The sequence below is a fragment of the Chrysemys picta genome, chromosome 4, assembly GCF_011386835.1.
Source record: "Chrysemys picta bellii isolate R12L10 chromosome 4, ASM1138683v2, whole genome shotgun sequence".
NCBI classification, from domain to species: Eukaryota; Metazoa; Chordata; order Testudines; family Emydidae; genus Chrysemys; species Chrysemys picta.
Genome location: NC_088794.1, coordinates 153,526,522 through 153,670,700, shown reverse-complemented (window position 1 = coordinate 153,670,700; position 144,179 = coordinate 153,526,522). Strand labels below are relative to the sequence as shown.

The 144,179-nt window shown below is 46.1% G+C and overlaps 1 protein-coding gene and 1 long non-coding RNA gene across 4 annotated transcripts; both read right to left on the bottom strand.

Moving 5' to 3' along the window:
- Window positions 1-18,983: 18,983 nt before the first annotated feature.
- On the bottom strand, window positions 18,984-45,826 carry LOC135983244 (uncharacterized). 2 transcript variants are annotated; one of them, XR_010600846.1, is made up of 3 exons: window positions 45,629-45,826; window positions 36,284-36,378; window positions 18,984-25,760 (listed from the first exon to the last, which is right to left on the bottom strand). It is a non-coding gene; the product is annotated as an uncharacterized LOC135983244 (long non-coding RNA). The 2 variants fall into 2 exon arrangements; XR_010600847.1 differs by having other exon boundaries at window positions 36,284-36,375.
- A 3,199-nt stretch (window positions 45,827-49,025) lies between these two features.
- On the bottom strand, window positions 49,026-131,342 carry LOC135983243 (myb/SANT-like DNA-binding domain-containing protein 1). 2 transcript variants are annotated; one of them, XM_065594043.1, is made up of 5 exons: window positions 130,820-131,342; window positions 112,283-112,424; window positions 52,156-52,258; window positions 50,576-51,207; window positions 49,026-49,585 (listed from the first exon to the last, which is right to left on the bottom strand). In XM_065594043.1, the coding sequence occupies exons 3-5, from the start codon at window positions 52,206-52,208 to the stop codon at window positions 49,116-49,118; spliced, it is 1,155 nt and encodes a 384-aa protein (XP_065450115.1). In that variant the 5' UTR covers window positions 52,209-52,258; window positions 112,283-112,424; window positions 130,820-131,342; the 3' UTR covers window positions 49,026-49,115. The 2 variants fall into 2 exon arrangements, with proteins under 2 accessions (XP_065450115.1, XP_065450116.1); XM_065594044.1 differs by lacking the exons at window positions 112,283-112,424; window positions 130,820-131,342 and having other exon boundaries at window positions 52,156-54,685.
- Between the last annotated feature and the right edge of the window lie 12,837 nt (window positions 131,343-144,179).

The window sequence follows — 144,179 nt, the reverse complement described above, 5'->3', positions numbered from 1 at the left end:
TTTCCAGTACATTGACTAACCCTTTGTTCTCATGTTATACAAGAGGCTACACAGGAGTGTGGTGGTACAAAAGTAATGAAATATGTAGAGAATGTATCCTGTACCATGCCTCTATGGCTGCATCTTCACTGGGAAGGACTGAGCTTGGTAGCTGCAGCAGATGTCACCGGCATAGATAAACTTGCACGAGAGTGTAGCTGGCCGGTCATTGATATACACACTGAACGAACTTGAGGAAGGCCATGATCTGACATAAGAGTACAGCGGTTGCTCATATGTACATTAAACTGCCTGTTTTGGAGAAAGAGCTCTGCTACTTTGACCATCCAATACAGGGCAACTTGAGAGAGTTTAAACAAAAGATCTGCGTGCCAAACCAGCTCATAAGCAGTGGTCAAATCCAGGAAGATGGCTCCCACCTTTAGATTTTGTTGAAAACGGTTTTCGATAAAGGGGTCAAAGCCAGGACTTTATCACAGGTGCTGCATCCTTTCCTGACCCCTGTCTGCTCAACCTGCAAGACATTGAGGGCAAAGGATCAGTGTTCGTGTCATGCTTCCAGTCAGTACCTGGTCGGGCCGGGGAAGCTAGTGATCCAACCAGTGGATGAAATTCGGCAACCAATCTCGGTCACGTGCCATCTGACTCGACCCCAACGTATCACCAGCTTTTGACTTTCAAGCCATTGGACCAGCACTTCGAATTCTTCAGATTAATGTTGAGGGCCTGTTAGCAACCAAACGCAGCATCATTAGTGCCTTAGCCACATATCGCTGTATCAATGTCGTCTGTTTGCAAGGAATTCCTTGTCCCGCAATACTACTCAGGGCAGAGAGGTAAAGTCGTGCTCCATTGGAAATTATACAGGAGAAGTTCTCAGAGGCAGAATAGTCTGAGAGCATAACCTGGAATTTGGCAGCCCCTTTGTTATTTTAATAGGTGATGCTGAGAAAGTGCTTTGAAAACTGCAAAACTGAAGAGGGCTGAAGAGATGGGACCATTTGGCATGGCCTATGCAAGCCTCCCTTACCCAGCAGTGCTATCATACTTCAGTTCTCCAGTATTAGCTTACAACAACCCAACTGCTGTTGTAGTTCTGGGTCTGGTCCACTGGTAAGAAGCTACAGTTCCACTTGCCTAAATATGCATCTTTTTCAAAAAAATTGAGGAAGTGCATGGAGGATTGTCCATCATGTACTAGTAGCATCTGGATATGAGTCTTGTTACCTGAACCAATACAAATCCAGTGATGATTGGAATGGTATTCATTGCACAGCCAAGCATATTCCACCTAAAGTGTTTCAATATAAACCACAGCAACACAGCAACTGAATCTGTAAGAGGGTGACTGAATCCCAACAGACAGTAGATGTACCTCTAGCAGATGGTTTCTTTTAAAACTCATAATCAGGATTTACATATAAAAGCAAGCGTGACTTATCCTGAGCTGAGGACCATAATCGAAAGCTGTCTACCTGCCTGGCAGGGAATGCCTTATTTGCATGACTTCCTTTACGCTGGCAAAATTTAAAGTTCCAGAATTACAATCAATCATCCAGAAAAAGAATTTCAAGTAGAGGACAGTCTGAATTTCAGTCTAAAGCTTGGCTTGCTCTTCAAATTTGCTTTTGCTAATGGTAGTTAAATGAAGTTTTCAGGCAATTTAAATGCTCTCACATATCCACGTTAGCTGACGTTACTGAGGTACTGCACAGTATGTAGACATCAGCAAACTCCGAAAACAGGCTTTACATCTTAAAGTAGCACTAGATGATCCATGCAGCCAGAATGGTAAGTCATTTTGCCCTAGGATTGTTGCTGCTTTTGCACGATTATGCCTCCTTGTGTCCTCACATTTCACATTACTAGCAATTTCGACACAACTGTTCACACAAAGCACACGAAAACTTTCACACCGTTGGTGAGACTCAACACAAACAGGGAGCCATTGTCAAAACCATTACAAAGGATTAAAAACCCATCAACTTATAGATGTACAGCTCAGAGGTGGAAGGAAAGCCAGCCGGTCATTCTCCTCCTAGACAGAGAGGCAGAGTGGTCAGGACACATGCAATGACTAGGTCATGTGTGATACAGAACCCATGTATTCAATGTGTTAAAAGAGCGCCAGTTTGTTTAATGACATTTATTCTACCAGTGAACCTTACAGGTACCTTTACATTGACAGCTACTCATGGATCCAGTCATTGTAGGGCCATAAGGGACCATACTGATGATCAAACAGGCCATGGGCCCAGTGATTTCTGTACCAAGTCTAATAACTTATGGTTAACCAGTGCATCTCTTTGAAAATCTCAGCCTAAATCAAGATTGGGTGTCTTTCTAAAAGAGGCTAGGGGAGTTTGGTACCTGACTCATTCAGCTCTGATAGGAATTGAGTCCCTAACTCCCTTCATCTCCTTTGAAAGATCCAGACTTGAAGGAATGGAGACTCCACCACATCTGTTGGGTTAGCTAGTCCAATGCCTCATCACCAATACTGTAAAGATGTGCCCTGTCTTGCCACTCTCAATTTGTCTAGTTTCAACTTCCAGGCGTTGGCATTGTTGGGCCTTTGCCTGCTGGCTTAAAGAGCCCTCTGCGATCAGAGGTTTCCTGCTCATCAGAAAGCTTCTCTCCCAGTAAATAAGGGTTTATCTTTCAGTCTTAAGTGTTTCTTTAACTAGACACACATACAAAAACCAAGATTAAAAGTACCAGTAACATATAAAGGATTCTGCTCCCAGTGATACCTGTGTAAACCATGAGTTGAGTGGAGATGCTCCATAGTATTACACCAGTGTCAAACCAGATCAGATTCAGACCCAGGATGTTTGACATTGACTAATAAAGTTGAAAGGCACATACAGAATACAGAATCCAAGGGAAAAGTAAATGCTAATCCCAAATAAGAGCATTATTAGCAACAAAAGATTTATTTTTCCATGCATTAAAATGAAGTAGCTCAAATATAGGCTTCCCAGAAACATGGGAATGATAAGTAAAATCATAATGCAAGTGAGACTTTGATTCTGCAATCTGTAGCATACAGCATGACTTAGTAAATGCAGTTCACAGCTGCTTTTGTGAGTATGCCTTCTACCTGTAGGATAAGAAAGAAAGTGAGGATACTTACTTCACTTAGAGAGCAAAAGGATCAAAATGGATTAAGAAGTGGGAAAGATAGATAAGGACCTGGTTGGAAAAGATGTTTTTTATTATTCCCTTCAGATAACAGAATTGTGTGTTCTGAAAAAAAATCAAAGGCATGCTGCTGTTATATTCTGGGAGTACTTAGGTGTCTTGGATAATGCAATTCAGACATTACCATGTGAGTAAGCCCACCACAACTCACATTATCTTCTTCCCCCCTCCCCTCCACACACACACACACAAACAAAATTGGCCACTACTGATAGATCAATGCATTGAGTTTCAGTTCACTTCCCACAGCACTGAGCTGGGACATCAGGCTACTTTGCTGGTCAACAGGACACTTCACCAGTTCAGTAACAATGCAGCCCCCCTCGCTCCCTTGCACAGGGAAACCCATGGGGAAGATGGCTCCCAGGGTTCCCCCCAAGCCTCCCCTGGGCTTGCTCCATCCTACCGCATGGAACGAATGGCTCAGAGACCTCCCTCGGCAGCAGCTCAGCCCCTCCTCTGCACAAGAGGGAGCAGTCGCTGCCTGGCACATCGCCAACATGCAGATCTAGAGGGTAACCTCAGGCCTCAAGTATTGTGTTAGCTAGCAACAGGAGGGGATCGTAAGGATGGGCTATTGCTGTTGAAAGCTCCGTGAATGTTCCATTCCCATCTGTACTGGGATACCACGCTGCTGGGCGACACCTGAACACCAAGGGCCTCCCTTGCGAGTGGGCCCAGTGAAGTTACCCAAGTATCAGTAGACCAAGGCCCTGAGCCAGCAAGCGACTTAAGTACATGCCTAACTTTAAGCACATACTCAGTCCTATTGACTTCACCAGGAATATACTCGCATGCTTAAAGTTGGACCGTATTGCTGGATTGCATCCAAAAGCCTCGTTTTAGCTCATTAGTGACCATGACTAGGGCCTAAAAAGTTACTGGTCACTACAGCATTTATCAGTTAAAATTAATTCTACTTCTTGTCTCCAAATGAAAATGCCTCTTCCTTCCAGTTACCAGTTGCTATGGGGGGCAGAGACAAAAGGAAATTGCTCATGTTAATTAATCCCTTTGCGGTGCTTTCTGCAAACTCAGCTCTCTTCACAAGTTGTCTGCTGCTTCCTCAGAGCCGATGCTGTGGGTGGAGTTCTTCAGGAAAACCTTTCAGTTCCTCCCTTGAAGGCAATATCCCTGGCAGATGCTGCCCAGAGATTCTCCCCTGCCAGACACAGTCCAGAGATTCTTCTTAATGACTGCTGACATTTCCTGGGAGAACTTGATGCATACAATGAGTCTACTGCCTTCTTCAGAGAGAATCAATCAACGATCACTTCCTTTCGTCAATACAATCAACATTATTCAATATCCACAATCAAAGCAGGCAAAAAAAAAAAAAAAAGAAAAAGAAAAATGATGCAGGGAAAATATTTCAGTATAAAATATCACTCTTGTAATGATCTTCCTGTAAAACCTCTGAAATATTTCAGTGAATGATTTTGTTTTTAAAGAAATCAGTTTAGAAGGATTCTTATTCCCTCATTTAGTAACATCTTTTTAAAAACCTTATAAATGTTGAATCACGCAGGCTTTCCAAGTGCTAACACTTCACATGGACTAAAAGCAAAAAAAGGTGAAGTCTATTATTTAGTGTCATCTTTAAGGCCCCAATTCAGCAAAGCACGTTCTTAACACTAGGCACCTACTTTAGTCCGTTCCCATTCAGCGAAGGTGCACGCTCTACTTTAAGCTGTGCTTAAGTTCCATTAACTTCCTGGGACTTAACTATTTATTAAGGACTGTTGTGAACACAGATGGGCATAACCAGGGTTTAGAAGCATTTGCTTAACTACTTTTCTGAATCAGGGCCTGAAATCCTTTAAAAAAAAAAAACGTAAGGAGAGGGAAAACTTCTTGTAGCTCATTAAAAATGCAAGTGCAATACTCTGTCCATCAGTTCTCAAGAAACCAACTCATACCAATTACAGTTATCTTTTACTCATTAAAAAGAAAGCAAGTTATTGTTATCTTGCCGCACAAATGGTTTCAATTTTTTCCACAGGGAAAGAATCATTTAAACTATCCTTAAACCTTCTACTCAGAAGACTACCATTTAATTCCATCATCAAATATGCACCGACTTCATTAAAGTATATGTACTGTACAGATCAACCTATTAATCTCTACAAGTGCATATAAATAGCCTGGAAATGGTAGAATCAATAGTAATGCAGAGAAGGCTGAAGTGTTCAATAAATATTTCTGCTTTGTAATTGGGAAAGAGCCAGACGATGCAGTCGTATCACATGACAACACTCTGTCAATTCCTGGAGCATCTCAGGAGGATGTTAACGAGCAGCTACTAAAGGTGGATAGTTTAGAATCATAGAATCATAGAATATCAGAGTTGGAAGGGACCTCAAGAGGTCATCTAGTCCAACCCCCTGCTCAAAGCAGGACCAATTCCCAGCTAAATCATCCCAGCCAGGGCTTTGTCAAGCCGGGCCTTAAAAACCTCCAAGGAAGGAGACTCCACCACCTCCCTAGGTAACGCATTCCAGTGTTTCACCACCCTCCTAGTGAAATAGTTTTTCCTGATATCCAACCTGGACCTCCCCCACTGCAACTTGAGACCATTGCTCCTTGTTCTGTCATCTGCCACCACTGAGAACAGCTGAACCCCCATTCAGGTAGTTGAAGGCTGCTATCAAATCCCCCCTCATTCTTCTCTTCTGGAGACTAAACAATCCCAGTTCCCTCAGCCTCTCCTCATAAGTCATGTGCTCCAGACCCCTAATCATTTTTGTTGCCCTCCGCTGGACTCTTTCCAATTTTTCCACATCCTTCTTGTAGTGTGGGGCCCAAAACTGGACACAGTATTCCAGATGAGGCCTCACCAATATCGAATAAAGGGGAACGATCACATTCCTCGATCTGCTGGCAATGCCCCTACTTATACAGCCCAAAATGCCGTTAGCCTTCTTGGCAACAAGAGCACACTGTTGACTCATATCCAGCTTCTCGTCCACTGTGACCCCTAGGTCCTTTTCTGCAGAACTGCTACCTAGCCATTCGGTCCCTAGTCTGTAGCAGTGCATGGGATTCTTCCGTCCTAAGTGCAGGACTCTGCACTTATCCTTGTTGAACCTCATCAGGTTTTTTTCGGCCCAATCCTCTAATTTGTCTAGGTCCCTCTGTATCCGATCCCTACCCTCTAGTGTATCTACCACGCCTCCTAGTTTAGTGTCATCTGCAAACTTGCTGAGAGTGCAGTCCACACCATCCTCCAGATCATTAATAAAGATATTAAACAAAACTGGCCCCAGGACCGACCCTTGGGGCACTCCGCTTGAAACCGGCTGCTAACTAGACATGGAGCCATTGATCACTACCCGTTGAGCCCGACGATCTAGCCAGCTTTCTATCCACCTTACAGTCCATTCGTCCAGCCTATACTTCTTTAACTTGGTGGCAAGAATACTGTGGGAGACCGTATCAAAAGCCTTGCTAAAGTCAAGGAATAACACATCCACTGCTTTCCCCTCATCCACAGAGCCAGTTATCTCATCATAGAAGGCAATTAGGTTAGTCAGGCACGACTTCCCCTTCGTGAATCCATGCTGACTGTTCCTGATCACTTTCCTCTCCTCTAAATGTTTCATAATTGATTCCTTGAGGACCTGCTCCATGATTTTTCCAGGGACTGAGGTGAGGCTGACTGGCCTGTAGTTCCCCGGATCCTCCTTCTTCCCTTTTTTAAAGATGGGCACTACATTAGCCTTTTTCCAGTCATCTGGGACCTCCCCCGATCGCCATGAATTTTCAAAAATAATGGCTAATGGCTCTGCAATCTCACCCGCCAACTGCTTTAGCACCCTCGGATGCAGCGCATCCGGCCCCATGGACTTGTGCACATCCAGTTTTTCTAAATAGTCCCGAACCACTTCTTTCTCCACAGAGGGTTGGTCACCTTCTCCCCATGCTGTACTGCCCAGTGCAGCAGTCTGGGAGCTGACCCTGTGCGTGAAGACAGAGGCAAAAAAAGCATTGAGTACATTAGCTTTTTCCACATCCTTGGTCACTAGATTGCCTCCCTCATTCAGTAAGGGGCCCACACTTTCCTTGATTTTCTTCTTCTTGCTAACATACCTGTAGAAACCCTTCTTGTTACTCTTAACATCTCTTGCTAACTGCAACTCCAAGTGTGATTTGGCCTTCCTGATTTCACTCCCGCACGCCTGAGCAATATTTTTATACTCCTCCCTGGTCATTTGTCCAATCTTCCATTTCTTGTAAGCTTCTTTTTTGCGTTTAAGATCAGCAAGGATTCCACTGTTTAGCCAAGCTGGTCGCCTGCCAAATTTACTCTTCTTTCTACACATCGGGATGGTTTGTTCCTGCAACCGCAATAAGGATTCTTTAAAATACAGTCAGCTCTCCTGGACCCCTTTGCCCTTCATGTTATTCTTCCAGGGGATCCTGCCCATCTGTTCCCTGAGGGAGTCAAAGTCTGCTTTTCTGAAGTCCAGGGTCCGTATTCTGCTGCTCTCCTTTCTTCCTTGTGTCAGGATCCTGAACTCGACCATCTCATGGTCACTGCCTCCCAGGTTCCCATCCACTTTTGCTTCCCCTACTAGTTCTTCCCTGTTTGTGAGCAGCAGGTCAAGAAAAGCTCTGCCCCCAGTTGGTTCCTCCAGCACTTGCACCAGGAAATTGTCCCCTACACTTTCCAAAAATTTCCTGGATTGTCTGTGCACCGCTGTATTGCTCTCCCAGCAGATATCAGGGTGATTAAAGTCTCCCATGAGAACCAGGGCCTGCGATCTAGCAACTTCTGCTAGTTGCCAGAAGAAAGCCTCGTCCACCTCATCCTGAAAAATCAGCAGTTTAAAATCAGCAGGCCCAGATAATTTGCATTCAAGTTTTCAAAGAGCTGGATAAGGAGCTTGCTGAAGCCTCAGTGTTGATTTTTCAATCAGGCTTGGAGCACTGGGGAAGTTGCAGAGGACTGGAAGGAAGCTAACATTGTGCCAATGTTGAAGACGGGTAAATGGGATGACCTGGGTAATTATAGGCCTGTCAGTCTGATGTTCATCCCAGACAAGATAACGGAACAGCTAATATGGGACTCAATTAAAAATTAAAGGAGGATAACAATTAATACCAATCAACTGGGCCGTGGGCAGTCAGGCCTAGTGATTGAAGAGAGAGTTCGGCCTATCCATTGGAGCTGGGTCCAGGGTGGGCAGAATCAGAATTAGAAGGAACCACAAGGGTCATCTAGTCTAACCCCTGCCAAGATGCAGGATTTATTGTGTCTAAACCATCCCAGACAGGTGTCTCCAAAGACAGGTGAACGTAAAAGGATAAATGGACACAAATCAGATATTAGGAACGGCAATATACAAAAACCTGTAGGAGAACACTTCAACCTCCCTGGACACACAATAGCAGATTTAAAAGTAGCCATCCTGCAGCAAAAAAACTTCAGGACCAGACTTCAAAGAGAAACCTCTGAGCTTCAGTTCATCTGCAAATTTGACACCATCAGCTCAGGATTAAACAAAGTCTGTGAATGGCTAGCCAACTACAAAAGAAGTTTCTCCTCCCTTGGTGTTCACACCTCAACTGCTAGAAGAGGGCCTCATCCTCCCTGATTAAACTAACCTCGTTATCTCTAGCCTGACTCACTCTTGCTTGCATATTTATACCTGCCTCTGGAAATTTCCACTACATGCATCCGACGAAGTGGGTATTCACCCATGAAAGCTCATGCTCCAAAACGTCTGTTAGTCTATAAGGTGCCACAAGACTCTTTGCTGCTTTTAAAGCTAACAATGCTGATGTAATATACTTAGATTTCTGTAAGTCATTTGATTTGGTACCATACGAAATTTTGATTAAAACCTGGAATATAAAGTTAACATGGCACACAAATTGACCACACTGGTTGATAGGTCTCAAAATGTAGTTGTAAATGGAGAATCATCACTGATTTGAGTGTGTTTCTAACTGGGTCCTTGTGATGGGGTGTCTGCCCTACACTGGCAGAACAGGGGTTAAAAGCAGCCCTAGGGAAGCTGCACAGGAGGCAGCCAATCACAGAAGGGCTTATAGGGGCAGCCAATCAGGGCCAGGCTGGCCCATATAAGAAGGGCTGCAGAACAGAGCAGTGGGAGTCACTCCCTGGAGCTTGAGAAGGGAGGGAGAACTGGCTGCCTTGCAGGCAAAGGGCAGCACGCACCCTGGACAGAGCAGTGCTTCAGGCAGAGACCCAAGGAGCTAAAGGCAGCTCCTAGCAGGCTGCACGGATCTGCAGACTGAGGCCCTGACACAAGAGCAAAGGCTGCTGGAGCCACTGAAGGGAGTGGATAGACCGTGGACTGCAGTTTGCCACTGAAGGGAGTGGCCGGACAGCAGACTGCAGGTCCCCCGGAAGGGGAGGAAACAGAGTGTGGCACAGCCGGAGGGCAGTGTCACTGACAAGGACGCCGTGGTCCTGGGAGTGATGTGGGTCCAGGAACAGAGGTGACAGCAGGCAAGGGTACGTCTTCACTACCCGCCGTATCGGCGGGTAGCAATCGATTTATCCAGGATCGATATATCGCATCTCATTAAGACGCGATATCGATCCCCGAATGTGCTCACCGTCGACTCCGGAACTCCACCAGAGCGAGCAGTGGTAGCGCAGTCGACGGGGGAGCCGCAGCCGTCAATCCCGCGCCGTGTGGACCCCAGGTAATTCGATCTTAGATACTTCGACTTCAGCTACACTATTCACGTAGCTGAAGTAGTGTATCTTAGATCGATTTCCCCCCCCCCAGTGTAGACCAGCCCCAAGACACCATCAGAAGAGGGCACAGTGCTAATTCCCTGTACAGCTAGCAGGAGGTGCTGCAGTGGTGAGATGCACCCCGTCACAGACCCGTAGGGATTGGTTCTTGGCCCTACACTATTTAACATTGTTGTCAATGAGCTGGAAGAAGAAAAAGTCATTGTGGATAAAGTTTGCTGATGACAATTGTGGGTGGTAAACAATGACGAGAACAGGTCACTGCTACAGAGCAATCTGGATTGCACAGTAAACTGAATGCAAGCAAACATTTCATGTGGTTAAATGTACATATCTAGGTACAAAGAATGTGAGCCATACTTTCAGGATTGGGGACTCTATCCTGAGGAGCAGTGATTCCCAGAAAGATTTGGGGGTCATGGTGGATACCCCGCTGAATAGGAACACCCAGTGCAACGCTGTGGCCAAAGAGTTAATTCAATCCTTGAATGCATAAACCGGGGACTCTCAAGTAGGAGTCTATTTGGCACTGGTGCAGCTGCTGCTGGAACAATGTTCTGGGGTTGAAAAGGGATGTTGATAAACTGAAGAAGGCTCAGAAGAAGAGCCAGGGGAACAATGACAGGATTAGAAAACCTTCCTTTAAGTCTCTCACTATAAGAGCTCAATATACTAGCTGAACAAAGAGGAGGTTAAGGGGTAACCCTGGTCTGATGGTGGAGCCCAGCTAGGAGAGAACAGGCAGGGCTGGGATAAAGCCAGGAGGTCGGCAGCAGAAAGGGGCTGCAGTGAGGGAGCCTGCAGCCATTCTCTGGGCATTGGAGAGGGAAAGAAGAGTGGAAACCCCAGGATACAGGCCCTAGAGGAAGGGTTTACCCAGAAGGATGGCAGAGCAGAAGCCTCAGAGGTGGAGAAGGAAAAGGCTCGGGGAAACAAGAGCAGGATTTCAGATATTGCAGATCTTGGCAGCTGATTCCAGGGTCCCTGACCTAGGACCCGGAGTGGAGGGTGAGCTCGGGTTCCCCTACCAGCCACTGGGCAAGTGGCACTGTCTGGGCAGAGAAGGGGAAGGCTGCTTGAGACAGTTTGTATGGAGAGACTCTGACACACCCCCAGAAGGGGAAAACACTACATGTATGTTGACACTGGAATTAAAAACCCCGGGCCACCCCAGGCCAGCTGTCTCAGGCTCGTTGGGCTCAGGCTAAGGGCTGTTTCATTGCTGTGTTGACATTCAGGCTTGGGCTAGAGCCCAGGCCCTAAGACCCTGCCAGGTCCCACAGCTTGGACTGCAGTCCAGACCTGAACATCTACACCTCAACTAAACAGCCCCTTAGCCCGAGCCCAGCGAGCCTGAATCCGCTGCCACAGGGTCGAACTGCAGTGTAGACATACCCATGGTGAACTGGCTGGAGGGCCAAGCCACGAAGAGAGAGCGCCCCGAGTCTGAGCATGGCAGGCACTGCGGGACATGTGAACGAGTGATGGAAGGGGGTGTCAGACCTGGGAGGATCTAATTCTCAGAGCAGCCAGGAGGTGGTGTCCCAATGGTCAGTGACCTCCTCCCCCTCCCTCCCCCCCAACAAGCCTTCATTGTCTAGAATCAACCTTCAGCTTTGTTAGTGACATATGGGATCCTCATTCAGGGCTCAGATGATTGAATGAGACTCCTGGATCTCTCTTGTGAACAGAAGGGGCAGTAAACTGGGTTTGTCCAAGGTGCACAAGCTTTTCAAACTTAAGCGAAACAGCTGCAGCAGAGATTTTCATGAACTCAAATTGCTGTGATCCCCTCTCTTTAAGTACCCATTTACTGGAGAAGTGATGAAAAGGTGTATTTTTATTTGGCATTTATGGGGATTTTAAAAGTGGGGCAATAGCTATGTAGCTACTAGACATTACAAATATGCAGTGGATGCATTTGAAAAGTTCAGTCTAATTTTTAACTATTCCAGCAATTTTCTCTGCCCTTAAAATGAGGAATACAGCTGGAACCAGAAATGCCCCTGAAGCTGGAATGACTGTTTTAAGTACTCCTACTGTAACTGCCATGTCATCAGCAAGTGACAATCAGAAAGCTAGTTACATCTGTAGATCTCAAGTCACCCACATAGAAAATCAATCATCTCATTCCCCCACCCCACCAAATGGGGTAAATTAATGAGGCTGTAATTTCACTGTTGAATTTTGATACCATTTTAAATTACGAGAACAAAGGAATGGCAGACTTGTTCCTTCAAAAGTCACCCTCCTAGCTTAGCTCTGACCCCTCTCCAATTAACTCCAGACATTGTGGTAAAACAAGACTTGCTTTATAGGTTTGTGCTGTGATCTGGGAGGTCTCCCTCCATATGCATTCCTCAAGGGAACTCCTGCATTATTCACTGCTGCTGCCTCCACTTCTGAACTGAACTGCCAATCTATTTCAGCTCCAGCCTGGGGCGACTCACCCTCTGAGCCCCCCTTGGGAATCGGATACTAAGGCTCACGGAGACACTATGGTAAGTTGGCCTAAATAGTACACCTAGCACTTGTAACGACCCAAGCTGGGGCGAGCAGCCTCCTGGCTGCTCAGACAGGGCGGCCGGTTCACAGAATGTGGGTTTCCTGTTTGAGGCACCATCCTTCTCAGGCGCCCCCCATTGGTAGGTGTGTCCCATCCATTGCGGCAGAGAGCCAGTGCTCACAGAAATCCTGCCCCATGTGCAGTTCCCAGGTACAGCACCCATTGCTGTAAAACACTCCCTCCCTCCCTCAGGAAGCCCTCAAGCCAGCGGGTGCCAGGCAATTGCTGATGCACCCTGCGGCCCTTGGAAATGACGCAGTGACTGCTACGCTCAGTGCTATGGTGTTGTGACACACGGGGAGAGGATCTAGCTCGGCCTGTTAGTAAACAGTAATACTTTTAGTTCTCTCTTTCTCGATCATGGATTCATTTACATATTAACTATCCCTTAGAATTCAGATGCATTCTTTGTCGACGATAAAGATTCCAAGGTGCAGAACACTGGTCCTTGATCAATAAGTAACCCTAGTCAGGAATTTATTCCTTATGCTGTATTTAATAACTCTGGGGAACCTTCATGTCTATAAAACTCCAGATATTCTTGGAAACCATCTCCTTAACATACATACATATATACAGTGTGTGTGTGTGTGTGTGTGTGTGTATATACACACACACACACACACACTGCTTGCATAAGCATATATAGACTTGGGAAATTAATAGGAGACCATTGTTATAGCAGATGTTTTCTGCTGGGGAACCATCCCCCAAGGTCCCTGCCAATCTGTCCCAGTGGGAAAATTCTTTTCCCAGCCCAAGTCTGGGGATCAGTTTGACTCTGGGTATGTGAACTAGATGCATGAGGCAGACATCTACCATGTGCCACCTGAGAGCACTGTTCAGCCTCCTCCTGTGGCTTTCCCCCTTCCCCTCATGTACCTCATGGCATTTGTGTACTCTGACTCAATGATGATTTAGTTGGGAATTGCTTTGAGCAGGGGGTGGGACTAGATGACCTCCTGAGGTCCCTTCCAACCCTCGTATTCTATGACTGCATTTGAAAACCCCACCCGAGTAGCCTGAACCACACCCCAGACCTGCCTTTTCAGAGCACTCCGTGTCCTCTCTTAGTTGCACCCAAATACCCTTTCTTCTCAGGTGGCTGCAGCCACCTTTCAAAGTGCCCAGCTCGCTGTGGGCACCCATGCACGTTTATGACAACTCCAGCATCTTTTCCTAATTTGCACTGGCTGAAAATTTAAACAGAAAACAAACAAACAACTTTTCCATTGGGAAAAAATGAAGTTTTGTCAATACAGAAATTGTCCACAGGAAAATAAAGTGGGTTGAGAACATTTTGGGTCAACATTAACGTCTCTGCACAAAACAACTCAATACCCACCCTCGCGGATGCTGGGGCAGGGCATCAGCAGTGACAACTCACTAACATTGATGCAACTTCCCGAAGCTACAATCTGACTAGACAAAACAGAGCATGTGAGTAAGGAGGGAGGATTCTAATTCATGGGAAACTGAGGCATAGATGTTGTATAAGTTTGGGCAAGTCACACAGGGGTTCTGTGGAATAGCTAGTAATAGAACCCTTTAGGCCAAGCCAATGCCTTAACTACAAGGCCATCTTCTCTGTTAGAAGATTAAAATTAGGATTTGACAATTCTGTATTTTCAAAGTGAAGAATTCAGAGAGCAGAATGGCAGAGTACTGACGTGAACACTGTACACTAGGGAATCATACAGAGTCTGGAGATGTACCAATTTTCATATGAAAATAAACAAACCCCTAGTGAGCCACATGCCAAACCAAGTCCATTTCCATACGTGTGGTGCCACTCCAAAATACTTAGCCATTTTGTGGCCACAAGATAACAATTCATTTAATTCTTTGCCAAACTTCTGGATTTTCTTAATGTGGAACATTTGTATTCCTGCTTAGCTGTTATTGTCTGGCCTTCCTTGGGTTCCTTTCATGTCAACAGCGAAGTTGGCATGAGTAATAACATGGATGAATTTATCCTTTAGTTCTAATGCATATGCCGTGTCCAGCTGACGTTCCGAGATACCTCTCTGAAGCTATACCGCAAGCGTGCTCAACTAAGATAAAAATAAATTAATTGTTTGCTTTTTTAAATAGAAAATTGCTCACATGCTGTAGGCACACTTTCCAAATAGCAAAAATCAAGCCATTTCTAGGACTATGTTTGTACAATCAGGCCAGTGCACTCCCAGAAAATTCTAGCACAAAAAAGTCTTGGGGAAGTTTTTACTGCCCCTCTCCCTGTTTTCTTTTAGGTCAATGTCGTGACCATGAAAAAGTAACAAATGAACAGCCCTGGAGAATCAACCACCACCAGTGCTAATACTTTGCATTCACATGGCTCCTTTTGCGCTCTACCCGGGTAGGACCGAGAGGACTCCCTTTTCACTGACGGGAGGTGGGCAGATAGGGCCAGAACTCCCCTGGGGGACAAAGGGAGCAAGGCGGGAAAGGTGTTTCCCCAAAGGCACATTGCAAAGCAAGAGCCCGATCCTGCATATGGACACCCCCCCCGAGGGAACGAAGATGTTTTGTGCAGAGACGTTAATGTTGACCCAAAATATTCTTGACCCAGTTTATTTTCCTGTGGACAATTTCTGTGTTGACAAAACTTCATTTTTTCCCCCATGGAAAAGTTATTTGTTTGTTTTCTGTTGAAAATTTTCAGCCAGTGCAGGTGCAGAAGCATTTGCAGAGTGAGGCTCGGACACATTGCTGAGTCCTGAGCAGAACTTCCTTTCTGTGGGGCCCTGCACTCCCTCTTCCACCCTGCTCTTCACTTCCCTATAGAATTCGCCCACTCTGCTGCCTGCCCCTCGCTTACATTGCCCACACTGTCCCCTCCGTCCCTCCAGCCAAATGCACCTCTTCTTAGAGTCTGGCATGGGGAACATAGAGCAGGACAGCAGGATGGTGGAGGAACCGCAGGGGAATTCTTGCTGCCGATCTGAAGCCCAGCTAGATTGCTGCTAGGAAATGGGAAGACAGAGCTAAAAATCCAGAGAGATCTTGATCAATTGGAGAACTGAGCTATAGCCAACAAAATGAAATTCAACAAAGACAAATGTGAGGTGCTACACTTAGGGAAGAAAAACCAAATGCACAAATACAGGATGGGGGATAACTGGCTTGGCAGCAGCACTGTTGAGGAGGATCTGGGAGTGGTGGTGGATCACAACCGCAACCAGAGTCAGCAATGCGATGCTGTTGCAAAATAAGCAAATGCAATGTTAGGTTGCATTAACAGAGGCACAGCATGGAAGTCACAGGAGGGGATGGTAGCGCTCTACTCCGCGCTGGTTCGGCCTCAGCTGGAGAGCTGTGTTCAGTTTTGGTCACCACTGTATAGAATGGATGTAGGGAAACTGGAAAGGATCCGGAGGCGAGTGACAACGATGATGAAAAGGATGAAATGCAGCCATGTGAACAAAGTTTAAAGGAACTATGTTTAGTTTGGAAAAGAGGAGATTGCGAGGCCTTCAGATACTTGCAAAGCTGCCATCAAAACGATGGAGAAAAGTTGTTCTCTTGCCACAGCAGGCAGGACAAGAGGCAATGGGTTCAAACTACAGCATAGCAGATTTTGATTAAATCTCAGGAAAAACTTAACTGTAGGAACAGTAGGATGATGGAACAGACACCCAGGGAGCTTGTAAAAGCTTCTTCACTGAAGGTTTCCCAAAGGAGGCTGGAGAGTGATCTGTTGTGGATTGTTTAGATAACAAATCCTGCATCTTGGCAGAGGTTAGATTATATGATCCTTGCAGTCCCTTCTAATCCTATGGTTCTAGGCAGAATTTTCCCTTGTTCAAGAGCTCGGAGCATTTTTAAAGAAAGGACACATTTGTAAATAAATTTCTCTCATTCTAGATAGCCTATTATCTGTTTTGTTGTTACACACACACACACACACCGCACAAAATCTTCCCTGAAAATAGAAACCACGCAGAACTATGGCATCGTATTTCAGTTTGAGCAACCTGCTGGTATTAGCTAACCAGATGCAGGCTTTATTCATTACAATATCTTCAATCTGACATATAATCTTTTTAAAATCCTGAGGGAGTCCCGTTTTAATTTTACAGTAATTTAATGACAATATTACATTCAAAATGAGAGTTCTTTCTAATGGCATGCATTCCTTCCTCTGACTAGCAGAAAGTGAACCTGAAATAATAATCCTTTTAATAGAGCTGTCTGTGTAAATATTAAAGTATTCATAACAGTTTATTGGCATTACAGTTGCAAATTTATTCAGCAGTACGGTTTGTCACCAATCTGACTAAGCAGTATTTTTTATCCACCCAATACTAACATTGTAAAAAAAAATCCATTTATAATCCCACCATTAAACTAAAACCATGATTTCTCCTGTATTTTTAATGGGACAGGAAGTGCTTAAGTACTGCTGCCAATACATATGAAACTATAATGCTCCTAGAACAAGAAGGGGGTAGGAGTTCGGTAGGAAGTTATCTAGATTAGCCATCGATCGATTTGGCAAGACCTAACCCCTGCTCCCCCAATCCTGCAAGCAGATATAGGATGCTCTGGGGGGTTTCCACAGGCATAGAGGTGTGCACAGCCATTGGATCGTGTTCTGCCTTTTTCTTCGAGATTAAAGCTCTCTCCTGCCAGAAACCTCTTCTCCATGTAGATATTTGTTGACTGATCAAGTCACCTCTTAATCTTCTTGGATTGACTAAATAAGGTAGGTTTTGCAGATTTCAGATAATTCCTGTTATAGTGTGGACATCAGATCTGGACACAGTACCCCGTAATGGTCTCGCTAAAGCCATAGAGAGGCAATACCACCTCTAACTCCTACTCGATAGTCCCCTGCTTATACTTCTAAAGTTCATCACCATCCCTCTTAGCTACAGCATCACCCTGGGTCCTGGGAGCTGATGTTCAGTTAGCTATCTACCATAGCCTCTAAATCCTTGTCAGTGTGCCTGTGTTCCAGAACAGTCGCCTCTCTGATATCTGTAGCCTACAGCCTTTGTTCCTTGATGTGCAGCCTTGCATTTGGCTGAATTCAAACACACGTTGTCCAAACAAGCCCAGGCCAAAAGGGACCGTTGTGATCATCTAGTCTCACAGACCCGAGAACTCCAAGATAAAAATCCCACCACCAGCCAATCAAAAGTGATCCACATTGATCTGTGCAAGTCTCCATCACTATTTACCACTCCACCTGTTTTTAATGCCACCTGCAAATTTTACCATTCATTATTTCTTCCAGAGCAGGGAGTGCGTACCTCTTGCTATCCTTTCAGATAACATCATTGTGGACCATGCTAGCCATTCCCAATATATTGTTAGATGTGACCTTTTAAAATTGTAGATTTCTGTATGTTCTGAACTCTGAGCTTATGCTCTAATAAATCTGTTAGTCTCTAAGGTGCCACAAGTACTCCTGTTCTTCTTTTTGCGGATACAGACTAACACGGCTGCTACTCTGAAACCTGAACTCTGAGTGTGGAGGAGAAATGGCTGTGTTGTTGCAGCACATTCAGAGGAGTTAACACTTCGATTGAGGATCTGTAGACAATACTTAACTCTTCTTTGAAGGGGGCTCCATCTTATGGGCAGGTAACAAGAAGTGCTTGCTGCCCACCAAACCAGACACCACTTTGTGCTGCTCTTGAATAGAGCACCAAGATTATATCCTGATCTCCAGGACAGAAGTACAGGATATGACGGGTTGGATCACAGAAACCTCCTGGGAGCTGCCAACTGATGTGCCAAGACTACTTCTATCCCTGTTTTCCCTGCCAGCTCAGGACTCCAGCACCCTGTCTTGCTGAGCCAGACACTCCCGTCTGCTCCAACAAAGACCCAGGGTCTGAATTACTTGCCCCAAAGCTGCAGGTTTACCTGAAAACAGCTCACAGAAGTGTGCTTGTCTTTAAGGGCTTGTCTATACTTACCGCGCTGGTTCGGCGGCAGGCAATCGAACTTCTGGGTTCGATTTATCGCGTCTAGTCTGGACGGATAAATCGAACTCAGAAGTGCTCCCCGTCGACTCCGGTAATCCTGCTCGCCGCGAGGAGTACGCGGAGTCGACGGGGGAGCCTGCCTGCCGGGTCTGGACGGCGGTAAGTTCGAACTAAGGTACGTCGACTTCAGCTACGTTATTCACGTAGCTGAAGTTGCGTACCTTAGTTCGATTTGGGGGTTTAGTGTAGACCAAGCCTAACACTCAGATGCCCAACTCCCAATGGGGTCTAAACCCAAATAAATCTGTTTCACCCTGTATAAAGCTTATGCAGGGTAAACTCATAAATTGTTCGCCCTCTATAACACTGATAGAGAGATATGCACAGTTGTTTGCTCCCCCAAGTATTAATACATACTCTGAGTTAATTACTAAGTAAAAGTAATTTTATTAAATACAGACAGTAGGATTTAAGCACTTCCAAGTAGTAACAGACAAAACAAAGTAAGTCACCAAACAAAATAAAATAAAATGTGCCCATCTATGTCTAATCAATCTGAATACTGATAAGATCCTCACCATTTCCAGAATGCTCCCTTTTACAGACTGATCTCCTTTTAGCCTGGGTCCGGCAATCACTCACCCCCTTGCACACTGTCCTTTGTTCCAGTTTCCTTCAAGTATCCTGGGGGGTGGAGAGGCTCCTTCTTTAGCCAGCTGAAGACCAAAATGGAAGGGTCTCCCATGGGTTTAAATGGACTCTCTTGTGGGTGGACCCTCCTCCCTCCTATACAAAGTCCAGCTCCAAGACAGAGTTCTGGAGTCACCTGGGCAAGTCACATGTCCCTGCATGACTTTCAGTCTTTACAAGCAGAAGCCATTGTCCACATAGTATCTTGTATGTCTCCAGGAAGACTTCTTATGTGGATTGGAGCATTCCAAGATGCATTGTTCCCCTAGTGTTTCCTGATCAGGTACTTAACCTGGCGAATTCCTTCCTAAAGAAGCTGACCAAATGCCTCACAAAGCTTACTTAAAAATCAAGCCAGCATACAGCCCATATTCTTAACCTCAAGTACAAAATGATATGTGTACAAATAGGCTGAATAGATATAGTAGACCATAACCTTTACAGAGATATGTTACATGGCACAGGCAGCACAGAACATATGTCATATTCCCATAAAGCCTTATGGGAGGTACTGTCACACAGGTACTCCCTCCAAAGATGGCTGTCTGGTTAATCTCTGTGCACGTGTACCAGGCCTGAATTTCAGGAGGCTGCAAGGAAGCGGTGTCCAAAGTATCAAATCAACAATGAATCTGCAAGTCAACCTGACCTGCACTGTTAGTATTTCCAAGCTACTCTGTTTTCCTAACAACATTTTCAGAGTCAAATTCTGCCCTCACATAATGGGGACAGATAAGGTAAATACCAATTTTTGGTGTATGGATGAGATCATCCAGCACTAGATTAGTTGCCACTTTAAAAAAAATGAATGTTTTTAAAGGGCTCTAAACCCTCCTGCTTCAGGGAATGATCCAGCTGCTGACTACTAGGGGTCAGGAGGAAACTTCCCTAGGGGGCAGGCTACCCCACAAGTGCCCATTGCAGGTGTTCTTCCTCTGACTGCTTTCAATGACCGGACAAGATGAACCACTGCTCTGATGCAATATGGCAGCTCCTACGTAATGTGACTTCACTGTAGAATAATGGTCCATCTGATTATCACAGGGTTTGCCTGATTCTGGTTATCGGACAGTGAGCTTTTTATTGTATGGTATTTCACTAGTGCCATCCAGTCACCGTTCTTACTGCACAAGTCTCTCCTGACTGTGGGCCAACAATACTATTCGTTGACTAAATATTCAGTGAAGGGATAAGAAAAAATGTACAACCCACTCCAAATCCAGGGGTCTTCGGTTTACACCAGGACTAGACATTTTTGAGATTGAATTGGCTGTGCAAAGATGCCTTAGTATAAATGACAGTCAGGCTCTAGCGGAGATCCTACTTCCACTGAAGCCAACATTAAAACTCGGGTTGACATCACAGGAAAAGACCAAGGATTCATTAAATGCTTGTGGACAGAGCTGTTATTCAGCAAAGCATTCGTATTTTCCAGCACTCAACTGTGAGTCATAATCAACCGATTCAGAACATAATGGCTACAAGAAAGTTAGCGACTTTAGCAGGCAACATGCACATCGTGTTACCACAAAGGACCAGGTTCCGTGAACAATGACTGCGTGTGGCACTGGAAGGCCGGACTCAGTAGGACAACTAGCATGCTAAATGTCAAGCACGTACAAGAGCCTTGGCAGGATCAGGGGCTAAGATCTTAAGTGAGATGTGAGAGGTTTGCATAGACTTGCTGGCTCTCTGCACTGGGATGAGTTCCCACAGGCGAGTTCTTGTCAGCAGTTCACGGGACATCTGTGTCCATTGCAATGGTTTCATTCCAAGAATACTTCCCACCCTGTGGTCATATTTGTTACATATTTACTGGCAACTAGTGATGCTCTGTACGCTGCCTGAGTATTTTGAAGAGCTAATTTCTTCGTGGGCAAGACACTGTCAACACTACTGGATAAACAGGGAGCTCAGGGCTTCCCCCTCCCCTCACAAGAAAAAACACAGATGAAGGGGATAGGAAAGTGACAGAACACAACAGGCGTCTTGAGTTTTTGCTTTTATCCTTGCTTACAGAGGCAGCCAAACAACTTAAAAGTGCTAAAGTGTTCAATAAATATTTAATTACCCCAACAGAGAGCTATAACAAACATATGCAAATTCATGGGGATGTCCTTCACCTCTTCCAGATGGCGTCAGGTTCACACTGTGGAAGAGACAGCCAAGCCCACATGAGTATTTGGAGGAAAACAAACTTTAACCAAATCCTTCCCTCCTGTGCAACTTCTCTGCCTAGAGCAAGATTGCTCAGGTGTGAGCGACGGGAGAGTGAGACTATGAGCTTTTGGCTCATTGTGGGCTGCTTAATTCTGGCTAAGATGCTGAATGTCAAATACTAAACCAGCTACAGGAATGTTGCCAAATTCCTTCTAAGTGTTACAAGCTTCTGCATTCTGCACTCCATCATCTGAAGAGCAGGTCTATCTTGTTTCCTAACTCTTTATCTAGAGGCTTAACAAATGCCTAGTAGGTTAAACTTCCCATGCCATACTAGAGCACAGTATATATCAACTAGCACAGCACTTGAAAAGTGGCTCTGGTTTCTACATATTGAATGAGAAAGGGTAGAATCACGAAAACCTCCTGTACTGTCTTGCCAGCTCACAATAGTTGATATTTTACATAAGCTTCAGTTCCTATGGACAAATTATAACGTGATAATCTCAGCTTTCATTAAAAAAGGTCTAAATTTCTAGCGACTGGTTCATGTCAGAATTTCCCATGAAATGGAAACTTCAGAAAACATTAATTCCCAATCAAAACAATTTCAAGTTTCCTATGAATTAAAAATTCTAATAAGTTTCAATATAGAATCAAAATGTTTGTTTAAGATATTGTCACAATGTTTCAGCTCATTGTTTTTTACTTGTATAATACATTATATACACAAATGTAAATTTCTACAATTGATATTTTAATAGAACTTTACTACTAAAGTCAAAACAAAAAATGTTTCTAGACATATTTAACTTTCTTTTCAATGGGAAAAAGTCTAGACCCAATCCCACAAAGTTTTAATTTTGACAAAATTACATTTGGACAGAAAATTGTCAGCAATAGTTTTTGGCTGGCTTTAGTTTCTAAGTCCCCTTGGCTCCAGAGAGGAAAAAAGTGAATGTGGCTGAAGCGAACACAAAGACTCAAAGGGGGGGGGGGGGGAAACCTTGTTTTTTTTAATTTAAATATCTCCTGATCTTGGGGGCCCATCCCATGATTTTGGAACATTGGGGTAGTACTATCATATATCTGCCCTTCTCCTACATCTCTGTGAGGGACTGGGAATGGAACAGGGAGGAAAGAATTAATTATATGGTCATCTAAGCCTACCACCAATGCCCATCATCTTAAGAGAAATGAGGCTCCAGATCACTAGGATTTATATCACAGTAGCAGTAAGAGGGTGCAGCAGAGAGAGGCCCCCACGTCAGGCAAGGCATTGTAGAAACACAGTAAGAAAGTGTAAATACCCATGTAACGGTTTATGAAAGGTAGGGTGATCTATAACTGGGACTTTTGTGTCAGCGACACAGTCCTTGCCCTGGAGACCTGACAACATAAGGTGGTGGAAGAGAAACCACCCACCCCCCTTCTGGCAAACAGGGAAGTGAGGTGCACAGTCAGTGAAGTGACTTGCCAAAGCTGGGAATTGAACTCAGATCCCGTCCCTCAGTCCAGTACCGGAGCCACAAGCCCATTTTTGATCTCACATTGGAGTGGAATGGATAGCACTGCCATTTCTCCCCATCCCCTGAAGCTGCTTTGGTACGATCTGTGACCCAGAGAGCACCCCAGTGGCAGATGGCACACTGTCATGGGTTTACCAACAGTGGCATGTATTGTATCATTGGAAAACTAACAACTCACTGTTCAGACTACTCCTGAGTGATGTCTGTCAACCCACAAAAGAACTTGATCAGTGGGTAGGAAATGTGAATGAAAGGTGTTTAAACCAGGCGTGTCAGGGGGAGTGAACGAACAGGGTTTCTCGAAAGGAAAGAGGCCAACACCTCAAACTAGGTATAGCCCAAGTCAATGAGCTATTCATTGTACTGTAGGTTGCAAGGAGAAATCATTGGCATTGTAGCAACACAAGCAGCACAGAAGAGCCCGGAGTCTATGCGAGACAGCATGGTGTCCACGCCCAGCAGGGCATGGGAATGTGTTATGTGTTTGTAGCAGATTGCAGACTCACCAGCACAGCACCTCCTGCTGGTCATCGGGGAATTAGCTCTTTTCCAGCCTCGGAGCACCCTCTGCTGGCTGCTGTCTCACCTGCCTCAGGCCCCAGTGCCCTTTAGTTCAGGGTGCTGCCCCAAAGCACTGCCCCCACGCTCTGGGTCTCCCCTTCCACAGGAACCCCCAACCCTCTAGCCCCACCTTGCCTCAGTGGCTACTGCCAGTCATCATCTAGCCCCCGCTCACTGGGGCAGACTGCAGTCTAATGGCCACTCATTATTGGCAAGGGGGTAGGACATGTTGCCTTTGCCTAGCCCCAGGCTGCCCCAGTACCTTCTTTAGGCCTTGCACAAGGCCTGCAGCCTGGGGGTTTACCAGGCTGGAACTCCCCAGCTCCCTTTACCCTTCCCTAGCACTGCTCCACTTCAGGTACCCTGTATTCCCAGGGAGCCGGGCCCTTCTCACTCCAGGGCTACAGTGAAACTCCTCTGGCTCCTGGCCCTCCAACCCCCTTATCAGGGCCAGCTGGGCCCTGATTGAACTGGCCACACCTGTGGTGAGCTACTCCCTCAGCTGCTCTCACTGCTTTTATCCCAGCCCCAGCCCTCTCCAGCAGAACAGGGGTTAAAAGCAGCCTTGGAGTGGGGCAGTTGCCCCACTATGTGTTCAGGAGAATACATTTCAAGGAATCACTGGACCATAAAGAGGAGGAGCAAACCCTTCAGTTATCCTTCACCCAGAGAGACAAAGGAATTGAACACTTGGAGTTTTGTGAAGGGCTCTGGCAAGCTATGCTGGCAAAGAGACTTGGGGAGAAACACTTCTGCGCAGGAGAGATTTAAATCAGGTTTTAGTGCATTTTTTACTTTGGTTTGCCTGTAACCCCCTCTCTTTATGATTGGTATCACAAACCTCTGACTTTGTTCAGGAAGCTTGTTTTACTCTTCATAGAAACCAACACAACATTGTGATTGAAATTAGTGTTTGGCAAAGCCCGGCTCAGTTCAAGAGTTGCAGGCTATTTTCTCCTATAAAGGGGCAACAAACAGCTCTGCATTCCTGGGGAGGGCTGGACTCTGCAGGGAAACCGTTTTGGGAAAAATCAGGACTGGGAGGGAGTTGGGGTCACTCTGCAAACAGTAATTGGGAGTCGGAGGCAGGGTGAGACCTGCATGCTTGTCGGCTGGCTGGGGTGAACTGCTGCAGGGTGTGGAGGAGGGTGTCAGTGACACCATGGGAGATGCTTGTATGCCTGGGTTTACTTGGCATGGAACAGGGCAGACAGCACAAAGGAGCTTCCAGTAGGGGTCACAGTTTACACGCTAAGGATGTCTATATTCTAAGCTAGGGCGTCAAGTATCAAAGGGGTAGCCGTGTTAGTCTGGATCTGTAAAAGCAGCGACGAGTCCTGTGGCACCTTATAGACTAACAGACGTATTGGAGCAGGAGCTTTCGTGGGTGAATACCCACTTCGTCAGACGCAAGTAGTGGAAATCAAGCTAAACTAGGATGTGAGTCTTGGCTCACATATACATACTCACACTACCTCTCATCTGAAGAGAATAGGTTTAAAGCCCCTTTGTGCACAGGAAATGTGCGAGTAGGTGGGTGGGGACACATTCACTCCCTTGTGTTCTAAAGGGCGGCACCTATCCTTTCAAAGGAAGTAATTCTGCTTGCAGCTACAGCCCCATTTGTGCATGCAATTACCCAGTTTTGGAGCTCTGATCAGTGCCTTGCTGACGGTCACGAGACTCTAGCCAAGCTGTCTGAAGTGGTTAATCACTCCCTGGTGGTGAGGGGCGGAGCTGATCTGAGCTAAGCAGGGAGACTTGGTATAAAAAGTCATTTCCTAGGCAAACTCAAGCGCAGCAAATAGGGGAGTTTTGAAGGGCGCATGAGAGGTTTCCCTTCCAGGTGCAGTGTTACGTGTGACATCAGGCTGGCCTGTAATGGAACTGCAGTGGTGATCTGCAGTGGACGTGCTGTGTTCTCTTCCTGCCTGAAGAGAGAAGGGACTCCCGGTGCATGAAGTTCCAATTGGTGGTTGTGCTGGTGGAGAAGATTGTTGGATTGCAGTGGCACTTAAAGATGCTACTGAGAATCAGAGAAGCTGAGGAGCTCCTAGACTGCCAGATCAGAAAACATTCAGAAGAGAATGGAGCTGGTCACCAAGGAATTGGAGAGAAAGGGAGTCAGGAGGAGGCCTGGTGGTTCATAACCACCATAGGTAGGAAGTCACAGAAGCCTTCTATGCAGCTGGAGACAGATGAGAATGGTCAGCCTCTGGCCATCAGAGAGAAGAGGATCAGGTGGAATTCCACACAGCCAGAAGTTACAAAAATCAATACTGGGTCCTCAACCTGGTGGAAGATACCTCTCTGGAGTCAGCAGGACCAAGGGAATGGAGAGATGTATGGTACACACATGGATGGCAACTTAGCCCAACCTGTGAGGGGGAAAAAAAACAAAATATCAAGGTAGCCCACAAAAGTTCTCCAGCCATCCAAAAAAGACAGACAATCCTTGTTGGAGATGCAATTTTTGCGGAACATTGGTCCACCTTCTGTGGGGAAAGGGAGGTTGTAGATTTTGGATAGCCTCCACCTCAGGAGAAGGGGGACCAATCTCCTAAGGGACAGGCTGGCTAGAGTAGCAAGGAAGGAATTAAACTAGTAACCAAAGGGGAGGGTAAACAAAGGGCAGATATGAGCACAAAAATTGAGATGTTGAAAACAAAATTAATCAAGGAGCAAAAAGATATGAAGAAAAATTCTTGACTGGCCTGTAAACCAATGCTAGGAGCCTGGGTAACAAACAAGAGGAATTGGAATTGATCATTTATAAACAAATTCAATCGAGTTGGTATTACTGAAACCTGCCGGGATGATTCGCACAAGTGGAATGTTAAAAAACCAATGGACATCACCTATGTAGGAAGGATCAAGGGGGCAAACAGGGTGGGGAAGGGGCACTTTATGTCCAAAATGGCATTTCCTGTTTCTGAATCACTGATAACCTGGAAGAAAATGATCCTGAAGCCTTACAGATCAATGTCCTAACAGATAAAGCACTAGGTGGTGGTTGCTACAGAGCACCAGATCACGCCGAGGAATAGGATGTCTGACTCCTTGCAAACCTATCTATAATGTGCAAGGGAAAAACCTGCATGATCAGGTGGATTTCAATTTGAGACACATGCTAAAGGTCTCATGCTATCAGTACTAAAGCATCTTTGGGATTTCTAAACATAATGACAATTTCCTAACTCAGAGTGTTGCAGCCAACACTGGGGAATTCTATATTCGACCTGGCCTTAAGATGAAGGGAAACTGATCAAAGAACTTAAAAAAATAATGGTAGCTTAGGTACAAGTGATCACACTTATAATGTGCAAGGCAAGGAAAGTCCAGACCAGTAAAATATATACACACATGGTGCTTTGATAAGGCCAGCTTCATAAAGCTGAAAACAATTATAAGCCAAATCAGGAAGAATTTAATCAGAAAAATGTGAATGATATTTGGGAATCATTTCACACCTTACTAAAAAGCCACAAATTGAAGGAAGGATTTTTAACCAGCACAACTGTCTATTTGGTTAAAAAGACAAGCGAAGGCAGCTGTACATTTTATATATCACACACGCATAAGAAAGGGGAAGCTGATCGTAATAAATATAAATGGGAGTTAGGAATTGTAGAAAAATGATAAGGGAAACCAAGGGACACAAGGAAAACTACGTCCAGCAGAGTGAAGGACAACAACAACGAGATTTATTTAAGCTATACAAGAAACTAAAAAGATATTGACAATGGTATTGGCTTATTATTTGGTGTAAATAGAATTACCAAAAATAATGCAGAAAAGGCAGAAGTGTTCACTGAGTGTTTCTGTTCTGTGTTTGGGAGAACATAAGAACGGCCAGACTGGCTCAGACAAAAGGTCCATCTAGTCCAGTATCCTGTCTTCCGAGAGTAGCCAATCCCATGGGGTCCGATGCGGGCTAGCATTTCAGGGTACGCTGCCACTACTGAGGCTGGTGAATTGGCCAGAGCAGTTAGGGCTCTGTAATTTACAGTGAGGTGCCAGGTGCCGTTTGGCTTTTTTACTGGCCACACAGCAGCATTACAAGGGGATGCAACTGCTTTAATTAGTCCCCTTTGTTTCAATTCCCCAAGAGTTGCCCCCACCTCTGCCAATGCCTCCCGAGGAATAGGATATTGTTTTTGTGGGGGAGGGTCCCTGCCCTCTAGCAGTACCTCCATGCTGCCCCTACCACAATCCAGGTTATCCATAGCCCACTCAGGGATGTGTTTTCACCCTGCCGGAAGTGGTGGGAGCGCATGTGCTGCTTTAATGGTCATAGAGGCTATCCCCATAGGCATGGTATAGCCCTGACCGTCCTGCGTTTGCCCCAGTAAACACAGCCAATTGGCTAAGTTCAGTACAAGTCCCAGCTTGTGTAAATCTCCTGCCCCCAACAGATTAAGCATATTATTACAAGCCCACATAATCTTCCCAGATTTTTTTGATCTGTCTCCGCCTCAGGGTTAACTGCGTCTCCCCTCCCGTTGCCCCTACAATTGTCACAGTTTCTTTTGCGGGCCTTCCATGCCCCCATGTGGTTAAACTGATGGCTGCTCCAGTGTCTATCAAAAAATCCCTTATGGGACTCCCTTCGATCGCCCCCTGGAGCGTGGGGCGACCAGATGCATCCCGTTCTAAACTGAGAACATGGACAGGATGCCTCCCATGGCACCCCTAAGTCACAGCACCCACCTCTGTCCCGCGCACTGGTTCACAGGGGGAGCGGGGGGCCTGGCACTGAACACATTCCTGTCTCCAAGCAAAATTGTGTGTCTGGCATTTCAGGCAGTTCCAGTCCCCTGGCCTCCAGGGCCACGTTCCCCCTGTTCTGGTAAGACCCTGGGTAGTCAGTTTAGCCTGCAGTCTCTGGATCTGTTGCTCTATAGCTGCCCGCTTGTCCCTGACTGCCCCCCCCCCCCCCCCAAAGCCATGACCTCGCCCTCTACCTCCTCCCCTCCGGGCTGACCCACCCCTTTTCACCTTGTACTGATTCCCTGCAGTAATAACATGGACCGGCTCTTCCCCCTGATGCATCTGCCTCCACACATCTGCCTGTTCCAGAAACTGGGGTAGCTGATTGGGAGCAAGTTCAGGGAGCTGCAACCTTAAATGCCCCACAAACTGAGGATCGCTCAGCTCCAACCATTTCTCCAGCAATTCCACACCCCTACCCTGCTCCACACCCCCACCAGGTCCTGATGCCCCTGTCTGGGGTATCACCCATGGACCGTCCAGGGGGTCCACCCAGCACCGTGCCCATGCCTGTATGCGATTAAGTGCATCCCGCCCTGCTTCCCCAGGGATTCGCTTCATCTTATTCATCCCCGCAGTACGAGAGTACACCCCAAACAACTGGTTTGCCATCTGTCCAGGGATTAGAAATGGGTGGGCCAATCCTGCCACATTGATTCCTAAGGTGCCCCGTCCCAAAAGACTACGCCATATGATTACCTGGTCCTTACGAGTTAGACCCTCCATCTTCCCACCCACCTTCACTAGCCACAGCACAAACTGATCCCAATCCTCCTGGGGTACCTTTCCCAAACGGCCCAGTACTGCCTCCCGGTCCTTCAGGGACAAGGGGCGGATTTCTGCCTTTCTACTACTTGTGGGGCATGATCCCCCCACCCTGCAACTGGGGCCACTATTCCTGCCTCCTGTAGTTTCCTCCGGGTAGCCTCTCTTGCAGGGGCTGTAACTGTGGATTGCCGGCTTACAACGTCCACTGGCAGTGGGGGGGTACAGTGTTTTTTTAGGATAGGGTGGTGGAGGTGTCGTCTTTTTAGCTTCATTAGTGGGGCAGATGGTTTGGGGTCCCCAACTTACTTCCTGTTTGCCCCTAATTTATATAGTAATATTTTTAGCTATACCTTAACCAATCATTTTACTAAAATTTACCTAACCAATCCTAACATATTGTAACAGAATTAGCTAACCAATTCTATTCCACTACCTTAATTAGTTTACACCCAGCAAAATGAATTATACAGCAAACAAAAACAATTACAAAACCAGACAAAAACCATGCAAATAAACATACAAAACAATACAAAAGTAAGAATTTTACAACTACATCTATATAGACATAAGGGTTTTCCAGCTGTGTCTATTGATAAGTGAGTTCTTACCAGACAGAAAACTATCAACCTAAGTTTTCTTTTACATCTTCTAGGCTCTTCCCTTTCTCTGGAGGTAATAAAAATATCAGAACAGCATTGTATTCCTAACAGCCCAATAGCACCTTATTTCCATGTGACTACTTGGGAATGTGAAAATGTGACTGTACATTTTCCAGTTTATGGCTGCCTCTGCTGCTTAGCCTACGAACCAGGCCTCAAACTGTTACAGTAAGAGAAGGCTCTTAGAATTAAAATTACTTTTTGTATGTGTTTCTTTTATATTTCTATAACTAGCTAAGTAATAAAAATACACCTACATTCTTAAAGTATAGGCCTTTACAGACAGGCCTAAATATCTATATCCTAACACCCATGTGCCCCAGAGGGAATGAACAGAACAGGGAATCATCAAGCAATCCATCCCCTGTCACCCATTCCCAGCTTCTGGCAAACAGAGGCTACGGCCACCATCCCTGCCTATCCTGGCTAATAGTCATTGATGATACAGTCTCATCATATGGTGATAACACTCTTTCCATTCCACTAATGTCAGCATAAAATGTTAAACAGAAGCAACTAAACTCAGACATTTTTCAAATCAGCAGGTCTAGATAGCCTGCATCCAAGAGTTTTAAAAGAGCTGGCCGAGAAGCTTGCTGAATCACAGTGGTCCCTTCTATCCTTGGAGTCTTTGAATCTGCATATATAGTTCAGATAATGACAAGCCCAGTCCTTATTTGAACACTTACCACACTCTGCTGCAGACATAGTTGAAGGCATTGCAGATTACTATCCTGTTACTTTGGTGTCTGGACCATTACTAGAGAATCCTGCAGAAACACAGTGTGCATCTGTATCAAGCCTAAGTCTCCATAGCCCTTCTTTCAAAATTTACATACACCAGCCCCATGTCCCTACTGAAAAGCCTTTCTTGGTATTGTTTTAAAATAAAGGTTTGGGCCTCCTACAGAGAGGAAGAGGCTGCTGATTTATGATTGTGTATTCCTTCTGCAGTTCTTCTTCCTTCTGCAGTTTGTTACCCAGGGTTTTCAGAACCCAAAGCCTTGGTAACTTAACGGTTTTTCTCCAGGCAGTGTCAGGAATAAACTACTGGGGGCACAGCTCAGCCATCTGATATATAATGGATACAAACAAGAGTGCGCGCGCACACACACACACACATGCTGTCGCCATAGCTTTACAGCATTTCAAGACATTTATATTGACCTAAAGTTAAGACGTAGTTACAAGGGATCAGTGGCCAGGTTTCAGGGGGCCCTGCCTTCCGTCTAGCTGATGGGGACTTTAGCTGTCAGATCTTTGCCCAAAGAAAGCTTCCTCAGACTGCTCCAAAGCAAATTCTTTTGCCTAACGTTTTATAGCTAACGTCAAACAAAGCACATGACCTATAGTGACTCCGAGTGGGTCACCGTAGGAACCCCAATGGGTCACCAATTCCCTATTTTCAGGGAATCTATTCATTATCTCAGAGTAAAATATTTCGTGTCATAACAAGAAAGCGTACATGGTAATGGTGTCAGAGGCACTGCAGATCAAGGCTGGCCATCCCAACAGCCCTTCTATTCTCACAATACATTCGCTTCTTATCCCATCCTCCCATTCTGATAGCAAAGCTGCAAACATGCCGCTGGGCAGTCTTACCTCCCAGGGCCTAAGATTTTCCTAGCTATGTGATGTTTGGGTTTCAGCTGGCAGTGGACGAACGTACAAAATTGCTGACTGCAGTGCTGTCAGATTCTGGGGTAACAGTTTATCTGCGGGTTTAGGCATCAGATATAGTTTTATAATACGTTCCTAAACCACTTGCTTACTCTTTTGCTGCTGCGCTTTCCTATTCACTAGGAGCTAGCTGCAGCGCTAACACACTCCTTGCCAGCCTACACACAACTCTGGCCAACAATCCAGTATTGGCTCCTCCAGAGCCGGGCGAATCAGGCTAACAGCGAATCGCAACCCTGAAATCTAACGTACTGAATAACCTCAGCCCGGCCTCAGGCCAAAGAAAATCCAGCCTACCTAAAAATCACAGAGACGCACTCGGAGCTGCTGAGATGTGAGCTAATGCAGCCAGTAGGATCACGGAGGCAGGGTTGCCTTTCGCACTGAATCCTGATGGTGAGGGACTGTATGTATAGTGGAAATAAAGGAGAGAGGACAAACAAAGCTGGTTGTATTAGCGGTGACACTACATGGAGAAAAAGGGGGGAGGCTGGTACACTGAGGATAACATTTTGAAGAGTGCCTATGCGCCTAACTCTTCATTGACATACAACAGGGTTTAGGTGCTTATGAAAATATTGTCTTAGAGCCAAATTCTGCCCCCCTCTCCACTAGAAGCGGTACCCCATTCCCACAGCATAACAAGGTGCAGCTCGTAATGGAGCAGTTGGGTCATGTGAGATGTTAGAGAGTCTGTCACAGCTGCCAGTTAGGGAACAAATCCAGTGCAGAGAAGCTTCTCTATTCGGGGCAGCACTTAACTACATGCTGTCCTGGCTCAGGACTTGCTTTAGCTCACGTTTTAGAGACTTGTGCTGTCAGAGAAAGGGTTCCTGGGCTCAATCCCTACTGGACAGTCATCCCACAGTCGTGGGAAATGAGACATTAGGTCCCAAAGCTACAAGGACCAAATTCTACCCTGATGTGCAACCCCACTGAATTCCAATATGGGTCTATTCCAGACAGAAGCAGCAAGTGAGACCCAGTCAGTCTGGAATTTCCAGCAGTTTTATTCTTTGTCTAGGTTCTGATTTCTAAGCATATTTTAGAAAATGGTCCCAAAAGGGGCCAAGGTGATAGCCATTCAGATGATAGCTCTGATCATCCATGTGAGAGAGCACAGGTGATAACATCTCCACGTGGTTCTCCACACTACCCCACAAAAGCACCTCCTGCCACACTTCTGGGTTAGAGCACAATTCAGTCACCCTGGCCTGTCAGAGAATTCTGCTTAGCTCCAATTGTGATGGCGGTTTTCATGGTGCAGGCCTGGCACAACAGAAAACTGCTCTAGTGGCATGGATGGAGGATCTTCTGTCAATGGATAGAGGACAGACAGACATTTTTATCATCTTAGACCTCTCTGCAGCATCTGACGCTGCTGACCATGAGATACTGCTGTCTCGTCTGAGAGGTGGCAGGGGCCAGGGTTATGTGCTAAAATGGTTGGAGTCCTTCCTGGAGGGATGCACCTAAATGAAACTCCACCTCCACCACTAGATCCCTCACTTGCTGAGTTCCACAAGGAGCAATTCTCTCGCCTGTCCTGGTCAGGAGGCCTGGACTCAAGTGCCAGTAATACGCAGACAACTACCAATCCTTCACCATGCGATCTCACCACCACCACCAAGATGGCCTAGTGTTTGGTGGAGATTAGCTCATGGGATGAACAGCTAGCTGAAGCTAACCCCAATACGGAGGTAGTACTTTGGGCAAAGGACAGTGTTTTGAATAGTTTGCAACCATGGTGCAGTCCCCTTTGGTTGAAGGAACACACCCAGAATTGGTCAAAACAGTCCACAGTCTAGGACTACTATTGGATTTCTCACCAATTCTGAGTTCTCATGTAGAAAGCAATATTGATAGACACTGCTATCATCTCCTTCCCATCCTGGTGGATGAAGACCTTGCCTCAGTAACATGCGACTTCATTACTTCCTGCCAGGACCACAGCAATGCAGTATACCTGGGCCGGAAACAGCTTTGGGAAACTCCAACTAGCACAGACCATTGCAGTGCGTCTCCTCAGCCACACAAGGTACCTCAAACACATCAGACCTGTCCTCCATACTGGCTTCCCACAGAATTTTGGATCAAGTAGAGTAGAGAGGTCATGACGTGAAGGCCACCACTAACAGTTCACAAGCTATAAAAGGATATATTTGTAAAAGAGCAAACATGCAGAGAGAAAAGGAGAGCGGAATGAGCTATTAGACTAGATTTGTTAAAGCTAATTTGTTTTCATTTTCAGTGCAAGAGATGAGGAGGAAGAGAGAAGAGACGAGACACGTACGCGCCATCCCCTCCTGCGGGAGTGTAATCAATGATTGAAGGCTTAAGGCAGGTGTGTACTGCAGTGACGGGTTGTGACTGCAGTTCCCGCTGACATACAAGTTGTCTGCGATCACACCAGGAACCCTGGGTACTCGCTCAGGCAGCTAGCCTGCACTGAAGCCCATGCTGCTTTCGCTTCATGTCTACCAGTACCAAAGCTAGCTTGGGTGGATGTGTAGCATACCAGGGTACAATCCAGACTAATGACCCCTGCCCTGCAACGTTAGGTGGCTTGTGATGCCTTGCTGAAGTAGCTCCTACCTGGGCAGCGCACAGTCAGCCTTCTAGCGTGCAGACAAGAGAGAGAGTGAGAGTAAGTAAGTAACTGCTGCCTGCCAGCCACACTCAGGTTACGCACTAGCTGTAACCAGCCTAGATTATATTGCAGGGTGACCCCAGCACACCCCCAGGAATGGCCATCCAGTACTGCCAGCCCTCTCCTGGACAATTATTTCTTTAATAGAAAGAATATGCACATAACTTGCCACCCCAAATGGAGTTTCCCCAGACAATACAATGTAAGCACACTAGATTAAACAATAAAAACAATCTACAAAGAGATTTTAAGTGAGTACAAGTAATGGAGAATAAAAGTCAGAAATGGCTACAAGAAAAAAGTTAAGGCTACTGGTGTCTAACTTCTTAAACTATGTTAAATGCAAAGCAAAGGTCTCTCACCCCATGCTTTCAGCAGCGTTCCTGACCAAACGTCTTAGGTCAGGACCCCTCCCTCAGTCCAATGGCGGATTCCTTTGTCCTTCAGTTCCAATGAATCAGGGGACAGCAAGAGGCCTTTTGGGGTATGTCTGTCCCTCCTTTTTATAGTTTCAGTCCCTCTCCTGAAACACATTTCCAGCTGGGTACCAGGAGACAAGAAGTGTATGTGGAAGAATGTTCCCTGCTGCTTTTTCCTCACCGGTTGGAGCTTCCTTGGTTTCCCTTCCTGCTTGATCACTCTGTTTACTGCTTCAATGCAAATTAAGCAGAGCACACACCCTTTTGTTTCAGGCAGACCTGTTTGCCAATCTAGGGTTACCATACGTCCGGATTTTCCCAGACATGTCCGGCTTTTGGGGGCTCAAATCCCCGTCCGGGGGGAAATCCCCAAAAGCCGGGCATGTCCGGGAAAATCGGGAGGTCAGCCGGGCCGGGGGGGAGCCGGGTCAGCCGGGCCCGCGGGGAGCCGGGCCGGCGGGGAGCCGGGTCAGCCGGGCCCGCGGGGAGCCGGGTCAGCCGGGCCCGCGGGGACCCCGGCCGGCGGGGAGCCGGGTCAGCCGGGCCGGCGGGGAGCCGGGTCAGCCGGGCCCGCAGGGACCCCGGCCGGCGGGGAGCCGGGTCATCCGGGCCCACGGGGAGCCGGGTCAGCCGGGCCCGCGGGGAGCCGGGCCCGCGGGGAGCCCGGCCGGCGGGGAGCCGGGTCAGCCGGGCCCGCGGGGAGCCCGGTCAGCCGGGCCGGCGGGGAGCCGGGTCAGCTGGGCCGGCGGGGAGCCGGGTCAGCCGGGCCGGCAGGGACCCCGGCCGGCGGGGAGCCGGGTCAGCCGGGCCGGCGGGGACCCCGGCCGGCGGGGAGCCGGGTCAGCCGGGCCGGCGGGGAGCCGGGCCCGCGGGGAGCCGGTCAGCCGGGCCCGCGGGGAGCCGGGCCCGCGGGGAGCCGGTCAGCCGGGCCCGCGGGGAGCCGGGCCCGCGGGGAGCCGGTCAGCCGGGCCCGCGGGGAGCCGGGCCCGCGGGGAGCCGGGGAGCCGGGCCCGCGGGGAGCCGGTCAGCCGGGCCCGCGGGGAGCCGGTCAGCCGGGGGGTGCGCCGGGCTCCGGGGGCCGGCAGTGCTGGGCGGGCCGGGGGTGGTCGGCCGGGGCCGGCACCCCAGGGCCCGAGCTGACCCAGGCTGGAAACGCCGGGGGGCCAGCCTGGGCCGGGCCGCGCCTCCTCCCCCCACACCCCCCTTACCTGCTTCAGGCTTCCCGCGAATCAAATATTTGCGGGAAGCAGGGGAGGGGGCGGAGACTTTGGGGAGGGGGCAGGGTTGGGCGGGGCTGGGGGCGGGGCCAGGGGCCATGGAGTGTCCTCCATTTGGAGGCACAAAATATGGTAACCCTAGCCAATCTCAGTAAGGAATGTGTGTTAACACCAAGCAAGGGACTCATAACTTCACAGACATGTTGCTACAAATTCGATCTGGACAGTTCTAACCAGCAAATTAGCAGTTTTCAAATGATAGCTTGCAAGGCCTATGTTGTAAAAAGATTTCTACAATAGTGTGCAGGGTGTGAATGCAGGGGTACATTATGTCACAGTATGTCTGTGCAAGTGGGAATCACACCCTATGTTTGTATAGACACCCCTCCTATTCTGAATTGTGAGTACTTCCACATGAACGGGGACAATTGCAGTTCTATTTCCAAGCCACATACTTACTCCCCTTGTCCAGAAAGGACAGCTCCAAAAATAGCAACTGTTATTGCTAATCCTGTGATATTGCTTCTTGAGGGTTAAGTAACCCTCTTCATTAGCATAAATCAGAGTCAGTCACTTGAGTGGGCTTCACATCAGGCCCTAAGTCAATGAGGAAAAAAAAGCCTACCACTCTTAGTTCACTTCATTATCTTGCCCAGCATCAACATCAGACTGACAGGCCCATAATTACCCAAGTCATCCCATTTACTCTTCTTAAATATTGGCACAACATTAACTTACTTCCAGTCGTCTGGAACTTCCCCCGTGCTTCCAGACTGATTGAGGGTCCAGCAATGCTCTTCACCCAGCTGTTGGATACAAGTTATCCGGACCTGCTGATTTAAAAATGTCCAACTTTAGTAGCTGCTGTTTAACATCCTCCTGAGACACTATTGGAATAGAATAAGTGTTGTTCTCATCATCCTCATTGCGTGATAGGACAATTTCTATTCAGTTTCTTACACCATGTCCGTCACTGTGGTATCTGGCCCTAAACCTCTGTACATCCGTCCTTGGTTTGTAAATAAGGGAGTGGTTTTATTCCCTTCTCCCTGCCTCCTTGGTTATTTACATTTTAAGCTGTTTGGTTACAGTCTCTCTTACCTAGCGCAGAGGGGCCCTGATCTCAGTCGGGAACTCAAGGTGCTACAGTCAGAAATCATATGAATTTGGGGCTGACCTCTTCCATACAGCAAGAGGGCCTGACATTTTAGTGGACCCAGGCTCCAGTTAGTCTGAATCCAGTTCCATCTGCTTTTAAAATGTAGTGCTGTGTTTTGTGCTATTTACCTAGATTGGTTTAGTACTAAAGCGACTTTGCTGTTGGCGGATATAGTATGCAATGCAGCTCTCTTTACATGAAAGAGGCCTTTACGGCCTACAGGAGAATGCAGGTGGAAAGACAGTGTCCCCCACTCTGTCCTTCTCCTCCCAGCCCTCCTCCAGGTAGAATTTCAATGACTTTTCAACAGCCACTTGCTTTACAGGCCGATGACTTCAGTGATTCCCGAATACCGGCCTGGGCACCCTCCCTCCTACAGAGGCTCAGTGCTATATTCCCGCTGCCTTCTCATGACTGGATGGCAATTAGTCCTATAACGTCCTTGTGATCTAGTTTAAAGGCAGGGTGGCAATTGGCTTCCCAAGCAGCAGCATGGATTCCCTCCCCATCTCGGGATCGAGAGTGTTCAATCAGAGGGAAAATGTGATCAGGAGTTTACAAAGTACCTTGATTTGACTATTCCTCCTCTATGCATCCATTACCTGGGATGTGGCAAACATGCTCCTGCATTTCACAGCCACCATGGCATTTCACACCTGTTATGGCCCACAGGAATAATCCATTAAACTGACATTGTTGGACTGAAGTGGCTTCTCCTGTGTGTACTGAAAGATTTTACCTCCTAGATACGACAGGTAGCAAGCCAGCAGTCATTTCTGTTTGGCTTGTAGGAGACTCCATTAATGTGCCTAACCTGGGTGGGAGCACATCTTGCCAGCACCAGTGCTAATCAGAGTCTGTCAAACGACGCATTTATACCCTGAAACAAATACAGACTCTCACATGGAGCAAGTGCCTCAGTAATGCTGAGGCCATGTAAACCAGGGGCATTCAAACGGAACAGGAGTGCGCTGTCCCACACACTCAGCGCCTGCTGGGATCCTGCACAATCATTAACACGTGCTGTGATAGCACCCAGAGGCCCCCGCAGAAGTCAGGGCCCCGTCGTGCCAGGTGCTGCACAGACCCGGACAAAGTCACTCACCCCCAAGACAGGCACTATAAACAGACCAGGCAGAGAAACAAAGTGCTATTAACCCCATTTCACGGAAGGGGAACTAAGGGGCTTCCGCATTAAATGCCTTACCAAAGGTCACACAGAGAGTCTGTGGCAGAGCAATACATAGGTCCCTGGAGTCCTAGTCCAGTGCCTTAAGAGAGTCTGTGGCAGAGCAATACATAGGTCCCTGGAGTCCTAGTCCAGTGCCTTACCTGCCACACCATCCTTCTTCTAAATGACTTGAAAGAGATACAGGATGGCTACTGAGCACAGGGAAAAAAAGTGGGGAGGCACCATTGATCTCATTTCCAGGGCGGTACCTGCCGAGCTTCCTAAGCGAGCTTACGGAGTAAGTTTTTGCCTTGTCTACATGGGGGAGAAGCCCACTTTAGCCGGTGTGCACTAGCTACTCCCCATTAGCGCCCTGCGTGGACAATCCTAGCAAACTACAAGTGCCTTTGTGAATACTAGCCTGGGACATTAAACCACCTGCGGGTCTTCTCCCTGTGCAGCAGGAGCGCCCACCTGGGATGGGACTGTGGTCACTAAGGGGCTATACTGAGAATGCTCAGTCAGGGCAAACTACACGGAATAGGGCAGATGATCCCCAGAACCGGTGGTTTATTCTAGAATTAGATTTCACCACGCCAGTAACCAAACAGCTTCTGTAATGCCTCACTGGTGACCAAGAAGACAAACATGTTCCCTTCAAGCAATCCAGCCTTTGGCTGCCACCCAGATAGCCAAGTCTCATACACTGAGGGTTACTAAAAACCTTATTCATCATATATAAGGTTCTACCAATCGTAAGAGATCGGACACATTTCTCGCCAGGTCAATGAATAGTTCAGATCTCACCCAAATTCACGCTTACAGCCAATCCTTATTAACTAAGTCTAGGATTTATTAATAAAAAAAAAGAAAAAGTTGCTATGGTTAGAGATCATTATACATACAGATATGAATACAATTCTTAAGTCAGTTTCATGGCTGCAGATTTGTAAAAATCCTTCTGGAATCAATTTAAAAGGATATAGTCCAATAGGCAGCCCAAGTGTAGAGTTTGTTCCAATTCTAACATGAAAATTGCAGGGTTAATCCAGAGTAGATTTGGAGACCTCGGTTTTGTGGGCTTAGACTACCCCTGTCAAAGTTTAAGCAGATCGGAGATAGCAAGGATCAGGCCCGAAACTTCCTTTATAGCTTGCAGCCAGTCACCGTCCCAGCAGGCCTTCCTTGGATGAAGAATAGGGAATGTACATTGTTGCTTTGAAGCTAATCTGTTTCCTAGGCATACATTGGTAGCTAGTCGCATTCATTAGCATAAGGCAACTAACCATTCCAACAGGTCACAGGTAGTTTTACTATGTGGAGTTACAATTTCAAAGAGAAATGAAGACATTAGATGGGACTTGTGGTGTAATACATTATGATATCCCCTTTTTGGTCTCTGAATCGAATACAGTAATGAAACAGACAGGAACAGAAGTTTAGCGTTTACAGGAGGATTAGATCACATTGTTAAACTTCTAACACAATAGCGGTAAACACAGACAAATACACTTAGTATCTCTTCTTGACTCTAACAATACAAGTCTATATGTCAAGGATTCTAGTACTCAACGTGGCTTTGATAGCTATCTACGAGGAACGGCCCTGTTTACCATTTGAATACTCTAATAGGTAGGGTGACCAGATGTCCCGATTTTATAGGGACAGTCCCGATTTTTGGGTCTTTTTCTTATATAGGCTCTTATTACCCCCCACCCTCCGTCCCGATTTTTCACATTTGCTGTCTGGTCACCCTACTAATAGGTCCTGAGGGTTGCTGTCAGGTCAGCCAGTCTGCAGGTTGCTTCACCCCCTGTAATGCTGAGCCAGCAAGGGTTAATACGGAGTAGCTAGGGGGCTTCCACTTCACTCCCTAGCAGCTAGCTTACTGCCCCCTAACGTCTCTGTTTAGACAAGCCCTTGGACTCATGCGATAAAGGCTGCGGCCACAGAAGAGGAGCAGTCACTGAAAGTACTTTGCTGTAGACAAAGAACCGTTTTCTGGCCATTTTCACGACGCCCATCAAGATGCAGTCAGACCAAGGGCTAGTCCAAGCTATTAGAATGAATTTGATGGTTATGGGCACCAGCTACCAAGTCACTAACGCAGGTCTAACCGCGCTATAAAGGAGAGGTCATAGTGACGGAGAATACCTCCACTAAGGCCCACGTCAGACCACAGAGCAAAGTCAGGCTGAGCACAGTCTTTGTGATAGTAAAAATAGTAATATTAATATTATACAGCCCTTAACGAACCAGGCAAGATTTCGATTAGCTTCCAAAATACCTTCCCTTCTCCCTGTCAGGTTGTCTCAGAGCCACCCTTCTAACACCTGGACCCACCCTACTTCTACCAGTACACAGACATGGTGCACACTACTGGAAAATCCAGAGCTAAGGACCATCAATGACGGTGGTCATTAAACTGTGGGGCACAGGGAGGAACATCCAGGGGGGCACAGCAGGGCTCAGGCCTGCCCCAACAGGGGACATGGAGGGAGGGCCACCCAGTCCCGCTTTGTCCCCAGCTCCAGCCTGGCCCCAGACACGAACACATTCCCATTACAGGTAAGAGGGAGCATGAGTGGAAAAGTTCGGGCACCACTAGTCTAGGAGATTCTGCTCCCGGCAACTTGGGGCTCACAGGGTGTGAGTGAAATAGCCACGCACTGCAACAGGAAGATCTGTCTTAAGTATCAGAGTTACAAATAAAACTCACAATGCAGCAGGCAAAAAAAACAGTACTGATAAATATATGCAGGCAGAAAGAGTCTCTTCAGCCTAAAATGTTCACCACAGTTGACAGGCAATGCAGATATTCTAGCCTCTGATGTAGCTCGTGGTATTGATTATGATAAAATCTGAAATGCTCGATAATGTCTAGAATGTGTCTCAGCAACTTTAGCAACCAAACAAAGCAACTTTTGGCTTTAACTATTGGGTTTATGGGTCAGCTACTAAAGTCTGATGGAACATATGCATCTTAACAGGTCTCATGCTATGGCTATATTTTATAATCAGTCTACCCTGCTTGTAACACCCCCATCATGCACAACACAGATTTGAGTAATGCACATTACACATGTTTTAATCAATCTAGGAAGAGGGAGACATGATAGTCGCAGTTGTCAAAAGAGGTGAGTGATTTTTTGTGCCCAAGTGAGATCACTTAAGAGGAATCTGATTTTCAGAGTGTGTTGAGCAGCATTCAGGTCCCTTTTAAGGTGTCAAGCTGGGCACCCAAAAACACACTGGTCACTTTTGGAAAATTGAGAGACTTGCCTAGTAAGTTATTAAAACAAGCACAGGATGAGGAGTCTACAACACTTTTCCAGACAAGGAGAGCCACCCTCAGGCTCCCAACAAGGGAACTGGCAGAAACAGGTAGCAAACTCTTTATCTCTTCCCTTGCTTTGGGCAGGCGGGCAGAGAATGCCGATTTTTACTGGTGGCTAGACTGACTGATTCATGATCACCAACCCAGGCCAGGTCGGTGTCACTGAGGCAGAGTTCTGCTGAATGTGTCAATACGAGCCTCACCTTATTTTGCTAATTGCTGATTTTGTTACAATATCTTTTGCTCACCCTCTGTAGAATCCTCATCTGTCTGGATTTGTTTTCCATATCACAAGTTTATCTCCTCTTGAATTTTTCTCCAGAATTTGCTTTAATTACATTTCCTGCGGATTTCTAATCTTAACATTTCCCTTATGATGTTTTTCATCCTTGAGACATCAAACATGAACAACCCTTCATTGTTTCTTCTAAAGCAAGTCAAATTAAATCCAGGGAACATTGATTTCAGATGTGTCCCCATTTTTGTTTTAAAGCTTCTGTTAAAAGCCCAAGGTAGTACCTTGCAGAAGATATATTCTCATAGGATTGTTTGGTTGTGCCTATATTTCAACAAAGTAACGCTGTATCTATTCAATCTCATTCCTCTTTAAAAGTGTTTCTGACGGGTTGTAATATTAAATTTTTCAATAGATTCTGACCTAAATAAATCTGTGAAAGCTGCATGGATCTCTCGTGACTGCAGCTCTCTTCCTGAGAAATAAAAGGACTCTCCTCTCATTGCAATGGCAAATCAGACTAAAGTGACTCATGTTTAAAGTTCACAGGCAGTGACACATACACAACAAGTCACTGAATTCTATCTTAGGACATTTTTCTAAACTATGATCCCCTGAATAACCTCTGCTCTATTGACCAGTCCGTTTCAAAATGGCTTCCAAAACATTGGTCTTAAAAACATATCTACTGGTAAAGCATTACAGGGCAGAGTCCTCCACCTTCACCCTGCATAGTACCTGACTGAGTAATTCTACTGAATTGCATTTTAAATCTAGTATCAGAGGGGTAGCCGTGTTAGTCTGAATCTGTAAAAAGCACAGGACCCTCTGTTGCATTTTAAATCTACGTTCCCTGGATTTAACGGCTCTTCCTTTGGGAGAAGAAAAAAGACAAGAGATGACGAGTGCTGCTGCTAGGGGCAATCACACGCTAAGGTGCTCCAGTCACAAGGAGGTACCAGAAGCATTGCAGAAACTGGTTTCTGGCCCCATTTTAATCTCCCATGCAGTTTGGGAAGGAAGGGATCAGCGTTTACTCCCCTCGTGATTCTTTCCAACCTTGTAGCAATCATGGATATTGGTTTTCACACAACCCAATACCTGCAGGTTCTAGACTCCTTAACTCACTTTAAACAGTCCACAAAGGGCAAACCAGGGCGATGAACAATCCCCCCTCCCAGGCCATCACAGACAGGAGACAGGCCCACAGGAAAGCAAATACAAAGGGGCTTGGCTCTTCCCTTGTGGGCTGCTACCTATAGATCCCAGCACACACTCCCTCCCGCCCAAGATCCTACCTTCTGCTTAGCTTCCCCCTCCCAGCCTCAAGTCTGTGAGCCATGATCAGAGCACGGGCTTGAGGAGGGGATGCCAAGAGGGACATGAGGCGTGGCCTTAGTCAGCAGGTGTGAGCATGCTGCCTCTACAGCACTCGGCAACTGCAGGGCAAGCCAAGGTCAGATTGCCAGAATCCGACAGCAGCGCCTTGCAGCCGGCAGAGAAGCACGTGGAAGTGACTTTCCAGGCAGAGGGGTTCTCATTTAGTGCTAGCGAGGGGGCCTGTGACTGAGCCAGTGGTACTCCGGAGGGGTTAGCTGACTTACCAGGGAGGCTGGAACTGAAAGCAAGAGAAGAGAAGTAAGAGCATTGATTTGAAGTGACTAGTACTGAACCAAGAGCCAAACCCCGCTCACATTACTCATGTGAGGAATCGGATTGGCTTCCCCACTACAGCTTAACTGAGCGAGGGGAGTAGGATTTGGGTCCGACTGTGTAACTCTTGGTGGTTTCATTAATTGAGTATCATTTCACAGTGCTTTTCGTGAGGACTTTCATAAAAGGTTCCCCCAGGTAATTTTAAAATCTGTCTCATAATTAGTGTTTAGTTGTAAACTTGAAATAAAAGTGGCTTTTTTGTCTGCCAACACTGGTTTTCAGCTCAGCAGCTAAGAAACAGCTCATGTGTGTTAACGCAGCAGGTCTAGTGTCAGTTATAATAACTTATGGAAATCCTGTCATCAACTCCTTTTGTGAAAGTGAATTTAATTTATTACTAATCCAATATTCACACCACTTCCCTCCCCCCCCATGCTCAGAGCTACATTTGTACCAGCTTCCGACAAGGGCAGCCTTCCTCTTAAGGCTGAGGATTATACCTAGATTACCATTAACTCTGAGATGCAAAGTTATTCCTTTTTTCATTAACTGTGGCCAATACTTTAAACACAAGAACCAGGAACAGATAGAGAAGTGTTCTCTTCAAACCAAGGATGACTGGATGAAAAATGACCCAACCATTTTTAATTCTTAGCCTCTCCCACCGCCTCACCCCAGTATATGAAACCTTTTTAATTATACCAATGGCTCGAAGCCAAGAAGGAAGACACATGATCATTTCCAGTATGCGATCACTTATTAGAAGAAAGCTGCTTAAAATAGTACTCCCAAAGCAAAGGATCGATAACTCCTAGGGGAGAATTTGATACATTTCACCTGATGAGTAAACTCTCTTCTAAAAAGCGAACTGAACTGGGCTCACCAAATTCACACATGCTTAAAGGGAGCTTAACATATGCCTGATCTGGCTTTGAGGCAGGAGTGCAGGAAAAGAAAATGCATATTTTAAAATAAATATTTAAACAAAATATTGAGCTCTCTTTTTCCCTTTTGCAGGGGCAGAATCCAACCTCACTCACTCCATTTCTAACCCTGATTACAATCCTTCCCAGATTCAATAAAGCTACCCTAAAGCCATGAAATAGGGCTTCCTCTGTCCTTTGGCGTTCCGGGTCGCGCTGCTTGCACTCTGATTTCTACCGACTGCTTCAGAGGAGAAGTGGGGGGCTGGAGCAGAGTGCTCAGGGTCAGCAGTAGCGGTCTCTCTGCTGGATGTAAATTTACAAGGTGAGCAGCAGGGAGTTTACAAGTCAAAGTGCTTCAGTTGGAAGCGACTTGTTTGCTAGAGTTCACAATTCTCCCAAATAGCTGCTGCAGCTCTAATGAAAGCATGTGGAGTCTACTAAGTCTTAATAAAAATAGACTGAGTTGCTAGGTCTTTATGAACAGGCAAGAGGGTCAATTTAGTGCCCTGGAGGAGTGAAATCTACTCATCACCTACCCTGGGAAGGAAAATAAATGGGAAACGGCACAAAAACCTATCACCAAACTATTCATGTTCCCCAGTGCCTTTGAGTAAATAGAAATATGAATAATTGTTACAGCACAGTACTGTTTATCTCATTCATAGTCTCATACTCCGACTTCAGAAAGCCCTAATAGTTCCAAACCCTTCCAGCAGTAATGGGATTGCCTGCCTTTCCCCTTTTCCCCAGAAAATATCATATTGCCTCTATATAAATCCATGGTACACCCACATCTTGAATACTGCGGCCAGACGTGGTCACCCCATTTCAAAAAAGATATATTGGAATTGGAAAAGGTTCAGAAAAGGGCAACAAAAATTATTAGGGGTATGGAACAGCTTCCATATGAGGAGAGATTAGTAAGACTGGGACTTTTCAGCTTGGAAAAGAGATGACAAAGGGGGATATGATTGAGGTCTATAAAATCATGACTTGTGTGGAGAAAGTAAATAAGGAAGTGTTATTTACTCCTTCGCATAACACTAGCACTAGGGGTCACCAAATGAAATTAATAAGCAGCAGGTTTAAAACAAACAAAATGAAGTATTTTTTCCACACAACATACAGTCAACCTGTTGAAATCCTTGCCAGAGGATGTTGTGAAGGCCAAGACCATAACAGGGTTCAAAAAAGAACTAAAGTTCACAGAGGATAGGTCCATCAATGGCTATTAGCCAAGATGGGCAGGGATGGTGGCCCTAGCCTCTATTTGCCAGAAGCTAGGAGTGGGCAACAGGGGATGGATTATTTGATGATTAGCTGTTCTGTTCCTTCCGTCTGGGGCACCTGGCATTGGCCACTGTCAGAAGACAGGATACTGGGCTAGATGGACCTTTGGTCTGATCCAGTATGGCCGTTCTTAGGTTCACTCTGGATAAATTGGTACATGAGTGATTGGCCCTATCACAGGGCAGGGCTTCTCCACAACTTCCAAGCATATGCTGCCACATCTAGCCTCCTTTCAGGTTTATTGTGCAAACATAAGCCAAAAAAAAAAAAAAAGAGAGAGAGAGAGAAAGAAACAGTCCTTTAACTTACCCTGTGTCCTGTGGTTTCATGGCCACCTCTACCAGGAGTCTCTGAGGAGCCTACTTCTGGCAGCCTCCCCAGCCCAACCAGCTCTGTTCCCTTTCTGAGGCTGCAGTTTCAGGTCAAGCCTTTTAAGCACCTATCCCTTTGCCACAGGGCCCCCAGCCCAGGACTGAGCCCTCTCCCCAGGAACAGCCTGCCCCAGTTACTCCTCCTCTTCCTACCCTCCCACAGGTCTGGAGAGCCCCAGGTGTAGCCAGGCCTCTGTTAATTAGCTCAGTTGGCCCCACCTGCTCTGACACCGGGGAGCTAGGCCTGGTCTGCTTACAGGTGACAGGCCTTGATTCCTCTTTAGAGCTCACTGCTCTGAATGGGACTTACACATGTGCTAGGGTGCTTGGCTAAATCAGGGCCTTGGTGTTTCTAATAGGACAGGTCTGCTCCTGCTCCCATCAAAGCCAGCAGCAAAAACTCTCACCTGGAGGATGTTTCCTTCTATGGGCAGCTATCTCCAGGCACTTTGGGAGCTGCTAAAGCCCACCAGGTCAGCCCTTGCCTAGGCCAGAGCACAGTGCAGATCCCTCCTCCCAACACCCGATGACCCTTACATGTTGGTAGGGGGGCAAAAGGGATGAAATGATATTGTGTTCAATGATCACACAATGGGAAACTATCACAGCACACCACACGGCCTTAACCCTGGCATTTCCAGGTTAAGCCACGCAATCTTAACATTCTCCGAAAACAAGGGATCTTTTTAAAATGAAATGTGCTGGGTTTTTAAAAAAGACCAAAGGAAGGCTCACCACCACCTGAAAGCCCCGAACCATGCAAGGTGGGAATGGGACAAAGCAAAGGTCCCTGCAGAACCCTGTCTTGTTGAGCAGGGTTTTAAACTTGAATTTAAAAACATTTTGCCCCATGCATATAAAGTCAACGACGCTGTGGAACTTTTGGCATGCCAGCTGGATAAAGGCGCACACGGAACGCACATTTCAGAAGATCACAGTAGCCCTTCTTTCCCAGAAGCTCTGCCTGTGAAGGTAGAGAGACAGCCTCATCCTCCTTCATTTACAGCTGGGGGAAACTCAGGGTATGTCTACACTATGAGAGTAGTTCGATTGTACTTAAATCGATATTACAAAGTCAAACGTGTGTATCCACACTAAGGAGAGTAATTCGACTTTGTGAGTCCACACTAACGGGGCAAGCGTCGACATTGGAAGCGGTGCACTGTGTCCCCGCAGTCCCCACTGCCCACTGGAATTCTGGGTCGAGCCCCCAATGCCTGCTGGAGAAAAAAATGTGTTGAGGGTGGTTTGGGGTAACTGTCGTCATCCAACCGTCACTCCCACCCTCCCTCCCTGAAAGTGCCGGCGGGCAATCAGTTCGCGCACTTTTCTGGTGAGTGACAGTGCGGACGCCACAGCACTGCGAGCATGGAGCCCACTGCGACCATCGCTGCAGTTATGGCCGATGTCAATACCTCGCACCTTATCATCCACCTTTTCCAGAGGCAGATGCTGAGAAATCGGGCGAGGAGGCTACGGCAGCGCGGTGAGGACATGAAGTCTGAGAGTGGCACAGACCTCTCACAAAGCATGGGACCCCGTGCCGTGAACATCATGTTGGCAATGGGTCATGTTGATGCTGTGGAACAGCGATTCTGGGCCCAGGAAACAAGCACGGACTGGTGGGACCGCATAGTGCTGCAGGTCTGGGATGAATCACAGTGGCTGCGAAACTTTCATATGCGGAAGGGAACTTTCCTGAACTTTGTGAGTTGCTGTCCCCTGCCCTGAAGCGCAAGGACACCCGGATGCGAGCAGCCCTGACTGTCCAGAAGCGAGTGGCCATAGCCCTCTGGAAGCTTGCAACGCCAGACAGCTACCGGTCAGTGGCGAATCACTTTGGCGTCGGCAAATCTACCGTGGGGGTTGCTGTGATGCAAGTAGCCAACGCAATCGTTAAGCTACTGCTGTCAAAGGTAGTGACCCTTGGAAACGTCCAGGTCATCATAGATGGCTTCGCTGCGATGGGATTCCCAAACTGCGGTGGGGCTATAGATGGAACTCACATTCCTATCCTGGGACCGGGCCACCAGGCCAGCCAGTACATAAACTGAAAGGGCTACTTTTCAATGGTGCTGCAAGCACTGGTGGACCATAGGGGACGTTTTACCAACATCTACGTCGGATGGCCGGGCAAGGTTCATGACGCTCGTGTTTTCAGGAACTCTGGTCTGTTTAGACAGCTACAGGAAGGTATTTACTTCCCAGACCAGAAAATAACTCTTTGGGATGTGGAGATGCCTATAGCGATCCTCGGGGACCCAGCCTACCCGCTAATGCCCTGGCTTGTGAAGCCCTATACAGGCGCCCTGGACACTGAAAAAGAACTCTTCAACTACCATCTGAGCAAGTGCAAAAGGGTGGTGGAGTGTGCTTTTGGACGTCTCAAGGGGAGATGGAGAAGCTTACTGACTCGCTCTGATCTCAGCGAAACCAATATCCCCATTGTTATTGCAGCTTGCTGTGTGCTCCACAATCTCTGAGAGAGCAAGGGGGAGACCTTTATGGCGGGGTGGGAGGTTGAGGCGAATAGCCTGGCTGCTGATTACGCCCAGCCAGACAGCCGGGCGATTAGAAGAGCCCAGCGGGATGCGCTGTGCATCCGGGAGGCTCTGAAAGCTAGGTTCCTCAGTGAGCAGGGTAACCTGTGACTATTAAGTTTGTTTAAAGAGAAGCTGAACCTGCCTCCGTTTCTTTACCCACTTACTGTTGACTATCCTCTCCAGCTACATACCCCGTTCACCCCGTCCCCCCCTTCCAACACACGTTTAAAAATAAAATAAATGGAACTTTGTTAATGAACACCGTTTTCTTTATTACGGATTTCATGGTAAAGTGTTGAAACTGGGATGCAGACTGTGGAGGGGAGCGGGCGTAGTGATGGAAAGGACGCTTCTAAACTCGAGGAATGACAGGCTCCTGCTCCTAGAGAGGTCCACAGTGGTGGACTGGTTGTTTCAACGGAGCCTGCCACCCCTCCTTTTCGGGACTCTGTGTGTGGGGGCTATGTGACTGTGTGGCGGGGGAGGACGGTTACAGATCCCCTGCTGCATGGCTCTGTGATCCAGGATAAGGACCGCAGCATAAGATCTCTATCCGCCCTCCCCCGCCACAAAGTCACATGCCCCCCCCCTCCCCACACACACACACAGAGAACATGAAAACCACCTCCCAGACTGACCAGGGTGCCTAGTGACTGCAATGTGTGTGTGACCTTCTGCTGAACCTGCCCCCGTGTCTGTACCCTGGTAAAGGTGACTGTCCTCTCCAATTATCAACCCCCTTTTCCACCTTCAAACACACTCTTCCCTAAAAGAACATGACGGAAACAGTAATTAACAGAAACGTATCTTTTATTAGCAACTACACAGTTAGGGGATGAAACTGGGACGGGGGCTTGGGTGAGGCGGGAAGGGAAGGACTTATCAAATTTTTGGGAATGAGATCCTTCTGGTACTTGAGCAGTCTGCAGGGGTGGAGTGACAGTTTTCACGGCCCCTGCCGCCCCTCCTTCTTGGGACTTTGGGTGAGGGGGGTATGGGAGTTTGTGGCGGGGGAGGGCGGTTAGAGATAGACTGCAGCGGGGCTCTGTCCTCCTGCCTCCGGTCCTGCAGAACATCCACAAGGCGCCGGAGCGTGTCCGTTTGCTCCCTCATTAGTCCAAGCAGCGTTTGAGTCGCCTGCTGGTCTTCCTGCCACCACCTCTCCTCCTGTTCGCTGTGTGCTCGCTGGTATTGCGACATGTTCTCCCTCCACTGGGTCTGCTGGGCCGCATCGGCTCGGGAGCAGCCCATAAGTTCTGAGAACATGTCATCCCGTGTCCTTTTCTTTCTCCGCCTAATCTGCGCCAGCCTCTGCAAGGGGGATGCCAGGGTAGGTCGGGAGACAGTCGCAGCTGTGGGATGGGAAAAAGGGAGAGAATTCCTCACAAAGATAATTTTTTGTGAACAATGAACATAGTCTTTCTCTGTGAACAAGACCATGCAGAGCACCTATCACATGCGCACTCAGGACAAGGTCGAATTTTCGGCCTTCGCATTCAGTGCCTGGGGTCTTGCAGTGGAGGTCAGACAAGCGGGGCAGGACAGCGGAATTCGGGTAGAAGGCTGACATGGTAAGCCGTAGACTTTTGGCTGCTTAAAACTTAAATTATAGCAGTGCCCTCCTTTCACGTTCAAAGCAGTGCTCCTATCATTGGCCAGTTCCTGCTGCCGGCAATCTGGCGAGCATGAACTCTGCCCCGTCCCACCCCCTCGCGGCTGTCCCCGGGAAAGATCCCTGTATGCTGCCCCTCTCCCGCCTCCAGCACGTGGCGGTAAACCGCCGGTGACAGTTCTGTAAAGGAACAGGCAAGCAGTCCCAATAGTAACATTCCCCTAATTCTAAGCAGGTCACCATGAGTGACATCACTCTGCTGAGAATTTCTGAGACCGAGAAAGAGCACATGCTGCGTGAAAGCCAGCAAAAACCAGGGCCGTATGCCGCCATGCTCTGCAAGGCAATGATCCCAGAGTACTTGATGATTGCCTGGCGAGGAAAAGTTTCCTACCATGGAGGACACAATAAGGCCGCTCTCCCCAGGAACCTCATGCAAAGGCTTTCCAATTACCTCCAGGAGAGCTTCGTGGAGATGTCCCATGAGGATTTCAGCTCTATCCCCGGACATATAGACCTTCTTTTCCAGTAGCTGCACTGGCAAGGACTAAAAAGTAGAGCGCCTAGGGCAAACTAATCATGATAAACCGGACATTGTTAAATTCTTTTGCAGTAGTTGCACTGCCAAGGACTAAAATGTTAAGCGCCTAGGGCAAACAAATCATGAAAAACCCATTCTTAATATTCCTGTTCTGTTCAAAATAAATGTTTACATGTTTAAAACACTTACCGACGGATCCTTCCCCTGATTCAGGGTCTGGGTTAACGCCTGGGGACGGTTGGTAGGGGATCTCTGTGAGGGTGATGAAGAGATCCTGGCTGTCGGGGAAATCAGCGTTGTAAGTGCTGTCGACTGCCTCGTCCTCCTCCTCACCTTCCTCATCTTCCCCATCTGCTAACATCTCCGAGGAAGCGGCCGTCGACAATATCCTATCCTCAGAGTCCACTGTCAGTGGTGGAGTAGTGGTGGCAGCCGCACCTAGGATGGAATGCAGTGCCTCGTAGAAATGGCATGTCTGGGGCTGGGATCCGGAGTGTCCGTTTGACTCTTTGGTTTTCTGGTACGCTTGTCTCAGCTCCTTGATTTTCACGCAGCACTGCTTTGCATCCCGGCTGTATCCTCTCTCTGTCATGGCTTTTGAGATCTTCTCGTAGATCTTTGCATTCCGTCTTTTTGATCGCAGCTCCAAAAGCACGGACTCATCGCCCCACACAGCGATCAGATCCAAGACTTCCCGATCAGTCCATGCTGGGGCCCTCTTTCTATTCTGAGATTGCATGGTCACCTCTGCTGGAGAGCTCTGCATCGTTGCCAGTGCTGTTGAGCTCGCCACGATGTCCAAACAGGAAATGAGATTCAAACTGCCCAGACAGGAAAAGGAATTCAAATTTTTCCGGGGCTTTTCCTGTGTGGCTGGTCAGAGCATCCGAGCTCGGACTGCTGTCCAGAGCGTCAACAGAGTGGTGCACTGTGGGCTAGCTCCCGGAGCTATTAGCGTCAATTTCCATCCACACCTACCCTAATTTGACATGGCCATGTTGAATTTAGCGCTAGTCCCCTCGTTGGGGAGGAGTACAGAAATCGAATTTAAGAGACCTCTATGTCGAACTAAATAGCTTCGTTGTGTGGACGGGTGCAGGGTTAATTCGATTTAACGCTGCTAAATTTGACATAACCTCCTAGTGTAGACCAGGCCTCAGGCTTCGAAAGCTGCAGATAGTCAATTTCACAGCTGGGATTAAAACTCAGGATTCCCTAATTATTAATCCCACACTTAAATTAAGGGATGAGACCCTGGAGGTTAGTCCACCTCTTCTCCTTGGAGGTGTAGATGGGAGAATATACATAACTTGCTTATAGGTTGTGGGGTCCTGGGCAGAAAATTATGCATCTATTTGGGCCACTTGCAAGTTCACTGTACTTACATCCAAACTGAACCCAGGCACACAGAGCATTTAGAAGGTGTGGGGGGCATATTCAGAGGGTGAATTTTACACCCTCTATCAATCAAGCTTGCCTGTTAACAGTCACTTTTTCCCTCTGATACTGAGACTGATAATTGAATTTGCACCTCAGTGTATAATTATCAATCTTGTGCTTGATGACATTAAAGAAAGAAATAATTATTTTGCTATTTGAAATTCATATTTAATAAGATGATGCTGAGCAGTGACAGTCTGGCCCTAATTAATTACTTTCCAGGCTCAGAGTACTAAAATTGGTTGGGTATCTTTCCCCCAGGGGTTGCATTTGCACAAAGCTGGGAAAGAGGGAATTAGAGACTTTAATCAAAATCAAAAGACTGGTACCTTGTGATGTGACTGGGATACTGTGTTGGTGAAGATGAATGACTCCAAGTCATGAAGATCTGCAGTTGTGTGGCCAGAGAACATGTTTATATTCCTGTAACAGCTGCGCAAAGATAAGGAAATTACAAACACATTAAAGCGACAACAGTTTGATAGTCAAGGTTGCACAAGAGTTTCATGCCAAAACCCTATTTTTGGCCTTTGGTAACTCTGTGGAACTTTATCTTTTAAGTTGATGTTTTGTATATTCCTGATCCGCCCAAATCCACAGCCCGCTGTGAGAGGCTAAAAAAGTAAAACTCATCCCATTTGCAATAAAGTTGTTAGTAAATGAATCAAACTCCCCATGACTCTTTGTGTATAAAACCCCATGATCCTTTGTGCATGAACCAAAGTGTTTTGTGTCTGTTATTCTCGTATTTATGTCTATGATTCTAGAAACACTGTACCTTGGTTAAATGTAGTGTGTAAACAAATGGTGGAATGTCTGTAATATTATAATCATGATCCTGTTGATTCATGAAGTATGTGTCCAGATGTCCAGGAAGGGACTACTTGTGATTGATGAGATATACTTGTTACTGCAAATGTCATAACCGATGAGATAATGACCCACTGAGAGAGATTTTTAGATTAACGGGAATTACTCATTGCTGCCCGTGTTTTCTATAGTAAGGACTTGGTTATAGATATTTTTTAGGTAATTGATTAGTATGCTGAGATAACATAAAAAGACAGATATCATTAGGTTATTAATTAGCTAAGCTAAGATACTTTTAAAGGAATGTTATGGGAAAGGAAATTCCTTTGTCGAAATTCCTCTCCCACCTGAGAAGCCATTTTACCTCAGTGGTAGCAGGCAGCCACTCCACGCCAGCAGGCCCAGGGAGGTCACCATTGACAGCCATCCAACTGAGACAGAGCAGAAGGACCCCTTAAGATGGTTCAGGGGAATTTTAAGAAAGCCTCTGTATGTTTAAAGCTTCCTTTATGTACCATCCAGGAGTGTATGGGTTTCACTTGTAAATAAAGCTGGATGCCTGTGGTCTGAGTAAGATCTTCCCCTACCCATCTAATAACCGCTGGAGCAGTGCTTACTGGATGTTTAGCTTTACGTATTTAGTATTGAATGTTTAATTGCTATATTGTTATAAGGTATAGAGTATTAAGTAATTATTATATTGTTATATGCTGTAGAGTTAGTTGACATTGTTATTATAGTGTTGCATCTTTATTTGCTGCGCCGTTTCATTTCTTTATACCATAATCCTCATCTATCTCTATTTTTTTTACTGTACCCACTCATTTCGAAATAAATATTATTTTTGTTGTCGAAGATTTACAGCTTACCTGTCTATTCTTGAGGAGGGCTGTATCTGTGTACTTTCAAGGGAAAGCTAGCTAGCTGCGGCTTCTCCTGGCAATTGCTTTAGGGCGAGCCACAACCTTAGTTACCAGTTTAAATAGTTGTAGAGGGTTATTGAACCAAATCTTCTGGTAACAGGGTAAGCTTGCTGCTGCTTCCCTTGGCATGGCACAGTTCTACACTGCCCATTGATCTTATGATCAGGGTCGTGAAGGACCAATCAACCCCTCACTGAGGCCTGAATAACTGCATGGCTCCAACCGGTGACAACTGAAAATCGGCCTGGAAATAGACTCCCCTGACAACTCACCTGCTGGTGTGAATGGGTGTAGCCTGCACAGAGGGTGATGGGGCGGCAGTCATTTACTGCAGCACTGAATTGGGCCCGTGACTACAATCTAAATACCAACGCTAGCATGAAAGAATGGGCAAATTATCAGGCAAGGGAAAAGGGTTCATGATCCAGTCATAAAAGTGAATTGATGCCTTGACTGAAGCCAGGAGTTGAATGCTGGGTAGGAATGGGGTTCTGATTGCAGTCTCGTGCACAACATGATAACAGTGTATTCCAAGGATGAGTATTTACTCTAACACCTTTTCTAGTCCAGGACCTCTTAATGTAGCAGTAGCAGCTGTAAACAGTGTAACATCCATCAATTTAGTCTTGGTGCCTGAGACTTGATCCTGTGTCACTGAAGTCAAAAGGCGGGCAAAATGGAGGGGCTTTAAAGCAAACCCAGTTCTGAGTTACAGCAATTTGCTGGGAAGGAAATTTTACTGCAGAAATTCTGTGGAGAAAAAAAAAACCCAAACAACTAAATGAACCATTTTGCCCATCCCTGCAGCAATTACTGGGGTTATAGACCATTGGAGCAAGTTCCCAAAGGGGTCTGTTAAATTCTCCATCACTTAAAGCCTTTAAATCTACAGTAGATATCTCTATAGAGATGGTCTAACCTAGCCACAAGCCATCAGGCTCAATGATGTTTTCTGGCCTGAGTTGCACAGTAGGTCAGACTGGATGATCAGAGTGGTCCCATCTGGCCTCACATTCAATCTATGAGTGTAAACCTCCTCTAGGGGACGACTACTATCTGACCATTGTGTTCCTTGCCTTGCCGGTGCTCCCTGTCCTTTGACTTTGGCTTTTTCTCTTCAGAAATCTCAGGGTATTTCTAAACAGCAGTTAAACACCCACGGCTGGCCTGGGTCAGCAGACTGGCCTGGGTCAGCAGGGCTGCAGGGCTGTACCATTGCTGTACCATTGCTGTGTGGATGCTGCCCGTGAGGGGGGAGGGTCCCAGAGCCCAGGCTCCAGCCCAAGCCTGAATGTCTACACAGCAAGTGTTAGCCCCGCAGCCTAAGCCCAAGTCATCTGACCTGGGCCGCCACGGCCAACCTGTGGGTCTTTTATTCCAGTGCAGCCGAACACTCACTCACACCCAGGGGAAGAATCACTTATGCTCAATACGTCTATGCTGATTAATTCTGTCTTACATAGCAAAAAGCTTTGGGGAGGATTCTCAGAGCAGAAGGCCAAGTGCAATAGGACATTATGAATATTTAGTTGAATGTGAAGATAGTGTTGGTTAGGCATGCACAGATATCAAAAACCTGGGAGAAAATTGAGGGTTTGTATTTATTTATTTAGTAAACAACTGTTCCATATTATTGATACCTTTGCAGGCATCTTCGCTGTTTATAATAGATGTAGATTTAAAATTAGAACAGCTCTGTGTGATCAGGATTAGGAAAACTGATGTTGTTCTTGCAATCCGTGTTTCCTTCTAGAATTCTAACATTTGTTTTACTGTATTATGTTGAAAACCTGACCCTGATTTTGATAACGTTCCATGCAATAACAACGGTCTTGGATGGTTTAGACACAACAAATTCTGCATCATGGCAGGGGGTTAGAGTAGATGACCCTTGTGGTCCCTCCTAACCCTATGGATCAATGAGTCTCTCTGGCCCCACCCAGTTCAATTTTCAGTTAAATCTGTGCAAAGCCTTCAATTGAGGGCTCTGGCATGGGATTTTGAAAAGCATGCAGGGGAGGTGTCAGTCCAGGTCCCACCGAAAACTGTTGGGGTTTGTGCTCCTAATTCATCCTGACACTTTGGAAAATCCCACTGGTAGGGATCACTCAGGGCAAAATTTCCCAAAGAGCCTCAGTGACTTGGAAGTCTAACGCCCAGCTTTCTAAAGGGATTTAGGCATTGCTGCGCTCAACATTGCAACCACAAACTCATTTAGAACCCTAGCCTCATGTTCAAAAGGCACTTGAGTCTAACATACATCATCTGTTGATGGGATTTTGGCTTCAAAGTGCCTAAATCCCTTTTGAAAAAAGAACGTAGGCTCCTCAGTCAGTTAGCAGGTGCAACGCTGAGCATAGCACTGCCTAAATCCCTTAGAAAGCTGGATCTAAGACCTCTTTTCAGAGTGATTTAGTCACATAGGAGCGCAAGTCTCATTGAAAGTCAATAGTTGGCAAATATTGACTTTAACAGCTTCTACTATAGGACAGGTTGAGAAACAGAGGATAAGGAATAAAAAATAGATTAAAGCATTCTTGCTAACATAGCTAAAATAAATTGCAAACAAAATGTTTCCACATCTAGTTACAAATCACTGGAGGAATGAGTTTCATAGATCACTGTGGGAGAGTAGGGCTGGGGAACTGTCTAGCTACATCTGCTCATGCTAATGCTACTGATGCCTTCAAAGTTTTTGTCTTCTGTTTGTATGCAAGCCAAAGCGAGGGGACATGGAGGAAATGAGCCGTTCTAGCCTTTAAAATCTGTGAGTGAAATCATGAATTTTCACACATAACGTTCAGGGGTTTGAATGTGCGAGTGCCCACAATGCTCTCTCACTCACGTTTACACTGGGAAAATGTCCCAAATGTGCCACTTTCTGGTGTTTGTTTTATGATCAACTTAAAAATAAAACGGAAACCTCAGCCTAGGATTCCTTGTGAACTTGGTAGGTTCCTAGGATCCCACCCATCCAGGGCCGTCTGGCCCTGACCCTACTTCCATCTCAGAGTCCTACAAACCCTTTTATATCCTGGGTTAGACCTAATGAGTCCCTTTAGTCCAGCTTCCCACAAAACCCATCATGAGCCAGCAGAATAACCCTGCTTTCCATTGAACCCTGCTGCATATGGCCTAGCAACCAAGGCAAAGCATTACCAGAGCGTAACCCAGAGTTCTGCCCATAAAGAAAGGGTCAATTTTGGAGATTTTAAAGAAGTGAAAGGGTTAGTTACAGCTGCCCTCAGAGTATGGGCCTGTCAATAGAGAAGTAGAGGAGAAGAACATAAGAACGGCCATACTGGGTCAGACCAAAGGTCCATCTAGCCCAGTGTCCTGTCTTCCAACAGTGACCAGTGCCAGGTGCCCCAGAGGGAATGAACAGAACGGGGAATCATCAAGTGATCCATCCCCTGTCGCCCATTCCCAGCTTCTGGCAAACAGAGGGTAGGGACACCATTCCTGCCCATCCTAGCTAATAGCCATTGACGGACCGATCCTCCATGAAGTTCTTTTTTGAACCCTATTATAGTTTTGGCCTTCACAACATCCTCTGGCAACGAGTTCCACAGGTTGACTGTGTGTTGTTGAAGAAATACTTCCTTTTATTTGTTTTAAACATGCTGAAGAGAGGAATTAGCAGGAAAAATGAGTTCATTATGGCAGATATTGAGTTTGTGATGGTGGCTAGACAGCCAAGAGATTATCAGAGAAACAGCCAGAGAGGCCAGATAGGGGAGAATCACTGGAATTATTGTCACGACAAAGGTAATCTAAAATTGTCCCAATCCATGTCCCCCTGCCCATCTTTACCAGCATTTCCCACACTGTGGTGGATCTAAACCTTTGACTGGCAGGACACAGCAGGGTCTGATTTCCAGAAAATCAATACAAATTTTTGATAAACCAAGATAGTTCTAGTCAAATGAGCCAGAAACCTAGAACTGTTCAAATGAATTTCTCTCCCCTCGGATGTATTTCTGGGGCAGGCTGAAAGCCATGATCAGGGCTGCTGCAGATAGATTAGCAGCACACATTCAATCAGATAGAGGGGAAGCATGCTGTCCAATCCCTTCCATTTCAAGTATTACAAACTGATTGACAAAGTAGGAGGTTTACTGTCAGCGTTCTGACTGATGAGAAGCAGATAAGGAAGAGCTTTAAACAGATAAGACGTACTACTGCAGTAACGGAGTTGGCAAATGAATAAATCAACACTAATAAATATCAAAATATGCATTGAGACGATGCTGCAAGAGAAAAAAATAGGGAGCTGTTGAGGGCAGAACTGGGCCCGTTGTATGGTGAACAGTAAGCTGCATTTATAGCTATTGTTATAAATGTAGACCCAGAAATCCATCGTGGAAATAAGTTCCTTCATCTTATTATATTTTATTTGTATTGCAGAGGCACCAAACAAGACTGAAGCCCAATGGTGTTGTTCATTTTACAAACATATAAGAGACAGTGCCTTGCCCCCAAAGTGTTTGAATAGAACTGGTGGAAAAATTTCAGTTGAATCAGTTTTTTGGTGAAAAACTGGATTTTTGAATAATTTTTTTTGCAAAGGTGTCTGCTTTCTGCAGAAAAATTAAGTTTTTGTTGAAAAATCAAATGCCTAAAAATCAAAATATTTTTTATTTTGAAATGGTGCCTTGGTGCCTCATGGGAGTTGTAGTTCTGGTGCCTTATGCTGTCATTGTTGTCTGTAGGCTGGACTAAATCTCCCATGGTGCATCAGAGTCAGCGATTCCCAAGCAACATCAGCCTTCTCCAAGGTAGGAGGCCATGGTGCACTATGGGAAATGTAGTCTGACCAGAACACAGAACTTATAGAGAAGAATGGGAGCATGAGGCACCAGAACTACAACTCCCATGGGGCACCAAGGCAGCATTTCTGAATCTATTTTTTTCAGTATTCAAATTTCCTCTGGGGAAAAAATAATATCAAATTTTTCTGTGGAAGGTTTAGACAAACTGATTTTTTTCATTTTTGTTAAAATCTTCCATGAGGGGAAACACACTCTTCAGCCAGCTCTATGTTTAAATCTGTGAAGAGAAAACAGGGCAAAGCTGGAGAAAGGGAGCATTATTATCCTGTTTTACAAATAAAGAACTGAGGCACAAAGCCATTAGGAGATTTGCCAAAGTTTAAACTGAAAGCCTGTAACAGAGCAGGGAATTGAACTCGGATGTCCTAGACCCCAGTCCAATGGCTTAGAGCCTGATTCAGTCACTTCTTACACATCTGGCTCCCATTTCTAGACTATGTAAAAGATAAATAAACAAATACCAAAGGACCGAGAAACTACAGAAATTGTGTTAGTCTGTAAAACACTGAAAGTCTAATAAACATGGTGTTAAACTTCGCTTCCTGTGACAGAGCTTACTGGAAAAGCTGTCAGAGATGCAATGGAATTTTAAATTTAACAAAAAATTTTCCTTGTGTCTGCTCAAGGTCTCTGCAAAATATACAATAAAGGTAAAAACAACAACTTCATTATCTTTACATAATAAAGTACAGAAGAGTTACGAGTGTACTCTAAATGTGTCATAAATAATTCAGATGAAGCTGCATTGTCAAAAAAGGGAACAAAGTGAGGTTTAAGATGTAGCATCCTTGATTTATTTTAATGTACTTGTTTCCTCCCCATACTTGGTAATTTACAAAATTCAGTCATTTGCAATGGTCCTTTTCTAGGCCACATGAATAATAAAGTCCCAGTCCAACAAAGCACTTAAACACATGTTTAGTGCTCTATCGGAGCAGTCCCTTGTATTGACCTCAATGGGACTTATGCACATGCTTAAGTGCTGTGCTGAATTGGGAAGGAGGGGGGTGAAAGCATCCCTCGAAGAGAAACAGAGTAGTCCTATGCCAAGCAGTGTGGAGACATGTAGTAATTGCCAGAGATGGAAAAGATGTAGCAGACAGGCAGAGCACAAAGTAGGCATCATACAAGACAGCTCTGCTTATTTAGCTAAAGAATTCACTGTAGCTACTACGAGCAAAGAAGAACACCCTAATTATCAGACCACACAACCTAGAATAGCTATCCACCCAAGGAAGCATAGCATAATAATTCTCTCTCAATAGTGAAATTTTTCCACCAGTTCTATTCAAACACTTTGGGGGCAAGGCACTGTCTCTTATATGTCTGTAAAATGAACAACACCATTGGGCTTCAGTCTTGTTTGGTGCCTCTGCAATACAAATAAAATATAATAAGATGAAGGAACTTATTTCCACGATGGATTTCTGGGTCTACATTTATAACAATAGCTATAAATGCAGCTTACTGTTCACCATACAACGGGCCCAGTTCTGCCCTCAACAGCTCCCTATTTTTTTCTCACCCCTGAGTGTGAAAAGTTTTGCTGACACAAGTGCTAGTATAGATATGGCCTCAGACTATTCTATCCCTTTTTTGCTATAACTGTCTCTCTTTTCCCTTGGGTTAGCTCCCTCTTCTGTCCATTTGCTCTTCTTTCTCAGTCTCAATTTTGTTTCCATCTCTCTCATCGCTTGTTGTGATTTCATTACTTTTCATCTACCTCAGTAACATCCACCCACCAGCTTGCTCCCAATAGTGATGGTCTGAAAACAGAATTTCCATTCCATGGGAAATTCCAACATTTCAACATTAGTTTTTATTCCACATTGAAATGAACACTTTTTTCCACAACAGAAAGCACATGCACAAAAATCAGTTTGGTGACATTAAATAATTTTGTCACAAAAGTGTCAAATCATTTTGTTTCAATAAGGTAAAAAACTTTGTTTTGATAGTGTCAAAACATTATAAAATTTTCATGAATTTTATAAAAGTAAAATATCTTTTATACACTAGTCAACATGAAATGAATTGAAATTATAAATTTTAAACAATATTGTTGCCCCTTTTCAACCTGAGTGGCTAGTCAAAGTTCGGGAACCTGGGGACATTCCAGACGGAATCAGAAATTGATGGAGCCTGCTATTTTCTATGATGCAATCTTCCTTATTTATAAGGAATGTACAAAGTCCCATGTCTCTAAATGCAGAGGGAACCAAGGGTAAAAAGATGCAGTTTCTTTGCTTACAACCCCCAAGCCTCTTTACCCAGCACTAGAACCAAAAGTGTTCTCTCTAGCCTTTTCCAGGGTAACACCGTTTGCAGGCTTCTCCTGGGCTTTCTTGTCTCTCCTCTTCTCCCTGTTCTTGTCTGCTGGCAGTTTGTGTGTGCTCTCTTCCCCCTCCACACCTACCAAAACAATACTCAGCCAAAACCTCCAGGGCAAATTCACACACAGCTTTGCGTCTTAGGTGGAGGCTTTGCTTACAGCTATGTTAGTTGAAGGGTGGGTTCACACCTATCAACCTCAGTGGAGTTTTAACTCAACCCGTAACACGGTTTCACCCACCTCAGAACACTACATTTCAACATTATTAAAACAAGAAATTGGAAACAATTCATTTTGGCATTTTCCCCACCAAAATATCATCAAAATTGGCACTTCCTGCCACATGTTTTGATTTAGACAAAACTGCGCTTTCTGACCTGGCCTCTGCTTTGAGATCCTGCAGTAGACAGAGCAGAGGATGGTTCTACATGCTGAAAGGTGCCATGCTGCAAGGGGAAGCATTGGACACAGTGAAGACGGAGGCCTTGCCTGCACTACAGAGTTAATTCAATGTAAGGCAGCTTACATCGACCTAACTCTGTAAGCGTCCACCCTAAAATCTTGCTCCTGCTGATGTAACTCGCCCATTACACCAACTTAATAACGCCACCTCTGCCGAAGGTGTAGTGCTTAGGTTGACATAGTTAGGTTGATGCAATGTCAGGGTAGACACTGAGTTGCTTACATTAACCGTTGCTGCCTTTCAGAAGCTGTCCCACAATGCCCCACACTTACAAACGCTCCTGGTGAGGACACACACCAACTCGAGGAACATAGTCTTCTTCTTTCATATGGTTTGGGTAGGTAGCAATGAATACAAATTTATAGCTATATTGTATATGTGTATAGGGTGCTGACATATACACACACACACACTACTATAGGAGCATAGTGTGGACGTGCAAAAGTGATTTAATTACTGCGGTGGCTGTACGTCGACGTAATTTAGTTCGACTTTATTTTGTAGTCAAGACTTGCCCTGAGTGCAACAGCTTGGAGAAGGCTGGGGTCAGGGAGGTGCTGCACTGCAATGGAAGGAGGGACTGTTGGGAGACATTTGCAGACAGTGAAAGAAGTAGCTGTTGAGAGGAAGGAAATGAAGAAAGCCTGTGAAGCGCATTGAAACAAATGGTACTCTGGGGACAAAAGCATTCTGAGTCTGAAAAGTAACAGGCGCCATTAACACTTGTGCTCTTCACACTTCCCTGGTTTCAGGAAGAGTAACCAGTGACCCCTTGAAAACATCTCACCTGGCACAGAGATGTCATTAAAAAAAAAATGTTGGCAAGCTTTGTACACACAAGTCAGAAAAAGCCGCTGCTGGGAGAAGAGATGTAGGCTCCTATTAGACATGGTACTCAAAAAGGCGAGCAGCAAAATACAGAGGATCATTTAATGGGACTGCAATGGGTTGGATTAGGTTTGTAGGCCCGTCGCTCAGAAATTATAATAAAAGGAATTGGCTCTTGGCAAATGACCGCACAATCATGCTATCCCAGCTGTACTGGCCTGTGCAGAGTGGGGATGGACCAGAGAGTTGCTCTTTCCCCACCACTCTCCAGACCAAAGTCTGGTTGGCCTGCGCCAGGGCATATGGGAGGAATGTAAACCAGGGCACCCTCTAATCCAGTGCTTTTTCAGATTTGTCAGCGATTGCCAATGCTCCAATAATAAAAGGATAGGGCTTTTAAATATGGATTTTAAAAAATTCATCTTCACCTCACAGACAAATTATAGCCCAGATGACAGTTTAAAATTAACTGTTCTTTTAAAACGGCTCTTTTATTCATGGATTGAAAATTATCTCTGTCATCCTCAGACAAATCTTTGCAAATGTCAGGGACTTCCAGAACCAGGCTGTAGCAGAAGTTTGCTCGGCTGCTATGGGAAAAACTATTTGAAAGTCATCAAGAAGAAAACATGGGAGATGTCTTATTGTCAATTTAAAAAGGCATTAAATTAAGTTCAGCAGCAGAGATCATTATAATTCATGCAGCCTAAACTGCAAATCATTATACTTATAACAATGACACCATAAACCTTTACAATGTTTTAGGTAACTTTTACAAGCAGGGATTTTGTTAACTTAATGTTTCATTATGGCCTTTCGGATGTTTCATTATTTGAAAAATCAAAGGATTCTATTGGGCAGGCAATAGATTGAGGTGGTGTATCTTTTCTTCCAAAAAATAGGGTTTTGTTAAGAAAAATTCTACAGGAAAATATCATTTGACAAAAAAATTCAGTGGGAAATTTCAAACTGAAACCCTAGTAAAAATTTATTTTTGGCTTAGTTTTGAATTGAAATTTTGGAAAATAGGTTTTGCAGAACTGAAAAATCGGTGCAAATTTGGATTTCTCTCCTTCCTTTCTCGCCTCCAAAGGGATGGAATGAATGAAATCTAGGCGGATTTCACACACCCATTCCTTCCTGGTTTATTGTTCTAATTTTTTGTTGCAGAAAAATATCCCCTCAAAAACAAACATAGGTTTGTCAAGCAGCTCTAGCAACAATATACTCAGGCCAATGCTCTGGGCAATGTATTATAGGGACAATCCCTTAGAGAGAAACTAAATTACTATGAGAGGGCACAACTCTTCCACCTCATGCTGGTACTGCCGCTCAGCTCGGTGTGCCTGCGCACGGCGTGAGAGACTACTCTGTGTGAGCAAGGGGGCCAGGATTCGGCCTACAATAAGGGCCAGCTTGTGACTCCAAGCCCCTGGTAGGGAGGCTGCTTGCCCAGGACCATCCCTCTTTTGAGGTAGCTGTCCTGGGAAATCTGTCAGGGTGCCCAGCATACGCTGCCGGCTGCCCGGCCTTATGGGCTCAGGATCATCCTCGAAGCTCCGGGGCCGTGTACCTCAGAGGTGCAGCCCCGGCGGTAGTGGGTTATTGCCTCATTGTGCTGCACTGACTCTGCCCTCTCTCCTGTGGTGTAAACCAGGGATCACTCCAGTGAAGTCAGTTGAGTTTCCCACCAGTTCTACACAGGGCTGAGCTCAAACTCAGGCCCGGTGCCTCAGGGGCAGGAGAAGTCCCAGTGGCTTTTGCTACACCAGTGGAAAGGGAACTGTCGGCCTGCCCGCCCCGCCTTGCCTAGCCCTGCTAGCTAGTGTAGAGGGTCAGGACTTGGCTGTCCTCTCCTCTCTTTGGGGACGCCAGCAGCCAGGCTAGCCCCTGTTCAGAAGTAGCGGAGGGAAGTTTCCAGCACCATCCTGCCATAGCTTGCCCTCATTTCGCCTGTCTCATTTCTAGGCCTCAGTTCCCAAATCTAACTAGTGTTACTGTCACGTCACCAGCTTCATCTACAGGGATTTACCTCAGCTTTCAGGGCTAGAGCAGTTTCGGTGTCTTTTCCAAACAAAGATTTTAGGCCTTAAAGAAAGATTAAGTCACTCTGCCCTGATGGGAATTCTGCATGTTCAAGGCTCTATTATACCTAAGAGAAAAGATAGTAACAGATAGTCTCCAGCAACAGACACCTACCAGGCCCTGCACTCTCGCCGGCTGTCCTATCAGATATGGAGACAGCTTACCGCCCAGTAATTTCAGCTTTACGTGGTATAAATTGATTCAAAGCGTGCAACGTTTGCCGTGGCTTTTGGAGCGATAAGACTGTTGATACAGAGGTGCTGACAGCAGATATGTTTTACTATTGAGTTCACAGACATAGCCATGCTGTGCTGGCAGAAGAATGAGCCAGGACTGTTAAAACCATTGAACAGTACGCTGGAAAGCTGCCACAACGCGCCGGTTTGGGGAGAAAGAGAAGGAAGTTTATTATCTTTTCAGAGATTGGTTGTAACAAGAGGATTCTAAACATTTCACAGGGGGGCGGAAAAGCCCCGTTATCAAAGAAAACATGTCAGCTACATAAAGGGAAGGACAACATGGCAGTTATGCTGTTGGAGAGCTGGACTCACTCCATTCAGTTCAATACAAGCCTGCCCAGGATACTTACCGTCAGCAGTATGAGAAGGATGCTAACCCCTGGCCAAGGGCTCCAGGACACAGAGCTGACATGAAGGATGGGCTTGTGCCTAAGGGGCTAGACCTGGACTCAGCAGGCTCAATACTTGTCTTTGCCACAAACTCCCTTGGGCAAGTCGCGGGAGGTCTTGCTTTCCAGTGCACTCAGCTCTCCTTGTACACATGGCCCTAGATATCACAACTACCAAATGTTGCCAACACAAGTAAGGTCGGCATAAAGCCACTGCGGTTAGTAGATTGCTTGTGTGCATTCGTACTTGGCTCCTTGCATCGGCATGGCACGTACTCACCAGGAGGGCTTGTGTCAGTGCACAGTCCCTGTCTGCTGCACCAGGAGTAGGTATACCAGCGTACATCCCACGCTATCTTTTGTGCAGTTTTGGCAACGTATGGTGGGGCAGAAACGACTCGTGCAGGGGTGACTGCAAGCAAGGGACAACATCCCATAATTAAGTGTTCTCCCCCTCATAATATCTTTACTCCATCATTTTGGGCCTATTTTCAGTTTCCTCATGAACCCGCATGGGACTTGCTGCTGTCCACCACAACTCTGCGCTATTGTCATGAGCATTGCAAGCACAGGACACATGACCTTCTGCTATTTGCAAAGCCACAAGAACCACCGTGGGGAACATGATGTTTTCCTTGTGGTCATTTGGCAGTGGGACATAGCAAGAACCAACTCAAGGTTGTTGGTGGTGTTATCGGAGCAGCTACAAGTGGTGGCACGCCTTCTGGGCCCAAGAAACAAGCACTGACTGCTGTGATCTCCTCATAATGCAGGCTTGAGATGATGAGCAGAGGCTGCAGAGCTTTCAGATGCACAAGGCCACATTCCTGGCTCTGTGTCAAGCTCACCCCAGCCATCTAGCACAGGGACACCAAACCGAGGGCTGCACTGACAGGGGAGAAGCATTTGGTGATCACCCTGTGGAACTTGCAACACTGGATTGCTACCAGTCACAGGGAGGTCATTTTGGAGTGGGAAAATCCACTGTGGGGGCCACTGTGATGCAAGCATGCAGAGCAATTAATTGTCTCCTGCTACACAGGACTGTGACTCTCTCCTCTGTGCAGCACACAGTGGATGGTTTTGCAGCAACGCTGTTGCCGAACTGCAGTAGAGTGATAGACGGCATCTATCCCTCACAGCAGATGGTCTCAGAGCACCTTGTCCCAGTGCACATCAATAGAAAGAGCTACTTTTCCATGGCTAGGCAAGCGTTAGTGCATCACTGTGGATGCTCAGGGAAGGTGCATGACACTCAATGTTGAAATGCCAGCAGTGATCCTGGGGAAACCAGCCTACCCCTGGCTCATGAAGCTGCACACTGGCCATCTCAGCAGCACCAAGAAAAGATTCAGCTACTGGTTCAGCAGATGCAGAGTGACAGCTATGTGCAGTTGGTAGACTGAAAGGACGCTGGTGTTGTTCATTCACCAGATTGGGATATTTTTCTCACTGAGCTTGGGGAGGGCTGACAAAAGGTGAGATCCAATAGGTGTACCTGCCTGTTGTGTCTGCATAATATCTGTGAAGCAAAGAGTGTAATCTTGCTGCAGAGGTGGAGGGACTGTCTGCTGACTTTTAGCAGCCAGATACAAGGGCTATCTGATTCGCTCAGGAGGAAGCTATACAGTTAGGAAGGCTTTAAAAGATCACTAACTAGATCTGTGCATATGTCACGGCCAGTACAGCTAATAATGTTGGGGTGCTTGCTGTACATTTATGACAACTGCACTGTTTGGGTTGTGAGTGTACAAAACCACTACTTTCACTGCCTGCAAGCATTATACACCAGGTGTGGTAAACTAATAAAGATGAATAAATTTCAAAACAAAAGTTTTATTCACTTCTGAAAACAGTTCCCCCTCACCCACCTCTCGTGAGCACACCCCCCTCCCCGGCCAATACGTGCCTGCCATCCCTCAGTTTTGAACGGGGTAATACCCATCTCTTGCGGGCACCCCTTTTCTGGTCAGTTGTCAGCCTGCTTTTCTTTCAGTTCTTATAATGGGGTGGCACTCACCTCTCACAAGCACCCTCCCAGCCAATAGTTCTTTCAGCAGGTCTTCAGTGACTTAGCCCTCATCTGAGTCACACACACTGTCCCCCCCCCTTCCAGGGTATACAGTCTCTAGTTCTTGCTCACAGCCCTGGTATGGGGCTATAGCGAAAGGGTTCCTTCCTGGAGACACTGCCTTCTTTGACAGCCCAACAGGGGCCCATCATGGTACCCTCAGCTGGGGTCCTTTTGTCAGCCCTCCCCAAGCTCAGTCTTCAACCAGCCCAGCAGGGCCCATCAAGGTACCCTCACCCACTGTGGTGAGGCTCTGGCCTCAGTCCCCTGGGCTCAGCCTGCCCTCCCTGACCTGTCCACGGTCCTGCTGCTGTTCCAGCCAGCCCAGCACCTGGTCCTGGCAACCTTCCCTGGGCTCAGTCCTGGCTGCAGGGAGCTGTCCATGGTCCTGCTGCTCTTCCAGCCAGCCAATGGACCCGCCCTCTTTGAGCTCCAGGCAGCAACTGACGCTCTGCCGCTGCTGCTTCCTTTCATATGGCACTTCTGGCTCCTCATTCATCACTCCAGCAACCCTTCTGATTGGCTGTTCCCTTGAAACCCCTCTAGGCTGCCTGGAGGACTTCCCCGCTGCTCTTTTCTGGGGCAGGGTGAGGCAGGGCTGCAAGGCCTCCAGCAAGGGACCCCCGGACCAAGTCCACGCCATCACAGAGCCGGAATAAATAAACCATAGGAAGGAACCTTGACATCCATTGTAGCTACACATACATTGAGCTGTGAGAGCCACAGCTGTATATGTGATACCCTGGTTGTCCAGGCTTTCCCCTATTGTGGAGTGGTAGGGGTAGGTGTGTGTGGGCCCTGAGGACATGTGGAGTGCTGTCGGGGGTGCTATGCTGCAGTTCTCCACAGTTACAATGGAAGTCAAACCTGGGATTGTTGAATCTTTAGGTCCACAAGAGTCTCCAGTATCTGTGTTTGTTGATGGAGAAGAGCCATTGCCTCCTGGTGCATCCCCCTCTCCTTTTCCTGTGGCTCTCTCCTGTCTGCTCTTTCCTTTTCTAGGCTGTCTGCAATATTTACCCTCCAGGCCCTGATCATGGTCTGCAGGATCTCACAGAACATGACCTCCCCGTCCTCTTTTCTCTCCTCCTCATCAGGGTCAGTCGTTCTGCTGGTGTGCAGGGCATACTCCTCAAGGCCACAGTGGCCCCAGTTCCAGACAAATCACGAACACCAATGTCAATAGAGTAAGAAACAGAAATCGAAACTTAAGATTCAGAACTGCCCCCTTCCCTTGCTCCCCTAACGGGTTAAACAAGACATGCTTATTGGCACTTCTGCTTCAAACTGCTTGTTCACGGTACCACACTCAGCACTAACCCTGATGAGTACGAACTGCCAGGGGTGAGGGAAACGAGGAGGGAATTGCTCAGTTGCATAAAACTCTGAGCATAGGGCATTGTCAGTGAACACTGGCACTATTTCCCACAGCCAGTGGGGAGTTTAGCTGATATCTCACGTCAGAGAATAACAAGGGCAGAGAAAGCAGAGCTGCTGCTGGCATCCTGAAGTTGCCCAGGCCTCTGTGCCACTAGCCTCTGTACGGTAATTGTGCCTGCTGAAGTTACTGCCCTCTGGTGTGGGAACGTGTCCTAACACAAAGGAAGAAATAAGGCTGCCCTGTCTAGAAACCATCAGACAAGGATTGCAGAAATTTCAGCGAGATCTCACAGGAGGATTCACAAGACATCCCTGTGCACATAAACAAACTGCTCTGCATAACCCCCCACCCCCTGGAATTAAAAGCAGTAGCAACTCTGTTTCTCTTGTTTCACTACCTCTTCTAGTATCTTCTAGTATGAATAAACTAATGAAAAATCCAATAGCTGTGTCCTGTTCATTTTTTTTGGGGGGGGGAGGGGCATCACTGTAATGGGAAATTTATTTATACACTTAGGCCTGGTCTACACTAAACCCCCAAATCGAAGTAAGGTATGCAACTTCAGCTACGTGAATAACGTAGCTGAAGTCGACATACCTTAGTTCGAACTTACCGCAGTCCACACCTGGCAGGCAGGCTCCCCCGTCGACTCCGCGTACTCCTCGCGGCGAGCAGGATTACCGGAGTCGACAGGGAGCACTTCTGAGTTCGATTTATCGCGTCCAGACAAGACGCGATAAATCGAACCCAGAAGTTCGATTGCCTGCCGCCGAACCAGCGCGGTAAGTATAGACAAGCCCTTACCCAAGGCTCCTTCCCCTGCATCAGGCTCATCTGTGCTCGACTGGTGGGACTGGCTGGACTGTGTTGGAGTAAAAAAAGGGACCTGGCTCATGACACAGCTGGACCTCCTGGTCACCTGTCCTCCATCCTCTTCCTTCATGGCAGGGACCTCTGATTCAGGCTCCTCGGAGGTGCCCATGGTGGTGTGCGGGGTGACGGTGGGGTCTCCATCAAGTACGGCATGCAGCTCTTTGTAAAAAGTGGCAGGCCTGTGGCCCAGCACTGGATAAACTATTGGCCTCCCTGGCCTTCTGGTCTGCCTGCTGCAGCTCCTTGGCTTTCACGCCACACTGCTCCTGGTCCCTGTCATTGCCCTTCTCTTTCATCTCCTGAGCAATCTAGTCATAGACGTTGATGGTTGAAAGGCTGGTTCAGAGCGGTGTCTGTGCAGTTTCTGCTCCCCACAGGCCCAGGAGATCCAATGTTTCCTGTCAATGCCACGCCAGAGAGCAGCCGGAGCGAGTCCACTGCACACAACAACGGAGAGCAGATAGAGGTGTGTTCATCAGGCTGGACAGCCAGGAAAAGGCATTTCAAAAATTCACCAGGGTTTTCAGGGGTGTATGTGCTTCCAACATGCCTGTACCCCTGGCAGTGGAGTCTTCTTAGCGTACGTGCAATGTGCCTCAGGTGGCATGTGACCACGATTCATCTCTGAATTTGATCCGCTGGTTGGATCATTAGCTTCCCCGGCCAATTCCTGTTTTGGGATCTCTTAAAAACAGGGCTTTAAGGACAGGACGCTGGAGGAGACAGACCATACATAAAACCACCCGTAGACTTTTGACATCTGGAACTGGCAATCTGAGAAATTCCCAGAAAACCTATTTCATTTACATAGCAGTATAAGGGCAGCTCTGAAGATTGGAATTTTCTTTATATTTGCATAGCCTGCAACCTCCCATCAACTGTGAACTGTAATATTAATGTGATTAGGTTAATGTATTCATCCCAAGATATATTTGTGCATCAGTTGCCATTTATTCAATATTAAGATATGATTTATAAGAACTTCAGAAATATTTAATCAGTAAATGCTATAGCAGTACAGTGCGGTGAAGTGTATTCAATGCAAACGAAAGAGGGCTCCATGCTCCCTCGCTATGCAGGGTCACACAACTGGTTAAATGGTATAGGGAGTAGCTGAGAATTCTTGTAGAGACCGATTTCATACTGGTGCCATTGCACAAGGCAAGAATTTTTGGAGCCTCTTTGAGAATATTACTCATCATGCTGCATGGCTGACAACAGATCCAATCACTTTACATTCCAACAGCAGTAGTAGGGGAATATTCAACTTTAACTGTAAACCCTGCACCGCTGTTAGCCAGGCCTATGGGACCTGTAACTTGAGTTACTGTCACTAACCCAAGACCTCAGTAGCTTACCCATCACAGGGCTCCGGCTGGCACCAGTGAAAAATCCACATACTGCAGCTAACACATCATTATTATGCAACATGATGTAAAGGAAAGGGTGTGTTGTTCCTGAATAAAAAGTTTTCTGAATTTCTGTTCCATGAAACATTTAGAAATTTTGCCTTTTTCTTTTGATTGGGAAGGAAAACACATTTTAGAACATTGGAATTTCCTGCAGGACAGAAATTCTATTTTCCAATCAACCCAACTTGAAACCTTTTGAATATACATGCTGTTTGCCTCGGGGACAGCAGACATCATTGAACTGGTATTGCTGTTTTTGTGACTTTGTGAAGATTAGGACAGGTTGTTGAGTTCCCCATGCTGTGTGATGTGAGATACACAGCGCTGCATCAGGCTTGCAGCATCAACACAAGCAGGAAGAAGTGACAACAGCCCCATGAGATCTCCACTCATTGCCTGTAATGTCAGACAAGTCGTACCTGGCCCTCACTCTACAGAGGATGTTCCTAGTTCCAGAGTCCCTGGCCATTGAAAACATTTAGGAATCTCATCCTGGATCACAGAGCAATATAAATTCATAGTTTCCAAGGTAAGAAGGGACCACTGTGATCATCTAGTCTGACCTTCTGTCTAACACAGGCCAGAGAATTCCTTTTGAACTAGAGCATATAATTAAAAAAACCCTCCAATCTTGATTTAAACATTGCCAGTGCTGGAGAATCCACCAAACCCTTGGTTAATTGTTCTAATGGTTAATTACCCTCAGACTTATTTCCAGTTTGAATTTGTCTAACTTCATCTTCCAGCCATTGGATCGTGTCAGACCTTTGTCAGCTAGACTAAAGATCCCATTTTCAAATATTTGTTCCCCATGTAGATACTTAGAGATTGTGATCAAGTCACCCCTTAACCATGTCCTTGTTAAACTAAATAGATTGAGCTCCTGGAGTCTCTCATTACAAGGCATATTTTATAATCCTTTAATTATTTAATTATTTGCTCCCAATACTTCTGTTAGTCTTGAAGGTGCCACAGGACCCTCTGTTGCTTTTTACAGATTCAGACTAACATGGCTACCCCTCTGATACTTAATTATTCATGTAGCTTTTCTCTGAACCCTCTCCAATTTATCAAACATCCTTCTTGAATGGGGGGCATCAGAACTGGACACAGTATTCCAGCAGCAGTAACACTAGTACCAAATACAGAGGTAACATAACTTCTCTACTCCTACTTGAGATTCCCCTGATTATGCCTCTCGGGATCACATTAGCCCTTTAGGCCTCAGCTTCACATGAAGAGCTCATGTTAAGCTGATTAACAACCATGACCCCCTGAATCTTTCTTCAGAGTCACTGCTTCCCAGGCTAGAATTCCTCATCCTGCTTTTTTTCAGCTTAAGTGTTGCATCCAATTCTAGGTGTCACACTTTAGGAAAGATGTGAACAAATGGAGAGAGTCCAGAGGAGAGCAACAAAAATGATCAGAGATTGAGAAAACCTGACCTATGAGGGAAGGTTAAAAATACTGGGCACGCGCAGTCTTGAGAAAACCAGACTGAGGGCATATGACTTCCAATATGTGAAAGGCTGTTATAAAGAGGACAGTGATCAATTATTCTCTATGGTTTCTGAAAGTAAAACAAGAAGTAGTGGGCTTAATCTTCAGCAGGAGAACTTCCTAGGTTGGATATTAGCGGGGCACAAAAACTTCTAATCATGAAGGAAGTTAAGCTCTGAAGCAGGCTACCAAGGGAGGTTGTTGATTCTCATCATTGGAGGTTTTTAAAAACAGGTTGGACAAACACTTGTCAGGGATGATCCAGGGTTACTAGGTCCTGCCACAGCACAGGGGGCTGGGCCTGGTGACTTCTCAAGGTCCCTTCCAGCCCTACATTTCTATGATCCTATCCTGTAACTATGATCTACATCCTTTGTTCCTAAGCGTTCCTACATTTGTTCCTACATTTAGCTGTATTAAAGCACATATTGTTTGCTCGCACCCAGCTTACCTGTATCACTGACCTTTCCTGTTCATTATTTACCATTCTCCCCCTGTCGGTGTCTCATCTGCAAGCTTCATCATACAATTGTCATAGCTGCAACACACTGAGGAGAGATGGAGGAGGATAGACAAACATTGGGGGCCAATCCGAAAGCCATTGATGTCAACGCAAAGCCTCCTATTGGAGTTCGATGTGTTTGGACTTGGTCCCATAATTTCCATTTATAAGGAGGCTGGTACATTGGTGAATATTAGCTTCATGTGCCTATCCCCATGAAAGGGGAATTGCATTAATACTGTGGACTCTTCCTGTCCACACAGAGTTATAATGTGTACAAACTACTGTACTTACATCCATTCTAAATGGTCTCATCCACTCCATGGAAGCTCCAACGGAAACGGAAACCTATGCTAGCCCAATGCCACGTGAAGAATGTCTCACCTTACCATGAATAGAGCTACACGACATATGTACATTCCACCCTGCACAAACATTCTCTTGACACTATTACATACAGAAAGCCTTTGATCCTCTTCAGTATGATGAGATTACAATGCTTCGATTTTAATTCATTGTGCAAAAAGCGGCTTTCCCTTTCAGAGATACCTGTCAACGTCCACCTCCTCTTTGTGTGTATATACCGAACATACTTGTAGGCATATGACAGAGAAAATATACTCCTTTCCGCAATTAGAAGGTACAGTATAATTAACTAAAAACAAAACCAGGCAATCTGTTCAGCATATTCCCCATAACACAGCCAAAAAGTCAATCTGCTTCCTTTTTAAAATGTAATAGAAAGAGTTTATACTGTTCAATTCAAAAATCCTAACACAATCCTGGTTTTGTGATTTTTTTTAAATCTTTCTGTGCCTGTTGGAAATCTGCTATTAAATGCTCCCAAAAGATGCCTGAATAAAAGTATCTAAAAGGTATTCTTCAGTGTGGCTGCATTCCCTTTTTCATTCTGTTTCTAACCTTGTCTATTCCAGATTCAAGCAGTTTCCTCAATGAACTCAAAAATTAATGCATAGATGCAGCCACAGGTTTATGCTTGAATATTGCAGTAATTCTGTTGCTTTGATGTCTGAAATTCTCGGAAATAAATGCCAGCTGGACCTGCAAGGGAAATGATTTTCAGACAGCTTCTGTAATCGGTAGTAAATTCATGCAATTCCAGAGAAAGCATTTCAAATGGACTGCAACTGACCAAAATTATCAAGGACAGAAATAGGAGCTAAAGCCATTATTTCTTCTCCAAACTTCTGTCCTATAGACATATACAAACTACTTCTCTGTATGGAGACTAGGGATAACATAGATAATTAAATTCACAAGTGACTGACTAATTTAAAGAAGAGAGGTATGTCTGTCCAGCATGCAATAACATCCCTGCAAGTTTCTTACTTCATTCAAGTGCTGAGGGTGGTGCAGAAATGTTTAGTCCCGATAAAACAGTTATCTTTAGTGTATCCTGTGCCTATTTGGTATGAAAAGCACCTGACATTGGCCATACACCCCATTTCACACAGGAAGGGAAATAATGGAAATCTGCCTTCCTTGGCAGAAAAGTTCAGTGTCCCTATCTTAGTGTTGTTATCAAGTTGCACAAACAGCTCAACTCCTTATTGTTCTTGTGGAAGGCTGGGATTGCAGAATTTGCCATATGGGATCAGGCCTTTCACCCATCACACTTGACATCCTTCCCTCTGACACAGGCTAGTGCTGTTTTCTGACACTGCCATAAGGGGACTTGGTGGAGGATCTCTTGCATAACATGCTGTGAAAGTAGCCACTGCAGTGGGAAGGTGAATCTAGAACTGCACCTGCCCTGTGAGGTACCAGATCAGAGCTGGGGGGCCCAAGGAGGAGGATCAGGGCTGTATAAGAAATAGAAGCTAGACTAACCTAAGAGTCATTCTGAGAGGAATGGGACCAGACAGGTTCAAGGAGATGCTGGACCTGACCCGAAGAGGGAACCACACCAGACTGGGGTGTTGGTGGGTGTTAGGAGAACATACTATGCCTTTAAGGGCAGAGCACACATTAGAGGGAACTGGATTGGGGCTAAAGAACACTGATCAGAAGCAGCCAAGCGGCCGCTTCCCCAGACACACAGGTAGGGGCTCATGACTCGCCTGTACCATACCTAATTCTGTTTTAGTTCAAAGGCGTAAGGCTTTATCAGTGTCCAGACTGTGCCTTCCAATGAATTCACAAGATAACACATGGTACCAGAGTGAGTTAAAAGTGAGGACAGAGAAAAGAAAACTGTGGTGAAGGAGTAAAGGAGTCATCTTGGAGATGGAGCGACTAAAAGCCCCCAAGGAGTTGAAACTTTCAGGTAATGCAGCAGACTCCTGGAAGAGATTCAAACAGAGTTTATATATGCAAGCAGCTGTCTTTGGTAAGAAGGAAGACCAGCAGAAAACCACAATCCTCTTAAACATTGCAAGACTTGAGACAGTTGATGTCTTTAATAGCATGCAATTAAATCAAGCAGAGACATCAAGTTGTGACATAATTTTGCAGAAATTTGAAGAGTACTGCATACCCCAAAAGAGTGAAACATTTGAAAGGTATAAATTTCACTTTAGAAGACAAGAGGAAGGAGAGTCCTTTGAAGAATTCCTAACAGAGCTGAAGCTAATGAGCCAAGCCTGCAACTACGAACAGTTAACAGATTCAATTATAATGGATCAAATTGTAACCAGAATCAGAGACCCAGAGCTGCAAAAATGACTTCTGGAAGATATAGATCTCACTTTGGATAAAACAGGAAGACTGTCAGGCAGCACAAATCACTCCAAACAGAATAAAAATAATGGAAGGAAAACAGGACACTGCCAATCTTGATAGAGTGACAAGAGAGAGAAAAACCTGTCAAGCACTAAGTCAGTACAGAATAAAAAACAGAAGCCTGAAAAAAACAAAATGTGAGAGTTCGCAAGGGACAGCTTCAAGCATTGCACAAGATGGGGACACAAATACAGACCTCAACAATGCCCGGCTTTTGTTAAGCGCTGCAATGTTTGTAAGGAATGCAGTCATTTTGCCAAAGTCTGCAACCAGGATCAACAACAGCTGAGGAGGAGGCAAAGCCTGCATTCGGAACACTAATCCAGGAAGAGAGCGCAGACAGCAGCACAGAAGAGGAACTTTATCTAGGAGCTGTATCTGAACAGGAAGGAACAGATGAATGGACAATTTCCTTAGAGACTAATGGGACTCTTATAACCTACAAATTGGACACTGGAGCTCAGGTAAATGTTGTTTCAGATACTAGTGTTAAAAGGCTGAAGGGGGAAAAAAGCCAGGAAACGTGGTGAGCAAACAGGTTAAACTCAAATCTTATAGTGGGGAACTCATTTCAACTAGCAGTATGCATGTACGAGAAGTGAAGGTCAAAGATCAAATAGAACTCAAACTTTGTGACAGTTAAAGGGAATAAAGCACTTATGTTGGGTTTAAAAGCATGTCAAGCCCTTGGGCTGATGCAAAGAATGCACATGGCAGAGGAGAGAAGGGAACAGGCATAGAGGAACAGTCTCAGGATGTTTCAAGGTCATAAGAAAACTAGCAACTGAATATAAAATTGAACTAACAGAGCCCAATTGTCTCATCATACATGCCTCTAGAAATAGCCCTCTAAGTATGAGAAAAAAGTTCAAAGAAGAACTGGATTGTTTAGTAACAACAGATAGAATTAGATGAGCCTATAAATGAGTGCCCTCACGAGTAATAGTTTCGGTGGGGAGGAGGATGGAATACAGATTATGCCTGGATCCTTCGGAGTTTAACAAATATATCAAAGGGAGCATTTTCAGTTCCCTAACAGGGAAGATATTACTGGAGATACGGCTGGTACAAAAGTATTTTACTACTTTAGATGCACTGTCTGGATTCTGGTGGATTCCCTGATATGAGAGGAGCTCCAAATTATGTATTTTTATTATACCATATGGAAGATATTGCTTTCTCAGATTACCACTTGGTCTAAAATCCATCTACTCCAGAAGGCTTTCATAGGACTGTAAAGCAAATATTTGAGGGAATTGAAGTGTACACAGATTACATTCTCATCTGGGGCAGCACAACAGAAGAACATAATTACAGGTTAAAGAGAGCATTGGACAAGACAAGAATAGTAGGCCTGAAGCTAAACAAAAATGTAAATTCAGGCTCAGAGAAATTACCTATTAAGGAGAAAGGTTAACTGAACAAGGGGTATGTATTGATCCTAGCAGAGGGCAAGCTATAATAAATATGCCACACCCAGAAAATGAAGAGGGAATACAGCTGTTCATAGGAATGGTGAATTTTGTTGGTAAATATAGATAGATAATTTGGCTGGGTAAACCAGCAATCTCTGCGCACTCACGCAAAAGAATAATCAGTGGATGTGGGATACTAACCTGGACAATGAGCTTGGTAACATAAAACAATTGATTCAGAAAGCCCCTCTCCTGAGGTATTTTGACAACAGAGGACAGACCAAATTGTCCACAGATCCTCCAAAGAAGGCATAGAGGCCATTGCTACAAAATATGAGCACCACCTGGAGACTGGTGGCATATGCATCCAGCGCTCTTACAAAAACAGAATGCCATTATGCCCCAATTGAAAAGGAAACTTTAGCCCTGGTACATGGTTGTAAAACAAAGATCATTTGATCATTTATGGAAGACCAGTTGTTGCAGAAATAGACCCAAAGCCTTTGATATCAATGTCAAAGAAGGGCTAGTGGCTACTCCGCCCAGGTTACAATGATTGGCTTTCAGCTCCAATTGTCTGATGTAGCAATAGTCTAACAACAAGGAAAAGCGTTGGTGGTCGCACACTCGAAAAAACTGGGGCCTATCTTATAGGACGTTGCTCTTGCTGAACCAGTTCAGCCCCTGGGGTAATTGTATCGGAAGCGCTCACAGAATCCCAGGGAGCAGTTTCCAGCAGGATTAGTTATTATTTTAATTTATTTCAAGGCTTCTTAACAAACAAATCAAACCTCACTGCCTCTTCCCTCAGAGCCTGCGCATGCTGACTAGTCACTTCCCCGAGTCTGCCCGTCACACCACTAAGCTCAGCAGCCCAAACTTTCCTGGCTCTTCCCTTAGAGCCTCGGTAATACAGTTGCTCCAAACCAGGGACCCCTCAGCTTTCTAGAAGGTATTGCTGACTCCCTCGCTCATAAAAGAGGGCAACAGGACTTGGAGGATCAGCCAATGAAGTGCCAGCTCTCTTCCCCAGGTGCCACAGACGGGGCTAATTAGCCAGCCAGGTGCTGGCCTCTGACCACAGAGGAATGTTCTCTCTCAGTGCCTTCACACACACACATTGTCCAGAGCATTTGATAAAACTGGAGTGGAAACAGAGGTGGAGTCAGACAGAGTGCACATCCACCTGATAAAGAATTGTCCCATCTCAGAAAGGATGTGGAATGAATTTGCTGAGACTATAGCTAATGACTAGACTTTACAGAGGGTGATCAAGGCTATTACCACAGAGTGGACAGGACATCATGTACCAAGTCCACATTTCCCGTTCAAAGTAGAACTGTCTCTCATTGATCGCGTATTGTTTAGAGAAAATAGAATAATAGTGCCTAAGATGTTATGGGCTGACATGCTCACAAGAATACACGAAGGACACATGGGCATGGAGAAATGTAAACATAGAGCTGGAGAGATACTGTATTGGCCACAAATGAACAATGAGATGGCGAAAACTATTCAAATGCACGAAACATGTCAACAGTACTAACCTAAACAGAGCCTATACTGGTATACAATGAACAGATAAGGGCATGGTCTAACATTGGTGTGGATTTAGTTACATATGCAGGTAAAGACTATGTTTTGATTTTGGATTATGATTCTCATTCTCCAAAGATTGTTTCATTAGAAAATACCACATCAAAATGTTATAATGTGCATGAAACCCATATTTTCCAGCCATGGAATCCATGAAATGATTATGTCTGATAATGGTCCACACTTTGATGGACATGAATTTAAATAATTGGCTGCAGTGTATGGGTTTAAGCAGGTAACTTCCAGTCCCAGGTATCCTCAAGCCAACAGTTTTGCAGTGAATGATGTGAAAATTGTGAAAAGACTTTTGAAAAAGGCACTGACTCAGGTACAGATCCATATTTGGCTACACTGAACTGCAGAGCAGGACCAATGAATCATGGGCTGTCACCTGCAGAGAGATTGTTGGGCAGGAAGGTGAGAACAAGACTCTGTAACTTAGTCGTGATCCCTAATGGCAATACTGACTTAGATGTCCATAAGGAATATGATAAGTGTAAGCAAAAGATATATCATGACAGCGGGCCTGGTGTGTTGGAGCATTTGAAGCCCAGCGATGCAGTGTGTATTCATGATAGTTCTTGCCAGGCACAGAGGGCAGTAGTGACTTGTGGTCACCCCACTATCAGATGAAGTACAGACTCCTGCAGGGCATACATTTTGGAGGAACGGGAGGCATCTGCGACTCTTTCCTGAAGGAGAGGGAAATGAGGCAGATTCTTCACTGACAGCTACCGGCCAAAGCCCTGAGAAACCCACTGAGCATCCTTTAACCTAACAACCAGAGCAGTCAGCTGATTCAGTTAATGCAAGGACTGCCTCGTCCTTGGTGCCTCGTCAATCTAATAGACGGTGCCAAGTATCGGAAAGACTCATGGAGTCAAGCATCTGATGGTATTTGTAGAGAAACAGTTGATATATACGTTAAATTGTTTGGGATTGCTTTTACTGGAATGGGGAGATGCGAGGAGGATGTACTGTGCCTGGAAGAGCAGAGTGCATGTTAGCGGGAACTGGACTGGGGCTAGAGAAAACTGGGTGGAAGTAATCCCGTAGCAGCTTCACAGACACACAGCTAGGAGCTCCTGGCTCTCCTTTAGCTTATGTAACTCTGTTTTAGTTCCAATCAAGCCTCACTTCTTAGAGACCGGACTGTTTCTCCTTCTTCTGAATGCACAAGAAAATATAGTGAGTGTCTGAGGAGAATGGGAGGTGCCAGCTTCAGAATAACTTGGGTAACTGACATGCGGCCCTCTATTAGCCACCTCAGAAGATAGGGGACATACTACTACTTTCAGCTCATGTGGAAGAGCCAACATGGTTTTTCTAAAGGGAAATCATGTCTCACCATTCTACTAGAATTCTTTGAAGGGGTCAACACTGTCGGAAGACAGGAGACTGGGCTAGATGGACCTTTGATCTAACCCAGTATGGCCATTCTTACGTTCTTATGAAAGAGATCTGAGATTTTAGATTTGAAGTATGAGGGCAAGAGGATGGGGAGTGTAAAGACATTTTGATAATGTTGAAACATTATAAAATATTATATTTAATATAAACATATAAAACAAATATCTTAAAATAATATAAAAGTTGAAACAAAATGTTGACATTATTGAAACAAAAAAGTCAAATCGATTCATTTAGATACTTTTCTGTTGAAAATTTAGACAAAATTGACATGTTTCTGCAAAACTGCATCTTCCAATGGAAAAGGGTTCTGGCAAAAGAAATTTAACCAGCTCTATTGCAGGCACATAATCCAGAGAAAGAGATGCTAAAGAGAACCACCAGTCTTCTTCCAACTGCACTGAGTGCCCTGTGGCCACACAACCCCATGCTGGCGTGTCTGTATGCGCCAGATTGGTAGTCAGGGTAAGATTTGCCCATCAAGTCCCGCATTACCAGAGTTCAAATTACATTTGGTTCAATGCACAAAATCCCAGAAAAAGGCTCTTCCGCTAATGCAACTCTGCCCACCAACACATTTGGAAAGTCTCCCTCTTTGAAGTGCCTGTGACTAAGTTCCAGGAGCTTCCTAACTCCCCTGGAGAACATGAAATAATCCAGCCAGTTGGACACAGCTGGGTGAACATACAAGGAAAAACTGATGATTTCACTCAAACCTTCTAGGTCTCTGGAAAGTTCTTGGTTGTTTTAGTCGCCTCTTTAATTGCTCTGTCTGTGCACCTGGATTTGGGTCACTTCGATTTGATTTTCAACATTCTTTTTCCATTTCCTACTGTTGTGTGTGCTTTGTTTGGACTTTCATGGCTTTCCCTCCCTTTTTAGATAACTTCACATTTATTCTGCTCCCGCTCCATCTACTCCTTCTTGGTTCACAATGTTTGATAGGAGACAATTGAACTATTTTATTCATTTTAACTTGTCTTTTCTCCTCCCAATTCCCCCCACTTGTGAACATTTGGACTGAAATCGGTCCTCCTTAGCAGAAGTGACTGCATTCACATCACAGGGGGAAATAAACACTGGTTCTGCATATTTTCACTCTCTTCCTCGTTTCTGCATTCAATTTTTTAAAGGTCTCCAAGCAACATTGGCTGTGCACTCAATGCCATGTGCTCACCAATAGTGCCATATTGATCACACCCCACAGGGCATATGCTTAGATGTGGAAAAAAAGACAGAAAGTAAATCTTATTCTCCTTATAAACAGTCTAAAATCCATGTTACATATTGACAAGAAAGAACCTTTTAAAATTCGTATTGGAAAATTGAAATACTATTTTTCTCCTTAAAATGTGAAAATGCTGTAAAATACAAAAGGCTTTGTTACAACTGAGCATTCTCTCTTAGAGAACTTTAATTTCGCATGGCTGTGGAAGCGCTGATTTATTAGCATCTCCTTTGATGCTTCTGATCCTATGAGGCACTATAAATAAACATTTAAAACTCATTAAGTATAAAAGAGAGGAAACTATAATAATGAGATATGAGCTTTTCCAAGCAGATCTTTGGGACTCCATGACTCATTCTCAACATAAAAGTGTAGAAGTGAAACACAATGAGGAGGTTATTGTCAATGGAGAGATACTCCCCTTTTCAAGGTTCAGTTTAAATCATCACCTTCATCACATCAGTCAGACCCAGTTGTTCTGTCCTTACTCAAAGTGAGTAGTATCTCACTCTGCAAGTGGTTACATTCATTTAAACAAGAGTACTTGCAGAGTAAGGTGTAGCACAGCTAGCCAGGCTGGGAATCGATTCCTCCCACACTACAGTGGAGATGCCAATTCCAGGCCTGCCGTGATGGACTTCATTGAGTGAACACTCTCTGATACAGTGGGTGAAAAAACAGAACCTTCCTTTCACAGGAGAATTTCAGCATTTTGAAATTCCGACCCAAAATGGCATGTTGAAATACCAAGTTTCATGAAACATCATTCCAGGAAGTTTTGAATGGGAGCTGTTGAAATGGAAAATTTGATGACGGTCAATTGGAACAACATGTCAACAAGACATTTCCATGCCACTTTTTGGTTTCAAAACAACATTTTTCATTTTGATTTTCCAGATCAGAAAATAGAAATGTTTAACTAACTATACATTTTTCCCCAGGGAAAATTTTGACAAAACCTAATTTTCTGAACTGGAAATTTTTTTGTGGGAAAAATTTTGCCCAGCTCTACCCCCCAATTTGATTGCAAGCCAACCCAGCATGGATAAGGATGGGAGAATCTGCTCCAGTGTGTGTTACTCACAGCCATGCATGGACCTCAAAAGATTTGGGTCTTCACTTCAGTTTAGAGAACATGAGAACGGCCACACTGAGTCAGACCAAAGGTCCATCTAGCCCAGTCTCCTGTCTTCCGACAGTGGCCAATGCCAGGTGCCCCAGAAGGAATGAACAGAACAGGGAATCACCAAGTGATCCATCCCCTGTCGCCCATGCCCAGCTTCTGGGAAACAGAGGCTAGGGACACTTCAGAGCATGGTTTTGCATCCCTGTCCATCTTGGCTAATAGCCACTGATGGACCTATCCTCCATTATTTTTTCTAGTTCTTTTTTGGACCCTATTAAAGTCTTGGCCTTCACAACATCCTCTGGCAAAGAGTTCCACAGGTTGACTGTGCGTTGTGTGAAGAAATACGTCCTTTTGTTTGTTTCAAACCTGCTGCCTATTAAAAAGTAGCCGGAAATGCAGCTGTCTGTGCAAGTATCTCTCAAACCTCTCAGATCCCAAAAGCAGAGCGGAGGGAGAATGTTGCTGCAGAAGCCAGCTCTATTGTGTTTCTTCATCTTAAACTCCCCCACCCCCAAAATTTAAGGATCAAGTTTACCAAAGGTAGAAACCTGCTTGCGTACACCAAAACTCTGTGTGCCAAAATGCAGCCCAATATTTGAGTGCACAATTGTGTGTGCTGATCGAACAATTACCCACCTGAACACCCAATTGTGTGAACCTTTAGCATCGAAATGAGGCGCAAATGTTTCCCACTCCTCCTGTGGGATCAGGGAGCTGAAAGCAGCAGATATGTGTGGACAGTATAGCTACCACCACCTGCTACCAGGGTCCTTGCTTGAGGGAAGCAGGCACTGCTATAATTCAAATGTTAAATGACAATGGTGAACATGTAATTTAACATGCACAGTCAACTTGTGGAACTCCTTGCCTGAAGAGGTTGTGAAGGCTAGGACTATAACAGCGTTTAAAAGAGAACTGGATAAATTCATGGTGGTTAAGTCCATTAATGGCTATTAGCCAGGACGGGTAAGGAATGGTGTCCCTAGCCTCTGTTTGTCAGAGGATGGAGATGGATGGCAGGAGAGAGATCTCTTAATCATTGCCTGTTAGTCCACTCCCTCTGGGGCACCTGGCATTGGCCACTGTCGGTAGACAGGATACTGGGCTGGATGGACCTTTGGTCTGACCCGGTCCGGCCGTTCTTATGTTCTTATGTTATGTTCTATGAGGGTGGGAGGGATTGATGGCTCTTCAGCCTGTTACCCCTTCTGCTCCAGCCCTGTGAAAGCCCCTTTTCACGTGTTCCTCACACAGGCGGAGAATGGTGGCTGTTCCCCAGGGCATCATACACGCTCCATTCCCCACACAAGTCAATGCAGACTCCAGATGCATGTCCTCCTGCCAGTTCCTGCATCACAAAATCAGCTTTCCCACTCCTGGAGGAGGTGCTTTTGGGAAGCACCATGGGAACAGCTCTTGCAACGGCCACAGTGACACCAGAGTCTCCGACTCCCTGCAGATCTCCAGGAACCCAGCTTCCCTGCCTGCTCCGTGGTGGAGTGGGATTGAGGGAAGCAGTACAAACTCCACTCTCTTCCCAGCTGGACATCCCAAGGCCATTAAGTGTTCTGGCTCCTACCTAGTTGTAACCAGAGCTGATTGGGAATTTTCACTGTTGCTGAACATTTTCTGTTGGGAAAATCAAAATGGAATATTTCATTTCAAGTGGCTTCAACCTGAAACAAAGCATTTCAGGCCAGGTCAATAAACCAAAATGGCACATTTTCATTTCAAAGGGTCAATTTTTTTTGTTTCAATTGAAAATGTCAAAATAAAATGTTTGGACATTTCCAAATAATTTTTTTTTTCAGAAAAATTTCTTCCACAAAACCATTTGCGATTTCAACTTATTGTCCCCACTTGGGATGAAAAGAAACATTAAAATTTCAGACTTTCCGAGGGGGCAGATGGAAATTCCAAATGTCCCTCAGCAGAACAGTCTTTTTAGAGGACTATTTGACCCCTGATACTTCAACCAAGCACGGCCTTTCTTTGCACAGAAGCTAAACAAGAGCTACACACTTAAAGTTTCACAAATAAACAATGCATTATATGTTCTCTTACAGTTCTGCACTGCCTGCCTGGTTTGCCTGAGAAAGGGGCTCCATTCTGCAGCATTAATCCTCACATTGGGGGTGAATTCTCAATAAGCCTCAAAGGTTTGTTGAGACATATTTACAGACATAAATTATTTATGGACATATTTTCTCTGTAATATTTTGGTATCAAGTGTATTAAATAGACAGGATTAACTTGTGCTTTTCTATTCCTCCTTTTCTACCCCTTTCTCTGTCACTTCACTTTCCCCTCTCTAGCTATGCCTCTATCTTTCCCCCTGTATTTAAGATTCTGGAATTTTTTTAAATCACATTTGATTGTCTAAGAGCATGTCTTTCATCCCTCTCAGACATGTCTGGCTTTGAGAATCTGCCTTTGATAAAGGAAATACTACTTTTCAGTAAATATTGTAGGTTAAGTATTCTTATACAGATTCTTTGGAGGAAAGTTTAAAGAGCACAGAATATTGATCTGGCAAAAAGCTTGAGGTAAATTGTCTTATGTATCTGGAGCTACAGAAAGCACAGAGCAAAAAGCAAAGCTAATAATTTTTTCCTGGTTTCAGGAAAAGACTATTTTGTTTTTGCCTACACGATTTTTCTCATGCTCACCATAAGTAAAATGTCTTTCACTTTCAAATGACAAAAGTGGTTCATTAGCATAGTGTGTGTGATTGTGGAAATTGAATTGTGGATAGGATGTGCATTTTCCCCAATAGAAAGGAGACACATCCAAAGCTTATTTTTACTTGTAAAAAATGACTCTGATACCCAATCCGTTGCAGTGCAATTCACAGTAGAGACAACTGGAAGAAACAGAAACAGGCACATATAGGAGGCTTCTGAGGAGAAATTTTTAGTAAAGCTTCTGAAAGTTTGACAAATATCAGCTACATTGACTGACTATTCTAGTTTGGATCTTGTAAAGTTAATTACTAGTAACTAGACATCTGAGAAACTCAACATGCTTTGAAAACAGGAATTTGTTTGGCCTTACAGCAGTAGAATTTAAGTACTATGAAATAGCCATTTGTTCAGTCATTCACACCAATTGGTTCCCTGTGAGGTGCTTCAGTTAACTGCCATTTTTGTCTATTTGGATGTTATGTTCCTTGGGTCAAGGATGGGCATTTGCATTGAGAGTACAGTACCTACCACAATGGGACTCCAGTCTCACATCACCCAGAGTAAGTCGCATAAAAGTTATAGGTTTTTAAATGTTTTGTTGTCAGTGCGTGCCTTGAGATAAGATATGCATGTGGCATGAATAAATAATACTTCAATTAATTAATATTTTTGATAGCCTAAAAATTAAGCATCAACTCTTAGAGGTGTAAAACACCATTTCCTTGATTAAAATTATTTAATTTATGACACAGAAACTCAGCACACCTTCCCTTTAATCTCCCTGCTGTTTAATTTTGCGTGAATCCCGGTTTTTGTACCTATAGGTCAAGGAATATAATGCTCAGATATAACAGCATCGCTGAGGAGTAACTTTCTACTGTCTGTGGTTGGTTAGGACACTCCATCACATCCCAGTGGATAATGACCTGGCCTTAGTTATATACTCATTAGTTATTTCTTGGCTAGACAGCAGCAGGGCAATATACTAGGGCATGAAGCCTTCAGCTGTGAGGAAACACCGACTAATTCAGAGTCCATCTCCACAGCAAGGCAGCTACTGTGAGCACATCAAACCTGTCCTCTGCTCTCTGCACTAACTCCCGATAAAATATCAAGTCAAGTTATCTCTCAGGGTGCCAAATTACCTGGACCTAGAATATCTAAAAATTCACCTAAATCTCCAAGATGAGGATCGTGGTCAACTCTGCTCCTCAGGTTCAATGGAACTTTCTGCCACTCCACAGAGGTGGCTCTCAAAGGCTCTGATGACCTCTTCCTGGCCAAAGCTCAGAGTCACTGTTCCATCCTCATCCTCCCCAACCTTTCAGCTGCTTTCAGCCATCTACCACATTCTTCTTGGGATCACGTCCTCCCTTGGCTTCCATGACTCTGGTCTCCCCTTTACCTCTTCCCTCTCTCATCACTCCTTCAGCGTACTTCTCCAGGGGATCCTCCTCATCCCCTCTCCAGCTTTCTGTGAGGCTTCATCCTCGGTCCCCTTCTCTTCTCCCTCTACACCTTGTCTCTCGGTAATCTCATCCACAAACACAATTTCAACTACCACCCCTATGTGGATGATTCACCGACCTACCGCTCCACTCCAAACCATCTCTCCGGGGTGTCCAACTGGTGGCTTAAGCTCAGCATGGTCAAAATATAACTCCTCATCTTTACCTGCACGACCTCCCCACCCCTTCTTTCTCATTCACTAAGGACACCACCACCGTCCTCCTCCTCACTCAGGCCCATGATCTGGGCATCATCTTCAACTCGGCCCTCTGTCTAGGTCCTCACATCCAGGGTAAGTCTTGCAGAGTCTTTCTGTACAACATCTCGAAGGCCACTTCTACACTTGGAGCTGGGAGGAGGGAGTGATTCCCGGCTTGAGCAGATGTACTTGCACTACCTCTTATCAAGCAAGCGCACTAAACATGGTACTAATGTAGCCATGGTAGTATGGGCCGTGGGAGCAGTGGCACGGGCTAGCCTCCCTGAGTACATACACACAGAGTCCAGGAGGGTTGGGATTCACTCCCCTAGCACCAAGCGTAGAAGTAGCCATGGATATGGCCTTTCCTATCCATCCACACAGCTCCAACTTTCAACCCGACTCTCACCTTGCGTTGTGATTACTGTAACACCCTTTCTTGAGAAGTGCAACCTTGCCCCACATCCATTCAAATGCTGCTGCAAATATCATTTCTTAGCCTATGCAGCGTAGCTGTGCCTGGAGAGACAAGGTGGGGGAGGTGATGTCTTTTATTGGACCAACTTCTCTTGCTGAGAGCTTTGTGTGGCCCAAAAGCTTTTCGCTCTCACCCACATAAGTTGGTCCAATAAAAGACATCACCTCACCCACGTTATCTCTCTAATTTCTTAGCCTATCACTTTGACCATATCACCTCTCTGTTTTCATCACTCTCCTGGCCCCCTCTTCTGCCTATCTTCACTTCTAAGGCCCTTCACAGTCCATACCCACTCTACCTATCCTCTCTCATTTGCTCTCAATCTGTCCGTGCTCACCTCCTATTGGTCCGTGACGCCAGCCTACATCCCTCACTTATTAAATACTCAAACAAATCCTTTCCCACGTTCTCCTGTGCTGCCCCTCACACTTGGGAGAAGCTCCCTGTGACAGCCATAAAGCTCCCTCATTATGCTCCTTCAACTCCCTCCTTAAAACTCCTTTGTCATGAGGCCTCCCAAAAGCCCGGCAATGGCTGGGCAGCTGGTGTGCTGAGACCACGGCCTAGCCTGCTGACCAATACTGTCTCTTTGTCTTCTTGTACTTCCCCCATTGGTCCTGCTTTGAGCAGGGGGTTAGACTAGATGACCTCCTGAGGTCCCTTCCAACCCTGATCTTCTATGATTCTATGATCTGTTGTCTCATGTTACACTCAGATTGGAAGCTCTTTGGGGCAGGGATTGTCTCTTTACTCTTGGTTTGTGCAGCGCCTACCACAATGGGGTTCTAGTCCATGACTATGGCTCCTTGGCGCTATGGTAATACCAATAAACCACACGGGTATAGCTCATCTGTGCAGCGACAACTTTCCCTGCCGCTGGGCCAAGACTTTAGACTCAGCTCCCACTGGAACTAAGGAGCATCCCGAACCTCACCACCTCCTGCTCCGAGTGCAAGGTGCATCTCTCTAACTGGCCTTCCCCAATATAAACACAGAGCATACATGTTTATTAAAAAAACACCTACTGCTCCCTGCACACACAACTCTCCCCCTGGGAAGAGGATGAGACACAGGGTATGACAACACACCAAAGAATAACCCATGACTGGCCCATGCCAGCTGACTCGGGGTTGCAGGGCTCGGGCTGCGGGACCATTTCACTGCTGTGTAGACTTCCAGCCCAAGTTCTGGGATCCTCCCACCTTGCAGGGTCCTAGACCCCAGGCTCCAGCCCGAGCCCGGGAGACGGCACAGCAATGAAACAGCCCTGCTGCCCAGACCAGCAGCGGGTTTTTCTTTGCTGTGCAGATGTATCTGCAGAAAGAACCGCACAACAGATGTTAGTCACGTCCCTTAATGCACAACTGGCAAGCACTCATACCCTATGGTGAAGATGGCAGAATAAGAACCTGCCTAGAACAGAATCCTACTGTAGAGGATACTTCACCCCTCTGGTGTGGAGGATACCACCCCCCAGGAGATGTCAGCCCTTTTATGCATTCATGGAGGAGCCATGGACAGAAGTACCATGCTGCCCATCTTCCACATGACCCTCGCACAGAGCACCATGCTGGGGCAGGAAAGGGGCTGCAGCGTCCATGGATCTGTGGTCCTAACACCTCACGCAAGAGGCCCAGAGGCACTGCAATCTGCTATTTCAGTATCTGAGGGTTATTCAGGCTTTACCTCGGTCGAAGTGTATTTGACCCCTTTAATCTTTATTAATATGGATGAAGCTTTGCTTGCACTTCTCCAACCTGATATGTTTGCTACTTCTCCATGTAGCAATTCATGCCAATCTGTGAGTACAGTATCACTGAATTTACTTAAAAGAGGTCAGTGCAATTGCCATGCAACCAACAATTTAAGAGCATTTAGTCCCTTTATACAAGAGGTTAAATGACACCTTAAAGGCTGTGCATAAAAGAAAACTGCAAACTAATTTCAGCAAACTGCTGGGACTGGGGCTGACATGTAATTAAATCCCTGCATGCCAATTTTAAGATGATCTTAATATGAAATTAAAAGTCCCATTTTAATAATGCCGTCAATATTTGTAGTCACTGGGGCTTGGCGTTTAGATGCCATTCAGTGAAAGAAATAGCTGTCGTCTCCAGGAGATTTTCAGGTAGCTGCATGTTTTGCTCTTTCATAAAATCACACCAATAATTGTTCTACTGCTCTATGTTAATGTAAAGCCCCCACATCTGCTCTATACATTTATATATAAGACACTTGCTAACTCAGTCATCTTGTCTCCGTAGCCAATGCTATCATATGGCTGAGTTTTATGCTAACTCATTCTTAGAATTAGCTATTAAACCGTAGACTCTTCCCAAAGATAATCATACCCCCAGAAAGTTGGATTTCTCTTCTCTGTATGCAGCAATCAGCTGTTCTTGACCTGATCTTACAAGGTGCTGAACCTCAACTCTCCCCAACTTAAATAATCACTGAAATGTAGGACTAGAGGGACCTCAAGTCCAGCCCAGAACCAAGTAAACCTTGTCCATCCCTGACAAGTGTTTGTCCAACCTGTCCTTAAAAGCCTCTAGTGATGGGGATTCCACAACCTCCCATGGAAGACTGCTCCAGAGCTCAATTATCCTTATAGCTAGAAAAATTTTCCTAATATCTAACCTAAATCTCCCTTCCAACAGAGGAAGCCCATTACTTCCTGTCCTGCCTTCAGTAGAAATGGAGAACAATTGATCACCATCCTCTCTAAAAAACCCATAACATATTTGAAGACTGTTATCAAGTCCCCCACTCAGTCTTCTTTTCTCAAGACGAAACAAGTGAACTTTTTAAAAACTTTTCCTCAGAGGTGAGGTTCTCTAAACCTTTGATCATTTTTGTTGCTCTCTTCTGGACTCTCCCCAATTGGTCCACATCTTTCTTCAAGTGTGGGGCCCAGAACTGGACACATACTCCAGATGAGGCATCACCTGTGCTGAATAGAGTGGGACAGTTACTTCCTGTGTCTTGTACAAAATACTCCTGTTAATATGCACCCAAAAATATTAGCCTTTGTTGCAGATGTGTCACATTGTTGACTCACATTCAATTTCTGTTCCACTAAAACCATCAGATCCTTTTCAGCAGTTCTACCACCGAGCTCGTTATCCCCCACTTTACAGCTGTGCATTTGATTTTTTTTCTTACTAAATGAAGTACTTTACACCTGTCTTTATTGAATTTTATCTTGTTGATTTCAAACCAATTCTCCAATTTGTCAAGGTCATTTTGAATTCTAATCCTGTTTTCCAAAATCCTTCAACTCCTCCCATCTTGGTGTCATCTGCAAATGTTATGAGCATACTCTCCACTTCATTATCCATGTAATTGGTGGAAATATTGACTAGTACCAGACCAGGACAGATTCCTGCAGGACTCCACCAAATGCACCTCCACTCCCAGTTTGACCACAAACTATTGATATGTAAACTATATTTTAAATTGAATTGATAGTTCTGTGGTGAATTATAGTGAGTCCAGCTCCTGTGTGGCCATGGTTTTAAGATCAATAGGGTGGAAATCTCTCTTAGATTTAGAGGCTCTTGGAACACACGAAGAATGAAGACTGACTACACACACAGTCACAAATAAGGAATCTTGTCTCTTTTGTAAGTTTTTGCTAAGCAGATGATTAAGGTTACAATCACAAATAAATATATCAAACCTAAGAGTGTCCACGCAGTAACTAATGCCATATTTATACTCACATACTCAAAGATACTGTAGAGTCTGGTGGATCTCTCAACAGGTGGTCACTGATAGAGGGGTGGTTCCTGCTGGGGTCTTCCCAATGAGATTTTCCCTAAGCGTCTTCCCACTTTAACCTGACCAGGGGACCTTTTTATCTTGTTTTTCTGACGACGCTTAACACCTCATGCATATGCATGAGGGTTCCAATCTCCATTTCCTTATCTGTACTGCCAAACACCATAAATTTTGGCATGCCCCACTTTTCACAGGTGGTTTTCTTATTTCCCCTTTTTTCTTATTAGGATTTTATTAACATTCCATGATGTCACAATCAGGTACCATGTGGTCTAGATCGGTACATTGCAATCTATTTTTCTGTAACATCAACTATTGGCACATCCTTTACAGTAATTTTGTGGTTTTATTGGCATAGGGTCAGTCTTGGGTCACCCACTCATGTCAAGCCTCCTTAAGCCTGAGGCCTAGTGTGGCTAAGCTGAAATCTTACAGGGCTTAGTCTGTTGCATTACAGCCTTGCTTTACTTACATACCTAATACAAACTCATCGCTCCTAAATACTTGTCAATCTTATACTCCTATACTCCTCTCCTACTTAGATCTATTCATCACACATTGAGTATATATGACATACCATATGGGTTCACCTGACAGTAACACAATTCAATGATAAAATGAATTGATTGGCTACAGATACTCTTTGAGTGTGGTCTTTCGACCAGTTGTGCACCCACCTTATAGTAATGTAGTCTAGAGACCACATCTTCCTATTTAGCTTATGGGAATGTCATGTGGGACTGTGTCAAAAGCCTTACTAAAATCAAGGTGTATCACATCTACTGCTTCCCCACCAGCCAGTAGGTCAGTAACCCCATCAATGAAGGAAATGAGGTTGGTTTTACATGATTTGTTCTTGGCCAGGAGTTGAAAGTACAGGAGGGCACACTGCTTCTTGTGGGATAGAGGCCTTTGCCTGATACTGTAGAGAGATACCCAGAAGGCTTTGGCTCATAGATTGTTTTCTGTTTAATTTTTTTGAATATCAGTCTGGGGACCCAGTGCTGGAGTGTTTACAGCACTTATATCTGAGCAAAGACTGAAGGAAGGGCCGCTTACATATGGGGCAAAAACGAAAGAGGGGTAATCACAGATCACACACATGATTGTCACAGTCATTGGAAATAAAGTCCAAGCTCAGCAGTCAGTTCAAGGCAGCTTGATAGCCAAAGAGAACCAAACTGTGCACAAATCTGGTATGATTTTACTTGACCGCTTTAGAAATTATCATTAAATTAAAGGGTGATATCATTACGCTATGACACAGACATGTTCAATACTCATTTGATACATTTCATTGATCTATCATTTCATTGATCTATCATTTCATGCATGAGAGTAATTTTTTACCCGATTTGACTATAAGATTTCCAAAAATATTTAACAGCATAATTTATTTTTATAAAGTCCAAAAATGCCCCCCTCCTCTCGTCTCTCATTGTTGCACATTTTGGAATTCTATTTATCTTTTCTACCGTGTTTTTTCCATGGGTCTTCTAATATATCCAGTTTTAACATTTTAAAAGGGGGTCGTAATTTGATGCACTGCTGACCAAGTTGTTGCTCTGGGGGGAAAGGAGGCTGTTGAAGAGGTTTGGGGATCTGGGATTGAAGTCTTGCTCTTTGGTTGCTTCTATTCTTCGTTGCTCAAGTCATTATATCCGTAGATTTTTAAAGCTTAAATTTAGTCCTACAACAGGGACCTATCCAAGAGGAATGCTAAGCGACTTCTGAAGAGAATGTGAGAAAAAGAACTGCATGCACCTTGGTTTTTTACATGGCTGAGTCTAGGGTTCAATGCTAAAATACCACTGAGACATTTTGGAACTTTTAAACTTTCACTAAAAAAGCTCCCCAATTCACTATGGGAGTTTCTCTAAAAAGATGAACTTTAGAACCTTATTGTAAAAACTTCTGAGGGATTCTGAAGGCTTAACTGAGCAGCTCTCTCTGTGGCTCAGGGCTGGAGGCTCGAAGGGATCCTATTATCTACTCTAATAATTGGCTCGTGCCAGATGCAAGCTCTCTTCGGTAACCTGTTACAGTCAGACCTTGTGAACCTGTGCCGGGTATATCAGCAAATCTGGGTGTCTAAAGAATGGAGGGGCAACGTAAGCAATCTGAACACAGACACATGCTATTGGCTTGGTTATTTGAACTTGTTCCATTTAAAATGTAAATCTACTTTGCAAAAAATAAAGAAATATGGATAATCATATCTGGGGTTCTTTTGTTTTGGTTTGTCTGAACTCAAATTGAATTCCAGTCCATCCTGAAATCATTCACTCATTGCAAGAGAGCAGCAAGTCTTGACGTCAGGCTGTGAGTTACAAAAAATGGGGAACTGGTAAATAATGAAGAGGACAGGCCACTGATACAGAGCAATCGGGATCACTTGGTAAGCTGAGTACACACAAACCATATGTACTTTAATAGAGCTAAATGTAGCCATATACCTCTAGGACCAAAGAATGTAGGTCATATTTACTCGATGGGGAACTCTATCCTGGGAAGTAGTGACTGAAAAATATTTGGGGTTGTGGTGGATAATCAGCTGAACATGAGCTCCCAGTGTGACACTGTGACTAAAAGGGCGAATGTGATCCTGGTTTGCATAAACTAGGGAATCTCCAGTAGGAGCAAAAAGATGATTTTACCTCTGTGTTTGGTACTGGTGTGACCACAGCTGGAATACCATATCCAGTTCTGGTGCCCACCATTCAAGAAGGAAGCTGATAAATTGGAGAGAGTTCAGAGAAGAACTATGAGAATGATTAAGGATTAGAAAGCCTGACTTCTAGTGATAGACTCAAGAACGAGAAGGTTGAGAGGGGTGACTTGATTACAGTGTATAAATATCTGCCCCACAGATATCTGTCCTAAAACTTTTACCCAGCAGATGGATTATCAAGATACACACACTGTGCACAATATTTTGCCAACCACAGTGATTGGCATTATCTATTAAGTGAGTAAAAACTAAATCCATGTTAGAAAGTTATACTGTAAGAGATAAATAAACTACAATGCTAGTCACAGCTGGATCAATTCTTCATCTGATTAATAAATCTGTGCATTCGTTAATGGTCTGCACAGAGGGGTGGTAAAGTTAGCATATGACACAGAACTATTTAGGTTAGCCGGGACTGGAAAAGACCGCTGGGAACTTCAAAGGGCTCTCACAAAAGCTGAGTGAAAGGGGAGGTGGATGTCAGAAGAAATTCAATATTGAGAAATGCACACTGGGTTGAAAAATTTGAACTACCCATAGTCTTACTGGCTTCTAAACAGATTGCTATCGACTCAAGAAAGGGACCTGAGCAGCACTGCAGACAATTCAATCAAAACCTCTACTCAGTGTGCAGCTGAGTTTAAAAAAGGCAAAAAAGCAAAAACCCTAATACGTAAATACAGCTCATTTGAATAATCTGCTGATTATAAACATGCCTTCGGTAGAGAGGGGAGGGGGAGTAGAGAGGGGGTGGGAGAGAGGGGGAGAGAGGGGGGGCTTAGTTGTAAAATGTATAAGAAGAGAGAAACTGTTTTTGCTGGTGTGCTTGATTTGAGACTTGCCTGTCTCCTTGCACCACTTTGAGATCTCAAATAAACTTTGATTGTTTCTCCACCCTGGTATGTTTATTGGCGCGAAGCACACCGGGCAACGAACCCCGCTGTTGCTGTCCTCGGGCCTCTGTGCTGGCAACAAGACCAAGAGCTTAGCTGGAGTGAACAACAATTGGCCGTTTATTTGGATAACAGGAACATCCAGTGTTACATAGTAAATATTAAAAACACATCTCAGAGCTCTGGAAGGGCTATAACCCCACAAGATTCAGGGCGTGGCCCAACCTTTAATATTGGGGTCAGAAGGAAATTTCCACTGGGGGCAGATTATCCCATAACTGCATATGACTGAGATTCTTACCTCTTCCTCTGAAGCATATGGTGCCAAGCCCTGCCAGGGATAGGATCATGGACTAGACAGACCAGCAGTCTAATCCAAGAGGACTATTCCTATGTTCATAAGTCATTCATTAGCACAGGGCAGCAGAGAGCTTGTGCACCACTTAAGTCGCATTTAAGACCACATAGGTTTTACGTGAGATTTGAGAGATGCAATAACTTTTTGGCTGGCTCCTCTGCCAAAGGGTGGGTTTCACCTTAAGGCGAGTCAACTCTGGTAACTGGAGTTAGTAATTTTTATTGAGTTAATTGCCACTAAATGCCATCGTTTTGCCATCAGCCAATGCAGTTTCATTTTAACCTGACACAGTGTCCCCAGATACATACTCCTTTGTGTGGTATCAGTTGTTGCTTTGGTACAGACTGTTCTCATCGTTGCAGATGAGCTCATGAATGGCCCTTTGTGCCACAGTTTCTTAGAAATAAGAATCATGGGAATCATTTGGGCTGGTAATTTATATAGCTACATAAAACCATATAATGATCCCGAGAGGAGTTAAGCCTCACCACCTCAGGGTTTTCTGTATATTAATAAATAACGGCTCAGATGAATAAATCATTACGCAGCAGGCTGCATTTATTGTACTTTGCAATTCACAGAACAGACCCCAGAAGAGTGTATTTTAACACCTACGACTGCAGTGTGAAGAGCTCTCTCCTGTCGGCTCATGCTGCCGTTTTTGAATCCTCCTAATTTAAATAAACCATTAGCCAGCTTGTACGTTTGCTGCCCTTTTTGGCCGTTTGGTTTTTATGGACTCTCTTCGGATCATCCTGTGTTTGTTTTCTAATTAGACTAGGTCCTGAAGAACACCTAATATCTGCAGTAGCGGAGACCATAGTGCTTGCAGTCTGCTATCCACAGATGAACCAGGATACCTTCTGGCACAATCTTTATGGCCTCGCTGAGTTGGGCAATTGCTTTAATTCATCACTTTAATAATCCAAAGGACCATTCAATTGTGAACTATTCTGGCTACAGTTTAGGAGATTTTGACCAAATTTTTGCTAGACAATGTACCGTTTCGAACAGGGTTTATTGTAATTAAACCTTTCCCTGTTTAAAATGGCCTGCATGCTACACCATTGTGTTAACGTGGAAGATAATAGCACTTGCATCCCTTACAGGGTTGTTGCAAGGATAAAATCCATTAGTTAATTAAAACTGAACTTAAAACATATTTAAACTAGAGGGTTGCATCCTTCATTGCTTCTGCAAACCAAACTATAAATCCAGAGAGAAAGCAGCATGTTAAACTGCTGCTTGTAATATATTAGTAGTAGGGGGTGCCAGAGAGAATCCTCCATGTAGAAACTGCATGGAAATTGGAGGGAGGAGCACAAGTTTCAAGAGACTCCAAGAAGTCAGTCTGTGTGCACATGGCTGGAATGCCAGCTGCAGTGGCAACATCTCTGTAAATAGTTCTCTGACTAAAATGCCAGTTTAGTTTTAGAAACCTGGCGTTCTTTCATGTTGTTACCCAGCACACGAAACCCTTCTATCTGCAGCACCAGGCAGACCGTGGACCAGATTTTCCTCTAAATCAGGTTTTTCCTGTTTTCTGATTTCCACCTGCAGGAATAGGCTTTCTGCTTCTTGATGCCTAGAACCTTCCCAGAAATGTTGGAATTGAGCAGTTGATCTTCAAGAGTGTGTCTTGACGTTAGTAAGGCTTTTGATACTCTCTCACGTTACCCTCTCATAAACAATGTGGAAGGCCTGAAATCATAGAACAAGCTTTTGTAACATAGCCACTGATGGCAGCTTCCTCTCTCCACCCCGCACCCCCCGCTCCCCCCAAAGCAGTTTGGCAATTTTCTAACTTTAATTGACCATTGTGCCTTCAATTCTTTTGCTGTGTTTAACCTGGCTGCGCCCAGGGAGTTTCTGTGGCTTGAAGCAGCCCTCTCGCAATATACTGAAGTTCAGTTTGGAAAAGTATCATTTATGTCCTTGAAATTCCACGCGGATTTTTTTTCTGTGTGCCTGCCCTGAGCTATTTGAGACACTAACCCTCTGTGTCTTGTCCTGTTCCAAGCTCTCGAGGACTGCCGCAACTCACCCACACTGCAGCAGAAGCCCAGGCCAATGTACTTTCATGGACCATTTCAAAGGGAAGAGTTTCCATGATGAACTCACGGTTGAAGTTCTGGAGAGGGCCAACAAGCAAGTCCAGAACCAAAGACAGAGGGACTAGAGGAAAGCCCTGGTGAGCGGTAAGCGGAAAGGCTCAGGCTGGCGCCATAGCTTGAGGACAGGGTTTCAGCATGGGAGCAGGCACTGGCTTGGCAGTTCCTGGAACAGGAAGGGTGGTTAGGGGAGGACAGAGCTAATCAGAAAGAATTGTTTGAGCGGCAGTGCTTAATTTGTAATGAAAACAGTGTCGGGACTCAAGCAATGAGGTGCTGGGGCTCAAGGAATTTTTTTACATTCAAACCTAAAGCAGCAAGCCCAGGGGTGCCAGGGCTATAAATTGCCAAGCCCATAGGTGCTGGACCTCAGTGCTGACAAGCCCTGGCACAAATTAAGCCCTGGCTCTAGGGAGTCTGGGATATGGTTGGTTGTACACAGGTCTGCGTGCTGCAGTGTGGACACCAGAGGCCCAGGTTCAAGCCTGAGTTAGAAAATTCTCAACCTATGGTTAACAATTACTGTGATTCTCAAGCCCTGCATTTGCTAACGCAGGGTCAGCTGACTTGAGTCCCACTAACCCTGGGCTTGCAGCGCAGACATACTCAGAGATGCTAAGTGACTTGTGTGAGCACAATAAGTCTGTTGTGGACCAGGAACTTGAATCCTGGTCTCTGAGGGTAGTACCCCGACCAGTGGGCCATGGTTCTCCTGCTGTGGGTGGGGAGCATTAGAATAGCGTAGTTCCTGCTCCCACAATGAAGCAATCACTACATGGAGTTGCAAAGATTACAGAATTTGACCCATGCTATTCAAACGTAGTGTGATAGAGGCTTCCCATGGTTTTCTAAGTTGCTCAACATTGCTGCCAATAATAATTAATGTGAACTCATGGGGTCATTTTTCCCCAGGCAAAATGGAAAATGTCTGCCTATCCTAGTCCATGTCACTACGTACTGTAACCAACCTGCAGATCAATAAGCATCGTGCTATCCTAGCCACTTTTGTACTACAGCTGGCTCCCCTAACGACTCTCGTCACTGTTACAAAGGAGAACGTTTTAAAAACCAACCCATCCTCATTCTCCCCTCTCCCCTCCTCAGGTTCTACTTACTGTCAATTTCTGGCATGTGGGGGAAACTTCTGCCAGAGTGAGACACTCTCAAACTAGTTTCCCCAGCAACCCGCCACCACTGCAGGACAGGACTGTAAGCTCCCAGGATTCATAACCATCAACGCCGCCCGTTACCAGTCAGACAGGGCAGTTCCCTGTCTATAAACAGAGGGCGAAGGCTGATCACATCTAAAAAAGCCCTCTGACCTACTTGCAAAGGCCGTCATGAAGCACAGACGCACACACAAACAGCCTTGGATACAATGGTGATTGGCATTGTAGAAAGGCTACAGGCAGACAGAGAGAGATGTCTATAATAAAAAGGCTTAAGAATATGTTTTTAAAAATGAAAGGTAAAGATGCATTGGCAGAGAAAGCATGTATCTATACAGAGAGCGAGACCCCCACAGCATTTGTGCAATCAAGTGACGCTTGAATGTAAATTGGAAATAGTAATAATACCTCCCTCTTATACAGCGCTTTTCATCAGTAGTGGTTCACACTCGTCTGAAGTATTTATGCTCACAACTCCCCTGGGAGGTAGGCAAATGAGCCTGCTAATTTCAAGTTCAGCTTCTCAGTTGCCACTGCATACATGATTGCATTCCCCATGAATGCAAGTGTCCCTGCCTCTATATGTAACCCACACCTCCCAGGTGTGCTGTTCTGTCCCCTTTAGTGGCACCGAGACCACTTAGAGATGGATGAGTCTACTACAGCCTTAGTTAAAGGCCCCGTGGCTTTTAACTCATACAGTAGAGGCTCATGCAGTTAGCTTCAGAGGTCCCCGGTTCAATCCTGCCTGTCAACAACCAGCGTCTGTAGGTGTTACATATACATGCACTTCTGCGGCCCAAGTGTGCCTCTGCCCTTGAAAAGTTTGGCCCTAGCAGACTAGTCAAGCAATTGCGTCTGATCAATCCATTGTCCTTTCACGCTGACTGCTCGCAAGGTTCTTGAGGCACAGTACTGAAATATACAAGAATCCTTCTCTGTAACTGTCGGAAATATGTGTTTACCTGATTGATGGGAGCAGCTGCAAAGGAGTTATTCCCATCTGCTGGGGGAAACAACAACATATGTTTAAGAAAACCCACCCAAACATAATCACATGTATTATTTATCAAATCGTATCATTTCTTTTCAGGCAACAACATCTTTTAAATGTCTATCTCAATATGTATTTGAAGGAGTCATCATTCCAATCTCCTGGATGAAATAATATGCATTTTAAAGAACCTTTCAGGAAGGATTTCTTTTTTAAACAAATCATCAGAAACACAGAAGTCCTGAAACGAGTTGGCATGCTAATCATGGAGTGACACAAATGGCCAAAGGCAGCTACCATTCTGTCAGAAGGCCATTATTCCAAGATTAGCCTGGCCCTTCACTTTGCATTTCCCTGGCTGGTGTGACGCGGTGTCACATTTCTCATGTTCTTGAAGCACATTTTCAAAAAAGTATCAGAGGCCCTCCTAATTCTGTTGTTACCAACAAAATCAGTGTCAGTGTGTCCCTGCTTGTGGGCATGGCTAGCTAACACAGAGCACTCTCGGATAGCACGAGGCCTACGTCCCTGCACACAGGGAACATGGTCTGAACTGCAGAAGCAGGGGATGGCCCTTTGTGGAAGGCTGCAATGGCTTGTGTGACTGCTTTCATCTCACTGTCATTGAATGAGATAGGCCTGCGATGCAGGACAATCAGAGCACTGCAGAGAGGCCGCCGTGCAGTATGAGGCAGGCCTTATCTGTATCTCTCTCTGCTAGTACCAAGCTGCCTCCTCCTTCCTCTTGTCGGCTTGCCTGTGTTCAGTGACTTCTCGGGTAAAATGAACAGCTGTACCCGAGATGAATGCCCCCTGCCTGCTACGAAACGTGGGCTGGGAGTTAAGAGTCAAAGCCAGCACGATTCCACAGAGCTGCTTTGATTATACGCTTATAGCACTTAGCAATAAATGAAGGTTGGCTTTTCGTATCCCTATCGCCACTGGCATGTGTTTGGCCGGGCAGCTCTCATTGCCGTGACAAGGAAGATCCCATTCTCCTTTCAACAGTCACCAAATGACTCCCAAGGCTGAATCGCAAAACTAGGAAGTTTAGCAGCAGGTTTTCTAGCATAATTACCGTTTCTTTAGCACCAGGCTCCGTGCCTGTGAACCATGATCAGAAAACAAGATAATGCACATTCATTACTAGGAAAATACATTCTGGGAGAGATCAACAGAAGGCGTTTCTAGCTGGGATGGAAATATAAATATAAACTTCGCCCGTAAAATGTACATGCTCACTATTCCCTTTGTGAAAATGTCCTTGTAATTAACCCAGAGACAGTCGCTTTCCAAGTGATAAAACAACTCCTTTAAAATCACTAAGTCCCATATATACATTTATATCAGTGCCCTAAAAAGGTGGTAAATCGGGGTGACTGCTCCACGCTTTGGGGGGCCCCTGAGGCCAATGCAATTGGCTGGCATGGTTGGTCCCGGAAGAGACGAATCCGTCACTTCCGCCCCGGGTCCCGCACCCGCTAGGGACTGCCCTGTTATCGATAGCACCAGAACAGTCCATAAAGAGGGATTCATGGATCTGAAGGAGCGTGTAAGGGGAGAGCACACAAAGAGGCATAAGCATAGGTGCTGGGCATAATCCCATTGGAGGTCATAAACACTCCTCCCAGGTCATGGATCAGCTAAATCCCTGAAGGGTGGGGTGGGGCCAGGAGTGGGATGAGAGTACTGCCTATCCCCCAATGCATTGCATACACCTTTCTGCAATGAAATCACTGCGATCCCACCAAGGGGACAGCAGGGCTGCTGGTACAGGCAGGGCTCCCCAAGAGGATAGGTGGCCCAGTCAGAACTTCCTTTGGGGATGCCCATGAAAACCACAGTTTGGCGGTGAGATCAAATGTTCACCTTAGATTTCAGGCTCTAAGACCACAGGAGAACATTACTTTTTCAAGTGCCATCGTGGGCCCTGATCCTGCAATCGAATCTGTGCTCAGCCCCTTTGACTTCAGGACCCCACGTGACCCCCGTGCGCACCAGTGCAGACCTGACGGCAGACTCCGTCACTGCACGGGCCATCTCGCACGCGTGCAGTAGGAGATTAGAGACTCTTGCAATTAACAAAGTTTACTGTTGGCCACAGATATTCCTATTACATAGCAGCTGTCATTCCAGCAGCTGAATCTGCCCTAGGTTTTTATGGCTAGAATAAACTTTTTATGCAGAAAAAAGTGCTACAAACTACACGATTTAATTTATTTTTCAGTGACTGCCTTTCAGAGTTTTCCAGGGCTAATAAGCACTCGAGTTTTTACAGGCACTGTTCAGGTTTTATTATTATTATTAAGGGAAGAAAAGAGTGAAGAGACTGAAGAGGCACTAGGGGGTCTGGAGAAAAATCATCCATGAGATCTCATTGTGATGATACGTGGGCTTTAAGTAGCATAAAGATGACCGCCATGAAGAACAAGTCGTTTTACAGAACTCATGTGCCTAATTCAGAATGATGGCCTTTAGCTATTGGGATACCCATAAATCTGCAATAATTATGTTAGCATTGGTTGGTTTCACTGGGGTATTTAGGTGTTTTGGAGAAAACATACGTAAAAAGAATTTTCTTTAGTCCCCAGGCCAGCAAAACCGCAAGCTAAAGTGTTTTGCACAATCGGGGCCTTAATTTACCTTTGGTACTATACGTCCCACTGTATAGCCTCCTGAGTCTATGAAAAAGCAGCAAGTCTCTCAATTTGAGACTGTCCAGAAGCATGATACAGCTGACACTGGTTTCATGCTTCAGGGTTTTAAGCCAGCCCTCTTGTGGGGTCAGGAAGGGATTCCCCTCCCCCCCCCCCAGTGTATTCTGGAAGGGGTTGTGGTTTTTTTTCTTTTTTAATCTCCTTCCTCTGAAGCACTAGGGATGAATACGGCTGGAGATGGGTCATAGGACGGGGAAGGCCAGGCTCTGAGATGGTACTGAGCATTCTGTCTCTCAGGAGCTTACTTGGCTGGTTCTTGCTCACGTGCTCAGGGGCTAACTGATCGCCATCTGGGCCATCTGCTGGGGCCAGGGAGGAATATCCCCAGAGTCAGATTGGCAGCAATCTTGGGAGGGTTGTTGTCTTTCTCTGGGGGCAGGTACTTGCCAGGATTATCTGGGTATATCTCACTTAATCATTTCTTTGAGTCTTGAGCACTGCTCCACTCCACCCCTCCGGTGTCACATAACAGTCCTGTGGGCTGTAATATTTTGGTCTCATTTCAGTTTGTGGGTTTAACATGCGGGTGCTGGGTGGTGATAGTGGCCTGTGACTTACAGGAGGTCAGACTAGATGATGTAGCAGTGCCTTTGGGCCTGGAACTCTAAGACTCTGTGAGCCATGGATACTAACATGAGAGGACACCATGTTTCTAAAACTAGACTGGTGCTTTATTAAGAGACTTATTTACAAAGATGCTGCAACTGCAGCTGGCATTCCAGCCATGTGCACACAGACTGACTTCCTGGTGCCTCCTTGTGATGGAGTATGGTCCCCACCCTTGCCCTGAAGGGGTTAATCTATGCCAGAGGGGCCAATTAACCTATGAGGCTGCAATCTGGGAGAATTAAGGCTGAGAGGAGAGCCCTAATTAGAGAAAGCTCAGCTGTGCGAGAACAGGAAGGGTTTTTCTAAAGCAGGGAGCTGGTAGCAGAAAGATGCTGCAGGGTGGAGGGCTAAACTCACTTTCCCTGGGATAAGGGCGAGAAAGGGGTTTTGGACCAAAGAGGAAGGGTTTGTCTAGCAGACCCAGGCGGTAGGGGGGGTTAGCTAGGGTGGAGAATGCAATCCTGGGATAGGCAAGGCAGAAGTAGTCCAGAGGAGAAGCAGGAAGGTTTGGGGTAGTACAGGCCTTGGCTGCCAGAGATCGGGTCCTTGGACAGGAACCCACAGTAGAGGGCAGGCCTGAATGAGTGGCACAATCTGCTACTGAATGAGTGGCACAATCTGTGCAATGATCTTGTAAGCTGTCCTGGACTGTTCATCCCAGCCACTGAGGGAGCGGCTCAGGCAGGGCAGTGTTGTTAAGGATGGCTTGGGACGCTGCAGAGGACGGATACAACCCTGGAAGGGGAGGACTCTTGTGATTCGGCCGGAGGGCTAAGCCGTGAAGATGAGGTGCTGCCGCTCCTGAGGAGCGAGAGAGGGCCCGCAGGGCGACAGAGCGAGGCGACGGGCTGAGAAACCACCAGAAGAGGGAGTCATGCTGAAAGAGCTAATCCCCAGAGCGGCCAGCAGGAGGTGCCCTTACTGGTGCATAGTGAACCCCCTGGCACTCTTCCAAGCTCCTCCCTCCTGCAACCTGTGCTCCTCCCCCCATGTGCGGTGCAGTTTGCTACACTACCCAGTGGCAGTTTAAAGAGATTCCCAATGACATTTTAGAAACAATTTTTTAAAAAGTAATTTCAAAGTTCTGTTTTCTGAACCTCCCAAGCAGAATGCTCAGATAATGGCTAACCATGAAGTTCCTACGGTCTCTTTCCTGTGACACAACGTGCTTTGAAACTTCCACTAGGCCAATACATAACTGCCTAAACCGGCAAAGTGACAGTAGAACTTAAAGCCTGGTCATCATGTATGCATGGGACTGCCCATTGACTTCAGTGGGAGTCACAGAGGAGAGCAGATGCTGAGTTGGAGCTGCAGTCATTCAGGACTTGCTGTACAGGATTTGGGTTTGCCAGACAAACACACTGCACAAGGCAAAAGGAACAGAATCTAACATGGGACATTCACTTGCACAAGCGGTACCAATGGGAAGAACCAATGTAGATGAAGTTCCTGCAGCTACATCTGAATGTTCTTAACATTGTGCGGCAGGGGGCTCAGGGCAGGGGGTTGGGATGCAGGAGGGATGTGGCAGGGGGGCTCAGGGCAGGGGTTGGGGTGCGGGAGGGATGTGGCAGGGGGGCTCAGTGGGCTCAGGGCAGGGGATTGTGGCGCAGGAGGGGTGCAGGAGGGGTGTGGCTGGGGGCTCAGGGCAGGGGGTTGGGGCGCAGGAAGGGTGCAGGAGGGATGTGGCAGGGGGGCTCAGGGGGCTCAGGGCAGGGGGTTGGGGTGCAGGAGGGGTGCAGGAGGGGTGTGGCTGGAGGCTCAGGGCGGGGGGTAAGGGTGAAGGAGGGGTGAGGCAGGGGGCTCAGGGCGGGGGTAAGGGTGCAGGAGGGGTGCGGCAGGGGGCTCAGGGTGGGGGGTAAAGGTGCAGGAGGGGTGCGGCAGGGGGCTCAGGGTGGGGGGTTGGGGCGCAGGAGGGGTGCGGCAGGGGGCTCAGGGCGGGCAGGAGGAGAGCAGGAGGGGTGCGGGGTATACGAGGGGGCTCAGAGCAGGGTGTTGAGGTGCCGGAGGGGGTCTGTAGTTTGCCCACCCCTGCTGTAAAGGGATAGTAAATGGTCTTGGTGTGCATGGGTGAAGCAGCTGGCACAATGGAGCCCCCGTCTCAGTTGAGACCTCTAGTCGTGGCGGTCATACAAATAACTGCCTTGTTCTGCACCTAGCACACAATCGGGTCCTGGCCAGGACCGGGGCTCCTACATGCTACCACAACAGGAATCATAGCGATAACAACAAACAGCAGCAATCTAATTACCTAGGGCAAGGTGATTGGCATCCACTTAGGCTTATGTCTCACCTATAGTGTGGCTACATGTTACAGACAATACAATCCTGCCGATACGTGAGATATTGCACGTTTGGGCAGGAGCGTGGGAAGAGATGACGAGAAACTGGACTGGTGGTTTTGAGGGAATCAGGAAAGCTCAGTCAATCAGTCCAGACTCGCCCCTCTGCAAATACCTTCCCCTCAGTTAAACTTGAACAAAATTATCAAGCTGCAAATTTTCCATTTTTATAGATCACACCAACCAAAGCAAGGTTGTTCAGAATAAGCAGCAGCAGTTTGAGCATCTTTTTTAAAAATCAGGTGCTAAAAGACAGGATGCTTGGGTTCCCTGGTTTCTGTAGCAACCACCTCTGTGGCTCAGACCGAGAGAAGAGGGATCAGAAATCTGTGGCATCTCCTTTACTGGTTAACTGAATTTTACTCACTTTAAATTCCTTTTCACTGAATGACAGCGCTTCATTGCATTACACTCCAGCCTGAGTGCAAAGGTTTAAAGTCATTCGCTATTCATAAGTGATAGGCAGTAGAAAAACGGGGAAATGAACATTCAGCAGCCTGATTACATTTAAAGTCTGCAATAGGCAGAACATAATCTAATCACCACAAAACCTGAAACTAATAATACACTCACGTCTTAGAATAACTGATGATGAGCACTCAGAGCTTTAGCTACTGAGCAAGAACCAGTGTGATGAGAACGGTATGCAAATGCACAATGTGCTACACCTCTCTGTCTGTGTGTATATATATCTCCTCAATATATGTTCCATTCTATATGCATCCGAAGAAGTGGGCTGTAGTCCACGAAAGCTTATGCTCTAATAAATTTGTTAGTCTCTAAGGTGCCACAAGTACTCCTGTTCTTCTTTTTGCGGATACAGACTAACACGGCTGCTACTCTGAAACCGGGTCAGGGTATTTCTAATCTATAGCATCTTTAAGTCAAAATCAGCCATCGTCCATTTTATGTTGGCACAGAAAGCTTCTATCTCCACATGAAGCATTTCACCCTGGATTAAACCATCCGCATTGTGTGATACAATTGGTAAACTATAAAAATTATTGAGAGTTTACAACAGTTAAGAAATAGAGGCCGTAAAAGCACACGATGGCTGGATACATGGTTAGATTAAGGAGACGATTTCCTTGCACTGAGGACAGTCCAGAAGGAGGCTGAATGCTGTACCAAGCAGGAAGAAACAAACGCGGCAAGTATGTCGGGGGCTGCTTTTTGCCTTAGATTGAGATATACCATAGCACGGGTTGCAGGGTGTTTCGTAAGTAACGGTAAGTCAGTTTCTGGCTGTACAGTTTAATTCCCCAAGTTAAATACCTCTCAATTATTAAAACACAGTAAAAGTTGCACATGAGGCTGGAGACTTAGTGAACAGTGATTTCATTGCTCCCGCTCTCAGCAAGCCACGGGATTGGTTAGAAAGCGGCAGAGATACTCAGTGAGGGACGTTAACGCGGTCGAGAGCCTAGCAGGCAGAAGACAGGGATGTCACTGAGCTATAGCTTGTCTGTACCTGCTGTGTCTAGGGTTATTCACAACACTCGTTCTTTGCGATACGACCCTATGCTGTAAGAGCATGAGGCTTTCAATGTCGCCCAGATTACAAATGATGCCCTAACACTTGCAATGAGCTGTAGATGACAGTGCACTGGGGACCCTGTACTGTAAATAAATAATGATAGATGAGCAGTAAAGTACAGTTTACTATAAATAACGGGTGCAATTGATGGTAAAACGAACTGATACAGGAGGGTACCTTCACATTGATTTTTCTCATAGTCTTGCACTGTAATGTGCATTCTGCCATATTTATGAGTTATAAATAACTCAAGTGGCACTTATGCAGCCCCATCAAATCCCAGGATCTCAAAGCACTTGACAAAATCTAGTCAGTTCTAGCAATGAGGCAGTCATTGTTACACACACCTCAGGCCTGACGCTACTGGATCTCCATGCACAGAACTTGGGCTTGTACTTCTAACTGGCCATTGATTCTGCACCCAGAAGGCAGGAAAGATCAAGTCACAGAGGCCCAGAGAGGTTAAGGACCCATCACGACCACTGCTGACTGCCCTCCTGACCCACGTACAGGAGGCATTCAGCACGTAGCAGGACAGCTCCCCGCAAGCTCACTGAAGTCCACGGTAGCCTTTCCATTGACTTCAATAGGTGCTTGTCACGGGGTGCTCTACTCACCACCATAGCGCCTCCTTCTGGCCACCTCTGGGGATTAGCTCCGCCAGGCCAACGCCCATTCTGGTGGCTGCACTCTCAGTCTCTCTCTCTTTCTGGACTCGGGGACTCCCACCCCCCCTCCAGCCAGGTCACTGGAGATTTCCCCTTCCGGGGATATCAATGTCACACAGGACCCGCTGTCCCAGCCAGTCCTTCCTCTCCCTACCCCTTAACAGCACCACTGCCAAGTGCCTGGTAGGGGAATGAAGACCAGTCCTATACACTGCGGTGCAGCCCAGAGACCCTACAACAAGCAGTCAAGTTCTGAACCTTTCTGCTGTATCCACAGCCTGCTTCCTACCTGACCTCCTCTCACCCTGAGAGTGGCTGCAGCCCCACAGCAAGAAGTTCTGAGAGTTTGGTGGGGCACGGAGATGTAATTTTATGGCAGAAAGAACCTAGCTGTCTACACCAACCTGCCTAATGGATACATATCAAGGGAATCTTCTGCTCACGGAATTTGGGCCATTTCCAATCAGAAGTCACAGCATTCCCCTCTCCCCCACAAGAGTCCACCAAGCAGCTAAGAAAGTTATTTTGCTGTGATTTCAGGGTGCAGTGGTATCAGAACCTGGATTCTGCCCAAAATTTCCAGTTGAACATGTTAAAAAAAGAAGAGAAGAGTGAGGGGGGATTTGATTGCAGCCTTCAATTACCTGAAAGGGGGCTCTAAAGAGGATGGATCTAGACTGTTCTCAGTGGTGGCAGATGACAGAACAAGGAGCAATGGTCTCAAGTTGCAGTGGGGGAGGTCTAGGTTGCATATTAGGAAACACTTTTTCACTAGGAGGGTGGAGAAGCACTGGAATGGGTTCCTAGGGAGATGGTGGAATCTCCATCCTTAGAGGTTTTTAAGGCCCGGCTTGACAAAGCCCTGGCTGGGATGATTTAGTTGGGAATTGGTCCTGCTTTGAGCAGGGGGTTGGACTAGATACCTCCTGAGGTCCCTTCCAACCCTGATATTCTATGATTCTATGAGAAGGTGGAGTGACCCTGGTCAGAGCAAAGATCCAGCACTAGCAATGGGAGCCTGCCGAGAATACACACATTGGCATGTGAAATCCAAGAACATATTTCCTAGGAAAGGCAGACAGACTTGGAGGATATTCTCCCCCCAAAATAAACACGGAATTCCCATTGGCTTCAAGAGAATTCACATCCATCCCTGAGGGGAGAAACAGGCCCTATTAACAACTCAGCTTTTCAGCTAGTAACTAAGAAGATAATTATTTCTGGTGACTCTTCATCTGCAGAGCATGAAATCAAGCACATGATATTCATTTGCCATGCACAATATATTCCCTGACAGTCATCCCAGCACAATAACACTTTTTAAAAAGATGCATTTCAAGTGCCTGCCCAGTGCATTGTTCTGACTCAGATTTGCAATTCTAATCCGGATCTATTTCAAACTGCTTCCTTGAGTGATCATGACGCTTCCTGGAAACATAACTGACTGACAAACTGCAAAAGTAACTTGGAAAGCAGGATAAATTCAGAACACAAAGAGTTTCTTCAGGCACGGAGGACCCCAGAATTCAAAGCAACAGCACACAGATATAAAAAGAACAGCGTCCATCTTCAAAAGCACCCCAAGTACAACCAGAGAACGGGCTCAATGTTCCTGCTCATCCAAATTCCGTTTGGTACAGAGTGTGGAGAAGGCAGGCACAGAGCTGGTATCAACTCCCCAGTGCTTTTCCAGTCAGCACCTGGACACTGCTCTAATTTAGGGATCAGCTGTTAGAGTAGATGACTGTTGGCTTTACACTAATGGGTTCTTTGCATCCACCAGGCCAATTCTCCACTGGCCTGTTATGGAATCACGAATCTGGCCCAGTAGAGTTTAACTGCCATTCCTGGGCTATAACTGGAAATCCTCATTAATAAATACATTTCACAAAATAAGACATATCTATGCAAGGCCCATTGAATTCAATGGGAGCTAGACTGGGCCCCTTGAAAGGTTCTTGGATCTGGACTCAGGGAAGTGCTGGGAAAGAATTACTTATTGCATGATGCCAGAAGCAAAAACTTAATCTCTGGCAAAAACAAAGCTAATGGAAGGGAACCTGGAGATACCACAATTTCCTCCAAGCAAGTTGATTGCAGAGAAACCAGAGAGGATGAGAAGTTCCCAACTGCTGCATGTGGCAGACACAGAGGCAGGCGACATCTTCACCAGGCTCCAGCATGAAGGGTGAAAGGGACTGAACTGCTAGGCCACGCCAGTCAACCATTTCAAGAATATTGGGAGCCCTGAAAGAATGTCACTCAAGATGGGGACTTTTCCCTCACAGGAAGCTGGCTGCCCAGGGAGACCACTGACCATTGTGCTACAGAGATCTACCTTTTGGGGAAAGGTCTATTGGTTGTTTTTGTCGGTATGTTTAAGTTATCTTGGTCGTTTTCAGTGGAGAGGGAGTGTTGGAAAGTCTCCAAGTGCTTACAGCCATGGCAGTGGCAAGAGGGATAAAGGCACTGCTGGGTGGGACATGTACAAGAGCAATAGGAATGGCTGGAAGTTGGCTGCCCACAGTCACCTCAGCTTGGATGTACACTTGTTATTTCAGTGCAGCCAGGTATCCTGTGAACCCTTCCCATTCTGGAGCAGGTTCTCACGCTGCTGAGGAGCAACCCAGCTGGCTCTCAGTGACCGAACAGGGCAGTCCTGACTGCAGTGAGGAACCTGGGGGTAGATCCCGGGCGTACTGCTGAGATGAGTACTTGCCTTGTCACCCCTGCTAATGTGCACCCCCCTCCTTGCTGCACCAAGTGCTGCAGCCAGCAACACAGACCCCAGCCCAGCAGCTTGGCTCCCACCCCCCCACTGCGGAGAGGAGGAACTGAAACAAGAACGTGGATCATTCTCTTCTCCTCTGCCCCATGCCAAAGCACTGAGCCCTTAGCAAAGGCCCACAGTAATGGTCCATTGCAGCATACAGAAGTGCTACCGTGGAGCCTGCGGTGTCGCCGGAGAATGCAGCATACGAATGAATGTCACGTCGAAGGCTCAATTAAGGCGCCCACTTTTCAGTGTGAAGTAACGAACCATTGGAACAACTTGCCTAGGGACATGCGCCTCCATCACTTACAGCCTTTAAACCAAGACTGGCCACCTTTCTAAGGGATTATGCTCTAGTTCAGGGGTAGGCAACCTATGGCACACGTGCCGAAGGCAGCACACGAGCCGATTTTCAGCTGCACTCACACTGCCCGGGTCCTGGCCACCGGTCTGGGGGGCTCTGCATTTTAATTTCATTTTAAATGAAGCTTCTTAAACATTTTAAAAACCTTATTTACTTTACATACAACAATAGTTTAGTTATATATTATAGACTTATAGAACGAGACCTTCTAAAAACGTTAATGTATGACTGGCACATGAAACCTTAAATGAGAGTGAATAAATGAAGACTCGGCACACCGCTTCTGAAAGGTTGCCAACTCCTGCTCTAATTTAACCATAAGGTTTGGACTCAATGCCAAGATGACTGGATGAATTTCTTTGTCCTCCTGTGATTAATGTGGGGGTGCTCGGTGAGGAGCACTGACCTGTGCCCCACAATGAGGCTTAGGTGTAGGATTTCTGAGGTGTGTGCTGGATGGTCAGAGGGGAGCAGGCGATCTCAGTATACTCCTCCACAGGAAGATGGAGTCATTCGACCAGTGGTTGCCATGAAGGCTGACTGGGACCAGCTGCCAACCAGAGTAATCGTCATGGGGACAGTCGCCTGGATGGCACGTGGGGAAAACAGTGAGGCAAAAGGCAGTCTTCACACTGGGGCCCTGTAACAAACGCCAATGAGGAACATGGTAACATACACCTTACAGTCACATACTGGCTGTTCTGTTTGTCAAGTTGTCACGGAGTGTGGGGGAACACAAGGCCCTGCACCCCTGGCTTCCTGCGATTCACCATGACTCTCAGCCAGCCAATAGAACAGAAGGTTTATTTAGACAACAGGAACACAGTCCAAGACAGGTCTTGCAGGCACAGACAACAGGATCCCCCCTAGTTAGGTCCATCTTGGGGTCCCAGGGGCACCACAGCCCCATTGGGGGGTCAGAGCCCTGTCTGGGCTGGGCTCCCCTCCATTACACCAGCCAGCTCCTGAAACTCTCCCTCTCCCCAGCGTCTCTTCCTCGAGCCTTTGTTCAGTTTCCTGGGCAGAGGTGTCACCTGGCCCCAGCCCCCTCCTGGGTTCTCACGTTACATGCTCAGGTATCTTCCCTCAAGGCCAGTCTCCCATCCCCCAATGCAAACTCCCCACTCAGCATTCAAAGACCACATTAAGAACAGTCCCAGTTCGTCATACAAGTGTACAATAGGGAATATGGAATTGTATTGTGGAAGACCTAAGCTGAATGTTTCTGCAACTGTCCCTGCCCCCCATGACCCTACAATCTAAAATCACTTCTGATGTTCTCTTAGCTCAGCAGTGACTACTACATGTACCATGCTGCACATGTAAACCACATACAAATAAAACCAAGTATTTCTGAAATGAGATCTACACTGCTGGTGGCTTTCAGGCATCATGGCAATTTGAAATGAAGATTGTAGAAGAGAGGGATATTACTGATCCCTCCAAGAGTCTCTGTGCAGTTCCCAAATAGAAGCGTCCAGTTGAAATAATTGTTTCTGAGCGCAGGCATGAAGGCGCAGCACTGAGCTGAGAGGTTTGTGTGAAACACTGAAGTGTGAGAGGTTAGAAACATTATTTTAATAGAACTTTAATTGCCTTAGCTTTTGGGAAGGATCTGAGGCAGAGATCGAATAGAACACACTGGAATTATTAGAAGATATAAAGTGTTTCTGCACAAATTAAGGGCTTTGAACTATGAGGTCTTCTGTTAAAAAAGCTAGAGCTAACGTAAGCCTTAATTGCCATCTTTTCCCCTCTTCACTCGATTAAAGTCTGTTACAAATGCCACCATTACCATTAGAATGTTCTGCACAAAATGCGACACTGGGTGAATGTTAAGGTTATCCAGTGAAGCACTCAGTTCTCAGGAAATGCTCAAGTTAGGGTTGCAGGATCAACAGTAATTTTGCCCCCTGAACTGTGCGATTTATGATGCATTAATGCAGCCCTCTTGCATCTTGCAATGTCTGTGGTTGTCCTTCCTTAAGCCCTGTGCTCTTTACAAGATCTGCAGGCATGACAGCAAGGTAGGGAACCCTTTCCTCTGATCCCTGCTCACCTTCCAGTATGCCAGCAGAGGCAGCCGGCATAGCTTCTGCTAGCCACACGTCATGTGAGCTTAGTAGGAAAACACTAAGAAAAGTCACACCGTGTATATACTGAATACAACATCTAATTTTCACTTGTTATGAAAAGGATACTGAACCAGAAACATGGTTCACCTTGGCCATGAAGAGGAGAGTTGGATAGAGGGAAGTAAAAGATGATTTTCTGGACATACTGAACTTAATGAGAGTTTTGCCATTCACTTCACTGGAGCCAGGATTTCACCCTCAGTGCTCAGACACCACAGGAATGAGCGAAGTATAAATACCTGAGTAGACAAGTGAAAATTGGCATAGATCCCAAAAACAGTGGCGGGAATTCTCATGTTAGAGCAGGGCCATTCACCGTCACTGGACTGAGTAACTGGTTCCATCAGCAGTGGTGTGGGATGCAGATTGGGTAGTTCACAGCTGGAAAGGTGAAAGGGGAGCTGGTCAGAAAATGGAAAACATGTTTCATCAAATAAACATATTCTGAAGTAATTTTCATTCCACTGCTTTTGGAAAGAAACAAATGGCTCATCTATTCCTCTATTCCCAGATGTTCACCAAGACTTTTTATGGCATTGTTTTGTTTGTGAACATTTTCAGTTTTCATTTCCCCCCCTTTTCTCCACAGAAAAGGAGGGATGGAGAGTAGAGAAGGGAAAAGAGTGTGTGTGTGTGTGTGTGTGTGTGTGTGTGTGTGTGTGTGTGAGTGTGAGAGAGAGAGAGAGAAAGAGAGAGAGGAAGAAAAATTAATAAGCTCAATATTGAAAACCCAAAGACACAACAATATAAGTGCATTTCTCATTTCCCACTTTCATAAAAAATTGAACCTTTAAAAAAATGCAAAACAAAATTGTTTGGCTTTTTTTTTTTAAAGGCCATTTTTGGATGGAAAAATAATTTTGTCCAAAAAAGTAGGTGAGGGAGAACCTGCCAAAGATACAAGAGTACAGAATGTGTTTGCTTTCTGATTGCTGCTTCAGGGTGAATGCTAAAGGTAGATTAGTCCTAACTCCATTTGCACTCGGCCGGCAAAGCATTTCTATCCCAAGCAGGTTGTAACACATTTGACATTAAAATCACTTCATTCTGACAGCCGTGCAGTGCACCTTTGGAGAACTGGTGAGATAAGCCAATCTTGTATAGCCTTGGTTACTTGAGAGAGATCTGACCTAAAAATAGTCTTTGGTCCCTCATTTTAGCAGTCTTTTGATATCAAGTCCAAGACCTTCCCAAGCCCTTGCAAAACTATATATTTTCTCTAAAACTATATATGTGTGTGTACAACAGGGGATGGGGATAGTGTGAAACTGAGCTCCTGGAAGGAGATTTCCCTGGTAAACGAGGACAGGCCTTTCCAGGTCAGACCCACAGCTTTCATAGCACCATTTACACTGAGCAAAAAAGCACTGTGAGAAAACATCGCTTAGACTCTCCTGACTGTGAAACACGGACATGTTTATACAAATAGCACACAACAGCTCTGCCCCGACTTTACAAGTGTTGGTTCATTTCTTAGCTCCAGGCCAGCAAAACAGGTACAGTCTACAGTGGTTCTCTCCCCAGTGTGGAGAAGAAATTAGAGGGGTTGCAGCTGTACTAGTTATAATAATATAATTAATGGAGATATCCCATCTCCTAGAACTGGAAGGGACCTTGAAAGGTCATTGAGTCCAGCCCCCTGCCTTCACTAGCAGAACCAAGTACTGATTTTTGCCCCAGATCCCCAAGTGGCCCCCTCAAGGATTGAACTTACAACCCTGGGTTTAGCAGGCCAATGCACAAACCACTGAGCTATAAATCCAACTAATAAAGCAATGCCTCATATTTGAAAGTGACCCCATATTGTCTAGAGAGGTTACCTCTGTGCTTAGTCCTGGTGTGACCACTGCTGGAGCACAGTGTCCAGTTCTCGTGCTCACAATTCAAGAGGAGAGGGAAAATTAGAGAGGGTTCAACAAAGAGCCACAAGAATGATTAAAAGGATTAAAAAACATTCCTCATAGGGATAGATTTAAGGAGCTCAATCTATTTAGTTTAACAAAGAAAAGCTTAAGGAATGACTTGATCACAGCCTATACATACCTACATGGGCAATAAATATTTGACAATGGACACTTCATTCTAGTAGAGAAAGGTATAATACAATCCAATTGCTAGAAGTTGACGCTACATTATTTTTTTTAACAGTGAGAGTAATTAATCCTTGGAACAACTTACCACAGGTCATGGTGGATTCTCAGTCATGGGAAATTTTTAAGTCAAGGTTGGATATTTTTTTCTTAAAGATCTGAGCTAGGAATTATTTTGGGAAAGTTGTATGGTTCTATACAGGAGGTCAGACTAGATGATCACAGTGGTCCCATCTGACCTTGGAATCTGTGAATCACTAGTGACAGTGACTATGGGACAGGTGCATGAGGAGTCCCAGGAGGCACTGGTACAAAAACAGTTACACACATGATGGGTTGATTCACTGCGTGTTTCTGTAGACCCTAAAGATTAATACACTGACAGATGATGGAACCCACCATCATGCAGCACCACAGTTAGTGTTCCTGTCACAGGTTTTTAGTGAAGTCACATCCACAGGGGGTCACCACAAATGATACTAGAGAGACTTTAAGTACATTCTATTAATAACTCTTTAGATCCCTACTGTATATCCCTAGGGGTTTGAAATGATGGCCATGCCAACGTCTGGTGTGACACTTAGGAGAGTGATAAACAGACACAGTTTTCAAAGACATGGACCGACAGTTTATCCACCAGAATGGGGGTGAAGGTATTTCAGAACTAGCCAGCTGACATGCTATTCTAGTTTGCATCAAATTTAAGAAGAACTAAAAGCATCAGTTTGCACAGAATGTTCTGTTCTCACCATGTAAGACCCTCAGAGCTAAAGAGAGGGTTATATCACTTCACCTTCTTGGAAGGATGCCAGGGTTTCATCATTAAGGGGCATCACGTCATTACACTTTGGAAAACAACATATGGCAGGATGTGCCTAAATAGCAAAAAACAGATTCACTGCTAAGGAAAACAAATGCTTGAGAGGATGTTCACAATACCTTGTCTGCGGCTGCAAAAGCCCAGCTAGTGACTGTCTATGCTGGCTTTCCTTATTACAGTGACACGCATCACTGTACGCTCAGTAAAAGCCCTATTCTGAGAGAGTCTGTATCCTGCAGAAGGTTAATTTACATATGCTTTAAAGGAGGCATGTGACAGAATGCACCACTACTGGCTAACGTACAGCATGAAAAATCAGATGCTGTTTTTCCTTCAGTGAAGATACGGTGATACATGCAAGTGCTCGTCCATTATCTTTTAGCATCCAAGTGCTTCTATGGGTCATTCCGCTGATCGAATCCCAGAGCAGTGGTGGAGTCCAAGATCTGGTCCTCTGCTCCTGCCTGTGGCCCCCCACCACAATTAACCATTCCAGTGCTTTAATAACCTTCTAATCTAGCGCCTCCCTCCTCTCTGGCACCACAATTGGTTTTCCTTCCTCTTGGCATGCGAAGTTATCCAAACAGCAGTGAATTCACAAAGAACATCATAAGGTTGCAGGTTCTCTCTCTCTCTCTCTCACACACACACACACACACACTCTCTCTCTCTCTCTCTCTCTCCAACTGCCAAGTGGAAAATTTGTTAGGTCCCCTGTAGAGTTTGGTCAGCTGAGAGACATGTCACCCTCACTAGACCCCCCCCCCCCAAGTTCTCTCTCCCATCTTGTGTTACTGTGTCAGATGGATCCATCCCTATCTATGAATCTAGCTTGCCTCTGAGTCATCATTTTAGGTTGTTTACCCTCTGTTAATCTTCACCTGGGCAGTTAGACCTGCTGTGGCACTCTCTTCAGGGAGCCCAGAAGGGTAAACCACTGTGTTATCCCTCTGCCTCAGCAAGGGAGAGCTGTGCTGGGGCCTACACCCAGTGGCAGCTCCCTACCTCACCACTCTCTCGGCCTTGCCAGCAAACACTTTGAGGCCCTGCCAGTCTGACCCTTGCCTTGTAGGTAACAATCAGTAAACACCACTTCCCGAGATCCCCAGAGACATCTCTCCGCAACCTCCAGACCCTCTCATTGGCACTCACCGAAATTGTGAAGCCTGCTGGCTCCAAAGAAACAGTACATAACGCAGCCTGTTAGATTAGCAGAGGACTCAGGCTTGGTCTACACGACATACTTACTTTGGTATAACTACGGCATTCAGAGGTGTGAGAAATCCACACCCCGAGTGATGTAGTTATACCAACCCAAGCCCCCCAACTCCCATGTAGACACTGCTATATTAGCGGGAAAGTTTCGCCCACTGACCTAGCTGTGCCAATCTCAATTTCTAGTGTAGACCTGCCCTCAGTCTACTTCAACAGAACAGCACTGAGATGGTTTATAAGAACATTAAGAATACGTTGATTAATAAAGAACAGAGATTTAAGTGATACTAAACAAAAGGAAAAGAGACAGGTAAGGTTACAAACAAAACAAAACAGGCTTTCTAGTGATTAAAACTTAATTTTAGCAAGTTACAATTTTTGCCTAAGCAGTTTTCTCACTTACACCAAGTTACCAGAACCTCCAGCCCTCCCAGGTCAGAGGGCCCAACGTTCACAGAATCAGAGGGTATTGTCCCCTTTGTTCCCTAACTGATGGATAATTAGAATATCTTTTTGTTCCCACTTATACTTCCCAAAGTCCATTGTCTGGGCCTCAAGCTCCAGGAAGACTTCTTGGGGGTGCAGACTTCCATAAGAAGAGAGTTTGAAAGAAATCATTGTTATACAGGGCATAATCAATCTGTGCAGCTCACTGCTACAGGATATTATCGAATCACAGAAATGTAGGGCTGGAAGGGATATTGAGAGATCATCTAGTCCAGCCCCCTGAAGAGAGGCAGAACCAAGTAAACCTAGACCATCCCTGTCTAATCTGTTCTTAAAAACCTATTAGGAATGAGGGACCACAGCGTGGGAAGGTAACAAAGACAGGAGATAAATCATCAACTAAAGGTAGTGGAGAATCCTATTCTTTGTTTTCCAAGCTCCCCTAGAATTGTAGGATCTCTTGTATTCTATGGAGATACCATGCCCATCACCACGATATGTGATCTAGGACTGCTGGATACTGTCACAATGTTACTGAGGTCAATGGAGCCATACCAGTGTAAGGACCAGTGCTGCATCAATCAGATCACCGACTTTAATGAGAACCCTGACAGAGGGTAGAGTTGATCCATCATCTGGAGTCTGAGCCAAAAGGCATTGAAGAAAGAGCCTAAACACCTTCCTCGGAGGAGCAAATATCAAGCCACAGGGACGGTTTACAGTACTAAATGTAGCAATGTTACTCTGCAAACTATTATCCTCCAGAGAAACAGGGGCATCTGTATAGACTAGATTGCTCATGTGTCACTGGGCATTAGGAATCAGTTAGTATTACAAACAAATCCAATTCATTTGCTCTAGGCTTATCATTGAAAAATATGTTCATTCATCCATGATTTAAGCGCATTTGAGATTAGCCAGAGGATGTCAATGACTGCGTAGTGTGTAATATAATGCATAGTAAAACTTCAAATTACTAGCCGCTGTGAAAGCAGTAACAGCAGTTGTATACTGCATATGCCTCTCTGTGACATGCAGCAATACAATTAACCATGAAAATCAATTCTGAGCTTAACAGACAAGACAGTGCCAAGAGTGATCGTCTAGAATGCATCTGCAGATCACCTGGATTCAAAACAATGAGGACTCCACATAGAGCCGGTGGCTGAATGCCCTGGCTAAGCTGTGCCAGTGGCACGCAGCCTTTGTAGGGAGCAGGGTGGACCCACACAAGCCCTGCCAGAGGCACCGGGGCCAGAGCCTCAAAGGGATTTAGGAACCTTCCTCCCCCTCACATCAATGAAAGACTTTTGAGGACTTAGGCTTAACGCCATCCAGCAGAATGGCAGAGACTGCGTCACACAGCAGAAGGACAGAGCACTGAACCGGGGACCAAGAGGTCTGGGTTAAGTTTGTTGCACTGCTACACTGTCCTTGTGTGACCTTGGGCAAATTGCTTAACCTCCCTGTGCCTCAGTTCCCCCTTTTGCAATTGAGGTAATAGCCCTGCCCTTCCTCATGGGATCCTTGTGACGTGCTCGGGTAATGGGGGCCGTACAAAGACTGAGAAATAGTGTAAACTGGCCCCACTCTATGGACTGGTGCAGGGGGCAAGTGGTGAGTCCCATGGCTCCATTCCGGACTCCTTTCCGGCAATCTGCTCCCTGGTGAAAGCAAGAGGCAAGCAGTGACTGCTAATGCAATGACTGCCCCTTCCTGTGCAAAGCGAATCACACCTTGGCCCTGGATGATAGGAATATACATGCGAGGGAAGAACTCCGATGAAAGCAATGTGACCTGGGTTTGAGATGCAGTTTGACATTATAGAAGCTAAATGGTCTCAAGGTAATCTCCCTTATACCTCTTTGAGACAAGTATTGATCTAGTTCCACTTAACAGAAATCCCAGGTTTACATAACCCATGAAATTGCAGCCAGTGGAATTAAATGCATTTATGTTTTAAAAGACCTGCCTTATTTCCAATGAATATTTATCAGCAGTTCAACATTGCATGGGGATGACCAACTCAGCGTGTTTTTTGCAAATAAAAAGGCAGATGAACAAAGTGTGTACGGATTTGTTGACCTCAGAGACTTTCATACTATTCTGTATGTGCAATGCACTGTGGGGGCTTGCTAACAAAAAGCAAACATTTGAATATTGTGTGTACAATCATTTCCAGAAGGATTTAATCAAAGTAAAACAGATTCTGTATGACACCAGATCCCTAGTGCTTATCAGAAAGCAAAAGCCACTAACAAATAGCAAGAAATCAGAGACATTAATATGCTACATGCATCCGAAGAAGTGGGCTGTAGTCCACGAAAGCTTATGCTCTAATCAATTTGTTAGTCTCTAAGGTGCCACAAGTACTCCTGTTCTTTTTAGTAATATGCTGCGTATTTCAGCTTAGTCCTGTAAATTACCCTTCCAGCTCACAGGGCTAATGTCGTCGTTACAGTCGTGCTGAGGCAGAGCTGCATAGCCAACTATACTAACTGTGAGCAATTGAGCATTGGCCTGCTATGCCTAGGGTTGTGAGTTCAATCCTTGAGGGGGCCACTTAGGGATCTGGGGCAAAATCAGTACTTGGTCCTGTTAGTGAAGGCAGGGGGCTGGACTTGATGACCTTTCAAGGTCCCTTCCAGTTCTAGGAGATGGGATATCTCCATTAATTTCTATTTCATTGTGAAATGTTAGCCAAAGAAGGATGCTTTAAACAGATGTAGCATAAAAGTCCTTGTTGATTTAATGTTTTAAATAGGAAACTACATAGCCAATCAAGTACACAACTTTGTTTAGTTTTACCCATACCTACACTCCAGGCAATCCCCCAGATATCAGTGGGATTGAAAGGTGCGAGTCTGGCCAAAACTGGTACCCAAGGAAAGCTGCAGTGTAGGAGTGGATGTGCTGCAGTTGGACTGGGTTCAAGGAAACAGATTCTCACTTTAGTAAAAGCTCCCTAGCTGTGAGCCTTGCCTACACACCAGGACTAGGAAAGGACAAAATGCTCCTTTGGAAATATTGTTACACACAGCTGAGCCCACCTCAACTCATCCCTGGGACTGGCTGGTGTGAGATGACTTTTCCTTCTACTTCTAATACTATCATACATTATTTATGAGGATTAGACTCTGAATGCTCAAATAGGTGCTCTGATTAGAATTCATTACAGGAACAGATCTAGGGGCTTCTAATGCAAAAATGGAATATTTTGATTAATATCTAATCACACACCCATTTTTTCCAACCAATTTTGTTGTGCAGGCATATCCATCCAAACCAATCACTAAATTCTGAATTGTACAGTGTACCAAAAGTAATTGGGATACAACAGAATAAATGCCCCAGATAAATCGATCAGGGTTTCCATACCACATTATTAATGGGCCTGAGCAGCCGCGGTAACAGATCCAAGTCTGATGAGCACAAAGATTAACAAATTTGCATTGATTAATCTGATTAAATATTTCCTTAGGGTAGTAATGGTAAATTACCAGCACCTTACACCAGTTCCACCTTCAGCATACCATAGCCAGACATCCAGTCCCATAACAGCCAGCTGGACTGTGATGAGGTTTGAATCTGCATAATAGTTTGCCAACGGGTAGCATGTGAGGTACATTTTTAACTGCAAGAGTAATTAACCCCTGGAACAATTTACCAAGGGTGGTGGTGGATTCTCCATCACTGGCAGTATTGAAATCAAGATGGGATGTTTTTCTAGAAGATCTGCTCTAGGAATTATTTGGGGGCAGTTGGGTCGTGTTATGCAGGGGGTCAGACTAGATGGTCTCCGCTAGCCTTGGCATCCATGAACCTATCAACTGTACAGGGAGCCAGATCAATATACCCCTTCTGCAGGGGATGCGCATTGCCTCTTCTGGCAGTGCTGCCCTGAACACTCGGCCGTCAGCAGTACCTTCCCCCCCCGCCCCTCGGCCTGAACCTCTGCCCTTCCCCGGGGCTTCTCTTCTGCCCTTCCTGGTCCTGCTCGTCCTGACCAGGAATAAGGGCATGGAGGACTTAAGATTCCTGCATCTTCCTCTGTGTCAGAGCGACCCAGGGGCCACTTGGTGACAACTGGCAGAGGGCACAGGGCATGCATAGGATTTTACAGGGATCCCCTGGGTCAGATATCTGCATAATAGTTTGCCAAAGGGTAGCATGTGAGGTGCATACCTAGAGGAAAGAGCCCAGTGCTCATCATAAATAATCGTTCAGAAAAGTCTGTATGGATAATATAGTTAATGTCTCTACTAATGTATCTGCATTGAAAATTATGCTCTTCTGATCTAGGAGTTTAGGCAGGTCAAGCAGGAGCTGACATACCTCAGAGATGATCCTTTCAGGCAGGAGGCAACAGACACCTATCTCGCTGCCTGACCTTATTGTGTATTGTGTGCCTCACACTGTGTGTCTCTTGGCATAGGGAGCCAGGTGCGAATTGAGTGATTGTGAAATCTACAAGAGAGGAAACAGACAGCGGGGCGGGGCTGTCCTGTTTCTGAATGAAGATAAGGCATTGTTGTGGTATATCTCAGAGGGCAAAGACACATGGAGTCCTTCACCTAGGAGGCAAACTGACAGCAGGCTTGTCTCATGAAAGAAAGGTCCCAGCCAGCCTGACTAGCAAGGCCGGCTCCAGGCACCAGCCGACCAACCATGTGCTTGGGGCGGCACCTTGGGGCAGGGCGGCGCTCGACTTTTTATTTATTTATTTTATTTTTTGGATTCGGCGGCGTGGCGCTCGGGGGCGCGGGGCTTCGGGCGGCATGGTGCTCAGAGGGGGGGCGGGGGCATTGGGCGGCGCGGCGCACAGAGAGGGGGCAGGGGCTTCGGGCGGCACGGCGCTCGGAGAGGGGGCAGGGGCTTCGGGCGGTGCTTGGGGGCAGGGGCTTCGGGCAGTGTTTGGGGGGGCGTGGGTTCGGGCAGTGTGGTGCTCGGAGGGGGGGCGGGGGCTTCGGGTGGCGCTCGGAGGGAAGGCGGGGGCTTCGGGCGGCGTGGCACTCGGAGAGGGGGCGGGGGCTTCGGGCAGTGTTCGGGGGGGCGGGGCTTCGGGCGGTGTGGTGCTCGGAGGGAGGGCGGGGGCTTCGGGCGGTGCTCAGGGGCAGGGCTTCGGGCGGTGCTCAGGGGCAGGGCTTCGGGCAGCAGGGTGCTTGGAGGGGGGTGTGGGGGCTTCGGGCGGTGCTCAGGGGCAGGGCTTCGGGTGGCGTGGTGCTCGGAGGGGGGGCGCGGGCTTCAGGTGGCGTGGTGCTTAGGGGGCGGGGCATCGGGCGGCATGGTGCTCGGGGGGGCGGGGTCTTGGGGGGGCAGGGGCTGGCGCGGCGCAGCGCTTGGAGGGGTGGGACTTCGGGCAGTGTGGTGCTGGGGGGGTGGGGATTTCGGCGGCGCTTGCGGGGTGGGGGTACGGCAGGGTGGCGCTCTTCTTTTTTGGGACGGCAAAAAAGTTAGAGCTGGCCCTGCTGACTAGGAAGCAATAGCTTAAGCCATGAGAGTATCCAGCTATTAAGTCTAATGTTGGAAATTAATGTCATTATTTTGTTTTATAAGTAGCCATTTGTTTCCAGTCCTTCTACTTACTGGTGTAACACCGACAGATCCCGGTCATCGGCGGGCGGAATCGAACCGGGGACCTCTGGAGCTTAGTGCATGAGACTCTACCGCATGAGCTAAAAGCCAACTGGCTGGTAGGCCAAACTCATTCTGGGATGTATTAGCAGGAGTGTTGTAAGCAAGACATGAGAAGTAATTCTTCTGCTCTACTCCAGGCTGATTAGGTCTCAACTGGAGTATTGTGTCCAGTTCTGGGCACCAAATTTCAGGAAAGATGTGGACAAAATGGAGAAAGTCCAGAGAAGAGCAACAAAAATGAAAACATGACCTACGAGGAAAGATTGAAACAATTGGGTTTGTTAAATCTGGAGAAGAGAAAACCGAGGGGGGACAGGATGACAATCTTCCAATATGTAAAAAAATTGTTATAAAGAAAAGGGCGATAAATTATTCTCCTTACCTGCAGAGGACATGACAAAAAGTAATGGGCTCAAATTGCAGCAAGAGAGGTTTAGGTTGAATATTAGGAAAAACTTCCTAATTGTCAGGTTAGTTAAGCACTGGAACAAATTACCTAGGGAGGTTGTGGAATCTCAGGCATTGGAGATTTCTAAGAACAGGTTAGAGAATGGTCTTTCAGGGATGCTCTAGATAATACTTCGTCCTGCCTCAGTGCAGGGGATGGACTTCATAGAATCATCAAATATCAGGGTTGGAAGGGACCTCAGGAGGTCATCTAGTCCAACCCCCTGCTCAAAGCAGGACCAATCCCCAACCAAATCATCCCAGCCAGGGCTTTGTCAAGCCGGACCTTAAAAACCTCTAAGGATGGAGATTCCACCACCTCCCTAGGTAACCCATTCCAGTGCTTCACCACCCTCCTAGTGAAAAAGTTTTTCCTAATATCCAACCTAAACCTCTCCCACTGCAACTTGAGACCATTACTCCTTGGTCTGTCATCTGCTATCACTGAGAACAGTCTAGATCCATCCTCTTTGGAACCCCCTTTCAGGTAGTTGAAAGCAGCTATCAAATCCCACCTCATTCTTCTCTTCTGCAGACTAAACAATCCTAGTTCCCTCAACCTCTCCTCATAAGTCATGTGCTCCAGACCCCTAATCATTTTCGTTGCCCTCTGCTGGAGTCTTTCAATTTTTCCACATCCTTCTTGTAGTGTGGGGCCCAAAACTGGACACACTACTCCAGATGAGGCCTCACCAATGTCGAATAGAGGGGAACGATCACGTCCCTTGATCTGCTGGCAGTGCCCCTAGTTATACAGCCCAAAATGCCATTAGTCTTCTTGGCAACAAGAGCACACTGTTGACTCATATCCAGCTTCTCATCCACTGTAACCCCTAGGTCTTTTTCTGCAGAACTGCTGCCTAGCCATTCGGTCCCTAGTCTGTAGCAGTGCATGGGATTCTTCCGTCCTAAGTGCAGGACTCTGCACTTGTCCTTGTTGAACCTCATCAGGTTTCTTTTGGCCCAATCCTCTAATTTGTCTAGGTCACTCTGGACCCTATCCCTACCCTCCAGCATATCTACCACTCCTCCCAGTTTAGTGTCATCTGCAAACTTGCTGAGGGTGCAGTCCACGCCATCCTCCAGATCATTAATGAAGATATTGAACAAAACCGGCCCCACGACTGACCCTTGGGGCACTCCACTTGAAACCGGCTGCCAACTAGACATGGAGCCATTGATCACTACCCATTGAGCCCAACAATCTATCCAGCTGTCTATCCACCTTACAGTCCATTCATCCAGCCCATACTTCTTTAACTTGCTGGCAAGAATATTGTGGGAGATCATATCAAAAGCTTTGCTAAAGTCAAGGAATAACATGTCCACTGCTTTCCCCCAATCCACAGAGCCAGTTATCTCATCGTAGAAGGCAATTAGGTTAGTCAGGCATGACTTGCCCTTGGTGAATCCATGCTGACTGTTCCTGATCACTTTCCGCTCCTCTAAGTGTTTCAGAATTGATTCCTTGAGGACCTGCTCCATGATTTTTCCAGGGACTGAGGTGAGGCTGACTGGTCTGTAGTTCCCCAGATCCTCCTTCTTCCCTTTTTAAAAGATGGGCATACATTAGCCTTTTTCTAGTCATCCGGGACCTCCCCCGATCGCCATGAGTTTTCAAAGATAAGAGTTTTCATGACATCTCGAGGTCCCTTCCTGCCCTACATTTTTTTGGTTCAATGTTTCCTGGGGGTAGCCTGGCTCATTATTTGGGAAATCTTGACATTGGCCAGGCTGCATTCAGCCCATCAGAATGATAAAATCATTTATAAGTCATGTGTCATTTGTGATTTCTTCAGCATCCAATAAGACCAGGTGGTAGAGAGAAAACACAAGGAAGAAAGTTGAATGTTCTAGTGAACGTAGTAACCATCACGTCAATCTTAGGGCTATGCTATGACAGTTAGCCTCTTTCGGAAGCGGTGACCAGTCAGCAATGCCACCTAGCTAACGAGTGCACACTGCTCGATTTTGACAGGCAATAGCTCTCTCGCTCTTTTTCTTTCTCAGCAGTCTGACACGATCAATCATTTATAGTCCATCTGGCATGGTCTTATCTTGATCTTATTCCTGCTTCTCAAAATGCACTAGAATGGCCTCTGTAACCGAGTTAACGTGCACTTCTGGGACATTCTAACAGATGACACTGGCTTGTTGCCAAGATATAGTATGATGCAGGCTCTGATGGCTTTTGACTGGGTGTTAAACTGACTGGGAAAGGTCAATTAGAGAAGAGGCTTCGCTAATAATCCTTAGCATTCATAACACTGTTAATTTCATGTATAGCCCTCAAAATTGCTTAACAAAGTGCACAAGCTTAATTTCTTAACTTCCTTGGTATGATGCAAAGCCCATTTTCCCTCCACGGGCTCTTGAGGAAGGGGTGGGCCTAGTACTGGGGTACTTATGTCTTCAGATAGTCTTAGTATTATTTTGCACATGTTTAACTTATGGTACAGATGCCCAGACCATGGGAGAGGTTATGTATTGGAAGGGATTCATAAATGATTGTTACCATTTTATAGAGGGGGGACCTGAGTTACAGACACATGAAGGCCAAAATGGTCAGGTTTCAGATGTGTCCACTAGTTTTGTATGCCCGGAGCCTGATTTTTCCAAGGTGCTGAGCACCTTCATTTCCCTCCACATTCATTTGGAGTTGTAGGCACCCAGCACCTCTGAATGTGAAGAGCCCCAATTGCCTCAAATGAGGGCTTCTAAAAATGGAGGCCTGTGCAGCTAACGGGCATTTTTTAAAACTTGGGCCTTCAACTTGCCCACGGTTACATAGCAAGACAATGGCAGAATAAGGTTAAATCTTGGGTTTCAAGCCTCCCAGTGCTATATCCAGCCAAACCACACAAGCCCCTTCTATTTCAGCTCAGAGGTCCCAGTGGAATTGTGTTTGGGAAGCTGTTATTCAAAGAGAGGGAGAGAGACGTTCTAACATCTATCAGTCCTACAGAAGACACCAGGAGGAAATATTTCCCTTCTATGTTCTACCAGGAGATAAGACTTATGAGAAGGTGGTCTGCTAGGGGCTTGGACAGTGTGTCTCAGTTCCTGAAGATGTGTTTAGGGGACATGGACTCAGTCACATGGCTTCAGAAGGTTTAATTTGTATGGTTTGATGTTTACACTATTATCCCTTATCAAGCAACATACATGAGAGCTTATTTTTAGTTTGTTCTTTTTTCAGACTTGGCTGGTATATAAATAAATTCCTCTTGTGTCCCGCCCTCCCCAATTAGGGCTGTTTACCTTTAGTTAAGGGAATTTGCATCTTGACCTTACCCAACTTTCCTCCAGTCCACTATGACTAAAACACGCAGAAGGGATCATGGTGCCCTGAATACTACAGATCAAAAGAGTTGGTGGCACCTGCTCCAGATTGTGTCCTGGATCTCTCAGCTCAACTGGAGCCTCCCATCCTTAACTGCGGAGAAGACGAGGGGACTGGGAAGGCTGCAGTGACTGGTGCATGCAGAGTCTAACAGAATAGTGTTGCCCAAGTGTTTTCATAGTGTGGACCATTCTTAATAGAGAGGCCGTCTTGTAGTCACCTTTCTGTCTGTTGTCATTCGTCCTGCCCAACTGCACTGCCACCGGCAGTCAGGTAACAGCCCTTTGGCAACTGCAGCCATTGCTTATGTGGATCAGGGATATTGGGAAAGTATTTGACGTATTCTAGCTGGCTTTTACTGCCACCTAGCAGATGGAAGCAAGGAGGAAGATCTGGCACCCTGTGAACTCACAGCTCTCCAAAGACCACACAAGTTAGAAAACCTCATTGATAGAAGCAATAATGAAATTGGATTCCGGCCATCTTCACGGCTTACCATCATAGCTTTCATATTTGTGGGGGAGGTCTCTTCTGTTTCATGCTCTTGTCTTGTTCAGAGGATGTTTGCAAGGAAGATAGAGCTCTGTTCTCATGAGCCATCTCTCTGCTCTGCTATCTCCTGAATCTAGCTTGCACAGAGCCACTACCTCAGTGTATCTACTCCAGCCATGCTTTCTGTTCCCCCAGCAGCCTCTCTCATAGAAAGCTCTGTTGCATTTCAAGGCCACAGATCTGATGTAACTCAGAGCAAGATAGCTGGTCCAGCTGCTTCAGGTCCCACACCCTCCATGCATCTCATCTGCTTTTAACTTACAGGGGTGTCCTTTGAGCATTAGAATTTGAAGACTGAAAATATCTGTGCATCATCCCCTCGGCAGCTCTGCCCCACTGTCACAAAGCCAGAGAGCCAGGCATAAGTCACTCCGGCAAGAGTGAAGAGAAAAATGCCTCTTCTTAAACAAAGGTTCTTCTGTTCACTCAACCGTCTAGGGTCGGTTCAAAGCAGCTCTCCAAAAACCAGAGCAAATGGCACCCAGGGGCCGTGAGGGTACATGAGCAAAGCAAATATGCACAACACCCACTACACTGTGGAGCAATGCAGAACCACCACCACCACCTTCAGACTTCCTCCGCATTTGACAAAGTGCGATTAAAAGAGTTTTTATAGAGCCGTGCTACTCCGATGTTTAGCTGTTGTGAATCTCTTCTGTAACCCCACTGGACTTGGAGTACAGTGACCGAATCATTACAGAGAAGTAGGATTTCAGGAGGGTTGAGATCGTGGAAAGGACTGATGGATGGAGGAGAGGAAGAAGAAAGACAGTCTACAAAAGTGCATTGTGGAAAAGGAGCATAGACGGTATTAGGCAAGGAGAAATGCTCTGAGAATAGCACACCCAGCATAAAGATCTACAAGGACCTTCCCAGGGTTCCCCAAACTAACAAAAGAAATAGAAACAGTCCACAGGGTCACCTTGCTCACGTCTCTGGCTTCCTTAGCTATCTGCTAATAGAGATATCTGAACTATCCACCTCGCTGAAGCATAAAACAAATCTCTTGGGATATTGGCTCCCTCGCAGAATGCAGGTGGTTTAGGCTTAGCCAGCTTAACTTATGGATATTAGCTAGCCAGAGATTTATTGCTTCAAGCCCCTTTTGTTATGGTGCTGTTTGATTGTATTTATGAACGCGACCTTATATTCTGTGCTCCTGGTGCAGAAGATGATAAATTAGACTCTTCGGACACCAAAAGCAGACTGCACTGTTTAAAGATTAATCAGTGATCCTACTGGAGCACCTCACCACTCAGCAGCAGGAAAATCTCTCTTCCCTTTTATTCATCTCACTTTGGGCAGTCTCTGAGGGACCAATAAACTTGGTAAGCCGGAGAGTTCAGTACTGATGTGTCATAACCTTGACAATCCTGGCTGGCACACTCTGGCTATCCTTCAAATCCTTTCTTTAATTGCACAGTGCAATGCCAGTAGCCCAGACATCGGGCAAGAGGAGAAATCAGTCACATTTCTAAAAGTAAGCAGAGGATCCCCCCACACACATACACACATCTCCCTCAGTTGTGCTCATTTCTAGAAATGGAAACTGTTTTGCATTTGTTTTGCACACTGCTCTGGGCTGATCAAATCATTACTCACAACTCTGTCTGCTCACTGTCACACAAAACACAGCACTCAATTCCGGAGGCGTCCCCGTGCTTGTGAATAGCCTGAGTCACTCTCCTGTCCTCACCCCATTCCCATAAGCGTGGCTTTACTGATCACTCAAAGCCACCACCACTCCGTTCAGCCTAACCTTCTGTCCCAAATGGGACTGGCCCTCAGCTTTCCCTCCAAGACCTGCTCTGTCGTTGCTCCCTAGTTCCCGTTCCAGAGCTGCTGCCACCCCATGTATTACTTTGGTGGAATTAGTGAGATGCACCTTCCGCAATCAACCTGCAGAACTTCATCTGCTCCAGGCCTGATTCACAGATTTCAAGGCCAGAAGGGGACACTGTGATTATCTAGTGCACACAGGCCATGGGACATCTTAATTCCTGTTTGAACTAGAGCAGATCTTTCAGAAAAACATCCAACGTTGATTTAAAAATTGCAGAGATGGAGACTCCACCACGACTTGGTGAGTGGTTCCAATGGCTAATTCCTCTCACAGTTAAACATTTGCACGTTCTTGCAACTTCCCACCTCTGAGTCTTGTTACACCTTTGTCTGCTAGCATGAAGAGCCCACTATCAAATATTTGCTCCCCATGTAGGTTCTCAGACTGTGATCAAGTCACCCCTTAACCATTTCTTTGTTAAACTAAATAGATTGAGCTCCTCGACTCTCTCACTATAAAGGACTAGAAAACATGCCTTAATCATTCTCATGGGTCTTCTTTGAACCCAATTTATCAGAATTTTGTCTTGAATTGTTGACACCAGAAGTGGACACAGTATTCCAGCAGCAACTGCACCGGTGCCATATACAGAGGAAATATGATTCCTGCCAATAGGCTGAGTTCACACAAGAGTCTTCCCCTCCCTCCCCCCCCCCCCCCCACACACACACAACAAAACATCTGTCAGGGACCTTGGAACTTCTGATTCACTGGGCGTTGCAACTTGGGTGTATCACACAACTGCCATTTTCTTGATTGACAAAGCAGCATATATGTTTCTTGACATGGAAATTTTTGATTTTGTAAGCCAGTGCCCTAGAAGTCTTAGAAAACTGATGGAAATGCTTATAAAAATCCACAGCTTTTATTCATTCTGTGCATGCAAAATTTAAAAGAAATACAATAAAATGTTATAAGACATATCCTCTACCATAAGAAAGAAAAGAATTTTTGAACATTTGAAGCACTGAAGTAGCCAACAATAGAAGTCAAAAATCAATTTCATGTGATCCTTTAATACATAAGGTTGATTTCTCTCACCTTTAAAGATTTCTACCCATAGAAAACTCAGATATAGTCTTCCTTCTTATTTGTCCACTTAAATATCTAGAGCACATCTTGTCATTTCTCTAATGTATTCTGCTGGAATATTTGCTACTCATATATGTTCATCCTCCTGTTCTGGCAATAAAATGTATGTAAACAAAATTGTAAGTTATTTAAATTATTCATTCAAATGGAATTATCTTAAATGAATGAGCTGCAATATACCATATAAATATTTTAAATAAACAAAACTCTACAAATGGGTAGGAAGTTTTTGCTTCCACATGTGACTGATGCTTTGTGAAGTGTCTCATCTGAACACTGCTCCGCACCCCCCGCACACCTTAATATCTTCCATTGGGATGGCTTGGGACTGCTCCACACTATATGCCTACAGATCCATAAGAACATATAAGAACATAAGAACGGCCATACTGGGTCAGACCAAAAGTCCATCTAGCCCAGTATCCTGTCTACCGACATTGGCCAATGCCAGGTGCCCCAGAGGGAGTGAACCTAACAGGTAATGATCAAGTGATTTCTCTCCTGCCATCCATTTCCACCCTCTGACAAACAGAGGCTAGGGACACCATTCCTTACCCATCCTGGCTAATCGCTATTAATAGACTTAACCTCCATGAATTTATCCAGTTCTCTTTTAAACGCTGTTATAGTCCTAGCCTTCATAACCTCCTCAGGCAAGGAGTTCCACAAGTTGACTGTGCGCTGTGTGAAGAACTTCCTTTTATTTGTTTTAAACCTGCTGCCCATTCATTTCATTTGGTGGCCCCTAGTTCTTATATCATGGGAACAAGTAAATAACTTTTCCTTATCCACTTGCTCCACACCACTCATGATTTTATATACCTCTATCATATCCCCCCTTAGTCTCCTTTTTTCCAAGCTGAAAAGTCCTAGCCTCTTTAATCTCTCCTCATATCCTTACTTGCAAAGACTACAAAACAAAGGTCTCCACTTCTAGGAGTATCAGCGCGCCTCCAAGCCATTCAAAGTTTCAGTAGTTTTATATTTCCTTAGCAAAGAGCAAGTTAAAAAAGGGCAAAAAGGCCTTGGATTTAAGCCCAGTGCCGAATAGGATAAAATAACCAATCAATGACCTAAGAGAAAAAAATCCATGTACCAATGTTTCCTTCACCATTTCAGGAATTAATTTATTTAGGCTCCAATCCTGCAGCTACTTATGCCTGTGTTTAATCATCTCCCACCAGCAGTGCCAGGAACCCCTGGAAGTACAACGAAGCATGTGTAAATGTTGGCAGGATCAGAGTTGTACTGTTCTTCACTTTGCTGACCCGCAGCCAGATTTCATCTTACCTCATGGCCGGTGGAGGTCAGGGAGAACCCCCTACATGCTCCATTCAGAAGGGCTGGATCCAATAGCAGTCCTTTTGCCCTGTCCCCCCCAGCACAGGGACAGTTTCTGGCTACGGCTCTGAGGGAGGGCAAGGCTAAGACCCCATGTGGATCTGCCCCAGGGTCAGCCCAGGAGGCTCAGGGGGAGGAGTGGGCAGGTTACAGCACTGGGTCTCTCCTTTTAAATCAGCACCTCTGGGTTTGTTTCGGATGCAGTGCAGCCTTGCTTCTCCAGATCTCATTCGTCTGAAACGGGGCGTCTGACCCAGCCTCCCCCACCACATGCAGACGATGGATGTTGTCCTGTACTGGCAGCTGGCACGGCTCCCATGTATCCGCCTTCCACTGACAGAGGAGTTGAGTCCCTCCCCCACACCTCGAGTGCTCAGTGCAGGTTACTTCTGTTAGCTGCCCTCCCACTCACTGTCTTTCTGCCTACTCTCAGGGGCGGCTCCGCCCGCCCGTTTACACGCTGCTGCTTTGTTCTCATCCTGCTGACGAGCCCCAGGGGCTGTTTCCAGCAGCGCCAGGTCGGGGCACAGAAGGAAGAGCCAAACTGAACTAGGGAATTAGCTGATGTGGCAATAAATCCTCCAGTCAGGCAGGCCTATGTCCAGCTGTGCAGATACGTGCAATGAGAGAACAAAATCCCTCAGACACCAGAACAGCAGGACGCCTCCTCTTATAGAAACTAGGGAAGCAATCCAGACGGGTGTAATGTGCTGGCCTGTGTTAAGCAGGAGGCCAGACTAAATGACCATAATGGTCCCTTCTGGCCTTAAATATCTATGAACACTTCAGTGTCTTGACTGTGCCTTCTGTCTCCCGTCAGCGTGTGTCTTACTCAGACTCCGGATCAGGGGCTTTGAGGTATCTTCTTTTTTAATATGAACTTTGAAGAAATCAATGTGTGTCTATCTTCTGCCTACCCAAGAGACAGGGCCTATAATACACAAATGTGACAGGGATCTGTGCTTGGTATGCACCTCCCCATGTACAACGCACCAGTGCTTGCAAGCAGCTGTGCATGGGATCAATAAGGCACAATTATTGGATGAATCATAGCATCCAACCAACAGAGGGAGCTGTTCGGCAACTGGAAAAATTCAATTTTGGCCTATTCTTCCTCCCACTCAATTGAATGGCAAAACTTCCATTGATTAAAGAGAAACAGGATCAGCCTCCAAGCACAGCCTCTAAGAAGGGATGGGGTAAGCTGGAAATGGTTAAAGTTAACAGCTATGGTCCTCCTGCCACTTTCCATCCCCTCCCCTCCTTCCCCGCAGGTATGTGCCAATTATAGCTAGTTTCACTATGTTATTAACTTTGAGAATGGCACAAAACACATTGATCTCTGGTCAGATTCAAGAACTATTTAATTTTGGTCCATTCCACTTTCAACCATAACATAGACCCTACTATAAATTCAAACCATGTTTTCAACCTTGTGGCAACCTGCATGGACCATGGAGCGAGGAGCACAGGTTACAGGATGGAGGAGTTTGGCGGGGGTACCGGGAAGTCAGTCTGTGTGCACATGGCTGGAATGTTGCTGCAATTCCAGCACCTCTGTAAATATTTCTCTCAATAGAGAGTTTATTCCTTAGAAACACTGAGTCCTTTCATGTCTTTACCCTGCATGTGGGTAAAGACAAACATTAGATTTTCACAGGCAGCAATACTGACAATTACTAAAATATATTTCAAGCAAAACACGCTGCTTTGAAGTTCTAAATAAAGCTGATTGCAATTAGCATTATACAATGTATTATATGTGCCCCTTATTATTATTTGTACCCTATTATAATATGCCCCTTATTTAATGTGAGTAACCCGCAATTGCTCTGAATTTAAATCTGTTATGCAGACAAGCAGACCTTTATCCCCTGGAAAGCATCCAAGATGGTGAAATTGTTTGAATTGTCCTTGATCTGCTTGGTCAAGGCACAGAGAAAGACTGGCAGGAGCAAAAATTCAAATCTGTTCTCTCAAAAAATAAAATAGAAGAACAAACAATGATCTTGCGGCACAGTTTTCCCCATCCCTCATTAGTGTGTCGCAGTGCTGCCAGCAGTGGAATAGACTTGGTAATTTCATTTAAAAACCATTCTAACTAAACCCTAAAAGTGATCTTACAGAAACATGAAGGTTGCAAAGTAAACTCTTCAGCATGACGACATGCCAAAATTAAGGTTGTCCAAAAAACCTTAACCCTGACTCTTATGCGTGTGCATTACAGTACAAGGTCTTCAGGTACAGACCTACATATGACTTCCACAGTTCCCCTCACACTGGCTGCTGCACAGGGAGTGAGTCAGCTACTCAATAACAGGGCCGGCTCCAGGCACCAGCTTAACAAGCAGGTGCTTGGGGCGGCCAAGGGAGAGGGGCGGCACCTGCGGCAATTCGGGGGCGGCAGGTCCCTCACTCCCTCTAGGAGCGAAGGACCTGCCGCTGAACTGCTGCTGCTTGGGGCGGCAGAAATGCTGGAGCCGGCCCTGCTCAATAGTTCTTTTTATCCTCTCTGATCTAGGAACAGGCTCTTGCTTCATTCACTGCACATCAACAAGTGTGCCCAGACCCCAGCCGCATTTACAATACATCAGCCACACTTCCCATGCTGGGGCCAAATGCGCTGGCCGTTGCAGCGGGATCATTTCGCAGCAAGTCCATGGACATTAATGCATTTAACTCTGGATTTAAACCATGGCAATTGCTAACCGAATTTGGTCCCAAATGAGACTCAGGCTGTCAGCATACCTCGCCTCATTCCCAGCATTCCCCCAGCTCATTTGCCACACACTAATGAAGCACAGGGCCTATGGAAATAAACATGTGGTGCACAGTTAAAGACGGTGGCCAAGATTTTCAAAACTTACTAGTGATTTTGGGTGCCTGAATTTTTGAGTGCTGAATTACAGAAAGTTTTAGTCGAGCAACAGTCCCTTTAAGGTGTCTCACGTTGGGCACTGTGAAGGGAGGAACACCCCTCCTGAGTACCTCCTAGTGGCTGAGTGTGGCACTGCAATCTTTTTTCCTGCTTCTGGCGCCCCCTATTGGTTGCTGACCTTCCTAGGTGGGTCTTCAGTCGCTCAGCCCTCTGGCCAAGTCACACAGTCAAAATAGATCCTTCCAGGGTAGCAAAGAGTTCACCAAAGTGTTGGCCCCAACTGGGATCTTCAGCCCCGTCTCTGAGCCCTTTAAATCTGGCCCTTTGTTAGGGCCTGTAAAGGTGCCTTCTCCCCTTCTCACAGCTTAGGCCAACTTCCCTAGTGGCCTGCCCACTACGCCAGGGCCAGCCATGTATGGTTTCCTTTAATTAGTTACTGTTGCTTCCCTGGGCCTCTTCCTGCCTGGCCCTTTTACCTCCACCCATTTTACCTCCACCTTAGGGTTACAGTTCTCAGGTCCTCTCTCTCCCTAGCCCAGTAAATGCAGCCAGTCAAGCTCCTTTGGGCGGGGGGCAGGGTGGGGCAGGACAGAGCAAGGCAGGCCTCCCATCCCGTCTGGTTCCAGCCACTGGAGCATGGGGGTGGCTCAGGTTAGCCGCCTATGTATCAGGGGGCCAGGCAAGATTTACTCGTGCGTCTGGCCCCAACCACTGCACCACACTGCTGTTTTTAGGAGCTCACTCGGACAGAGCTAGTGCATGTACTTCTACCCACGCTGGGAATGCCCCCCTGCTGCTCTGCAGACATACCCTTAGAAAGCCTTTCTGGGCAGAGAGCGATTTCCCCCTTATGAACAAACTACCCTCCTTTCAATATAAACAACAAGTACATTTGAAGACGAAATTAGATTCAGGCCGTACTGAGGCCGAATTCTGCTGCCTTTGCTCTGGCTGAACAGCACTTCACACAGTCAATGGAATATTCTACCCCTCAATGTGTAGGAGCCAGTTTTTCTTTCAGAGGGAAGGATTTAACTCTACTAATTTGCCATGAAGGTCAGATTCTTCTTGCAGAAGCAGTGCTCTTTACTGCCTTGAAATTACAGCTGGCAGAATAAGGGGGGGGGGGAATATGAGCTGCAAGAAATGCATCTGCATTCTTTATTCTCACTGTCCTTTTATTATGAATATTCTTCAGTGATCTACAAAGCCAGACAAATAACCAAAGTGTATTCGTAAGTCATCTGATCATGAGTTGACAGGAGGACAAACTGTCCCTCTATTTGTCAATGTTAGTCAACTCGAAATGCGAATGTCGCTGGTGCAGTGAGCAGGCTGGCAAAGACTCCAGCATGGACTAACTCGCCTTTTCAGGCTCAGAATCTCCTGCTAGGCCTGCGCCTCTTACACCCCCATTTCCTGGCTAATGGCTCCAGACGGATATGATAGAAACTTCTGCTGACATGACCACCTAGTGCTAGGCTGGCCAAGGGACACCCTGAGGGACATGAACCTGATCATTTGGGCATTTGCTTCAGTTGGGTTGTTATCGATCTGGGTTTCGCATCGTTCAGACCCCATCTGTCCAGCTCCACTTTTGGAATGAGAATGTGGTGTCCATTTAGGATGTTCTGGTAGTCGCACAGAATGTTTCAATGGCTGTGGGGAGCACAGAATGGTCTAGGGGTAGCCCAAGGGACGTGGACTCCAGCCTAGTTTCTATTCCCAGCTCAGAGAGACACTTCCTGTGTGACCATGGGCAAGTCACTGAGTCTCTCTGTCCCTCAGGTCCATCTGTAAAATGGGGACAGTACATCCCTGCCTCCAAAGACTGTTGGCAGGATAAATACATTACAGGTGGTGAGGTGCTGAGAAACTCCAGCAATGAGGACCGTCTGTGCAAAGGCGGGTCTGCAGGCTCACCCTGAGTTACTCTGAGATGCAGACACCACCGGCGTTGTTATAGTTCAGTGGGAATGGAGTCCTGCTGCCCATTCATTGCACACTGTACCTGGCCATCTCCGTTAAGTAGCCAGGACCCTTCCACAATGGTCCAGTATGTCCTGCACCACCCACCTCCTCCTCATTGGCTCAGTGGATCCTGAACAGCCAGAGAAGATTGCACAACCGAAGTTTACATGACAACAGCACTCTCCCAAAACTGATGCCCAACCAACTGGTACCTTTGCAGAATAGCCAGCTTCCAAGGTGCGACAGCCATTCTTTCCCAGGACGAGACGAGCCCTCCCCATCATGCCCGGGTGCTGCAACAGCAGGGCGAGCTCACAGAGTTATCTCCTTCGTCAGCAAGGATTTCTGCAGCCACTGCTGCTTATCCCAGGTCTCAGGACTAGACTGTGGCCATGGTCTCAACCCAGAAGTGATACTTCACGTGGACGATCCTCATCCATGTGATATCCTGTCACTGCCACCAGCGGGGTTTCTTGCACCTCCCTGTGAGGCGTCTCATGCCGGCCAAGATAGACCCCCTAGTCTGATCCCGTCTGGCAATGCCCCCTCGCTAGTCACAGAGACTTCTACTGTCGTTCACTTCCCCTGGCAAAGGACGACTGTCGTTGTAGAAGGAGTTCAATATTTATTTATTTTTAAATACCAGGCCCAAAATGCGGCCAGACAGACTGTGAAGCATTCGCTACTAATGAGAAGCAGCAGTCACTGCTTCCCATAACATTTTAAATTAATAATACAACCGTAATTGCTTTCCCACGAGTGCAGCATTTAAATAGGAATACTAGTGTTTACAGGGGTGCATGATTTATTTCTAGCTTTTAATCGCCACATCTAAATCTTCTACCTTTTTTTTTGCCCGCTATATAAATATTCTCAAAGGATGCCTGATGCTTTTAACCCCTAGGGCATTAGCTCTCAACATGCTTCTTTGAAGTGTATGTTGCTAATGTTGGTCCAGCCACTTCAGAGGACATCACCTGGCTCCTGCTTTACTTCCAGCAGTTTAGACAATCCCTATAAAAATTTCCCTCCCCTTCCCCTCCCCTGCGCAGCCCTGAGCTTTTCAGCAGGGTAGTTCCATTTAAAGCAATTCAAACAGATGCCATTTCAAGGTTGAGTTCTCCAAAAGCAGCTGCTTGCATTCTGAGGCATCACTTTGCAAGAAAGGCCGTCATTAGCCAGATGTTTACAAAACTTTCTCCTCTTGTGTACAGGGGCGGGGAAGAGAGAGGAGGGGAATTGAAGGAGATTTTCCTTGTCAGCATCAGACAGTTTTTTTCTTCTTTCTTGACAGAGGAACAAAAGAAAGTGCTACTCCGGAGAACAGACCAAAGGTCAATCCATCTGATATATTGCCTTCAACAGGGAATAATGTTGGATGCTCCCGGGAGAGTCAAAACTCAGTACAAGTACTTTTGCAATCTGATATAATGGAGTCATTTTTTCCTTGTGCCAGCTAATGAGTTTTCAGGCTCCACGATAGGAGAATCGGTAGCTTTTGTAATTATAAAGCCATCGTAAGGGCACACACACCCGACTCACCTTATCTTAGCTTGTGTCAGATGCTGATGCTCATGCATATGAATGTTTCATCTTGTTTGGAACCTTAAGCAGCTTTTTCCTATATCACCCTGAGGCAGTGAGTTCCACTGATTAATGACACCTGGTGTCAGAATATTTTTCATTTTAAAAGGTAAATTTGCTGTGATTTTATTTCAGTCAGGGCCCCGCTGCCTCTGAATTCTGGTGAAGGGAAAAGGGAGGCACCTTTTGGCCTTCCAGATACCATTCATGAAGTACTTTATATAGATCATGTCTGCCAGTGAGTCAGTGTTGGAGGTGTTAGGTTAAATATGCCACCCCTCACTGCTCAGCCCTGCCAGCTGAAAAGAGATAGTTGGTAGCAAGTGAGTTGGAAAGGTAGCTACAAAATCCCTTTCTCCAGTACATGCACTGACTTGTAGCACAAATTGGCAGTTTCTGCAGAAGTAGGCCCTAAAGAACCTGGAAACAGCATGATCTAGTGCAGTGTTTCTTAACCAGGAGTTATCATTCCTGTGGAGGTCACAAACGGCAATTCGGGGTGAGGACCCTCTTGGGATGTAGACAGATTAGCACATTCTAAAGCACAAAAAATATCCCTCTCCTCCACTCTCCACAGCCCGTTACCCTGCATGGTCAAATATTATCCGTCAACCTCTCAAAAACACACACAAGTAGAATATATAGGCTTAGCATGGATACATTTTTACTCTTACTTATACAGTAAATATAAAGGGGTCATTTTTTTTTTTTTTTTACTTTCAGTGAAGAGCCTTCCGAACTTGACGAGCAAGATAATTCGCACTGAAAACCATTTTCAACAAATTCTAAGATGTTTGGAACAATAAGAATCCTCTGGCGCCACACCTCGCTCTCTACACAGAGTGCCAGCTATTGTTTAGTCCAGGAATGCTTCAGGGCCCCAACATTACAGGTGCTGTGCATGTATAGACGGTCCCTGCTCCCAAAGAACTTACCTTCCAAGTAGACGTGACAGACTAAAGAAGGGGAGGTGACAGAGACACAAGGAAGTGAAGTGTCGTGCCCAAGGTGACACAGCAGATCAGTGATAGAGCCAGGAAGAGAATCCAGGGTTCCCAACTCACAGCCCAATGGCCTCTCCAGCTAAGCTACACCGGTGCCCGTATTCACACTGGGTAGTACTTACCCCGCAGCGAGGCCTAGCGACAGAGTTGGGGCTAGCCCTAGTGCAAGGAGCTATTCAACATAAGGAGATAAGAATCTGGTCCTGGATTTCCAAAACTGACCGTGCAGAACCAGAAACAGTAATTTGCTGGCATGGAAATATTGCGTGGCCATCATGCCTTTTGGAAACGAGCTCTCCGCATGCAGGGTCACAGGCTTAAGGGGTGCAACTATAACGCATGGTGAGGTAGCAGGCGCCTCGGTTTGCCAGCACCTCTCCAGTTAAAAGCAAAGCAATTGTAACCCTCTGGTGGAAGGCGCTTGCCAAGTCCAGTGTAAGCAGGGTGAAAGTAACTGAGGACACTCACCGGTATGGGGAAGGGCGGCTCTGGCCCCCGGAAGGGGCGGGGCCTCGGGCGGAAGGGGCGGGGCAGGGAGACAGCATCCCCCGGCCCATACCAGCTCACGTTCACCCCTGAGTGTAAGTCGATGTGAGCCTGGCCAGCCGAATCAGTCTGACAGTGTCTGCAAGGTGGCAGAGAAAAGGCCTTTTCCCTTTCCATTTCTTTCACAAGGCAGCAAACTCTTTATTCCTTTTTAAAGAATTGTTTACCGAGTATAAGGAATTTTAACTTGTCACGAAACCGAGCCTGTTCAGTACCCAGATCATGTTCGGTGACAGGACGGCTGCTGTTGCCATGGGTGGGAATGAGAGTAAAATCCCCTGGAAGAGGAGGTTTGTTTTAAAAAAAGCAGCTTCGATTTTTTAAAAAGTAACACTAATTGTGTTACAGCAGATGGTGCTCCAATTTGTCAACATACAAAATGAAATAGACCTGCATAGCACAGCAAGAGAAAGCAAACTCCTCAGGATAACCAGCCTGGTCTGTACTTTGAGCTAAGAACATGAAAATGAATGACAGCCCTAAACAGTAACAACACAAAGTACTGCAGCCCAGCAATAAGATGGAACATTTATAGACACGTTTACCTAACTCCAAGTAATAACAAAGTGACCTTTTAGATCCGGCATCAGCTTATGGTTCTCCCATCACACCCCCTGCCCCCAGAGAAGAGGGATTTTAGGAGGCATCTCCTGGGTCAGAGAGAGAGGGAGAGGACTTCGGTAGAAGCTGTACTGCCCTGGATACGTTTCAGAGGGGTAGCTGTTGTGACAGACCCAGACCAGTGGGGTACAGGAGTCTGGTAGAGGGCAAATATACTGGTCACTGGATGAGTGGTTTTCTGTTCCCTGAGTGACCAGAGCAGGGGCTGCACTAGAGTAATCAGGAACCTGCTAGGACCAGTTAAGGCAGGCAGGCTAATTAGGACACCTGGAGCCAATTAAGAAGAAGCAGTGACCCAGCCACTCCCAATCTTTATTCAGGCACCTTTATACTCACACCTTCTTGTCAACTGCTGGGAATGGGCCACATCCACTTTGATTGAATTGGCTTTGTTAGCACTACCAAAAGTAATTTTCCCTCTGTTGATATTCACCCCTTCTTGTCAACTGTTGGGAATGGGCTACATCCACCCTAATTGAATTGGCCTCATTAGCACTGACTCCCCTCTTGGTAAGGCAACACCCATCTTTTCACATGCTGTATATTCATACCTGCCTCTGTATTTTCCACTCCGTGCAGCCGCTGAAGTGGGGTTTAGCCCACGAAAGCTTATGACCAAATAAATGTGTTAGTCTCTAAGGTGCCACATGGACTTCTCATTGTTTTTGCCCTGGATAAGGTGTTCTGTGGGGAAGAGAGAAGGCAGTGAGGCCACAGCACCTCCATGCAGATGATCAAGTATCAGCGGGTAGCCGTGTTAGTCTGTATCTACAAAAACAACAAGGAGTCTGGTGGCACCTTAAAGACTAACAGATTTATTTGGGCATAAGCTTTCGTGAGTAAAAACCTCACTTCTTCGGATGCATAGAGTGAAAGTTACAGATGCAGGCATTATATACACATGGAGAGCAGGGAGTTACTTCACAAGTGGAGAACCAGTGTTGACAGTGCCAATTCAATCAGGGTGGATGTAGTCCACTCCCAGTAATAGATGAGGAGGTGTCAATTCCAGGAGAGGCAAAGCTGCTTCTGTAGTGAGCCAGCCACTCCCAGTCCCTATTCAAGCCCAGATTAATGGTGTTGAATTTGCAAATGAATTTTAGTTCTGCTGTTTCTCTTTGAGGTCTGTTTCTGAAGTTTTTTTGTTCAATGATAGTGACTTTTAAATCTGTAATAGAATGACCAGGGAGATTGAAGTGTTCACTTACTGGCTTGTGTATGTTACCATTCCTGATATCCGATTTGTGTCCATTTATTCTTTTGCGGAGGGACTGTCCGGTTTGGCCAATGTATATGGCAGAGGGGCATTGCTGGCACATGATGGCATATATGACATTAGTGGATGTGCAGGTGAATGAGTCCCTGATGGTGTGGCTGATGTGGTTGGGTCCTCTGATGCTGTTGCCAGAGTAGATATGGGGACAGAGTAGGCAACAAGGTTTGCTACAGGGATAGGTTCCTGGGTTGGTGTTTCTGTGGTGTGGTGTGTAGTTGAGTATTTGCTTCAGGTTGGGGGGTTGTCTGTAAGCGAGGACTGGCCTGCCTCCCAAGGTCTGTGAGAGTGAGGGATCATTTTCCAGGATAGGTTGTAGATCGTGGATAATGCGCTGGAAAGGTTTTAGCTGGGGGCTGTATGTGATGGCCAGTGGTGTTCTGTTATTGTCCTTGTTGGGCCTGTCCTGTAGTAGGTGATTTCTGGGTACCCGTCTTGCTCTGTCAATCTGTTTCCTCACTTCCCCAGATGGGTATTGTAGTTTTACGAATGCTTGATAAAGATCTTGTAGGTGTTTGTCTCTGTCTGAGGGGTTGGAGCAAATTTGGTTGTATCTTAGGGCTTGGCTGTAGACAATGGATCGTGTGATGTGTCTTGGATGGAAGCTGGAGGCATGTAGGTATGTATAGCGGTCAGTAGGTTTCCGGTATATGATGCAGATGATGTGTATTTGCACCACTGTCCTCTTCTTCATTGAATACATGGGCTGCTTTCGTAAGCATGACATTGTCTCCCTTGAATGCCTGACCCAGGCAGGACAAAACCTAAACTAGCAAAAGGAGCAGGGAGTAGCCGGTGCGAGTTCCAGCAGACAGTGAGGTGGTGAACGCCCTGTCTTTCTGCCTTCTGGCATCCACAGGTAGGTCCAGCTACTCAGGGCCAAAGGAGAGCAAAGAGGGGGGGAGAAGTGGCTACCACCAAGTTGAGGGAAGTGTGCAGTCAGTGGGTGACGGGGTCAGAGTTAGGGGGGTTTGGAGGTGGGCTGCATTTCATTTGCATACTTTCCAGTGCATCATTCTGTAAGTGTCACTTTCCAGGATAACATTTATCTGTAAGTGAAACAACATTTTCCCAAAGGGCTTTTCCCCTTAACTTACTGATATTTATAACTTGAACCCTACCATAAGGAAATCTAGTATTACGCACGCCCCAGCACTATGCATTTGTGCCCACCCTCAGTGGATGTGTGTATTTGTGGAACAGTTGGTTGGGAAGAACATTTGACTGCAGCAAGGTGTTTCCTGAATTTGTTTGTCATCTGTCAGCTGGATTCTGCTATCCCCTGTCTCTGCCTGAATGAAAGGCAGTACATATTATTTATGGGAAATAAACACATTTTCTAGGTTATGAACTGTGCCTGTCTCAATAGAAACACAATGACTCATTTCACACCTGGCTCAGTATGCAAATAGACAGAGGGTGAGGAATACAGTACACAATGCACCACTGGCAAGACAGCGAGAGAGGTGTCTGTCACCTCCTGCATGAAAGGATCAGCCCCAAGGAATGTCATCTCCTGCTGACCTGCCTGAACTCCTACACCTTATGAGCATAATTTTCAGAACTCTTTAAATGTTAAATACTTCTCAGTGATTAGGACGACCAGTGGGCTCCTGACGCTCGGCAGAGACCTCACACCACCCTTTGGTGCACAATTATGCAGTTATCTGAGCCAGGAGATCCCTGGACTATGCTATACATCTCCTGCACCCTCTGCCACTTGGCACAAAAGAGTTCCTTCTGCATGGTCCAACTCTAGCTCATTTTCGTTAACGGTCCTCAGATTTCTCTCATAACAACTGTGACAAAATCTCTGAGTGCAGTGACAAGGGACAGCAAGTGGGTTTGAGAGCTTTGATATGTATAATGCACGGACGTGATTGTTGCTATGGTAATAAGGCATAGAAATGAATCAAAATCTTTTTAGAAACCATTCGCTGTTGAACTCAGCAGAACAGAGAGAAGCGATTGCAAGAGACTCAATGGCGCTGGGATTTCTATCAGACTCAGGTGATCGCTTACCAGCTAGGCAGTGAGAACGGGGCAACTCGGTGTCTTTTGAAAGTGGGACTGAGGCACTTTTGAAAATGTTACCCTGTGGATTTAAGGGAAACACCAACTACCCCGAGACTGGCAATGAAACCGCAAGAGTTGGCAACGCTGTGTCAGAGTTCAGTGCGGCTCGTGGCCAGGCTGGAGCAATGCAATCCAGGCACACTCCCTGGTGCCCAGCTGTGGCCCCCTGGGTGCTCAGTATAACACAGACTTACACGGTATGGCTGTCTCCTTCCAGTGGCTAGACCCTGTACAAGGCCCCTGAGTGCTACAACCTCTCAACTAAGGCTCCTGGCTTCCTTAGTTCAGGCGGCAAGGGCCTGTACTGCTAGATCCAGAAGTCATGGCTTCATCCCCCAGCCACCCACCCGCCGGCACCGACACTGGCCACACACACCCCTCCCCCCATCAGGGACCTTGGGTGACAATAGCATGAGACCCCCACACCGGAAGAGCCCGCTGGGATGGCAAGGGGTAGGCTGAGCCCTCCCATCTTCCCAGCCTTCCCCTGCGGGAGGTCAGATGGTTTGGGCTCTGTCCGGGAGGCAGGGCCGGCTCCAGGCACCAGCTTCTCAAGTAGGTGCTTGGGGCGGCTGCTCCGGAGAGGGGCGGCACGTCCAGGTATTCGGGGGCAATTCGGCGGACGGTCCCTCACTCCGCCTGGGAGCGAAGGACCTCCCGCCGAATTGCCGCCGCAGATCGCGATCGCGGCTTTTTTTTTTAATTTGTTTTGGCTGCTTGGGGCGGCCAAAACCCTGGAGCCGGCCCTGCCGGGAGGAGAGAGGCCCCTGCCCCAGTGGCTGGCTGACAGCCAGAGACAGCCAGGGCCGCTGAGATGGGGAGGGGCTGGGGGAGGCCAGCGCTGCAGGGGAAGTTGTACTAGCTGGGCTGGGTTAATCATTGGCACAACAGCCCCCGTGCTAGGGCCTCTAGATCTGGGACCAATCTTGTAATCCAGAATCTAAAGCTTTGAGGGGAGCCAATAGGCTCTAAATCTTATTCTGGGGACCCTCCATAGCCCCTCCCGTTCCCAGGCCAGGATCTTTAAGGGCCAACATCGGACCTGCTTCCCCTCGTCCTTGCTCAGGGAGAGGCCAGCTGACGGGCTCCCTCTTCCATTAGTTTGGGGTGCTAGCCTGTAGACTTGCTTCCTCACAAGACCGTCTTCTTCCTCCCACCGCCGAAGCCGGTGATCACGAGAGGTGGTGCTGCACAGGGGGACTTCTACTAGCTTCATATAGATGGACAGGGACAGGCCAGCCGAGTTCACCTGGCATTGTGAGTGCTAGGGGTTAGGAGGCAAGATCTCCTCAACTCTACCTGCTATAAGGAAAGACAAGAAGACAGAAGAAAAAGTTACTTTAGACAGGCTGCAGT

Bases quoted from the DNA above. Each gene is read 5' to 3' on its own strand.
- LOC135983243 (XM_065594043.1), bottom strand. From the start codon at position 52,208: ATGACTTGGAGTCATTCATCTTCACCAACACAGTATCCCAGTCACATC. The intron at 51,208-52,155 runs GTACCAGTCTTT...CTGTCTGGGCAG, and splicing joins TATCCCAGTCACATCACAAG to TTTGAATCTCATTTCCTGTT. The intron at 49,586-50,575 runs GTAAGTGTTTTA...CCCATCCCACAG, and splicing joins ATCAGGGGAAGGATCCGTCG to CTGCGACTGTCTCCCGACCT.